Raw genomic sequence first — 144179 nt, forward strand, 5'->3', positions numbered from 1 at the left:
CGAATGAATTATCCGAATGGGACGAAAAGACCAGCAGATTTGATGTACATGTACAAACAAACAAATGACTACAGTTTCAGAAAAATTGCATGATTTAATCAAGATGAAGAGTTTCACAAATTGAGCAAGTCAATAACGAATTGGTCCACGTGTGGCCCTTACGCTAGTAGTTATTCTGCTTGGCATCGATAGAGTTGTTGGAGGACTTATTGAGGGATATCATGCCAAATTCTGTCCAATCGGCGCGTTAAAATGTCAAAATCTAGAGGTGGGTGGAGGGTCCTGTCCATATTGCTCCAGACGTTCTCAATTGGGGAGGGATCCGGCGATCTTGCTGGCCAAGGTAGAGTTTTACAAGTGCGAAAACTAGCAATAAAAACTCACGATGCATGATGACGGGCACAATGGCGCCCAAACAAGAGTTTGTAGGGGGAGGGCTAGAACTGAAGGTGTGGTCTATTTTTAATATTTTGGAAGATGAATGGTAACCTGTAAGTAGCCATAAAACATTTCCAGGTCTGACTCCGTTAAAAACCTGCGCAGTACCAGCATTTAAATCATTCTCTCGAAAGAAACACATCTGCCAACACTATATTTTTTTTCCCCTGAGAGCTAGGTGAGGCTACTGCAGAACCCCTTCTCCCCAGATAAAGGCGGCCTTAGGCGAGTGTTTCTACTGCTTGTCTTTGTCCTTGCCAAACCTGGCCAGCAAGGTCATCGGATTCCCCTCCAACTGAGAATGTTTGGAGTATTATGGGCAGGACCCTCCAACCATCTCAGAATTTTGATAATCTAACGCGCCAGTTGGGCAGAATTTGCAACGCTATACCTCAGGAGGATATCTAAGAACTCTGTCAATATCAAGGACATAGCCAAGAGGAGAGGGGGGGATCCATAGGGCTCAACCTCCCTTTTCACGTAAATGATATTACACGGGTTCTAGCTGCCATGTAACGAAACTGTAATGACTGGAAAAGAACTGGACGCTGCCACAATCATATCCTGGAAAAAAGGATTGAATTTCGCCCCTGTTACCAGAACAACACCGAAACGGAACATTATCTGTTGCTTGGAAGAAGCAATACGAGGGCTTCCAAAGGATGAAGCAGAGGAAGTCGGACGGGAAATCTGCAGAATAATCAACAGATGTCGATTACCTAAAAATAACATAACTGCGGAAGAACTAGTAGCTCTCCGCTCCCTCAGAGACGACCCTGATACAACGATCCTACCATCTGTTGCAACTTCTGCACCACTTGTTAGCAGCAGACACAGTGGCTGTTCCAAAGAACGAGACGGCGTGGAGTTTTACAATTATTTATTGAACTTTCTTTACAATTTCTCCCTCCTCGTCGCTGCCCAGCCCTGCGGATCCCTCCGCATGGCTGCTGCTGTGTAGATTCTCCGACAATGCGCGCAACGCACGCCGCTGGTCGCACTCGGGAGCCTCAGGCCACCAGTGCTCCGCTGAAGCCAGGATGCCCTGTGGTTGAGATGAACTCGTCGCTGTGAGGTCAGCTGCCGACGCCTGCTGCACCGGCGGCTGGGAAGCCATCAGTTGCGATGTCCGCGAGGTCCCATCATGGACGGACCATGTGCCGTGGGGCCGGGTTTGCTGTGAAGTCCGGGTGTCAGTCCCCAGCGGCGCCTGTGACCAAGACCGCGCTGTGGCCGGTCCTGCTGGAAGTACTCGCTGTGGTTAGTCAGCCGTGGTGCCGACCGGACTTGGGCCGACCTCCAGAGCTGAAGCTGACATCTGGCGGCTAACACTTGACTCCTGCGAGCTGGAACAGACTTCCGGAATCGTCACCTACTAAGATTGAACATTCGGACACAGACCACATCTGTCCTCAGATCCGAACTGCTTCCTAATGGCTTCTGTCTGTTGCTGCCTGCGCTCCACTATTTATATCCAGCAGGAGGACATTTTTTACCCTCGGTGGTAGCTTTTTGTTATTACTCCCGCAGTATATTGCAGCGTAACTTAGCGTGCTGGCCTCACTTCCCCTTACTCAGCACTCTCCAGGTTTCGCTCGGCGCTCGGTCTGTGTGGGTCCTTGCCTCAGCCTGTCGGTGGACTGCTGCTGTCAGCAAAGCTGTCTGTGCTTGCAACCCCTTGGTCACCGGCGTGCCTCTGTTTTGCCATTCTCCACTGCGTGAAGCAACGCTTACTACATGTGGATGCAAAACATCAGACAAAGGGAATGCAACAGTGCCATTAAGCCCCGACGAGTAACAGCAGAAAACAAAACTGCTGCTACAAAATGAGGCCTACAAGAGGTTGAAGAAGGCTCCAACCCCGATGATGACTAGAAGGACGATAGCTCTACTGAAGAAATCTGACTTACCTGAGCCAATGAAGAAGCGGCTGCACCCCAGAGCGCCAGTGATATCACACCTTTATGAACTCCCCAAGATCTATAAGCCTCTGAGGCCGATTTTGGACATCATCAACTCTCACGGCTAAGCACTAGCAAAATACCTAACGACGCTGGGACACTGCAGCTACCATGTGAGAAACTCGGCCAAATTCACAGAAGTACTCAGGGACATGCAACCACAAAGAGAAGACCTACTCGTGACCTTCGACGTGACGTCGCTCTTCATGAAAGCACCCCTTCAAGACTCCTTGGCAGTTTTGGCTCAGCATTTTGAACCACAAACAGTCAGCTTTTTCAAACACACACTGACAACCACCTACTTTCTGTGCAATGGGGAATTCTTCAAGCAGATCCACGGTGTGGCCATGGGTTTCCAACTGGGTCTGATGATTGCAAACCTCTATTCGGAACATTACGAGGAGGTGGCCCTTCAAGCCGCTGGCCAGAAACCAAAGCACTTCTTCCGTTATGTCGATGATACTTTTGTAGTGTAGGTGCATGGCAGACAGGCGCTAGATGAGTTTCTGGAGCACCTCAACAGCATCCATCCGAGTATCAAATTTATGATGGAAATGGAGGGAAATGGATGCCTTCCCTTCCATGAGATATTAATTAAGAGGAAGGCAGATGGTTCACTAGGCCATACAGTGTATAGGAAGAAGACACATGCGAACCTATACCTTCATGCAACAAGCTGCCACCATCCAGCACAAAGACAGACAGTGCTGACCACCCTGGTAAAGAGGGCACACACCATTTGCGACAAAGACAGCCTACCATCCGAGCTACAACACCTGAGGGAGGTCTACCACCGAAATGGCTACAGTGAAACGCAGATCAACAGGGTGCTAAAAAGGAAGAAAGAAGCAGCATCAACCCCAGAAGAAGAAGAAGACAAACAACTCGCGTTCCTTCTTTACGTGAGTCCACTCTCGGCCAAAACTGCACAACTTCTGGGCAAACACAATTTCAAAACCGTTCTACACCTACCACCAAAGACGAGGGAGTTCCAAGGTTCTGCCAGACCCGTTGAAGCTTAACACGCCAGGAACATACAGCATCCCATGTGAATGTGGAAAACAGTACATTGGAAAGACACAGCGCTGTATATCTAAATGCTGTGAAGAACACATCAGATGTGTCCGACTAGGACACACAGAAAATTCAGCCATGGCAGAACACAGCATAAAGGAAGAACACACCTTCAACTTCGAAAAAATGAAGGTGCTGTGCTGAGCATCTGGCGTCTGGAAAAGTATTGTCAAAGAATCCCTAGAAATAACGATTCACGGCAGCCTAGTTAACAGGGACGAAGAATGCCAAGTATGGTGTGGAGCCCTGCGATAGCGGCAATCTGTCGGAGCGCGCCCGCCTACATCCTCCGCCACAGACTCAGACAGAATGCCCACACTGACAAGGGAACCTCCCCATCACACACCCCTCGGATTTAGTTATAAGTTGGCAGAGTGGATAGGCCTTGAAAAACTGAACACAGATCAATCGAGAAAACAGGAAGAAGTTGTGTGGAACTATGAAAGAAATAAGCAAAATATACAAACTGAGCAGTCCATGCGCAAGGTAGGCAACATCTAAATCTGAGGGGGGGGTGCGATGGGGAGGTTCCCTTGTCAGAGCCGAACGCGACCGCCGGGGGCAGCCGCTATCCCCTCCACCGTGCGCCTGCAGCCGGACCACCGCAGCCTCCCTAGGACTAGTGGTGAGGAAGGGGGAGAACGCGCGTACAAATACCCCACTCTCCGCAAATCTGGAACTCTCGAACTGTCAACCGCAGCAGCCGCCGCCTCTCCCACACTGTTCACCGTAACGGCGCAATCACCCTGGGGCCGTTCGAACCCACAATCTTCCCTGTATGGTGACAACCGGACTTGCTCGATATTGCTAGTCTCAAGGGCATCGGGCAATACGCGACCGCCGATACGCGATACGTCCTGTCCTTCAACCGTGTACTGGTCTTTTGGCCTCGACAAAGTCAGAGTTTCTCTTCCAGATAGCTGCCTGAGCTACTGCAGGCTGGACACAGAGTGAACAAATCGACAAATCGAAAAACAACTTGCTGTTTCCAGTAGTGGATACATGGTTTTCAAGCACAGTATGAGTAAACGTGTTTATGTGCATATAAACTAATATACTGTATACAAAAGTGTAATGTAATAATCGATACTCATCAAAACACTACAAGTGTAGCCAACTTTATGGGCTATGTGACAGGGCCACTATCAACTGTACAGTGTTTTCATGTATATAGAAATATTATGCAGTGAATTTACATAAAAAAACAGCGACAAAATAAAAGTGCAATTGTGTAATATTATATAACAGCTCCGCGACTGTACCAAGGATGAAAAACTTAGCTTTGGCATGCCAAACTCGTAGGTAAACAAATGTCAACTACATATCACACGATTTTCGCAATATAATAACTGATGGAAGACTATCTGCATCCCACACAGGCTGCAGTGCCAATCATAACAAACAACGAGGCACAGCTCTATATCAGCAGAAGACATCGCTGTACATCGATTTCTGGCCAATCAGTGCGCCCTCTCCCTCCAAATATCCCAGCAGCTACTTCATCAGAGAACAGTAAACATTAGGTACTATGTTAATTTCGTTAAAGACAATTTATTTTTAGGTAACAATTTTCTGTCCACATAAACACTTGAAGATGGGCAACAGATGCTCGAAATGCATTGTACTGTGTGCAATTAAACGTAAAACAAATAAAAGTGACTGGTGGCAGAAAATAAAAATAAATAATTATTTCACAGAGTCCCATTTCGCAAACGTAGTCAAAATGGTCAAAATTAATTGTGAGTTACACATTGCAAATGTTAAAATAAGAGGCATTTGCAATGCCTACATCAACGAACACAACAGTTTATTAAGATCTTGTAAGAATATTGCATCTGCATGCTCATCTAGCACCTAGAAATATTTATTTCTGAAAATTATGTAGAAAATGTATAGTTACAAATAAAATAAATTACACTTTAACAGCTGTCATTTTCTTTCACCTCTTATTTAGAATAACATTCCTGCAATTACTTTAGAATACAGGTGAGATGTATTGCGAAAGTTGAAAAAAAAGTGTTATTACTATACTTGAGTAACTACATAAAACTGATCATTTTATGGTGAACAGCTATGATGAATACAAAATGATGTGAGGTTTGATTTCGTTCTGTGCAGTCAGTACCATCCAACTCTGATAACATGATATGTGTTTTTTTATTCTCTGTGATATAGGTCAAGAACCATGGCAATTTGGTGTTTATTGTAACAGGAACATAATGTTAACTTCCTTCATTCACGTTTGTTGGAAGTTATAGGTTTTACCACTGCAGTTATGAACACATAATGGTTAATTTCTGTGATGAAAGTGTGTGGTGCTTATATTACATGACACATGGAGAGGTTTATGTATTAGTAATCAAGTATTATTGAGTAATTTGTTAAAGGTGATTTGCAGTTTCATAACAGCTCACTTAATCCTAGCAACGGTTAAAATTAATATAATACTGGCAGTATATCCATTTTCTAGTACTGGCGACATAAATGCACTTGAGCACCTGTATAGTGGATTTGGGAAAGGAATTATAATTTTAGGGTGCTGTAGCTTTTAATAAACGAACATGACTATCCTATTATCAACTGTATTACACCATCTTTTAGTGCACTTACACAAAGTATAACTCAAAAAGTCGGTAGAAATTAACTTCGATATTGCTTCTTATTTAACTGATGTGGGGTACTCAATAAAAATAACAGCTTTCAAATAAGTCTTAAGGGTAACATATTTCAAGATGACAGTAATCGCCAGCTATCAAATATTAAACTGTCACTTGCACTTTCTCGAGCAAGTACTACACCTCCAAAGTGAGCTCGAGACACAGCTCAAAAAGCATACAAAATTCGCTTTTATTTTCGAAAGTGGTTCATGAATTTATCTTCGTTTGTGAATGCTGCTTTGTTTATAAAGGTTGTTTGATGTCCATGATTTCTGGGTAAAATATGGATCCATCGTTTATGATTTCTCTTCTTTTTATTGTATTCATGATTCAAATCTAATGCCATCATCTAAATGTCAACACCAATTTCTGCCTGAGTTATCTCAGCTGACGATATATAGTTATTTAAAACAGTGCCACTCTTCGATCACAGGTACGAATGGTGGTTGGTTCGGTTGGGGAGTAAAGGGACCAAACTATCAGCAGTCCCTTTTTCCATATTCAAACAGGTCTCGGGATAAAAACGTTACCAAAATGAATTGGGGAAAGTAAAAGGCGTAAAACTAACTCAGAACCATACTTAAGAAGAAGCTGAAAGAGGGTAACAAAAGGGGAAAACGTACACTAAAAGGAAAACATAGTGGAAGGAATTAAAATAATATAGCAGATAGCCTGGGCTGTCTGATCGCAAAATTAAAAAGGATGAGCTAGCCACTCTGCAGCACACTAAACTCTCCAGCCTGAAAAACAAAGCTCAAGGAACATAGATAGGGAAAAGACCAACACCAAGGCGAACAAACAGCAAGCAAAAAGTGAGGAAGAGTTAAATGGAAGTTTGGGTGGAGGCCAGACACTCACCTTAGATGGAGTGATGAAGACCATCCTCAAGAACAAAACATAAAACAATACCAGCTGTTTTGCCAATGCGGAGTTGGCAAAGGACAATGAAGTCACTGCGATTGGCATGCATAGATGACTGACATACAATCATTGTCTCCTTGAAAACTTGTAGTTTAGTTGGTGTAATGAGGGTGCACCACTCGGCATCCCAGACCCCAAAAACTTTGCCACAAAAGACAAATTGGAGATCAGTCTGTAGTGGTTCAGTCTCCAGAGTTGATTTGCTGGCAGCCTATTTGGCCAGCCTGTCAGCATGTTCAATGCCCAGGATTCCCACACATCCTGGTCCAAATGAAGGTCACTACAGATGACGAAAGACTCATCTGTGCAGGAGCAGATATGCTCAAGAGCGCGATGGATGGCTGCCAAATCTGCAGTGAAAATACCCCAGGAACGCTGTTCAGTATATCCAATGTGACTGTAAGCAAGCCAACAAAATTGTAGACAATTGAGTCATCAGTGCAGACTGCTTTTGAGCCCTGTAACTCGCCGAGAATAGAAAGAAATTGCTGGCTGAGGGCATCAAGTGGCACTCGGCCTTTTGGACCTTGCAGTAAGTCCACACAAAGCTGTGGCCAAGGCATGGTCCATGTACGTAAGTGGACCTGCAGGAAAGGTGGTAGAGGTAAGGTGTTGAGTTCAGTAAGAAGCGACTGGACACAGAGTGCAATTGGAATCCCAGAAGTTGTTGTGGGCAATGGATTGCCGTGTTAAGGAAATGGAGGTGGTAATTTGGATGGTGCGACTAATTATGATTGTGGGCTGTGTAATTCACAAGCAGCAGTTGCCATCTGAGCCACACTAGAGAACGCCAGCGTTCACGAGGAGGCTGTTCACTGGGCTGATGTGGAAAGCTGCCGTTGCAAGTCGAACTCTACAGTGGTGGATAGGTCCAGCAGCTGCAATGCTGAATGTGATGCTGAACCATACACCAGGCTCCCATAGGCCAGAAAGGACTGCGCAATGGCTTAGTACAGCAGTAGCGGTGTAGAGCGGTCAGAACCCCAGTCAGTGTGGCTCAGCAGTTTTCCTTGAGATGACGAAGAAAGAACAGACACCATATCCATATAAAGTATATAGTTCTGTCAATACCCACCGTGACTTTCTTCTGTGCAGATGCACACATATTACCCGAACTCATACGGGACTTGGTAGAATCTCTTCCTTGAGTAATGAGTGTGTTGGGTAGGGACACTGCGAATGTAGTGTGTGGACATATAAGGTGAGAATGTGGGTCTCGCGGGAGGCGTGCGCGAGATAGTCCCTGCAGTCGCATTATCCTCTGTGCCCTCGGTGGCTCAGATGGATAAAGCGTCTGCCATGTAAGCAGGAAATCCCGGGTTCGAGTCGCGGTCGGGGAACACATTTTCATCTGTCCCCGTTGATATATATCAACGCCCGTCAGTAGCTGAAGGTATTAATATATAATTCTAATTTCATCCTGATTTAGGTTTTCTATAATTTCCCTCAGGCGTTTTAGGAAATGGCTTGATGGTTCCTTCGAAAGGACACGGCCCACTTCCTTCCCCATCCCTCCCTAACCCTATGGGACCGATGATGCCGCTGTTTGGCTCCCTCCCCCAAATCAACCAAACAACCACCAAGCAAGCCAGTGGTGTCATTTTAGTTGCATGTTGAATCAAAGCGTAAGTATTAAAATTAGTTTTCAACTAAATCATTGGATTTACGTTGCAAGAAATTAACCAAAACTGAAACTGAAATAAATGATTTGCAGCAAATACTATTGATTATTGACGTCTATTCGTAAATCACAAGTAAAAGATATGACCTTTCGTATTTAGCGTTTTTTCTTCACGTGGCACGTATCTTTCTGGTAGTAAATTATCTTTGGTTGCCTGCTGTTTAGGAAGTGCCAATTCAAAAATGGGAAACTTTCTGAAGTACTGTAGTTTTATTTCATTATTAGTCCTTTTATATTCATTGTACGTGAGAAGAGAGGCGGGTGATGAATTACAAACCAGGTTAAATTCAGTGCTTGAAGGATTGGTGAAGGCTGAAAAGCAGTTTTCCTTAAACCAGCACCCAAAAGTAGCGTTGGGTTACGGTGCATGTCAGGACGTGTTTGTTGATGCTAGACTTTTGTTGACATATGATAGCATTGCAGAAAAACCTGAACATTTCAGTGATATCAGATCAAGAGATGAACTTCTGAGATCCTACGCGTATTTCTTCAGGCATGGTGCAGCTGCGGAGTAAGTGTTTGTTTATGCCGTAAAACTTCTTTTAGGTAACGTTTCGAGGGGCTTACTCAGCAAAGTGAATTCGAACTGGCTTCATTTAATTAATTAATACGTGGTAGACTTGTCCTACATCCTTTACACCGAGTGAAACTGGTGGAAGAAAATCCTTTGCATAAACAAAGAGTAATGAATTATCGTTACATGGATTTGAAATCATAGTATCGTGTCAGTATTTATGTATGGTTGATACTGAACCGAAATGGGTTTCATTTACTTCGCCGAGCGAAAAAAAAAATAATAATTCGTTCTGTGGTTTTAACAACGGTGCCATTTCCGTGGCACAAAACATTCCCTTAAGTAGTGTCATTCCGAGACAGAAAAAGGAACTACCAGCTTTGAATTTGTGCGTAACCACTTATTCGTTTAGTGGTTTTAACAACGGTGTCATTTATGTGGCACAAAATATTCCCTTAAATAGTGTCATTCCAAAAATTTTGAACTTTGTAATAAAACACAGCCTCATTGTTAAAAGACTATTTATTTCAAGTTTGTAACTACTAGTGTGCACTGTGAACAGGCCTAAAACCTCAAATGGCGTCAGCATAATTTACCAACCAACTGTGATTCACATGGTGGATTGATTGTGATTCTGGGACTCGGTAACATTTTTATCCGACATTCACTTGCCATCACTACTAGACCTATATGGATCTAGTAAACAACATGATCTGTGCCACCACCACTCAAGAACTAAATGATCTGCAGTCTAAACAAAGAAGTTGAATGTCCCCTGTGGGCTTGTGGTGTTTTTTTTTTTTTAGAAAAGTCTACCTTTGCACTGTTACATAGGTCTACTAGAAGGAATCTGGTGTACACACTGAAGTATATTGCAGGTATTACAAGAATTACAAATACATGTGCAATATGTTTGATTTCCTCAGTAATGTGTTACAGCTTGTATCATCAAGTCTTGGCTTTGTGTAGTCCATAGTACGGTCAATTCATAAAAAGAAAAAAATAAATAACTTATGGGATGTATTTTCATGTTAATATGTTACTTCATTATCAACTGTACAACTGTCCGTAACAATGGAATCACCCATTACCTAACTCCAGTCATGGGCTAAGCTACAGACCAGTCTGCCACTGCAACTTCCATTGTAAAAAATAATAGATGCAAAATATATTTTGCTGCTATGTTTCACCTGTTTTGACAAAGTTCTGTCATCACGCACAGCGATAGCATTGCAGCAGGTCAAAGCCAATGTTTTGGTATCAATAGGCTCAAAACACTTGTAGCTTTAGTGTTAGACCCACAGATGCAACACATCCATTCATTTTTTATTTTATTTATTTACACGTCAAGTTCTGTAGGACCAAATTGAGGAGCAAATCTCCCAGGTGATGGAACGTGTCAGTAAATGAAATTACAACATGAAAGTAATAACAGATAAAAATATAATGTTATGAACCCAAAAAACTGAAGCCATACTTTATGTAAACACAAATCAGTTTAATTTTTGAAGGACCTCCTTGAAAGAATAGGAGTGACTCATGAGGAAACTCTCCAGTTTCGATTTGAAAGCGCGTGGATTACTGCTAAGATTTTTGAATTTGGGTGGTAGCTTATTAAAAATGGATGCAGCAGTACACTGCACACCTTTCTGCACAAGAGTTAAGGAAGTCCGATCTAAATGCAGGTTTGCTTTGTGCCGTGTATTAACTGAGTGAACGGGGTCGACAAGAGGTTCGTGAACTTACACCACATATTGCCTAAACTGCCTGTTTCTGAACCAAAAATATCCTTTTAGAATGGGAAGAATTACACTAAAATACACCACCACATGACATAAGCGAATGAAAATAAGCAAAGTAGACTAATTTTTGTGTTGAACGATCACTCGCTTCAGATACCGTTTGAATAGTAAAAATTTGCAGCATTAAGTCTTTGAACAAGATACTGATTGCGGGCTTTTCACGACAGTTTACTATCTGAACACCTAGAAATTTGAGCTGTTCACTTGTATGCCCATTCTGTGAAATTGAAACATCAGGTTTTGTTTAATTGTGTGTGAGAAACTGTAAAAACTGAGTGTTACTGTGATTTAGTGTTAGTTTATTTTCTACAAGCCATGAACTTAGGTCATGAACTGCACTATTTGGAACTGAGCCAATGTTGCTCACTGTGCCCTTTACTACCAAGCTAGTGTCACAGCAAACAGAAATGTTTTAGAATTACCTGTAATACAAGAGGGCATATAAGGAACAGGAGTGGCCCCAACACTGATCCCTGGGGCACCTCCCACTTGACCGTACCCCACTCGGACCCCCCACCCCCATCATAGCCGTTCTCAACATTGTGAATAATGACCTTTTGTTGGCTGTTGCTGAAGTACGAGGTGAACCAATTGTGAGCTACTCCCCGGATTCCGTAATAGTCCAACTTCTGGAGCAATATTTTGTGATCAACACACTCAAACACCTTAGTCAAATCAAAAAAATATGCCTATCATTTGAAACCTTTTGTTTAACCCGTCCAGTACCTCACAGAGATAAGAGAATATAGCATTTTCAGTTGTTAAATGACTACTAAAGCCGATCTGTACATTTACATGGTAAATTGTGTGATATAAAATGATCAGTTATCCTTACATACACAGCCTTTTCCATAACATTAGCAAACACTGATGGCATAGAAATAGGTCTAAATTGTCTACATTATCCCTTTCTCCTTTTTTATAAAGCGGCTTTACTACTGAGTACTTCAGTTGTTCTGGAAACTGACCTTCCCAAAGGAAAAATTACAAATATGGCTAAATACAGGGCTAACATGTGCAGCACAGTACTTTAATGTTCTGCTAGGCACTCCATCATAACCAGTGATTTAATTATTGACTCAATCTCCCCCTTGTCTGTATCACAGAGGAGTGTTTCAGACATCAATCTTGGAAAGGCATTTGCCAAGATAGTTATATGGTACCCTGAAGAAACTAAATTTTTGTTTAATTCACCAGGAATGCTCAGAAAATGATTGTTAAATACTGTACGCATATCTGATTTACGAGTAACAGAAATATTTTTACTACCAACTGACTTTATACCATCGACCTTGTGCTGCTGACCAGATACTTCCTTCACAACTGACCATATGGTTTTAATTTTATCATGTGAATTAACTATTCTATTTGCATACCACATACTCTTTGCTTTCCTAATAACATTTTTAAGCAACTAAGAATACAGTTTGTAAAAGGTTACCGTAGCTTGATTGTGACTATTTCTAACATGTTGATATAATTCCTGCTTTGTTCTACATGATATCCTTGTCCTACTAGTCAGCCACCTGGGCTGCCTACTACTGCTAGTATCCTGTTTAGAATGTTCTAATGGAAAGCAACTCTCAAAGAGAATGAGAAATGTGTTAAGGAAAGTATTATAGTTATCATCTATGTTATTGGCACTATAAACATCCTGCCACTCTTGTTCCTTGACAAGGTTTAAGAAACTCTCTATTGCTGTTGGATTAACTTTTCTGCACAGTTTGTAATTACGTGTGACATTTGTTTGCCTACCAAAGCCTTTGAGTGTTAAAATTTGTGCTTCATGGTTTGTGAAAGGCCATTCACCCTTTTAATAACAGAATGCTCATCTAGTAATGAAGAATGAAAAAAATTATTGTCTGTGGCTCTGTTACTGTTCCCCTGCACCCTATTTGGAAAAAAACAGTGTCTGCATCAGATGATATCAATTTAGGAGATCAACCAACATCCTTTTTCTTGCACCATCATATACAAAATTTATATTGAAGTCACCACATGTAACTAATTTCTGGTATTTCCTATGAACTGAATCAAGAACCCTCTCTAGCTTGAGCAAAAATGCTCTGAAGTCAGAGTTAGGTGACCCATAAACAATGACAATTAGAAGTTTAGTGTCACTAAATTCAACTGACCCTGCACAACATTTAAATATCTGTTCAGTGCAGTGCCGTGATAGATCTATGGACCCAAATGGAATACTTTTTTTTAAATTTACACAGTCACTCTTTCCCCCCATGAACCATGGACTTTGCCGTTGGTGGGGAGGCTTGCGTGCCTCAGCGATACAGATGGCAGTACCGTAGGTGCAACCACAATGGAGGGGTATCTGTTGAGAGGCCAGACAAACGTGTGGTCCCTGAAGAGGGGCAGCAGCCTTTTCAGCAGTTGCAGGGGCAACAGTCTGGATGATTGACTGATCTGGCCTTGTAACACTAATCAAAACGGCCTTGCTGTGCTGGTACTGCGAACGGTTGAAAGCAAGGGGAAACTACAGCTGTAATTTTTCCCGAGGGCATGCAGCTTTACTGTATGGTTAAATGATTATGACGTCCTCTTGGTTAAAATATTCCGGAGGTAAAATAGTCCCCCATTCGGATCTTCGGGCGGGGACTACTCAAGAGGACGTCGTTATCAGGAGAAAGAAAACTGGCGTTCTACGGATCGGAGCGTGGAATGTCAGATCCCTTAATCAGGCAGGTAGGTTAGAAAATTTAAAAAGGGAAATGGATAGGTTAAAGTTATATATAGTGGGAATTAGTGAAGTTCGATGGCAGGAGGAACAAGACTTTTGGTCAGGTGAATACAGGGTTATAAATACAAAATCAAATAGGGGTAATGCAAGAGTAGGTTTAATAATGAATAAAAAAAATAGGAATGCGGGTAAGCTACTACAAACAGCATAGTGAACGCATTATTGTGGCTAAAATAGACACGAAGCCCACGCCTACTACAGTAGTACAAGTTTATATGCCAACTAGCTCTGCAAATTATGAAGAAATTGAAGAAATGTATGATGAAATAAAAGAAATTATTCAGATAGTGAAGGGAGATGAAAATTTAATAGTTATAAGTGACAACTGTAATTCAATAGTAGGAAAAGGAAGAGAAGGAAACATAGTAGGTGAATATGGATTGTGGGGAAGAAATGAAAGAAGAAGCTGCCTGGTAGAACTTTGCACAGAGCATAACTTAATCATAGCTAAAACTTGGTTCAAGAATCACAAAAGAAGGTTGTATACATGGAAGAAGCCTGGAGATACTGACAGGTTTCAGATAGATTATATAATGGTAAGACAGAGATTTAGGAACCAGGTTTTAAATTGTAAGACATTTCCAGGGGCAGATGTGGACTCTTGACCACAATCTATTGGTTAGGAACTGTAGATTAAAACTGAAGAAACTGCAAAAAGTCGGGAATTTAAGGAGATGGGACCTGGATAAATTGACAGAACCAGAGCTTGTACAGAGTTTCAGGGAGAGTATAAGGGAAAAATTGACAGGAATGGGGAAAGAAATACAGTAGAAGACGAATGGATAGCTCTGAGGGATGAAGTAGTGAAGGCAGCAGAGGATCAAGTAGGTAAAAAGACGAGGGCTGGTAGAAATCCTTGGGTAACAAGAAATATTGAATTTAATTGATGAAAGGAGAAAATATAAAAATGCAATAAATGAAGCAGGCAAAAAGGAATACAAACGTATCAAAAATGAGATCAACAGGAAGTGCAAACTGCCTAAGCAGGTATGGCTGGAGAACAAATGTAAGTATGTAGAGGCTTATCTCACTAGGGGTAAGATAGATACTGCCTACAGGAAAATTAAAGAGACCTTTGGAGAAAAGAGAACCACTTGTATGAATATCAAGAGCTCAGATGGAAACCCAGTTCTAAGCAAAGAAGGGAAAGCAGAAAGGTGGAAGGATTATATAGAGGATGTATACAAGGGCGATGTACTTGAGGACAATGTTATGGAAATGGAAGAGGATGTAGATGAAGATGAAATGGGAGATAAGATACTGCGTGAAGAGTTTGACAGAGCACTGAAAGACCCGAGTCGAAACAAGGCCCCGGGAGTAGACAAAATTCCATTAGAACTACTGACAGCCTTGGGAGAGCCAGTCATGACAAAACTCTACCATCTTGTGAGCAAGATGTATGAGGCAGGCGAAATACCCTCAGACTTCAAGAAGAATATAATAATTCCAATCCCAAAGAAAGTAGCAGGTGTTGACAGATGTGGAAATTACCGAACTATCAGTTTAATAAGTCACAGCTGCAAAATACTAATGCGAATTCTTTACAGACGAATGGAAAAACTGGTAGAAGCGGACCTCGGGGAAGATCACTTTGGATTCCGTAGAGATATTGGAACACGTGAGGCAGTACTGACCTTACGACTCACCTTAGCAGAAAGATTAAGGAAAGACAAACCTACATTCCTAGCATTTGTAGACTTAGAGAAAGCTTTTGGCAATGTTGACTGGAATACTCTCTTTCAAATTCTAAAGGTGGCAGGCGTAAAATACTGGGAGCGAAAGGCTACTTACAATTTGTACAGAAACCAGATGGCAGTTATAAGAGTCGAGGGGGCATGAAAGGGAAGCAGTGGTTGGTAAGGGAGTGAGACAGGATTGTAACCTCTCCCCAATGTTATTCAATCTGTATATTGAGCAAGCAGTAAAGGAAACAAAAGAAAAATTTGGAGTAGGTATTAAAATCCATGGAGAAGAAATAAAACTTTGAGGTTCGCCGATGACATTGTAGTTCTGTCAGAGACAGCAAAGGACTTGGAAGAGCAGTTGAATGGAATGGACAGTGTCGTGAAAGGAGGATATAAGATGAATATCAACAAAAGCAAAACGAGGATAATGGAATGTAGTCGAATTAAGTCGGGTGATGCCGAGGGAATTAGATTAGGAAATGAGACACTTTAAGTAGTAAATGAGTTTTTCTATTTGGGGAGCAAAATAACTAATGATGGTCGAAGTACAGAGGATATAAAATGTAGACTGGCAATGGCAAGGAAAGCATTTCTGAAGAAGAGGAATTTGTTAATATCGAGTAAAGATTTTAGTGTCAGGAAGTCGTTTCTGAAAGTATTTGTATGGAGTGTAGCCATGTATAAAGGTGAAATGTGGACGATAAATAGTTTGGACAAGAAGAGAATAGAAGCTTTCGAAATGTGGTGCTACAGAATAATGCTGAAGATTGGATGGGTAGATCACATAACTAATGAGGAGGTATTAAAGAGGATTGGGGAGAAGAGGAGTTTGTGGCACAACTTGACTAAAGAAGGGATCGGTTGATAGGATATGTTCTGAGGCATCAAGGGATCACCAATTTAGTACTGGAGGGCAGTGTGGAGGGTAAAAATCGTAGAGGGAGACCAAGAGATGAATACACTAAGCAGATTCAGAAAGATGTAGGTTGCAGTAGGTACTGGGAGACGAAGAAGATTGCACAGGATAGAGTAGCATGGAGAGCTGCATCAAATCAGTCTCAGGACTGAAGACCAGAACAACAACAGCCACTCTTCCACCCTGCAAGGAACTCCTTGAAAAACAGCCAGCTAATCTGTATCCTGGTAAAGGAAGCCTCTGAATTGTCAAACTATTTAAGTGGTGCTCTGACATACCAATAATTTCAGATTCAACATTTATAAGCAATTCACTAACTTTATCTTTAATTCCTCTTATATTTTGATGAAATATGCTAATTCCTTCTCTACTTAGAAACATGACGTCCTCTGAAGGCGAGCACTTACAGGTACTTCCTCTAAGCAGGTCTACTTATCAGCTGACTTCAATCTAAAAAAGGTGCAGCTCTAACACCAACTACTACATGAATTTTTCCACGAGTGATCCCACCTCCACCCACTACAATGTCACCTATAAGCTTTGCCAGCCTCCCCTTCTCATCCCTATTGAGGTGCAGTCCAGTCCTAGTGAAACCTGATCAACTGATAGACCCAACTGGCACTACTGAAATGTGACCCATGCCCTCTGCCATCAGCATGCACCCCAGCTCCATGTTAACATGCGTGACAGCCGCATTAAAATGAGGCCTATCATGACGCTGAAACAGTTGCGTGAAATGCACATTAGTGCCACCAGTTTGAGTAGCTATCTTTGCCAGGTAACCACCTACATCATATTCTCCATCCCTATCACGACTGTTCCGTGCTCCACCCACTATCACTATCTGATCCGCCCCCTGCGGGTTCGGGGGTAAGAGTAGGCCCATGATATTCCTGCCTGTCGTAAGAGGCAACTAAAAAGAGTCTCAAACGTTTTGGCCCTTATGTGATGGTGCCCTCTCGGCTTTGACCTTCATATTTCAAAATTATTCCAAAGAGCGAGTCGAATGGGGAAGGGCGCCTTACTTGGTGCATTGTGTCCGTCATGCGTAGAGACCTTTAGCCAGCTTATTCGTCATCGCATTGGAGTCCCGCTCTCTCTCCATCTCTTGGGCACGGATACTTTCCTGGGTGCTATTTCCACCATTCATTGTGCAGTGTCGCTTTCTGCACTGACGATGACAATGGACTACTTGTTACCTAATATCCAGCACGGTAGCCAGTCCGTTGTGGTGGGGTCTTCATGTAGCTCCCTGACAACACAGTCATCGCTTTACTGATGCCTGTGTTAACTCCCCACGTATGCCAAGGAGTAGATAACTATCTCCCTGGGGCATTGGGACTCCCGGCAATGGCCATTCTGCCAGGTGGCGCTTGCTGTGGCTGGGTGGCACCTGTCGAGAGAGGGCCCTTGGTTGGAGTGGGTTGCATCAGGGCGGATGACCCGCAATGAAGTGGAGTCTGTCATGTGTCGCTGGTCCTCAACCAGCAGTCTCAAAGCGAGGAAAGCATCAGTTCAGTGCCAGGAAATATGATCTGAACTCATTTCCCTCCCTGCCCACATCGTGGGAGGAACGTCAGGCTAAAGAACGGCATGAGCCATATTTGCCCCGATTCTTAGTTTGTACACGTTCTGATGGGGAATCTTTCACCCCCATGAAGCCTCAGTTCTTTGTCGGACATTTAGAAGACAAGTATGGAGAGGTGTACGGTTTGTCTGAGATGCGTTCTGGGTCTGTCCTAATTCAGACAGCATCATCTGCTCAGTCGAGGACACTCCTCACCTGCGACCACCTGGATGATGTTCCTGTCTCCATAACGCCCCATAAGAGTCTCAACGTGGTCCAGGGTCTTATCTTTCACAAAGACCTCCTTCTGCAGTCCAATGACGAGTTGCACGCCAACCTCGAGCGACGAGGTGTTCACTTCGTCTGGCGCATATACAGGGGCCCGAAAGACAATAGGGTTCCCACTGGTGCCTTCATCGTGGCTTTCGAGTGGGACACCTTACCCAAAAAGGTCAAGGTGATGATGCACTGGTGCGATGTCCAACCATACATCCCTACCCCTATGCTGTGTTTCAAGAGCTGGAAGTTTGGACATATGTCTTCCAACTGTAATTCCAGCATTATATGCCGCGATTGTACGTCCTTCTCATCCTGACGCTCCATGCGCTCCCCCTCCCATTTGTGTCATCTGTGGGGGACGCCACTCCCCTTGCTCCCCAGAGTGCCCAGTTTTCCAGAAGGAACAAAAAATAATGGAATACAAGACCTTGGATTGAATGACCTACACAGAGGCTAAGAAAAAGTTTGAGTGGTTAAACCCAGTCCGTATGGACTCTTCATATGCTGTTGTGACCGCATGTTTCCCGTTCCTCAGTGACGCCACTTGTGGGTGGCCCTTTGGGTCACAAGACCACACCCGCCTCCTCAAGCTCACTGTTGCCCCCACACCTCCATCTTTGGGTGCAACACCCTCCCAACCATTGGGGCCGCCGGACCCCACATCTGAGCCGAAGGAGTGCCCCCCCTTCTTCGGCCCCTCTCCCAAGTACGGGGTCCCTTTGGGCTCTACCCTCCAAGGCCCCACACTGTGTGAAAGCGGAAGTTAGCCAGTGGCTCAAGGAGCCACAAGCTGCAGGTCGACGGGCTTCCCACTCTTCGTTCTTACCTGATGCTGCTTCCAGAAAGCCCTCCCAGCAAGCTCTGAAAGAGCGGCGGGAGGACAAACTGAAGACAAAGAAGAAGAAACAACCCATTCTACCAATAGGGGTTCCAGTGGTCCCCCCCCCCCCCCCCCCCCCCCCCCCCCTGCCCCCTCACCATCACCATCCCCGAGTTCCGCCTACGAGGACAAGGTGGAGCTTCTAATGTCCCTGAAGACCTAGCTCTCGCCGATTCCTCAGATAAAATGTTCCTAGCAGTTAGCCCCCCAACAGTGGCGGCAGCTGACTCTAGGGTGTAACCTGCATTCCCCGTCCCTCCATGCCTTCAAAGAACAAAGAAAGCGTTATCGTCCAGTGAAAATGCGGTTTTTTCCACCACTTGGCTGAACTACTACAGATTTTGAGCTCAACACCTGCTCTCTGTATTGCCCTCCAAGAAACCTGGTTCCCAGCAATGCAGATCCCTGCCCTTTGTGGCTGTTAGGGGTTTTTATAAAAATCAGACTGACTGTAACAGGGCATCAGGTGGCGTATGTCTTTATGTATTTACCCCTGTTTACTCTGAATCAGTGTCTCTTCATACAGCTTTAGAGGCTGTTGCTGTGAGGATAAGGACAACCTTGGATATTACCGTCTGTAATGTCTACCTTCCTCTGGATGGTGAAGTACCTCTTAATGAATTGGCTGCTCTGATTTCCCAACTCCCCCCACCATTCCTACTGTTGGGGGACTTCAGCACCCACAACCCCTTGTGGGGTGGCACCGCAATTACTGTAGGGTAGAGTTGTCGAGAATCTTCTCTCTCAGCTCGACCTCTGCCTTTTAAATACAGGAGACCCCACACACTTCAGTGTGGTTCATGGCACTTATTCGGCCATTGACCTCTCATTTTGCAGCCCAGGACTTTCACCATCCGTCCACTGGAGGGTTCATGACGACTTGTGTGGTAGTGACCACTTTCCGATCTTCCTGTCACTGCCCCAGCGTCACACTTCTGGATGTCTGTCGCGATGGGCCCTTAATAGGGCTGTTTGGCTGTCTTTCACATCTGCTGTCACTGTTGACACTCCAGCACATGGCGCTATTAATGTAGTGGTCAAGCAGGTCACTGCATAGATCATATCAACTGCAGAATGCGCGGTTCCTCTTTCTTCCGGGTGCCCTCGGCGTAAAACTGTGCCTTGGTGGTTGCCAGACATCGCTAAAGCCATCAGAGAGTGTAGACGGGCCCTCCAACAACAAAATAAGCGGCATCCATCGTTGGAGAATCCTTTTTTTAAAAAAAACAGCTCCATGCCCGTGCACCTAATACAAAGACAGAAGCAAGAGTGCTGGAAGAGATACGTTTACTCCATTGGTTCTTGTACACCTGCCTCTCAGGTGTGGAGTCAGATTCGCCCCTTTTATGGTTACCCAACACCGTTGGGGGTGCCTGGGATTTCAGTAAATGGAGCAGTGTGCACTGACTCCGGTGAAATTGCCGAGCATTTTGCTAGGCGTTCTGCATCTACAAATTGTCACCTGGCTTTTCGTCCATTGAAAGAGCGGACAGAACAACAGTACTTGTGCCACCCTGAGCCATACAATGCTCCTTTTACTGAGTGGGAATTCCTCAGTGCCCTTACCTGTTATCCTGACACAGCTCCAGGTCCTGATCGAATTCACTGCCAATTTGTCAAACATCTGTCTGTGTCAGGTTCTCTATATCTTGAATCGCATCTGGCGTGAAGGAGTGTTTCCATTCCAGTGGCAAGACAGCATCATCGTCCCAGTGTTGAAACCTGGGAAGAAACCTGCAGCATTGGACAGCTACCGCCCCATTAGCCTCACCAACGTTCTGTGCAAACTACTTGAACGAATGGTGAGCCGGAGGTTGTGTTGGCTCCTGGAGTCTCGGGGCCTTCTGGCTCCATCCCAGAGTGGTTTCCGCCGAGGCCGCTCAACGACAGGTAATTAGGTGTGCCTTGAGTCTGCCATCCGAACGGCAGTTTCCAGGTGCCAACATCTGGTAGCCGTCTTTTTTGATTTACGGAGGGCCTACGACATGACCTGGCAACACCACATCCTTGCCACGCTGCATGAGTGGGGCCTCCGTGGCTCACTCCAGATTTTTATTTGGAACTTTCTCTCCCTACGTATCTTTCGTGTTCAAGTGGGAGGCTCCTTTAGCTCCTCCCATATCCGAGAGAATGGGGTCCTGCAGGGCTCTGTATTGAGCATTCCACTGTTTTTAGTGGCTATAAATGGCTTAGCAGCAGCTGTAGGCCCGTCAGCGTCGCCCTCCTTATACGCTGACGATTTCTACCTTTATTTCAGTTCCTCAAGTATTGGTGTCGCTTAACGCTGACTACAGGGAGCCATTCAGAAAGCGTAGTAATGGGCTCTCGACCTTGGGTTTCACTTCTCTGCCGACAAGACCTGCGTTTTACACTTCTGTCGGCGACAGACAATCCACCCTGACCCTGCCCTTTTTCATGATGGCCATCTACTATGGGTAGCCGAAACGTATCACTTTTCGGGACTGGTTTTGACACCCGACTAACATGGCTCCCCCACGTTTGTCAGCTTAAGGAAAAGTGCTGATGGCATCTTAACGCACTCCGCTGCCTGAGCAACACCATTTTGGGGGGGGGGGGGGGGCAGATCGCTCTGCATTGCTGCGGCTCTACAAAGCCCTAGTTCAGTCACAACTTGACTATGGGAGTGTAGTGTATGGATTGTCAGTGCCCTCAGCTTTGAAGCTGCTTGATCCTGTGCACCACTGCCGGGTTCGTCTAGCGACGGGCGCTATTCGAACGAGTCCTGTGGCCAGTCTCGTAGTGGAGGCTGGCGTCCCTCCATTACACATCAGGCGCCGCCAACTGCTCGCCCACTAAGCAGCACATGTCCATAGCTCTCCTCAGCATCCAAATTACCGTCTTTTGTTCCTGAGCACTGTGGTTCATCTCTCGTAACTGCGGCCTCAGTCAGGGATAACGATCGCTGTACGTCTCCGTTCCCTGCTTTTGGAACTCGAGTCCTTTCCTTTCCAGCCTCTCGTGGGGGTCCATACACATATGCCTCCTTGGTGTATGCCTCGGCCGAAACTACGGCTGGACCTATCATGTTTTCATAAGGACTCTGTTCCTTCTGAGGCACCCCACAGTCGGTTCTTATTGATCCTTGATTAATCCCAGGGTTCCGAAGTCATCCATACTGACGGCTCGCTGGTTGATGGTCGCATAGGCTTTGCCTATTCTCACTCGGCCCATATCGAACAGTGCTCCTTGCCGGATGGCTGCAGTGTTTTCACTGCCGAGCTGGTGGCCATCTGTCGTGCCCTTGAGCATATTCGTTCCTGCCCCTGTGTGTCCTACATGGTATGCAGTGATTCGCTGAGTGGTTTACAGGCCATTGATCAGTGCTACCCACGCCATCCTGTGGTAGATTCTATCCAGGAGTCGGTTTATGCCTTCGAACGATCTGGTCGATCAGTAGTCTTTGTATGGACCCCGGGGCATGTCAGAATCCTGGGAAATGAGCTCGTTGACAGACTGGCCAAAGAGGCCACTCGTAAGCCGCTTCTGGAGATTGGAATACCCAAACCTGACCTCCGATCGGTGTTATGCCCCAAAGTTCTCTTGATTTGCGTTGCTGAAAGGTGCAGCTTAGTTACGCCCAATAAACTCCCCGCCATCAAGCAGAGCACAAATGATTGGAAGTCTTCTCTGTGGGCTTCTTGCAGGGACTCTTTGGTCCTCTGCCAACTTCGCATCGGCCACACTTGGCTGACGCGTGGCTATCTTCTTTGGCGTGAGGCCCCACCATGTTGTTACTGCGGTTCACATTTGACAGTGGTCCACCTTTTCGTGGACTGTCCACATCTCGCCACTCTAAGACGGAATTTTAATCTCCCTGACTCCCTTCCTTCTATTTTAGGAGGCGATGCCTCCACAGCTAACTTGGTTGTACATTTTCTATGTGACGCTGGTTTTTATTCTTCGGTTTAAGTTTTATTTCCTGTCTTTTGTCTCCCTATGCTTTCTATCCTAGTCCTTTTAGGTCAGAGATTTTAATGTGTTGCAGAGTGGCTGGCTCATCCTTTTTTATCCTTGTGATCAGGCAGCCCAGGTCATCTGCTCTACTGTTTTAAGCTCTTCTGCCTGTTTCTTGTAAGTCTTTTTCTTGTCTTCTGTTGTCCCTGGTGTGTTCAGCTTTATGTTTTATTCTTTTTGTCCCTCTCGAACTCCTGTGGTGTCTCTTGTATGTTTTCCATTTTATCCCATGGACTTAGTTGAATGGAACAAGGGACTGATGACCACGTACTTTGGTCCCTTTAAACTTCAAACCAACGAACCAACTACCTGATCCTCCTTCGGAAAATTGCTACATTACTCCCCTAAGGTGTCAGTCACCTGAGCCAACCCTGCACTAGGCTTCACAATGCTGGTGACTTGGTACTCACTCCCCAACACTTCCTGCAACTGCTGGCCCACACATCTACTGTGTGAACTACCAAGCAGCAGAACCTCCTTCTTTCTGTTAGACTTTGCTACTGACCTGGGCCTCCTAACTGCTGAGGACTGCTGCATGTTCCCTACATATACAGCTACAAGAGATTCCTCTCCACTCAACCCTGACAGTATAACTGTCTGAGTACTACTAATCGTAGCTGCTTTCTTGTCAACTGCCAGTTCCCATTCTACACCATCCCTTGACCCTCCTCAACCTAACTAGTTCCTCCTTTGCGCGTTGTAGCTGCACAAATCTTATGTTCATGCTCCTCTATCAACTTATTTCTACTACAGATTCTGCACTCCCAGGAGAGGATGTCACTAGAATGCCCACTGGCTTCCCCACTGCAACCCCCCCCCCCCCCCCCAATGAAAGTACTATCTATGACAGAGCCCACACTTCTACTCGTGGTAAAATTTTACAGTTACCTAAGTTACACCAGTAGAACTATTTATAGAACTAACAATAGCGGTCTCGAAATTTTCTGCCTACTAAGAAAGCAACTACTTGTATTAATACTACTACACCACAGCTAATACCAATACCAACAAAACTTCACAAAATTATTAGCTAAAACCAAACTCAAGCGGCCACTGTGACACTCGGTGAAGTTAAAACACTGAATGAAAATTTTACTGAAATATTTCACTACAAACAATAAGAAACATCCGCTGAAACTCAGGACTGAAGACCACAACAACAGCTGAAAACTAAAGCACGAAGTTTACTAAACAACTTCAATGCGCAGAAAACTATAAAAAACGCAGCGAGCGAACATTTTCGAAAGTTTATTAAATCATTATTTTGCCATAAACAGCACGAAACAGTGCTGAAAACTATTACGTTTAATAACTGTATAACAGTGCACAAGTGATTTTGTCAGTACTTATGTGTATACCCATCAGTGTTAAAATCAATGAGTAGTAATACATTTATACGTAAGTGAAGATCGTTTAGATAATGGACAACAAATTTAGTTTACAAAGTTTAATTTCATTTCAGTAAAAGTTAACCTTTCCCTGGAATCTATAATAGGCTTATGTAAAGAACTCTTCTCTCGTAAGAAATTTAAATGCTTTTTTTTCCGTTGTCTTCACTGACAACTTCTCCAGCGAATTTATGTAGATATCATCATTCAGGTTAAAGTTTAACAATAACCTACTGACGAAAAGACAGTGAATAGTTTTCGTCATTGCAGCTGGTTATGAAAGAATTTATGAGCATTTCTTCTGCAACATTCTGGTCTGCAGTATGTTTAAATGGAAGAGAGTGCCAACTTCCCCAGACAAAAAACCTATTTTAGCTGTACATTTCCCAATAATGTGGGTACACGCTTTGGCTTGGTGAGTGATTGGAAGGTATCTAGTATTGCTCCAACATTCTTTCCGCTCCCGGGATTGGAATGACTCCTTACCCTCTCCCTTAAAACCCACATCCTTTCGTCTTTCCCTCTCCTTCCCTCTTTCCTGATGAGGCAACAGTTTGTTGCGAAAGCTTGAATTTTGTGTGTATGTTTGTGTTTGTTTGTGTGTGTATCGACCTGCCAGCGCAAGACACACAAACAAACACAAACATACACACAAAATTCAAGCTTTCGCAACAAACTGTTGCCTCATCAGGAAAGAGGGAAGGAGAGGGAAAGACGAAAGGATGTGGGTTTTAAGGTAGAGGGTAAGGAGTCATTCCAATCTCGGGAGCGGAAAGACTTACCTTAGGGGGAAAAAAGGAACTGGTATACACTCGCGCACACACACACACACACACATCCATCCACACATATACAGACACAAGTAGACATATTTAAAGACAAAGTTTGGGCAGAGATGTCAGTCGAGGCGGAAGTGCAGAGGCAAAGATGTTGAGTGACAGGTGAGGTATGAGTGGCGGTAACTCGAAATTAGCGGAGATTGAGGCCTGGTGGGTAACGGGAAGAGAGGATATATTGAAGAGCAAGTTCCCATCTCCGGAGTTCGGATAGGTTGGTGTTGGTAGTAAGTATCCAGATAACCCGGACGGTGTAACACTGTGCCAAGATGTGCTGGCCGTGCACCAAGGCATGTTTAGCCACAGGATGATCCTCATTACCAACAAACACTGTCTGCCTGTGTCCATTCATGCGAATGGACAGTTTGTTGCTGGTCATTCCCACATAGAATGCATCACAGTGTAGGCAGGTCGGTTGGTAAATCACGTGGGTGCTTTCACACGTGGCTCTGCCTTTGATCGTGTACACCTTCCGGGTTACAGGACTGGAGTAGGTGGTGGTGTGAGGGTGCATGGGACAGGTTTTACACCGGGGGCGATTACAAGGATAGGAGCCAGAGGGTAGGGAAGGTGGTTTGGGGATTTCATAGGGATGAACTAACAGGTTACGAAGGTTAGGTGGACGGTGGAAAGACACTCTTGGTGGAGTGGGGAGGATTTCATGAAGGATGGATCTCATTTCAGGGCAGGATTTGAGGAAGTCGTATCCCTGCTGGAGAGCCACATTCAGAGTCTGGTCCAGTCCCGGAAAGTATCCTGTCACAAGTGGGGCACTTTTGTGGTTCTTCTGTGGGAGGTTCTCGGTTTGAGGGGATGAGGAAGTGGCTCTGGTTATTTGCTTCTGTACCAGGTCGGGAGGGTAGTTACGGGATGCGAAAGCTGTTGTCAGGTTGTTGGTGTAATGGTTCAGGGATTCTGGACTGGAGCAGATTCGTTTGCCACGAAGACTTAGGCTGTAGGGAAGGGACCGTTTGATGTGGAATGGGTGGCAGCTGTCATAATGGAGGTACTGTTGCTTGTTGGTGGGTTTGATGTGGACGGACGTGTGAAGCTGGCCATTGGACAGATGGAGGTCAACGTCAGGGAAAGTGGCGTGGGATTTGGAGTAGGACCAGGTGAATCTGATGGAACCAAAGGAGTTGAGGTTGGAGAGGAAATTCTGGAGTTCTTCTTCACTGTGAGTCCAGATCATGAAGATGTCATCAATAAATCTGTACCAAACTTTGGGTTGGCAGGCCTGGGTAACCAAGAAGGCTTCCTCTAGGCGACCCATGAATAGGTTGGCATACGAGGGGGCCATCCTGGTACCCATGGCTGTTCCCTTTAATTGTTGGTATGTCTGGCCTTCAAAAGTGAAGAAGTTGTGGGTCAGGATGAAGCTGGCTAAGGTAATGAGGAAAGAGGTTTTAGGTAGGGTGGCAGGTGATCGGCGTGAAAGGAAATGCTCCATCGCAGCGAGGCCCTGGACGTGCGGAATATTTGTGTATAAGTAAGTGGCATCGATGGTTACGAGGATGGTTTCCGGGGGTAACAGATTGGGTAAGGATTCCAGGCGTTCGAGAAAGTGGTTGGTGTTTTTGATGAAGGATGGGACACTGCATGTAATGGGTTGAAGGTGTTGATCTACCTAGGCAGAGATATGTTCTGTGGGGGCTTGGTAACCAGCTACAATGGGGCGGCCGGGATGATTGGGTTTGTGAATTTTAGGAAGTAGGTAAAAGGTAGGGGTGCGGGGTGTCGGTGGTGTCAGGAGGTTGATGGAGTCAGGTGAAAGGTTTTGCAGGGGGCCTAAGGTTCTGAGGATTCCTTGAAGCTCCGCCTGGACATCGGGAATGGGATTACCTTGGCAAACTTTGTATGTGGTGTTGTCTGAAAGCTGACGCAGTCCCTCAGCCACATACTCCCGACGATCAAGTACCACGGTCGTGGAACCCTTGTCCGCCGGAAGAATGACGATGGATCGATCAGCCTTCAGATCACGGATAGCCTGGGCTTCAGCAGTGGTGATGTTGGGAGTAGGATTAAGGTTTTGTTAAGAAGGATTGAGATGCAAGGCTGGAAGTCAGAAATTCCTGGAAGGTTTGGAGAGGGTGATTTTGAGGAAGAGGAGGTGGGTCCCGCTGCGACGGAGGACGGAACTGTTCCAGGCAGGGTTCAATTTGGATAGTGTCCTGGGGAGTTGGATCATTGGGAGTAGGATTAGGATCATTTTTCTTCGTGGCAAAGTGATATTTCCAGCAGAGAGTACGAGAGTAGGACAGTAAATCTTTGACATTAGTAATTTTATTTTAGCTGTCACAGATGTAAGCTAGCTGAACCTATTGTAGAAGGTAGCCATTGTTTGCTGCATTACTGGGTTATGTTCACCCTGTTTGATTTCTTTGTGGTAAGTGTATGTAATTGTTCCAGTTAGGATTCTTATTAAAGACCTGCTCATATAGTGTAATGTACAGTGTGTTAGTTTTGCTGATGCAAAGGTGAGTAGGACCTGTATTGAATCTGCATGGCAGATTAACAACTGTTGCTGGTGCAGTGGACAGCCTGAGAAGTTTGCATCGGGGATGTGTGGTGGTGGAGTGAGAGGAAGGAATATAATTTGCGTTTAAGAAAGAAAGTGGTTTCAAAGGCAGTGATTGGATTTGTGTCTGGTATTTGTAGGACATTATTTCTTGGTTATTGTATATATTTTGATACAAAATGCAGAAGTGATCTGAATTTCAAGAAAAAAATTGAGGGAGAAAAGGAAGGCCAGAAAAGCAGCTAGCAAGGAAGGTTCCAAATTTTCACATCTGAAAGACAGGAAGTCACTGGATGCAGGCGGCTCCTCCACTGCCCTCTGTCTCAGCGTGCCTCATCTCCCTAGTGCTCCCATACTCCAGTGGAATATTAATGGATACAGGACTTACATGGAGGAATTGAGACTCCTCATACAGGACACACCTTTTTGCCCCTGTATCCAAAAGACTCATTTTAAACAGACCAACACACCTGTACTTTGGGGCTATTGCCTCTACAGAAAAGACAACATTATTGGTGGTGAAAGGAAGAAGGGGGTAGCAGTATTCGTCAAGAACACATCCATTCCTTACCTGTACTACAAGTGATCCCTGTTTGGATAGTGGCCGATGTTACTGTCGAGGTGTGCTCTGCGTATCCACCACCTCATAAACCTGTTGACAGTGAGATTCTCACACATTTTCTTGATGAACTACCCCATCCCTTCCTCCTTTTAGGGGGCTCTAATGCACACAGTTTTCTATAAGGATCTAACACCACTTGCCCTGGGGGTTGGTTACTTGAGAATCTGGCATGAACTACAGACATCATTTTGGTGAACATGGGTCAATCTAAGCATTTTAGCACTGCTGTGGTTTCATGGACCTCTCGTTCTGCTTGGCTGCCCTTGCAGACACTGCTCAAGGGAAAGGACAAGGATCATCATGGTCACGATCACTGTCCTATGTGGATCCATCTGCCAGACAGAGCAGAGTCTGAAAGGAAGCCTCTGAGATGGTTGTTCAGAAAGGCTAAATGCCTGATTTACAAGCTGTTACCTGTTTTTGAGTTGGGAAACATGACAGAACAGCTAATAAAATCCTCCTGCTTAGACCCATCTGTAGAAGAGTAACAAAAATCCAGGTGACGATGTAAAATCTCATTAAATTTAATTTTGAAAATACAGTCTAGAGTACAATCCGTCCGGTAAGCAATCAATTTGAAAAATAATGTGGGAATCTTTAGTAGCAAAGGAGATCCCCTACTCCACCCCTGGCTTTGGATCTTAATGGCACTCAGCTGCAGTAACTCAAGGCTCTCTCACACAGATTCCAAATGGCCTTCTTGCCCGTGGATGGTGATGGAACAGATTTTCCAGTGGCAGCTGTGAACCAGAGATGGATGCTAACGATTTAGGAATGGACAAAGCGCAGTACACTTGGTGTACCGTCAGGAGGAGACGTCGAAGAGACAGTGGAGCCTTGCACGCAGGCTAGTAACTGGACTCACACAATATGCCCATGTTGATTGCCTAATACCCCCATGGTGAATTGCTTCCAGCATTTTCCTTGTCCTATACTACCCAGCAGCTTTTATCATCTTCCCTGGAGGTTTCATTTGCTTTCTCTGCAAGAAGTTCTCTTGTTTTCTCAATCATTATAATATTATGGCCAGCAAAAATAATTTTTCCCCCTCATAAGTTTATGTTTATCAGGAATTGAATGATACTAACATGCTACCCAGAAGAACTACTACTAAAAATGTGTGAAACTCTCATGCTTGTGAAGTGTATCTAATACCACTTTTGCTGTATTCTGCTATGGCCGATTCTGTTCTTCTACGACTTCAGAAACCAAACTGTGATTCATTTAGAAGGTTTTATTTGTTGAAGTAATTCATTTATCTGTCTTTTGGGATTGTTTCTACAGTATTATTTCTGAGAACTCTGTTTTCTGCATTAGTTTTCTTTAACAGAGGCACAACTCTTTGTTACTTTTAAATACTCAGGAATGTTACCTCATGTGATGGACTCATTTATTATGTACATTAAGGTAGCTTGTATGATCTGTGTACATTATTTCAGCACACTTCGTGGAAGTGTGCTGACATTTAATTTTTTAGATTTGGAACCTACTGACTTCATGACCTGTAGTTGGTAATAACATTATTCCATTTAATTCAAGATCATTTATGGGTGCTCTATTTGAAATCAGTAGAAACACTTTGCTTCACAAGAATAATGCTATTGCACATATGAAATACCCTTATTTCTGTACCTCGTTCACACTGTCTAATAATTAATTAATATTTCTTTCTTGTTAACATTGGCATGGCATGATTGTGTGTGTGTGTGTGTGTGTGTGTGTGTGTGTGTGTGTGTGTGTGTGTGCGTGCGTGCGTGCGTGCGTGCTTGTTCAAATACTGCTGTATATAGAAATCTCTCACATAAAATGTGTTGTTGGTTGAAAACTGAAAGGGCTATTTTTTCTCTTTCATCTAACAGGCGATTTGTTTCAAATGCGTCACTGTTTGAGGAGTTAGTGCAGGCAGCCTCAGCTCTGGAGAGCACACGCTATGCCCTGGGAGGCAATGCGCCTGTCATGGCCTCTAGATTCTACTATGAAGGTTGTGAAGTTGTCTTGGCAGCACGCATGTCTGTATCTCTCATGCGTAGTCTGCCTGAAGATGTAAAAGGTAAGATTACAGGTAGCCCGTTTGGATCTGCGCGCGCACACGCACACACACACACACACACACACACACACACACACACACACACAGTCTCTGTCCTAGCTTAGCATTATGGTTTCATTTTCTCTTGTGTATTGAAACCCATTTCATGAAAGTTTGCAGGAGGTCATCCACCAACTTACCTTTAAGAGCACATAGATGTCATGTTGTGAACAAATGTGAGAATTAAGGGAAGCACAGTAGTTGCTGATTTCGAGCAACCAGTGCTATGTTAATAAGATGAGTTTCTGTCGATCACAGTAATACTAAACATTATTTTCTAATGTGACAACAGCCCTAAGCTCCTAACAGTCAAGAGTGTAAAAAGTATAAATAGGCAAGAAAAATAACACTCTAGGTTAGGCATATAGTCATGAACACCCAGGGAATTAATTAACATAATTCTTGGACAGTCCATAGCAATCTTCAGCCAGCATGTATGTAGAACTTTATGTCTTAAGCTTGTTCACAAAATACAACTATCCCTTTACATCCTTACAATCAAAAATCTGTAACGTAATCCAGTCAAGGAAGACCAAAAAAGGTTGCATAGAGGAGAAAAACTGATTAGCCACAAATTTTTGTACAGTGGTAGGATGGAGTGTCCCGAACAACATATTAAAAATTCCTACCATTGGGACATGAACATGGGGTTAATTTAAAAGTTACTTTTTTATATCTTTCTGGAATAGTACGAAAATTGTGGTTTTTGTAGAAAGTGTTTCCCAGTACAAAATTAAGCTACATTAAATGTCCTACAAAAAAAGATCCTGTTCATTTTTTCTCTTGGACTAATACAGTAGTTGCCGTGTTGCAGGGGATGGAAATATCAGAGATTATTATTATTTTACTGGTATAAAATTAATGTTTATTGTTAAATGGAGTGGGTTTAGAACAACTATTAAATGTGTGTTCCATGCCTAAGTGCATTAAAGCCATATTAAGGTATAAATTTTGTTTTGGGAGTGTGGAGGGTGGTGGTGGATGATGAATAGAAATGTGAGGGAAAGTGGGTCACCAGGATGTGGTCGTGCCATACTCTCCATTATAGATATGCAGACTAAGGAGGGAGCACATGATTCCATACTCTCTACTCCACTATATCACAAGAAGCAACTACTGGGTGTATTCATGTTGGATCAACAGTCGGAACGTACTGTCATCTGGACACAATAGGTTGGCGGTCCACCTGGCTGCCATCTTCAGCTGAGTAGGCCGTTGCACTATCTTGCCGGAACTGAAATCAAACATGCTGCTGCAGCTCGTTTGTACGTCGACCGTGGGTCCACTGTGCGTGCGCCAGCATAACTGCCCTCTAGTGACAGACACAACAGTACACAGGTGGTGAAAGCTCATGGAAACAATAGACATCAACACTGTTGACAGTTTTTGATGACCGAAGCAAGGATAATTGTTTCTTAATGTCAAACAGAACAGGGTTCACACTCTTACTCAAAGGATACACTTTATCTCCGTTTATAATATTGTCAGATAGCTGGATTTCAATGGCTTCTTTCACTACAAAGTCCCAAATCAGCAACACAAGGGCAACCACTTGTATCTCATTGTACAACATTTTATGTCCGTCGGTAAGACAATGTTCCGCCACTGCAGATTTTTCTGGCTGAAATAAATGCGTGTGGTGATGATGCTCCATGCAACGATCCTGAACGGTATGAACCGTTTGTCCAATATAGGCTTTCCCACAGTAGCAGGGAATCTTGCAGACCCTGGACTTTCTCAAACCCAAATCACCCTTTACTGAGGCCGGCAGAGTTCTGGCCTTAGCTGTTGGACAGAATACACTTTAAACATCAAATTCTTTAAAATTCTTCCTATTTTTGAAAATATGCTCCCTGCAAAAGGTAAGAATGCCACCAATTTTCTTGTATCTTCTTTGTGTTGCTGCGAAGGTCTAACCTGTAGAGCATGATGGATCTAATTGTCAATATAACCATTCTGCTTGAACACAGCTTTTAGATGATCCAGTTCTTGTGTCAAACTATCTGCATCTGAGACGGCGTAAGCTCTTTTTACCAATGTACGTAGGACCCTGTTGCATTGGTACGATGGATGACTGCTTGTTGCATGACGATATCGGTTTGTGTGCATGGGCTTACGATAATCACTTTGTCTTCATGTCCCATCATCCCTCCTGTAGACAAAGACATTTAAAAATGGGAGTTTTCAGTCCTTTTCAATATCCACCTTGAACTTAATATTGGGATGCAGACAGTTGAAATGATTTAGGAAGTAATCCAGAGTATCCCTCCCATGTAGGCATACCATAAACATATCATCGATGTATCTCCAGAAACAAGTTGGTTTTAAGAACGCTGTCTTCGGTGCCATGTCCTCAAAATCTTCCATAAACAAACTGGTGATAATGGGGGATAACGGACTCCTCATAGCCACTCCGTCAGTTTGTTCAAAGTATTTGTCATTAACTTGGGGACTGAGAATGGACGCCAAATACTTGGCTAAGTTGTAAGTAGGACCAAATTGCTAACAGTGTGCTGAAGAGGAACTCCTTACTTGTTTACCTTAGGCAAAGCATACTGATGCAGTTTAACTATGATGTGGCACAGTATGCTGCACGTGAAATGGCCTGAAAGAACAAGAGATGTGTCCATTACTGAACATATTGTGAGAAGAGATGGAGAAAATAACTGTACAAGGGAAGATAGGAGGAAGAACAGCAAGTAGGTGAATAGTTCAAATAAAGCTGATCTCCAGTAGGTCTCTTCAGCAGGCTTTAAGAGGAGCTAGTAACCATCTGGGATGGAGATGTTTGGTTCATGGGGTCACAAATCTCAGCAGTGAGCATGACAACTTGTGATGATGATATGAGTAATCATTTGCAGTTTTTAAGTGATCTACTGCATAAAATAGTTAAACAGCTGAAGCTGAAGCTGTCTATCACATTGAAGAGCCTGTCTCAAGTGTAACATGATGTCAGTATGTATTTGGCAGTGATGATTTCATTGTTCCCACTAGCTGGAATACTTTCCACAGCACAAGGGATATCAAATGCTTTACACCATCCTGAGGTCTCCCAACATTTGAAGAGGCCACGAAGCTTGAATTGTCTCCTTCTGTGCAACAAAAGTGGGTCACCTAGATGTTATGGAAAGTCTGATATTTCAACATAAGTCAAGCAATGTATTACAGCAGATTACTGTTCTAGACTTAAACTTGGTCAGTCCCATTCCATCAGATAAATTCACACCTACCATGAAAGATATTCTGTGGATGAGTGGTGAGTGGCTCACCTCGGTGCAGCCCACCCTACAAGTGACAGCAGTTCTTGAAGGGAAGAGGTTTATGCAGTCTACAAGTAACGTGATTAATTTTGCGAGAAGTGCAGTGACTTTCTGGTCATTCATTAATTCACCACGTAGTACAACACAGTTATATGGTTTTACAATATGCTGTCAACGATAGACAGTATTGAGGTACAATCCCTTTCCCACCACTACTTCAAAGATCTCTGACAACATTACACTTACAAGTTATACACTTTGTAGCCCTTGTTTATATCAACATATTTTATATAAAAGTTCACTTAACACCTGCAAATAAGTACTAATTTAATGAACTGAAGATAACTCGGTTGTATAAATATGAGAAGAGTGAGGTTGCTTTGTCTAGTCACATAAAAGAACTGGACTGGAAATGCTGAGGAGGTAGTCTGTCTGCAAAATGAAAAGCGAGCAACACTTGTGGTGGGGGAAGTTGCCAATCCTGAAACAATGCTGTACCTGCTGTACAAGATGACAAGGCTGAATTTTACTTCTAGTTATGTAAAACAGTGTGCAGAGATTTACATAGGTTCTGTCCATCTGAGTGTCTTACAGTAGTATTATTAGTACCTCATATCTGTATTCCATGTCGTGTTAGCACTATGTCCACAGACTGGGTCGCCAGTAGCAAGGTGTGCTACGGAGGGTCAGTATAACTTTGTGAAACACCCTGTGCTTGCTTCTTGTGACACAGTGGGGTAGACAGAGTGGGGAATCATGTGCTCGCTGTTCAGTTTGCAGACCTATGATGGAAGGAAGTGCACAAAAATTAATTTTGTACCATTAAATCATTATTTTTAATAATCTGCGATTTTTCGATTGCTTGCAGTGCAAGAACTGTTACTGCTAGAGAAAAAATTAAAAGAACTTTTTTTGTAGGAAAATAAAGTAGATTAACTTTGTACCAGGAACTAGTTTTTGCTAGAAGCTGTGATTTTTGAGTTAATCAAGGGGGGAAAAAATGCCCCTCCCCTTCCACCTCCATCCCCATGACACTCACTCTTACTACTGTACAAAAATTTGTGACTACATAATTTTTTCCCAAATTTTCTTTCATTGACTTGACTAATTAAATAACAGCAGTAAAACAGGGTAGACTGATTCCCACTGCATAGAGGGGCTTTGAACTGCAGCTGGGTATATTTAAAGTAACTTTAGAAGAAGATTAGTCAAAATCCAATAGTTTAGTCTACTTTTAAATCTCCTTTAAATATGCCTATGTGCTGCTATGCTCTGCTTTGGAACCGAACCTAACATGGATTTTGTGCTTTTCTGAAGACGACTAATTCAAATTTGTAATATCTGTATGAACATAAGTAAATGCAAAAGTACTAATACATATTGATAATAAGCATCAATACGAAGCTGATGCAAAAAAAGTGGAGGAAAGACTGTGCACAAAATGTAAGCAGTTTGTTTTTTACATCGGGGAGGTGTCATCCATTTAAGGGCATGTTCTTGGCTACTTGGTACCATCTACGTATTTGCTGTCTGATCTGACATTATCACACATTCCCAAAATCAGACTATAATGTGCACAGGGGCAACACATTAACATAAGCCACTTGTTCTGTTCTGCAGTTGCCCGCCTAAAATCAGTGTTGTTGTTGCTTCCATTTGGTATGTTAGCTTACTTGTTCAAGTAGGAGGTGGAGGTAATGCTTGCTCGTCCATGGATTTTGATAAGCCACGTCTCTTGGGCTGTGCCAAATGGTGAGTGCATCAGGGATCTCTGCCTTCATTGGTTGCATACAGGTCTGGTGAATTCAGAGCCCTGTACCGGGAATGGGCTGGCACTGTCAGTTCATTGTGCCTGTAGTTTTTAATGTGTGCTTTAGCAAACCCCCCCCCCTCCCTCTCCCTTGTTGTCTGGTAGTGGAACGTCTCTTGTCTCAGGGAGTGGGGATCTCAACTTAACCATGTGGATCGCAAGTATGAGACAAATGTATGTTTTTTTTAAAAAAAAAAGCCTATACTGCCAAGTGTGCCACGTGCCAGTGGGATGGTTGACTGATGAATAAAATATTCATTAATTGGCAGTCTCTGAGGAACCTCCTATACACAGTTGTGTAATGCTTGATGAGGAAAGTGCAGTTGTGTAATGCTTGCTAAAGCAAGTGGGACCCTATCTTGGTGTACCTACTTTTACCTTTGCTGTCTGTGGGATACCAAAGAACCTTAAGGTCAATCAGTTTGGCTGAATGTCTTGGGACATCTCGTGTTTGGCGTAAGATAGTAAAATTTCTCATTTTATACATCAACAAACAAATACATTTATTGTAAGTTCACTCCATTTGTTGATGATTTGATCCATTTGTCGATAATTTGATAATAGCAAGTATTATGTGTACAGTATATCATGGCAGTCAGCTGCATCCGTGAACAAATGAGAATTTGGACTGTCTGAGGAGAGGAGAGGAGCGGTGCAGGGGAATAAGCCTAGCCTCCTGTAGTGTTGGCAGAAGAGCCAACACTGTTTTTCTAGAGGAGGCCGAAATGCACGCGTTTAATTACACGCTGACTGGCGTGAGGTCTGGAACAGGACAATATCTTGAGAATTGCAAATAAAGTAAGTAGTTGATATAATACTTAACTTTAATCCACCATTGTAGAACATCGCTCTTGATGATACATGCTTCACATAATAAATATCAATTGAATACGGCGCCTTGCTAGGTCGTAGAAAATGTAGCTGAAGGCTATGCTAACTATCGTCTCGGCAAATGAGAGCGTATTTGTCAGTGAACCATTGCTATGAACGTCGGCTGTACAACTGGGGCGAGTGCCAGTACGTCTCTCTAGACCTGCCGTGTGGTGGCGCTCGGTCTACTATCACTGACAGTGGCGACACGCGGGTCCGACGTATACTAACGGACCGCGGCCGATTTAAAGGCTACCACCTTGCAAGTGTGGTGTCTGGCGGTGACACCACACCTCCCTCTTGAAGGACTGCCACCCTATGTCCGCATTATGTGCTTCCGCAAAAGCAAATCTGACATAGCGGTCATAGGGATTGCTGATTCCTTTTCTTGTGGTGAGAGAGTCATTCGAATCCCTTTATGTGTCAATGTTAGTCTCTTCACTCATTTCAGAATTAGAAAAAAAAAAGCAATCCACAACGCAAAGCAGATTGGAGTATACAAAGCATTTGGTAGTGAATTTAGCGCAATTATTTTCTGCAGTTGACGTTGGTAGTTCAGGTCCAATCTCTACCAGTATCTCACGCAACAATAGTTCAGAACACTCCCCAACTGAAACTGCCACGATGTAGTGGCCACGTAATACCTCATATGTTGTTGTTGTTGTTGTTGTTGTTGTTACCTTCTGTCTGAAGACTGGTTTGTTGCAGTTCTCGATGCTAGTCAACTCTCTGCAAGTTGCTTCATCTGTGAGTAGGTACTGCATCCATTACATCCATTTGAACCTGCTTGCTGGACTTATCCTTTGGTTTACCTCTAAAATTGTACTAAATGGACCATTCCTCATTGCTTCAGAGTGTCCCATACACTGATCCCTCCTTTTTGTCAACTTGTGCTATAAATCCCCCGCCCCCCAGTTTCATTCAGTACCTTGTCGCTATTTACTTGATCTAATCAACGCATCTTCATCACTCTTCTACAGAACCATGTTTCAAAAGCTTCAATTCTATTGTAGTGTGAACTGCTTATCGTCCACATTTCATTTCCATACAAGGCTACACGTCCGATAAATACCTTCAGAAAAGATTTCCTAACACTTGAATCTACATCAAATGTTAAGTGATTCTTCTTTTTTTGAAAAAAGCTTTTCATGCTGTGCCAATCTACATTTTGTATCCCCTGAATTTTTGCTCATCAGACATTTTGCTGCCCAAATAGGAAAACTCTTCTGCTACTTCTAATGCTTAATTTCCTAATCTAATTCTATCAATATCACTTGAATGAATTTCACTACGTTTCACCAATACCCTAGTTTCACTTTTGTTGGTATTCATCTTATAACCTCTTTTCAAGACACTCATCATTCCATTTAACTGCTCTTCCAAGCTCTTTACTGTCTCTGACAAAATTACAGTGGCATCGACAAACGTCAAAGATTCTACTTCTTCATCCTGAACTTTAATCCCTTCCCAAATTTCTCCTTGGTTTGCTTTGTTGCTTTATCAGTGTGCAGATCAAATAACGCTCAAGAGTAGGCTGCAACTCTGTCCCACTTCCTTCTACACCACTGTTTCCTTTTCATGTCCTTCAACTCTCATAACTGCTGTCTGGTTTTTGTGCGAGTTGTAAATAACTGTTTGTTCCCTGTATTGTATACCTTCTACTATCAGGTTTTTCAGAAATGTGTTCCAGTCAGCGTTCTCAAAAGTTTCCTAGATCAACAGATGTTCTAATTATTTATTCAAACCATGGCCAGTTTTGGAATTTTAAAATCCCACTTTCAAGTGTACGAAATTATTGGTAACACACAACATGCTGTCAGGCCAGTCAGTGCAAGAGCTCCAGTCAGTGCATATTGGTGGAAACTGTCCACTGCCAGACAGCCGCACGTTAGGAATGCCAATCACAACTGAGTGGAGGCCCACACCGCACGGCTGGAATCGTGGTGCAGTTTAGGCACCAAAAGTGTACCATACTGTTGGTGCCTGTGCTACACCACACTTCCAGGCCTCTGGCGTGTGTAACATCAAATAACATAGTTCGAGTGATAGCTGTGTGCATCTTTTTTATTTCTATCCTCTGTGGTAGAAAAAGACTACTTAAAACTCTCCTAACAAAAATGCAGACAGTGGTTATTAAAATTGTCCTTAAGCTCTTTATATTTGATAAATTTTTTGATTGAAATAGCTTGTCACCTGTACTGTAGCATGTTTGTTAAACAATTCAATTCAATTATTCCTCTGCTTCTTTGTAAAGGAAAGTGTGGATGCCATAGTTCATTACTAAAACCTTGTCTAGTATAATGACCTAAATTTTATTTCTCAAGAACCCAGTTTTCCACCACCCACAGCTTGCAGACACACACACACACACACACACACACACACACACACGGGGGAAAAAAACATTTTTAGTAGAACTAATATTTTTTTCGAATTTTTTTTTTACATTTTAGTAAAATTGACAAATGTTACACCATTTCAAATTAAAGCTGAAGTGATACTAGACTCAACTTCAGCTTCAAAACAGCATGAAATTTTGCATTTTTTATATATTCCATGGCTACTTAAAATAGACAATAAAGTTAAATATTTGACACTGGGATGTCAAAACCTTTAGTTGATTTTTATGTAGACTGACACACGATTACCTTACATCACCTGTCTTATTTCAAGGGTGACAATCCTTCTGGAAAATCTGGAAGTCTCAAGGAATTACATTTTACATGGAAAAATCGGGGAAGTCTCAGGGCATGTCAAGAATTTCAAAAATCTAGTAATTCTGTATTTGTAACTTTGCCTTGAAGTTGAATTTGTTGAGAGTTTTATAAATCACAAATTTTAAAGTACTTAATATCTGAAAGTGTGTTAATTATATGAATATTATTCCATATAAATTACTTATGTTCAAAAACTGCAGTTAAACTACTGCCTATGGCTAGTATAGCTCAGTGATACAAAGGAAAAGTCATTATTATCATGTGCTGCCCCCACATCCCCACCTTTAATTTAGTAGGAGCTTCTTGACACCACCTTCCTTCCCACAGTAGCCATCCTGTATTTCTTTACTTTATGCTGATATTTATCATCAACCGGATCCCATAATCACTCATGCTCATGGTACTGTCAGATAAATTGTAGTGCTAACAAGTTTGTGCACTACTTCATTGTGAAACATTTGCACTGAAACATGCTGCATGCATTTGCTCTAAACTTTCTTTAATTTACTGCCTCCAGATCAAAACCTAACAAAGCAAATGGATGATGCTGAAGACATTCAGTAGTACATACATACTAACCGAACACTGTCAAAAACATTTCATTGCATACCTTTGCCTTTTGTGTACCCACCAATTACCTAACCAGCCAATAACAGATCATGATATGTACCCAGATGCGCATTCAGCAGTAAAAGGCATATGAGAAGGCATCCCCATTTTATATTTGAATGGCGTAAGAGGCATAGGTGAAAGATCACCAGTATGTAAAGAGGTTTGGAAATGGCACTCTCCTTAATGAACCACCAACATCCCAGCAAGCAGAACACCATCTTAAATGTGACAACTTGGTTGAATATGGTTTCATGGTTGAGAAATACAGTATGCTTCACTACAGCAAAAGTGACATGTCCTGCCGTGACATTCTGTTGATGCAAATAAACTTAAAAAGGAATGTGCTGAAGAACATCTTAAGGAACTGAGAAATGTAATAAAACTGCTGGATGGCAAGCTGAGAGAAATAAACACCTTTATTATAACTTTTGATTCACTTCGTTGTTGTTGTTGTTGTTGTTGTTCCCACCCAGTGTATATTGAGGTAGGAGTGACTGTGCCATGGTTGATACACTGGTTCCCATTGGGTGCAGTTAGCACTTGGATGGTTCACCATCCAGACCATCATGTGCTGTTGATGTACCAGGACACACTCGTTAGTTGACCTAGCAGTAGTGACTCCAGATCATGCAAACTGACAATGCCTGGTAGTGTGTGTGCCAACTGCCACACCTCTCTCTCTCTCTCTCTCTCTCTCTCTCTCTCTCTATCTCTATCTCTCTGTCTCACACTTAGTGTATTGAAGTGAGTTTTCTCCACCATAAAGTGCAACCATATGTTATAAATCTCATCCTTGGCTATAAATGTCAGTGTTATGGACAGACTGAAACACACAATAAGTGTTAATGTGTATAATGCTTCTTTCAGTAACAACATTTTGTGATTATCTAATTGTTGCAGTTTATGGAGGGGAAATATCGAGAGATGATGTCCATTTGATTCTGGAGTACAAAGCAGGAGAGGTGTGGGGAAAGTACTCTTCACCTAGAGCAAACAGGTAAATGCAATGTTGGTGACTAGTTATGTATATATTGTAATCAGTGGGTTTCATCAGAAATTAATGGAATTAGTTATTCATGTTTTATAAACTAACCCTACATACATTAATATGATATTTACATTTCCAAGTGTCATAGCTGTCCAATCCCACAATATTTTGTGCGGATGTGAGTAATAGGGAGCATGGTACTTTAAAATCTCCAACACTCCTGTGTGTTTCTTACAGTGTAACATATACTGTGAATTTTTTTAATGTAATCATTTTCTGCAGGAAAGATTCAGTGGAGGTGTTTCTGCTTTGGTATAGTCATATTCTTGCAGATGGTTTCCCAGTTTTATGCTTTTTGTATGTTCATATCTGCACACTATTTTTGAAGTTCCAAAGCAACATTAAATTAGAATTTACATTGATGGCTGACAATTTAATTTCTGTAACTATGCAGTGACTGCAGATCATGTGTCATTACTGTATCCTTTAACCTTAAATAAAAATGATGAAATTTCCAACATAGAATAACCTCTCAACGATTTTAAACTCCATCTAATTGTGGAAAGCATTTGTGTGTGTGTGTGTGTGTGTGTGTGTGTGTGTGTGTGTTTGTTTCAGACACAGTGTTTTCTTGGTTAGAAATATAAAATGCATTAAACTCAACCCAAGTCAGAAGTCTGGAGGGTGGGAGTGGGGGAGGGGACGGGGTCTCCATTTAGGAAATGTGTTGGGAACATGGACTAGTACAGAGAACAAGAGGATTATGTGACCACAGAAAGTGTTAAGGGTAGAGAACAATTCAGAGAACTTGTGTCGGATAAGGCAGTATGCACTGGTGTGGTGTGGATGTTTGGGGATGGCGTGATGGGACAGGTAGCTAGCTGTTTTGAGCCATGTCCATGTTAACAAGCGAAGCACGGTATGTAGCAGCTACACAACACATCACTTTGTGGCCCACACCATGTCCATCTGTATCCACGAGTGGCACTTGTAAGTGACACATAATGGAGACAGTAAAGTGGCACACTGTTATTTTAATTCATTTAAAGTGTGGAAATTCAAGATAATTTAGTGTTTAATGTAAAGTCTTGTCAGTGCCATGCCATCACCAGATGTCCACACCATGTCATGTCACTCCTGTGTGTGCTGCACCAAAGGGAGGGAAGAGGCAGATTACAGGCAGCAGGTTGTCAATCAGCTATTGCCAGTCAGCATCCCAGCTCTCCGTTGCACAGCAGGCCCTGCACAAGGTAATCAAGCTTGTTCGCCCCTACAATTTGGCTTTGAGTATTAACATCATCAAAATGCATTCGTTACAAATAGAATGAAAAGGGATATTCAAATACGTCATCCTTCAGTATTCAGATCAGCCTAAACCCTAGAATCTAACAATATTAATGAAAAGGATAGCGGCTACTCGTCGTCTAGCAGAGATGCTGAGTCACAGATACATCCAACAAAAAGCTTCAGCAGCCAGAGACTGTGATCTTGTTTGTGTGTGTGTGTGTGTGTGTTTTCTATCTCTGATGAAGGCCTTGTTGGCCGAAAGCTTATTTTCTGATAGTCTTATTGTTGCATCTCTGCTATGTGGTAAGCAGTAGCTATCCTTTTCGTAATATTTTTGCGTTCCATCCTGGATTTTCCATTATCAAACACTTGAATTGTAAATGTGACTGTTTATCATTGAAATGACAGCTGAACACATCAAATTGCTTCTTAAATGCAGATGGATAGGGGACTTCTGTGTTCCTTATTCCCTTAAGCAAAATTTTTGAAGATCTGATTATTTCTTAAGGGATGGTGGGATGAAGGGAAAACAGACTTCAGAAATATTGTGAAGCAAGTCATTGACATGCTTGGGGATGGGAGGAGGGACTGTTGTTATAAATTTTGACTTTACTAATTTGTCAGGTTGCCTTAAAGCAGTCTCTCTCTGTAAGTGTGGTTGTGTGTAGCAGACCCCTGCAGTGTTTCCAGTGCAGTTATACAATTATGCAATGCTTGCCTGTGATGGACAGGTAACAACTGGTGGCAGTTACGGCAAGGCAATTCATGAAGCACGAGTCACTTTCTCTCCTCCCAACTTCGGTGTCAGTTTTTCCATTCACCACACAGCTTGCAGCTGAAATGGTCAGATATTTCAGTAGAAAAATGAGTTATAGGAGAGTAAAGTCATTGAGAATGTCTTCCATCGGGGCATAGTAACTCTACAAAGCTGCCCCAATTTCACTATCGAGCCTCTTGAAAAATATTGTGTTGACTCCAATTTCACTCATTCATTTACACCCTAAGGAATTTTACACATAGCTTTTCATTTAGTGAGTGACCATTAATGTCTGTTTCTGGTGAAAACAGGTAATTTTTTCATGTTGGAAGTTGCATAATGTAATTCCTTGTGACATTATTTCTCGAACTGTGTGCTGTGAACCAGTTGTAGGCCTGTTTGATATCATCTGAACTGTGATTGGTGGGGCTGATCTGAACTGTGATTGGTGGGGCTGAGTTTGTACTCTAGATTAGTATGCTCGCATCATCAACAACTGTTGTAGTTAGTGAACCATCCTTTAAATTGTAAGGATATTTGCAGTATGTATGTTAGCAAGAGAAATGGGTTCAGTGCCCATCTCTGTGGGACCCCATATATTATGTGGCAAGCAAAGGCTGTGGCAATTATTGCTGTATTCTGCCACCACTTGGCTCGATCATACTTTGTGACCCCACTATTTGAGTATGGAAATGGGCAGATTGGACTTCTGTAATTGCTGCATCTCCATGTGGAGTAGGTATGTTGCATCAAGACAATTTTTGTACTCTATAAGAGTGATATATTTGGTTTCCCACCTCAGATTGAGGAAGGATTGAATGTGCCCCAGTCCTGTCCTGGAGTTCCACTATTGTGAAATGCTGGGAAGGTATGAGTCAATACTCATCACATAGGAAAAAAGACTATATGCATGCATCACATTATTCAGTGAGATGTGATCTACCTAGATATAATTGTTTATATTCCGTTGATTGCAAGTGGTAAAAAGAGTTTACTGGAAAGAAGGTATGCTGACAAAAAGACAGGGAGAGAATGAATGAGGTAGAATATAAACAGGCAAGTGGAGGAGTGAAGGAAAATATGAGCATACATATTGCTTAGTGGTGAAATACTCTGTTATTTCCAGTTAGCCTATTCCTGCTTTGTTGTCCTTGGAGTATAGCCCAGCCAAGTGTAGTACATGCCATCACAGAATAGGAATATAAAGGTATAAAACCATGAATGTATTTTGTGATTAATGAAAATGAGAAAGAAAATAATTTATTAACTAAAAGTATGTTATGAGCATTGAGTTCTAATTGTTAGACATAACGGAGTGTACTAGCTGTGTGGCTTTCTCTAGCAACACTCAGCTTGAAAATGAGATTGCATTGCTCCAGGTGCACACATTGCTTGATTGAGGGATGATCTTTTTCTGTTATAGATGTTTTTAATAGTCAGTTATGGTTTTTCCTATTTAATTTATAAAAAATAGTGTAATATTTTGAGTGGATCAATGAGAAAGTTGGTGTTCTTGATGAATACGAACTAGTTTGATATTTAATTTGGCAACACAGATTCTCTTAAGGATAATGTAGTGTTAGCAGTGTAGGTAAACAGTATTATGTGGCGTGCTTGTATCGGAAATTCCACGAATATATTTTGTTATTAAGTTCTTATTCATCCAAAAATTCCAATTTCCTTTGATTTGTTATTAACATACAGTAACAAGTGAAATTTGTTGTCTCTATTTGTAGGTTTATTGTCCACAATGATGTGACAAATCCAACATTGAGCTCAATGGAAGGCTTTGATGAAGTTCTGGACAGCTTTGAGCCAGATCTGCTTGTAATTAGTGGTTTACAAATGATGGACAATTATCCTTTTGAATTTGGTGAGTACTTGACAGTTTTCTTAACATTTTGATACATACAGTGCAAATTGTTTCTAGAGTTTATTACTTTTCAGAGTTTATTAATATCAGTTGCAACACAATATCACTATACCTGGAGGTGTTAAGACAGCATCAGAGGATATAAAAACACTTTTTTAGTGTTAAACTGGGACTTAGGTGTAACATGTTAATATTTAACCACTTGGAGCTCTGCATTGTCTGTAAAATTACTGCTCTACTTACACTTTGCATATTTCTCATTCATGACAGGACCAGTGCTATTGTCCAATAGGACTGTGACAGTGATAGACCTTTGACAGGGTATGGCCATCTTCCTTCCCCACCATTCCGTTCCACTAGTGACAGAAGCTTTTAGGACGAGTGTGTTGTCCAGTGTACTGGTAGAGGCTGGGGTCCCTCCATTGCAGATGAGATGTGCACAACTGCTCACCAGTTATGTTGCTTATATTCATAGTTCTCCTGAGCATCCGAATTACAAAACAATTGCGGTTTGCGTGCAGTCCCTTCTCTCTGAACTGGAGTCCTTCCCTTTACCACCTCTACTTGTGGTCCGATCACGTACGCCTTGGCCTTAGCTTCGTCTGGACCTTTCACATGGCCCTAAGGACTCAGTTAACCCTGCGGCTCTCCGGCGTCACTTCCTCTCGATTCTTGACATGTCCCGGGGCTCTGAAGTGGTTTACACCAATGGCTTGATGACTGATGGTCATGTAGGCTTTGCGTATGTTCATGGAGGACATATTGAACATCACTCCTTGCTAGATGGCTGTAGTGTTTTCACTGCAGAGCTGGTTGCCATATCTTGTACTGTTGAGCACATCCGCTTGTGCCCTGGCGCATCATTTCTGCTGTGTACTGACTCATTGAACAGCCTACAAGCTATAGACCAGTGCTACCCTCGCCATCCTCTGGTAGCATCCACCCAGGAGTCCATCTATGCCCTGGAATGGTCCCGTCGTTCCGTGGTGTTGTGTGGATCCCTGAACACGTTGGAATCCCAGGCAACGAACTTGCCGACAGGCTGGCCAAACAGGCGACACGGAAATCACTTCTGGAGATGGGCATCTCCGAAGCTGATCTGTGTTCTGTCTTACGCCCAAGTGTTTTCAGGCTTTGGGAGACAGAATGGCATAACAGTATGCACAACAAGCTGCGTATCATTAAGGAGGCGACGAATGTGTGGAAGTCTTCCATGCGGCCCTCTCGCGGGAAATCAGTTGTCCTCTGCCGGCTCCGCATTGGCCACACATGGCTAATGCATGGTCACCTACTCTGTCACGAGGACCCACCTATGTGTCGCTGTGACTCTCAAATGACAGTCGTCCACCTCTTGCTGGACTGCCCACTTTTAGCCGCTCTTTGGTGGATTTTCAACTTTCCCATCTCCCTACCTTCGATGTTGGGCGACGATGCCTCAGCAGCAGCTTTAGTTTTTAGTTTCATCCGTGAGAGTGGGTTTTATACTTCTACGTAGGTTTTAGCGCATGTCCTTTGTCCCTCTGTGTCTTCACCCTAGTGCTTCTAGGGTGGAAGTTTTAATGTGTTGCAGAGTGGCTGCCTTCTCCTTTTTATTCTCGTGGTCAGCCAGGCGCTGTAATCTGCTTTCTTGTTTTACTCTCTCCTGTTTCTAGCGTCTGTTGTTTTCTTGTCCTTTTAGGGTTCATTGCCTTTCCTTCATTTTTGCGGTTTTTTCTTTCTTTCCGTTTTGTGTTATATGTCTCGTCTGTTTTATTCTCACACTTGTGGCATTGTTTTGTTAGGAACAAGGGACCGATGACCTTATGGTTTGGTCCCTTCCCCCTTCTTTTAAACCAACCAACCAACCTTCCCTATCTTTCCATAATCCAATGGGACTGATGACCTTGCTGTTTGGTCCCCTCCCCCGAATCAGCCAACCAGCCTTGAATCCTGGGTTTCCAATCACCATACTGAGCATTGCAGTAATCGTGTGGATTGTCTATACTGCAGTTGCTGTCACAGTCACAGTAGCTTGAGCTTTGCTATTGTATTGCCTGGTCAAAACTGTCTGTAGTGTACACTACGTGCCGTTAAAATTGCGACATCACGAAGACGGCATCCGAAGAAAGTCAAATTGGCATCAAGTGTTCTAGGTAGATTCTCCATGCTCAGATTTGCAAATTGCTAGGATTTCAGCACAGCTGCACAAAGCAGGTAGGAGTAATGCCATCTAAATTCGTTATCTAAGAAAAGATTACACACTGTGTCTGTCATTTGGAAATACCACACAATATAAGCTGTTTGTGATAAGATTGTGCTACACCCAGTCCTTGTGAAAGAAAAACTTAACAATTAATAGTTCACTAAAGCAGATTACCTAGCAATTTGGCCATACAGATACAGAACATGGCTAAATGTGACACTACCTGTGATTGCACCAGTGGTAGGAGTGTTACCATTTGCGTCAATGATTTTGTGTCACTGCAGTGGCCTGGCACAAGTGTTTGGTTTGATAATGTGGCTGACCTGTTAGATGGCTTTAAATGCTCTATTTATCTGAGTTTAAGATGAGGTTTCCTCCAAAATTTATCATTCAAAAAATACAACATTGTCTTACATTGACACATTAAACTGTTATTGCTGAGGTCAATCTTTTTACATTGTGTAATAGATTACTTTAGGACTCATATTTATGTGAGATCACATGAACATTTATTTTGAAGAGTTTGTCAAGGTTCAGTCGTTTCACAAAATTGCTGACGCCAACATTCATACTCCTGTCACTGGTGCAATCACAAGCAATGTCTGATTTGTTTGTGATTTTTTTTGAATGGACTATTATTTAATATATTTAATTCTTTCTTTCACAAGGATTTGGTTTCTTTTTATTTAACTCCGTGTGAGACGAGCAAGTGCTGCGGCCAACTGTTGTTCATCTGCTGCGTAACATAGATTACCACGTGCTGCCCCTGCCACGCAGGCCGAAGATTGTGGCATATTTAAAATATGCAACACTTGATAGGCGGTAGAACAGAAGACAGAACGAGTAAGCTAATGAGAATACATTGGTGATGCCACAGGATGGTCGTTGACCAGAAAAGTGACGTAGACTTATGAGGTATCATGTGAGGTCACATGGTGGAGTGCGTGGTGCAACTCAAGCGTTGGTGGTAATCTTATATGGTGGCATACAATGGCCAGAAGGGCGGTGGCCAGACACCAACGTGGAAGGGGTCGACGCTGCGTATAAAGGCGGTAGCGGCGGTGCCTGGAGAGAGAGTTCAGTTCAGAAAGTGGTCCAGGAAATGTCTCCATGCAGGTCAGGCCCGAGGCTGGTCTTCTGTCGTTTCACTGTGGCTCTGTTCGCATCTCTGAATTAGCTGTGTACCTCTGTCGCTGGGTGTAGGACAATCAGGAATAGTGTACATTCAAGAGTCACTTGTTCAGTTTTGCTCGAATGAGCAATGAAAGATTGTAGTTATCCAAGTCTTGCCTATTTGTTTATATATTTCCGACTGAGTTCCATAACTCCTTCAAATATCCTGTTTGCCTTCTCCATGTAGCTAACTGGACGAACCGTCCTCCCCTTCCTTATGTCATTAGGCATCTTGGACTGCTCTTGGGGATCAACATTACAAATTTGGTGTCAGATGTGGGGTGTTTGTTGTGGATAAGTATGCAACTGCCATGCCACAAGTTATAGGAATAGATCACTTTCTTGGAAATTTCGATCCTGCTCAGCCTAGTGTCACGCAAAATGATGGAACAGCTTTGAGAATCCGCTTTTGTATTACTTAGATAACCCGTATGCAAGCCAGTGACAGAGCCAGGGGAGCAAATGAGCTCTCCAGAAGAAGAGGAAGCCAAGGTACAGATGGTGCCTGATGAGGAAAGAAGAAGAGGCCGGGACAAAGTTGTGCAGCCTCAGTAGCAGCACACGAATGGTGCCCGGGGTCGAAGCGGACATCCCAGCTGGTGGCCAGGGGTGGCTGACAGTAGCATGAGGTCACGGATGGTACACAGGGGCACCATCAGTTGCAGAAGGCGGCACCAGGTCGCGGACAACAGCGTGAGAGCGACCAGCACAGCGGCAGCCACGGTAGGCAGTGCGGGGTAGCAGGCGACACAGAGGCAGTGCAGTGACAACAGTGACGACGGACAACGGGGTGGGCAACACACAGCATGGGGCAGGCCACAGCGGCGGCAGTGCAGAGACACACCCAAGGTTGCAGACGGCGGTGCAAAACAGTGGAAGGCACACATCAACAGCAACTGCAGCAGTGACGACAGCTGGTAGCACAAGATCAACACTTCGTAGAGGAAAGGTGGCAGTAAAAAATTCCGTGGTGAATGAAACAAAAATTAGCAGGCATGTCACGTGACAGCGATAATTTTTCAAGCACAGGCACTGACGGACATGAGCAACCCACTAGGCATTTTGTTAATTTGTTGGATGTGCTAAAATTAACACCTCAATCTTTCGACGTCATTAAGAAGACTCTAAATGAGTTCCTCAATAACTGTGATTTAGCATTGTTCTTATTGACTCAGAGCTGCATCATACTTTTTGAAGTTTGTTGAAACTAAGCTAGTGGGTTCAGCATGCAGCAAGTTGTTAGTTAGAGACATAAGAGCCACTTGGTGAGATGTGCGAGCCGTATTTGTAGAAAACTATGGCAACAAAAGGACACTTGATTACCATGCTTGCCAGTCGATTTGAAGTCAGCAAGAACTTGAGGAAAGTATAGCATAGTGGGGCTTAAGATTGGATACAATGCAACACCACTTCAGGGAAGCTATTAGAGGTACCATGAAAGAATCAGAATTAGAAGATAGCCTTGCTTTTGTCTGGAAATTAAACCAGACTGTGTTTATCCAGGGCATTTATGACAATAGGGTAAAGACCATAGTGTGAGCATGCAGTGAACAGTTAATGATAGCAGAGGCTATAGAGATCACTCTGGCAGAGGAGAGTGCAATAGCCTCTTCCCGAGAAAAGATGAGTGCCCGAGACAGTGGTGCCACGCCACAAAATGAAAAGAAGGCCTCGAAGTGCTTCAAGCGCGGGAAGACAGGCCATGTGATGCAAGATCATTGTAGCGATAAAGTAATACGAAAAGCAGGACTGGTTGCACCAGGGAATTGCAAGGAAACTGACCGAGTGAGAGTAATGAAACGTTAGTGAAATGTTTACAATGCAATTTGCCAAGTTGCAGGGGCCCACGTGTGCAGAATGAATCTGTAACCTGCTTAAAATGTCAAAGAGAAGGTCATAACGTGAGAGACTGTCCAGAGAGTGCTTGCCATGCACAGAATGCATATAGGAAAGGTAAGAGCCTGGAAAACTAAGAAAGGGCGTAAGGAAGCAGTCACCTTACATCCTGCCTGGGAAGATATTAATAGTTGACTGCAAAAGCAAAAATGAGTTTGTAAAAGTGGACTGTGACACAGGTATTAATGATTACCTGAGGTTTGTCATTGATAGCGGGACACAGATAAGCCTAGTTTGGAAAAGTAGTCTGAAAAATGGTGGAAAATGTAATGCAGCTGAACATATTAGGATTCGGGGAATCACTAATGTGGTTGCAAGGGCAGAAGGCACTGTAAACCTCAGATTACAAATGGGAAGTGGAATGCAATTGAGGCATTGTTCCACGTAATTGGGGAAGATCTTCCTTTTGATTAGTTGGTGGGCCGAGACTTTCTCAAGGGGAATGGATCGGAAATTAAGGCATAGCAAGAGTGTGAGCTCTGCACAGTTCAATTAGGTATTAGAAGACTAGGAATTGCCAATACAATCATGGAAGTGCAGGAAAGACAAGGATCTTTCTGAAAAAGTGTAGACGCTGAGCAAAAGATGCATCACAAGATGAAGATGGAGTCACTGGGTGAGCTCCGCACAGAAACTTCAAAAGAGAGGGGAGGCTCTTTCGACAAAGGCTTAAGCATGAAGTGAGAAACACGTGAAGAGGTGAGAGTGAGTTTTTACAGAAAGTCATTAGCAGTTGAAACACAACAGTGATAGGCAGCAGGGATTGCCAGAGAGAAGCGAAAAGGGTGGAAACCAAATGTTAACCGAATTTCAACGATAACAATTGGACCCCGAGAGGAATGGGTGTGTTGGATAAAAACAGAAGCGAATGGAATGAGGAAGGCTGTCATTCCAAAACAGGAGATCACAAAAGGCGTGTATCTACTAGAGGCTTTGATAAAAGCAGAATCGGGAAAATATCTAATAAATGTGGTGAACACTACAGAGAAGTGTGTATCAATAGAATGCCCACACGTAGTAGTCAAAGTAGCTCTAAAGCAGGAATTGTTGAGAGAATCCCTCAGAGTGGATCATATCATTAAAAGTAAGCCACAGCTGAAGGCGAGAATAAGGGTTCTAAAGAAAAATATTCGAGTAAGCCATTTGAATGCCGAAGAGAGGGCAGCAGTTATAGAGCTATGCACCATATACAGTGATATTTTCCATTTTGTAGGAGACAAATTGTCGTATACTGATGGTATCAGGCATGAAAGTAAACTGCTGCCAGAAGTGGAAGGTTGGGTGATATGCTCATGACCCTATAGAATGCCGTAAGTACAAAAGGAGATACTCCAATGTGAAATTGAGAAAATGTTAGATGATGACATTATAGTACTAAGCAAGTGTGGGTGGAGCTTTCCGTTAATAATTTTGCCTAAAAAAAAAGATGCTAGTGGAAAGCAAAAGTGGCGAATAGTCGCAGACTACAGGTGACTGAATGAGATCTCCCTAAATTCAGTTTATCCATTACCAAGAATAGACGAAATTCTTGATGGTCTTGGAAACATGAAGTATGTCTCAACCCTGGATGTCGCAAAGGGCTATTATCAGGTTTTATTAGACGAACAGGATCGAGAGAAGATGGCTTTCAGGATGCCGTATGAGCATTATGAGTACAAAAGAATGCCCATGGGACTCAAAACAGCTCCAAGTACGTTCTAGATATTGATGAACTCCATTATGACAGGGTTGCAAGGTGATAAGCTGTTCATCTACCTGGACGGAATGTTCATATTCGGCTCCTCCTCAGAAGAACACAGTGTGCAACTGGCAGATGTATTTGAACCACTGACGCTCCACAATTTAAAGTTACAGTTGGATAAGGGCGAATTTTTACGAAAAGAAGGGTGCTACTTGGGCTGTTATATCGGCTGAACGCTTGAGGCCGGACCCACAGAAGATCAAGGTAATAAAGTGGTATCCACAGCCCAGAACAACAAAGCAATTAAAGACATTTCTAGGCCTTGTGGGATACTACCAATATTTTGTAAGCAACTTCAGCAAAATCGCGAAGCTGCTATACAAATTACTGAAGAAAGAAGTTCCTTACATGTGGGGTGTTGAGCAAGAGAATGCTTATCAGTATTGGAAGGAGAAGCTGATAACTCCACGTATACTGCAGTGTCCAGACTTTGAAAAGGACTTCATAATTATGACTGACAGTAGCCAGTCAAGCATCAGAGCTCTGTTGAATCAGGGAAAAATTGGAAGTGCCTTACCTCGAGGATGCTAAACAAAGTGGAAAGAGGGTACAGTACGATTGAAAGAAAGATGTTGACCATTTGTTGGGCCGTGAAATATTGGAAACTGTCTGTAATTGGCAGAAAGTTTTTTTACTGACCATAAAACTCTGACATTGCCAGGTCGTATATCAGATCCTTCATCCAGATCGATGAAGTTTAGTTTGAAGTTGGAGGAGTATGATTATCAAATCTTGTACAAGAGTGGCAAACGGAACCGAACCAGTGACGCGGTATCACAAATAAGAGAAGTCAGAGTGGTGGGTGTGCGACTGGAAGGCAACAGCAGCCTAGGGCAGGACGCAGACGACGTGGAAGCCATAGTGCAGGTCAGGGACCCACAGGTTGGGAAAGACAACAGGGCTGTTGACGCAAGTGAACGGGCAGGAGGCACGGCCAACAAGAACCAGGACATGAACAGCTGAGCCGAGGATTGTGAAAGATTATATTCAGAAGTGTGAAAACTTTATCGGTGGTATAGAAAAGTATTTCGGGAAACGAGAGACAGCTGAGCCGATAATGGCAGAAGAAATAAGTGAAGGCAAAAAGGCACAATACTAAAACAGTTTCTCCCATTGGAGGACAGCAGGACGTAGGAAGGACCTATGAGCGAATAAAGAAGTACCATGTGTGGAACTGTATGAGAAAAGATATAGAGGAATACAGACAAAAGTGCAAAATTTGTCAAAAGAACAAGCTCACTCGGAAAAACGTAAAGATGCCTTTAAAAATCACAAAAACACCTGAAAACATTTTCGAAAGGTGTGATATTGATATAGTAAGTCCATTAAATCAGATGGACAGTGGAAACAAGTATATTCTTATGAAACTTCCTGGCAGATTAAAACTGTCTGCCGGACCGAGACTCGAACTCGGGACCTTTGCCTTTTGCGGGCAAGTGCTCTACCAACTGAAGTTTATGATAGCTGAAGTGATTGACAGGCAAGATGCTGATACAGTAGCGTGCGTACTAGTTGAGAGGTACAGGATACTGTCAGTATTGTTAAGTGATATGGGAAGTAATTTCGTGAGTGGAATCATGAAAAGACTGTGTAAACTGCTGTGTATTGAAAAGATTCAGACTATCAGCTACCACCGCCAAACAAACGGAGCGTTAGAAAGGTTGCACCGAACATTAACAGAGACATTACGGCATTATGTGAATGAAGTGCTGACAAATTGGGACAGTTGGGTTCCATTTGCAGTTTTTGTATGTAATAAGAAACCTCACAGTACGGCAGACTGTATGCCACATGAGTTGTTATTTGGAAGAAAATGTAATATTCCAGGGATACTGCAGAAAGATCCAGCTGGAATGAGGTATAATTTTGATGGTTATGAGATGGGGCTAAAGGAGTGCGTACAAGAAATGCACTGGTGTGTGTGAGAGCACAGTGTGCAATGTAAAATAAAGAACAAGCAATACTATGACAGAATGCAGAATCCTAAGGAATTTCATTGTGGGATAAGGTTCTGTTGTTTCATGAGAGTACACGAAGAGGCAGATCGCATGAGTTAGATATGCATTGGCGAGGTCTGTGCACAGTAGTACTAACAAAGGGGTCTAATGTGGTAATTTGCCTGAAGTGAAACAAAGTATCTTATGGTTCATGCCAATAGATTGAAGGAGTTTTTGTAATTCTAGATGTTGGCGTTGTACTGCATTGCCGGCGTTACCCTCCTGCTCACAGGGATTGAGCACACCAGACAAGAACGTCATATGCAAGTAACCAAGTTCCAGATGTCTCCCAGACTGTGTTACTGTAACCTGGGGCAAATGAAAATTTACAGTGTCTACGGAATTTTGTGAATTATTACTACTTGATGGAAATGAAAAAAATTTGCACACATCAAGGCTCTCGCGAGGCAGGCAATTATGCATTGTAAGGATAGATTAGCGTTACTGAACATGAGTGCAGCAGTGTGTAAAAGTTTAGAATTTGCATGAAATTGGATCATAGGAAAAATTGAAAAAGTGCAGCAACTAATTGGACAATTAGCACGCCATGAAACTGGTCTAAAGAAAAAGCGATCTTGTGTGCAAGTTCAGTAAAAAAATTTTCGGAACCGTAGACGAATATGATGGTACATACTTCAAGGCGAAGATAGACATCTTAGAAGGAGAAAAGAAGCAGCTGCTCAGACTTTCGAGGGAACAAGTGACTATAGTTAAAGCAACTTTGACTAGATTTAACCAAACTGTAAACTCAGTAGCAAAAAATGCACGGAATGAAACCATCAAGCTGGGACATAGTAGAATTTGAGAACAGTACTGACAAATGGTTGCAGAAAGCAGTCATTTTGATCACTGTTAATGAACAGTTAATACAACTCATGGGGATATTCAATGAGCTAGAGTAGGAATACCGTATGTTAATATCAGCAATTGTTAACGCTCAGAAAGGCATTCTGGAAGCACATCTGATCAATCCGGTACAGATCGTGAAATATGTAGAACTGATAAGACAACATCAAGGATAAGCAGTTCCCTGTTGCACTTAAGGGCGATAGCGGTTATCAGTTTATCAGAATTATTGATATGAATGTTTTCATAGCTCGAAACATCTTACGTTATGTGCTGAACATCTCACTAGTAAAGGACAATGTGTACAACCTCTACCGATTACTACCATTACCATCAGAAGTAGGTGGAACGAGGCGTTTATTTAAGTATATTACCTCTGAGAAAGAGCTAGTGCTAATTGATGCGTGAAATGGAAATAGGTGAAGTTAAATAGCGAGCAGTTGCAGTGTGAAACAGTAGGTCAGGGCCTCAGAATAAGCAAACAGGTTCTCATTCTCTTGTATATGTATGACCATGAGAGATGTGAGACGAAGATGCTGCAACCAGTGCGAGAAGTTCTGAAGGATTCCATGTGAAAGTTAATAGTATTAAAATGAAAGACTATGGACACCAATAAGTAATAATGAATGGTTGTTTGTTGCCCTGTGAATGAGGGCATTACTTTCATCTGTCACAAAGGAAGATACACAGATACTGTGCTCCGAGGTAGAGGGAAATGGAAATTTTTAGGTAAAAGTCATGGATATACAGCTCAAATCGGGATACAATCTAAACATAATAATACAAACAAATGAAATTGTAATCATGTTACAAAGTGTGCAACAATGTATAAAATGTAATTAATGATGAATTTGATTGTAGAAGTGATTGTAAAATAAAAGTGTATACTCATCCAACCAGAAAAGTAAATTGTAAAATGAAAATGTATACTTATACTATGAGAGAAGAAAAGTGTAATCATGATAAATGTATGTATACTACTGTAACGTTGATGTAATCTGTGAAATGTAAATGTGTTCTTTTTCAAGAGAAGATTGATTTATATGTATCATTGCAGAAAACTGCGAGCATTTACGTATGTTGGAGCAGTAAAACAAATGTGTATGCTTCCCCTTATAAGGAATGAATAAAACAAGTAAGAATATAGTACAAAACTTTTGTAGTCACTGAGGACAGCGCTTACAAACTTTTCCCTACGGGGGGGGAGGTGTCACATATTTAAAATATGCAATGCCTAACAGGCAGTAGAACAGAAGCCAGAACGAGTAAGTTTGGTTGATAATACAAAGGGGACGCCATAGGATTGGCGTTGACTGTAAAAAGTCTCAGGAGGTATCACGTGAGGTCACATGGCGAAGTGCAACTCAAGCGTTGACAGTAATCTTATATGGTAACATATGAGGCCCAGAAGGGCAGTGGCCAGACACCAACGTAGAAGGGGTTGATGCTGCCTATAAAAGCGTTAACGAAGGTGCCTGGAGAGAAAGTTCAGTTCAAAAAGTGTCCAGGTGGAACCGTCGTGCAGGTCAGACCCAGGGCTGGACTTTTGTAGTTTTGTTCTGGCTGTGTTTGCATCTCTGAATTAGCCATGTACCTCTGTCCATGAGTGTAAGAAAATCAGGGATAGTGTGCATTCATAGAGGTCATCCATTCAGTTTTGCTCTAACAAGCAATTAAAGATTGTAGTTATCGAAGTCTTGCCTATTTGTTTGTATATTTCTGACAGAGTTCCATAACTCCTTCAAAATACCCTGTTAGCCTTCTCCACATAGCTAACTGAACGGACCATCCTCCCCTTTCTTGTGTCATTAAGCATCTAGATTGCTCGTTGGATGCGACAAGATCGTAGTCGGACGAACTCTGTGATGCTGCATTAAGGAGGTTAGAATCTATTCTAACTTCCTTGCACTACATAGACACCATTCTTTCATCAGTGAATTATTGTTAACTGTTTTTCTGGATTGATTGGAGAACGATGTCACTAAGTAATAATACTGAGTAATTTGCCCCACTGAGAAAATAAATGTCAATTTTACCAAAATATATTACACACTAGCAAAAGGAAAAAACTTCACTATTTTTGTAGTAGCAATGAAAAAAAAACAGATTGCAGCTAAATCCTTTCCTGAGCTAGTTGTTATTTCATTTGTGGTAGGAATTGAATTGCGTTTGAAATTGAACAAATGCTCAACAAGACGTATACATTCCTGCAGGAGATGGTAAAAGTCTAGATGGGGCCAGTGTTTTGTGCAGCAATGTTCTCAGCACTCATTGTGGGATACGATGGGGAAAAAGGGGGTGTGTCACCTGCTAAAGAAAATAGCGGGCCGATAGTGTTTGGAAGGAAGAGGTGAAGGACAATATTTTCAGATTTCATGTCAGTATGGCTGTGAAACCCAATACATATTTGTTCTCAGATCGCACCATTAACCACAGCCTAAGACATAACATCATCTTTGGAAGAAACAACATAATATTTGTGACAGCTGAGATTTCATTATTTTTATATCTGCTCGTTTCACTTGCAGCATGCGGCTTTTCGCAGATTATGCTGTAGTATACAGAGCAGTTGCAGCATTAGAAAATTGCAGCGAAATGCAGGAAGATCTGCAGCAGATAGGCACTTTGTGCAGGGAGCGGCAACTGACCCTTAACATAGACAAATGTAATGTATTGCGAATACATAGAAAGAAGGATCCTTTATTGTATGATTATATGATAGCGGATCAAACACTGGTAACAGTTACTTCTGTAAAATATCTGGGAGTATGCATACGGAATGATTTGGAGTGGAATGATCATATAAGATTAATTGTTGGTAAGGCGGGTGCCAGGTTGGGATTCATTGAGATAGTCCTTAGAAAATGTAGTCCATCAACAAAGGAGGTGGCTTACAAAACACTCGTTCGACCTATACTTGAATATTACTCATCAGTGCGGGATCCATACCAGGTCAGATTGACAGAGGATATAGAGAAGATCCAAAGAAGTGCGGCGCGTTTCATCAGAGGGTTGGTAAGCGTGATAGCGTTACGGAGATGTTTAGCAAACTCAAGTGGCAGACTCTGCAAGAGAGGCACTCTGCATCGCGGTGTAGCTTGCTGTCCAGGTTTCGAGAGGGTGCGTTTCTGGATGATGTATCGAATATATTGCTTCCCCCTAATTATACCTCCCGAGGAGATCAACATAATATTTGTGACAGATTAGAGAGATTCAAGCTCGCACAGAGGCTTTCCGGCAGTTGTTCTTCCCGTGACTGGAACAGGAAAGAGAGGTAATGACAGTGGCACATAAAGTGCCCTCCGCCACACACCGTTGGGTGGCTTGCGGAGTATAAATGTAGATGTAGATGTAGAGTTTCAGCCATGCTATGAGGTCTCAACCTAAACGTCACTTCGACCCTAACCATCACCTCGGAAATCTCGACATATTTAGAAGAAACAGCCAAATATTTGTAACAACCAGGATTGTAAATTTCATTGGTGCTCATACCTAGAAATACATAGACCTTTTTTTATTGCCTTTCATTTGTTAGGTTAAACTGTTATCCCAGATAATGGCACATCTACTGATGTTTATGATGATATTATTATTATTATTATTATTAAAATTGGTTCCATTACATGCTGCGTGACTGGTACAGCAATTGGTTATGAATTTCTTGAAATAAGACAATCTTGGTTGCAAATTGTTTGATCTTTTTTATTGGCAATGAAGTGTTTCATCCTTGTAGGACATCTTCAGATTGACGTAGGAGTGTAAAATAACATTGTGAGCCATAGGTACATTAAAAGCAGGTGGGATGGTGGTAGTAGGAGTCAAAAGTCGTAGGCTGTGTAGCCACCTCTAAACTAACAATAATTGTGAACTTGTGAAAGTAGTAGTCTGATAAGCCCACATCTGTCCTTCAATGCCAGCATATGGCATGAAGATAAAGATTATAAGAGAATACCGTCCACCATTGTCCTATCATCAATAGGCAAATAAAATCATAAGGGACCTAAAACTGGGATTAAAATGCCAAAGTATAACTACAATATGAACTGGAAAGAGCAACTATGGCAAACCAAGAAAAATATTTAAAAGAGCTTACATAACATGGAGCCAACCATGTTCCAACATACACAGCATTGAGCATTGCTTAGGCCGGTATCACACTATCAAAGACGATATGTCAAATATTTTAGCCAAAGAAATTTGGTGGTGTAATAGGGAACTTTGTCAAATCTCGCCTGTCGTCAAATAAATATGATCAAATCTAGGGCCTCGCTGTAGACTTGATCATAAAAGTCGTTTGTCTTCTGTTCAGTGCGATATGAAATGCAACCACTTGGAGCGCTGATGTTGCTACAGCTATTTGATGTGTGTGTTGTGTGTTTGTAAACATGGCTTCAAAGTTGGAGTGTTCCTTCGACTCTTTTTATTATTATTATTATTATTATTATTATTATTAAACTTGCTTCGACTAGGGTGAGGAGCGCGCAAGGGGCACAGTGCGTGCTATTAGTTGTGTATTGATGGGCATCTGGAATATGCTGCAGGCGACCTCAAGTCCACAATCACAGCTACATCTGGAAACATCCAGGCATCTTTTCAGCAAGCCGGAATAGAGGATGTGGTCACACTCTAAAATAAAAAATTCTAACTTAGCTTTCCATTCTACTTTGTTTATTTTTGAACTCTGGATGCCACAGGTTAAAAATCGCTTCATCTGTTTTGTCCTTTTTTTTTTAATTTTTGTTGTTGTTGGAACACTAATTCCATTAATTAAATTATTTAAAAATAAAAATAGTTCTTATTGTCCATGTAGTGTACTAAACATTTATTTACCTTCACATATTCCCCATTCATTGCTTTATAAATCGCTTCGCACATTTCTGGAATTATTTGGTTAATGTGCAATGTGATATTCGAGTGCTGTATTGTAAACTAGAGTAGCTCTCTCATGTATCAAGAAATCCCACTGTCACAGTTTGTCTGCCTTCTGCACATACAGCATATTTCAAGAGAGTATTCTGTTTTGTAATATGAGAAGCCACTTTACTGAGCAAATACTGAAGTGCACTCTCATCCATCCGTAAGTAATTTATGTGTATGACTTTACCTCCTCCACTAGCAGCTCTTGTAATAAATTTTGCAGAATGCTTTTACTATCTTGACGCAATATCTATGGCTTCATCCAAGTATGTTTCCTTTTTTCCTGCCGCTTTTCTTCCAAATACACACACAGTGCAATTGTGGTACTAGCAATTGCAGCGCATAATAACGAGTTGTTGTCAGCCGTCTTGAAATTTCATGAAATATATAACGACATGTAATACCCCTTTTTAGCGCCACGTCAAATAGCTTTGTCAAAGAAATTTGATGAATATTTGATCGTATTTCTTTGTCAAACTAATATGATAGTGTAATACTATCCTTACAGCAGATGAAATGTGAATATAATGCGGTGGAGGACACAAAATACGTCAGGCCTCGTAGCTTGCCACAGAGACCTAGAGCCATAAAGACAGGGTTATACAACTGTAGTAACAGACATTAAGGGTTGATTGCATTGGTTAACCAACGTACTTAAGAAAAGCGATTGCACAGCTAAATTACATATGCGGTAAACAATAAATTATGTAAACAGTAAAATTATAAAGGTTAAATTAGTACAGGTATAGTGATAAAATAAGTGCAAAGACACGATAAAAAAAACTGTTGATGGGGCTGTATTGTGGTTATCATAATATCAAAATGAAGCAGGTTTCTGCTAACCAATTGATAATTCAGTAATCTATCTTTCTCTCCACTGGAATGCTTAAGAATTTCAATTCCCTCTAAAAGATTTAGCTATTTTCCTTTGTGGGGATTATGGAGTATGGGTAAATCCCTCAGTGTTGGTGGCCACCAAATTTTAGGTGCTCAGCAAAAGGTGAATGCTCTTTAATCTTAATGCAATATGCTGGCATTAAAGAATAGATGTTGGCTAACCACATTACTTCTTATGTAAGTTCACAGTTAATGTTAGCTGTAGAGATGGCTACACAGGCTGGAACTTTGCCTCGTACTACCCCCCTTCCCCCATTTACCTATGCCTCACAGTATTGTTTTACACCACCACCTTAATTTGAAGATACCTCACAAAGTTGAAATGCATCATTGCCAATAATAGATGAAACAATTTGCAACCAAGAATGACATACTTCAAGATTATTGCTGTTATTATTATTATTATTATTATTATTATTAAAAATTGTAATACCACTGAAGATTGACATAACAGTAACCAAAGAAGGAAGTGAAAATGAAAATTATTGCAAATCATTTCTTTTTGTTTAGTTTATTTCTCCTTTAATTGTCAGAGCGTATGGAATCAGTAAGCTGCCAAAGTTTAAATAGGTATAATGTTAACTTTCTTAGGCAGATACTTTATACCATTAAACAGTTTGTAATTTTGATTAGTCGGAATATGTTAAAAATAAAATTCTCTAATAGAGCCTCTTTGAAAAAGGGCATTGTTATATATACAGAGTTGTCGTATATTCAGAGTCATTATGTATTCAGGGTCGTCCTATGCTTGAGTGAGTACAGTATTAAGTTTCTGGTGTAGGCGATTGACTGTAATGTGTAATACAGTGTTTTCTGTTGTGAAGGAAGAGAGATGTGGGAGGGGGTCAATTTAAATGATGTGTAGGTTTGTCTTCTCAGCTAGCATTAAGGCAGTCTGTCATGCCGAGACAAGTGGATGGATGTCAGCTGCCATGTGTAGTGATGGGAACAACAAATGAAAATGACTGAGTCACTTTATTATATTTTTATGTATCGGTTGAACTGTTATTAATTAATTATTTCTTTCAAGTAAAACTAGTCTGTGAGGACAGCTGAATGAAAGTCTGTTGTAGTTTTTCATATTGAGTGAATTGTATGTTTTTTCTATTCAAGTGAGACCAAGCTGTAGTTTTACTGTCAGTTGAAATATGTACTATTCTTTCATATGGTCCACCCTGTTAGTGTTTTAGTTGATGAAGCTATCCATTCATTCTCCTGAGTGGAACCAGTCTGTAGTACTATCACTGGTTAAACTAAAGCAGCAGTACTATACGACTGGGGTACACCATACTGCCAGAGGATACCTCTATGCCTGGGGATACATCATAACATCTAAGGGTATATGCCAAAATTAAAACAAACAATGTATGTGTTTATTTAATTACAAGTTGAGAAACTCATATATGCCTGGGTTATTTATTTATATCTGTGCTTGAGACTTTGTACATGTGGAATTCATTTTTGGCTTGCAAAGCAACTTCGTATACAATGTTTGAAGTAGTATGATTGACAACATGAATGAAGAGCTTGGTTTTATTTTTGGCTTGCAAATCTTCTTTGTATACAGTGTTTGAAGAAGTATGATTGACGATGTAAATGAAGAGCTTGTTTGCTTCACTAATGCAGGAAAGAGCAACTTAGAGCTGGCCACATGAAAATCAAAGCAACTGACAATGAGGTCCAGGCCCGCGACACACAGCATCTGGTCTTGTGCTTTGCTTATCATCATGGCGTAAAATAATTGTTAGGAATAAGCGGGATTCGGGTAAAAACTCGCTTACCTGCGCTATTTCCCATCAAAATGATGTTACACTGGAGAAAAGTAACGTTAAGCCTCTGCGAGTAAAGAGTTCTAAAAAGTGAGATAATGCATCATACTGTGAGTCAGACTTACACACCTCACTTTTGGCAGGAGTTTCCAGAGAGTGAGTTAAAACCTGATGTTCTCTAACTGCAGGAAGTCTTGCTTCACAGTCTTCATTGGGTTCCTGAGACTACTTACTCCTTATTCTTTTAGCTGTTCTGGTGTGTTCAGAAAGACTCAGCCACTTTTATTTGTGAGTAAAACAAAAGAAAAATGTAGTGAGTATGCACTCAAACCACAAAGCAAATTTAATAAATTTGATTTTCATAGCAAAGAACATATCAAAAGAAGTGAAACAGTTGTTAAGCTTTTAATACTCGAAGTGAGTCAGTAAGTATGTATATCATAGTCAAGTAAACTCACTATTAGTTTGTATTTGTAAAGGTAAGAGTGGGGCACTTTATTCTGTCATTGATGTAAACTTCTAAAAATACATCTGTCACTGAGTTTACAAAAACTGAAAATACCATTTATTGATTCTTTAGTGCACATTTATTGATTCTTTAGTGCACAATGAAACTAACAGCCTCATCTGTTGGTTCTTTTGTGTGCTGCACCATGATGATTAAACATCCAAACTAATAAGCTGGCCAGGCAGTTGTAGATAAAATTTTTAATAAGGATATCTTTTTTCTGATTTTGATGCAATAGAGCCTATATATTGCTGCAAGCTATGCTAAAGTTACCTTTGAAAACCTCCATGAAAATTCATATAGTTGCCTTGGAGGTTAGTGAGTTCAGGCAGATTGACATGATGATTCTGATAAAACTTTAAATCACAATCTCTTTTTTTCCCACATGATCAGATTTTCTGCTGTTATCTGTTCAAATGTATGTATGCTAAGTATTGCTTTTTGTTATTGTTATGTTTTGTTCATTTGTATTCGGTGGGGAGGGGTGTTGTTTAACATATTTATTGAAATAATACTGCTACCAAGTTATACCTAACTAAGCAAATAATATGTTCCGTGCTGGACCCTATTAAATTTTTGATGGAATGGGATTCACCAACAAATAAAGTCTGTTTTCACCATTCACCTTATTTTTTGGATAGCAGTGGAAACTAGCCGGTCTTCATTAAATGTTCATCTTGCTGTTAAAATTTCAGTAATTATAAAAAAAGTCAATACCATTCACATTTTGTCAGTAATAGGTAGCCTCAGAATTACTCAGAACTTACTATGCACATAGGTCCATGTGACCAGGATTTTATTTTTGTTCCTACAGTATATTTGGAATGTTCCACTGCAATTATTCTGTGCAGCAAGTGTGATTCATTAATAGCTCTGTATGGGCAGTGTGTAACTCACTGCTGGTAGGTATTTGTTCCTTTGATGGCAGTTAGTGGGGGCAAACTGCTGAATGAAGAGTTGTTCCACTGCACAAGCAATGCCACCGTCCTATCTCGGAAGCTGTGATACTTTTACAGTTCAGAGTATGTTACGCTTTCTTGACTGCAATCCTGTTCTGCCATTTTATGCAGGAGATATGAAGTAGTGTGTAGTTGTCAACAGTTTATTGAACACAGAAATACATGTGGAATAGTTTCCTGTAAGAGATGAAACTAACAGTATTGCACAGTACATATTTGTGATGAAACATCAAGTTGTAAAACAGCTGTTAGTAACTTATTATGAAATGTGCTGTCATAGCTTATTTTTGATAATTTCTTGTATCATTGGGCAAGCAGACACTTTCAACTGTAATAATGAGTCCTTGTTCAGCTTACATAAAATTTCTTTATTCTGCTTTTTTGTTTTGCTGGTTTCAGCACATTTTGTGGGCTACTAAGTAATTAATAAGCTCCTGTAACCTGCTGCCTGGTTGATCTTCTAATTTAGTTCATTCACAGCCTTTAGCAGTGTCAATATTAATGGTTTCACTTACTGAAACCTTTTAAAGTATGTGGAGATGTGATACCTGTAACTTTTCTCTGTATTGATCTGTGATTTTAACGGCACAAAATGTTTGTTTGTTGCATTTCTATCTCAGATTCTCAGACTTTTTCATGCACCCCTGTTTCCAACTTTTGTAGGGGAACGAATGCAGTTGCTGGCCAGAGTGCGGGAGCAGATGCGCAGCCGTCCCGCTTCCACAAAAGTGCACTTTGAGATGGCGTCTTTCAGTGAGCCTAAGATGCTGCACGATCTCTCCATGTACATTATTCCATTTGCAGATTCTCTTGGTATGAATGAACAGGTTAGAATTAGCAGTATCTCCCTCTCTTCTCTGTTTGTATGAGCATTTTGGGTGGGTCTGTAACATCACTATGCAAGTCACTAGAACAGTACGGATGTACAGGTTGAAATGCTATTGGATGTCATGTGGGCACTGTTGTTCAGAGAAGCAAGCAGAATTTTGTATTGTTGTTTGTACGAGCATTAATTCTATGTAAAGGGCTATGTCTGTGTTCACTGGAAAAAAAACTGAAGACCATACATTAGGAAATCTCGCTCCCTATTCTGCAAATAGAGGAGAAACTTGGAAAGTTAATTTAAAGTCATGGTGAAGAAATAAAACTCATAAGTGCGTCAGGGACTGCAAGAAGCACAATCTTGCAGTAGCATTTCTGAAAATGGTAAATTCGTTAATATTGAATATAAGTGTCAGAATTTTTTTTCTGAATTTATTTGTCCAGAATGTTGCCTTGTACAAAAGTGAAATGTGGACAATGAACAGTTCACACAAGGAGAGAATAAGAGCTTAAAAATGTTATCCTAGGGAAGAATGTTGAAAATTATTTGTGATAACTAAAAAGGAGTTACAGAATCAAATTGCATGCCAATGGTGTGTTGTCTCAGTTGTGCAACTGGATTCATGACTAGGTGTCAGAAACATCACAGTTCATAGTTGTTAACAGGAAGTCAATAAGTAAAACAAAGGTGATATCTAGGGTTCTCCAATGAACTGTTTGTGGGGTCCTCTGCTGTTTAATTTACATAAATGATTTAGGAGACATTCTGAGCGGCCCCCTCAGATTATTTGCAGATGATGCCATCACCTGTCATTTAATAAAGTCTTTGAAAGATGAAACCAAATTGCAAAAGTGATTTAGACAAGAAATCTGTGTGGTGCAAAAAGTGGCTAAAGACCATGCACAATAAAAAGTGTGAGGTCCTGCACCTGAATAGTGAAAAAAGTCCATTAAATTTCACTTACATGAATATCAAACAAATTTAAAAATTGTCGATTCAAGTAAATACCGAGGGATTATAATTACGAACAACTTAAACCGAATCTTCACATAGAAAATGTTGTAGCAGAAGGCAAACCAAAAACTGTGTTTTATTGGCAGAAAACTTAAAAGATGCAACAAAGCTACTAGAGAGATTATCTACACTACACTTGTTTGTCATCTTATGGAGTACTTGTGTGCATTAAGGAATCCTTACCAGGTAGGATTAATTGGGGATATAAAAAAAGTTCCAAGAAGAGCAACTTTTTTTGTAGTATTGAGAAAGAGTGGCAGTGGTATGCATGTTAAGGTGGCAGCGATTAAAACAAAGGCATTTTTTGTTGCAGCAAGATCTTTTCACAAAATTTCGATCACTAACATTTTCTCCCAAATGAAAAAATATTTTGTTGACTCAGACCTACATAGGGGAAGTGATCATCCAAATAAAATAAGTGAAACCAGTGCTCACTCGTAAGTGTTTATTTTTCCCTAGATGCTATAAAGAAGTGGTACAGTCAAGAAACAGTCTGAAAGTGGTTCTGTGGACCCTCTGCCAAACACTTTAGTGTGAATTGCAGAGTAATAATCTAGATGTAGGTGAATGAAACACTGATTATTGGAGAAAAGAAATTTACAGCACAAGTTGTCTTAAAGAATTGCTTGATATGACACGTCCTGAGGCATCAGTGACTCGCTGTTTTGGTAATGGAAGGAAATGTGTGGGGAGGAGGGGGAGGGGGGGGGGGGTAAAAGTTGTTGGGAGAGAAAAAAGGAACACAGTAAGGAGGTTCCAGTGCATGTTCCAGTGGATGTAGGGTGCAGCCTTTAAGCAAAGGTGACAATAGTTGCGTGGTATAGACTGGTGTGGATAACTGCGTGAAACCAGTTTTTGGACTGAAGACCGCAACATTTAAGGTATAATTTGTTTCTGCTTCTTAAATATACTCCTCTTTGCAACATGTTACATACATGGGAAGGAAATTAATTCCTTTGATACAGTATAAATAAAAATTTTAAGAGGTGTAAGAATAGAAGGTTTATTTGCAAAGGGCCAAAGTAAACGATACAGATAACAAATGTAAACAGAGTGGGGTGAAGCATTGCTGAGGAATTAAAATTACTATGCAGCCATCCAGATTCAGGTTCTCCACCCAAAATCTATTGATGTAGATGCTACTTCATTGCTTCAAAAAGGTCGTGACCGATTTTCTTCCTCCATCCTTTACTCAGTGTCATCTTGTGCCTCATCTCTAAAGACCACATCGCTGACAGGACATGAAATTGGAATCCTCCCTTAACTCTCCAACACCCCATCTCTTTTGTCTCGTCAATTTTCCTTCATAACTGCTATAATTATCAAAGTACTTTCAATACTATGTAGCAGACTTCTTTTATTTTTAAAGTTGCTCTTAGAATATTGCCATTACCAAATAATGGAAAATCCAGGCTGGAATAATGACAACATTATAAACAGGATAGTTGCTACTCACCATATAGCGGAGATGCTGAGTTGTAGATAGGCACAGCAAAAAGACTGTCAGCAAATAACCTTTTGTCCTAACAGACTTCCATCAGAAATATACACATGCACGCAAATGCAACCCACACACATGACCACAGTTCTGGGTGCTGAGGCCAAACTGCAAGCGGCAGCGTACGATGGGAGAAGCAACTGGGTGGTGGGAGTGAGGAGTAGTTTGGGGCGGGGAGTAAGGGGGGATCGCAAGGGGGAGGGGGGGGGGATGATAAAGGGCTGCGTGTAGGAGCATACAGAAACGAGTTGGGAAGAGAGAAGGGCAGCTAGGTGCAGTTGGTAGGTTAGATGAAGGACAAGGAAGGGGGGTGTCAGAAAAGAAGAGACATAAAAAGACGTTTGGTGCATTGGTGGAATAGAGGGCTGTGTAGTGCTGGAATGGGAACAGGGAAGTGGCTAGGTGAGTAAGGGGAATGACCAACAGAGGTTGAGGCCAGGAAACTAAATATATTGCGGGGAGAGTTCTCACATGTGCAGTTAAGAAAAGCTGGAGGAAGGATCCAGATGGCACACTGCAGTTATGGATTTCAGGCAAATGAAAACTGAATAAATACTTCATTATTCTCTGTAAATGTTGATAAAGAAGAGCCATTACTTGAGGTGTGGAAAAGGATGCCAGCTGCCAGGGTGCTAGATCGTGACTGTAATGGGTGAGGGTTGTGCAGAAGTACCATCTGCATTTATGACAAGGTGTGTATTCTAATGAATTAGGACAGTTTCAGTTTTCAAGCTTCCCATGTCATAGATTTTGAATGGCACATCAGTTTCGAATGTGTTAGACGAAACATTTCAGATGTTTTTGATGTTCTCAATTGCTCAAAACAATTAATTTTTGTTTTCAGTCACAAAAAACAGCTGCCATGATTTTGTTCACAGACTGAAGTTTTTCAGCCTCATTTGTAATTATTGTTTTTCAGCCTCGATTGTAATTACACCACGGAATTAACACCTACATTCTACTCAGAACTAACACTAACATTTTAAAAAAAAAAAAAAGTTTCATCACCTGTCATGATCCATCTCTCTGATACTGGATGAAAAATTTGCTCACAGGTTTCACTTTGCTTTTGGGGAACATAAAATTAAATTTTGTGAAGAATTACTGTCCTCTGTTGCCTGGGATGCCTTTAAACATTCCATATGGAGTTAATTGCTATGTGGCAATTTGAAAGTAGTCGTCAAAGCGATATATTTTTTTGTGCTAGGTCTGCACTTTTCTCTCCAGTGTGCACATTTATACAGCTTTCCCAAAATATCAATGCTACTTCATTTCCCTTCATTCATTTCTGAAGACCTACAAATGCCACACAGTTCATAGTAAGTTTCAGACTTGTGTTGTTGTGTTGAGGGATCAAATTCCTGGCTGTACCTTGCATGCAGTGGGACTGTTTGTTTTAGGTGTTATTTTAGCTTGTTTTGCAAAGTGAAACCAACAAACGTGTGAGGGACTTCAACAGCTCCTTTTCAGTGAGTAGTTCAGCTCTCTCCCTCTCCCTCTCCCTCTCCCTCTCCCTCTCCCTCTCCCTCTCCCTCTCCCTCTCCCTCTCCCTCTCCCTCTCCCTCTCCCTCTCCCTCTCCCTCTCCCTCTCCCTCTCCCTCTCCCTCTCCCTCTCCCTCTCCCTCTCCCTCTCTCAAATTTCATGTCTGCCTTCGTATCGTGAAATGGGTTATCATTTTTTGTGACAGACTAATGTTGAGGAATTTTGCATGTTTTGTTTTTGACTGTCATCAGTTGTTTGTGTCATTATTGTGTAATACATGAGAGTAATACATGTGTTACTGTTGAAAATATTCAATGTTCGAAAATACAATATAAAATGGACAGATAAAAAATCTATTCACTAAGTGACAGCAGGAGAAAACACACATATAAGGTATGGAAATGCACAAGCTTTTGGAGCCAAGGGCTTCTTCTGCCAGAGGGATTGAAGGAGAAGGAAGAGGGATGAAGGGAAATGACTGTCGAGTTTTAGGAAGTGGGAGGAGTAACAGAAATGCCACTCAGAGTGCTGGGCCATGGGAGACTTATTGGATGGGGTGATAAGGAAAAGCTGATTGTTGGTAGCTGACTTATGAAGGATTTTGAAGAAATATTTACCAACTATGCAGTTGTAAAACTGACAACGTTTTGGAGATATGTCAATGACAAATTCACAGTTTAGACCCAATGCAACAACAAATTGAGTTTGTTGAACAACATAACTCCATTCACAAAAATGTCAAATTCGCAATGGAACATGAAACTAATGTTTTCCATCCTGCACTTCATTGTGGTGGCTTGCTGTGCTAAAAACGATTCTTAAGTTGCTATACAAAACACTTATTAACTGCATAAATTCACAATATCTGTTGTCTCAAAATCAAGAAATGATAGATGGCCATTATCACTTGAAATTACAAACACAAAGTTTACTGGTGTGATAAAAGGTCTACAGCATGCGTCATTCCATCCATGGTGCGAGGAGTAGTGTCAGCATGACGACGGTGTGAAGCAGAGAAAATTCTCGTGGTTTGTCTCGTCAAGTTCCTGTGGATGGTCTTTGAGGGTAGCTAGCTCCTGGCCCAGAACTGTGAGAGCAACTGAACTGCACTGTGCTGGAACTGCAGCTGGTCTGCTGGAGGCTGTGCCTGGTCTTCTGTACCCAGCAGGTGGAAGTACATTTACATCCATGTGATGTGGTAATGATGTTTGTTCGTCTACAGTAGTGCCGCCAATTGCCTGGTGCAGTTGTCTGCTTGGAAGCATAGCTGGTGCCCTGATGGAGCCTGGAACAAATAGCGTACAAACATACTGTTTGTATCCTGCACGGAGTCAGGGCGTGTGATGACTGTCTTGTATGAATACACAATTGCCAGAGAAGACACAGTTGCAGGCAATGGGTAGGCATGTCTGCACTGCAGACTTATGCGGCCTAATGATGATATATGACAGAATGGTTGTCCACTATATGTGGATGTATTAGCTCGACGTAAGGAAGATGGGTTTTTGGGATGGTGCATTTACCGTAGTCCACCTGTACTGATTTATAGTTTTAGGCACCTGGCTGCCACCAGCTGGTGAGATTGTATGTTTACTGAAAACTTCATTATATAGGGCTCATGTAGAGTCTGACACTAGCATTCTACAGAGTGAACTGGTACACTTGGAATGATATTCCATAAGAATGGATACAAAAACATCAAATTAAGAGACGTTTGCAACTGAAAACATGAGACCAACCAAAATAAGTGCAATAAGAAAGAGATATAAAGTCTATGGCCTTTTTAGAATACATGAGAAATATTTCTCAAAAATTGCAAGAACAATAAAGAAGCATGAAATGGATGTGATCTTTCTCCCACCAGCCAGTACGGCAGCTCTTCTGGGATATCTGAAAGATGATCTGCTTTTACGAAAGTCAAGTATACATCAAATTCCTTCAGAGTATGGTAAAACACACAGAGGACAAACGATTCATAAGCAGCGGAATGCAGTTGAGTAATCAGACAATCCTGAGAGAATCAGATTGCGAAATGAGACACTAAAAGTGGGGATGGATTTTGGTATTTTGGGAGCAGAATAACTAAAAATGAATAATCTTGTAATAATGAGAAAACCTCACTGAGAAAGGGAAATTTGCTAACATTGAACATAAATTTAAGTGATCTATTGATCTGACGGAATTACATTTTCCTGTAGACACGAGTCTCAATTCTATCTTCGGTAAGGATAAAATCTGAATTAATGAATTAAAATTTGTGACCAGGCCGAGGCACACATTTTAGTTCATTACTTCAGATAATATCCTTATTGAAGATACAGTTGTGACTCGTATATCTGCAGGAAAATGTGGTTCTGTCAGATCAGTAGATCATCTACACCTGAGGTACAGGCAGGATTTCCCCATTACGTACAAAGCTGGGGTGCTGTTCCAGTATCAGAGAGCCTTGGCAGTACTGACGATTTAAGAAAGAGAAAATGGGCTGAAGGCATGAATTGAGGTTTGTGTTAGAGAGGTCAATAGACTAGGATAGTCCATGAAGCTGTGTGAGCCACAGTGCCAGGACGGTGTAGTGGTTAGTAAACAGGTGACCCATGTTCAAGTTCCATCCTTGGCACAAATTTTAGTTCATTATTTCAACTTCTATCCCTCTCTAAGTAAATTTAAGTGTTAGGAAGTCCTTTCTAAATGTATATATCTGAGTGTAACTTTGTATGGAAGTTAAATGTGGACAATAGGCAGTTCACACAGGAAAATAATGGATATTTTTCAAATGTGGTGCCTAGAAGAATGCTAAAGATTAGATGGGTAGATCGACTGATTAATAAAGAGGTATATAAATGAGATTGGCGAGAAAAGAAATCTTGGCACAACTTCAATAAAAGAAGGGATTGGTTAATGGAATGCACATGATGCATCAAGGAATCATCACTTTGATAATGGGGGCAAGTGTGCGGAGTAAAATTGCAGAGGGAGACAAAGGCTTGACTATGGAAACCAGGTTCAAACGGTATTGATTTCAGTAGTTATATGGGGATGTAGAAGCTTACACTGGATATACATGTGTGGGAAGTTCCGTCAGACTATTCTTTGGACTGAAGACCACAAAATCAATTAAGGAAAAATGTTGTTGCTTAATATTAGAAATGAGGTGTGGAAAATTCATTGTATGATTGGTGAGTACTTAAGATTTTTTGTAGAGTAACACACAGCTAGCATGGTTGCAAGTAGTGAGAGTTGAAGTTTTAGAACAGCTGATATGGTGGTGGGATTTGGAACTATGCCACTATGTGAGTCATAGTGTGACATATGATGTGTGGCTATAAAATACGGGACTGATGCTGTTGTGGACTAAGTATGTATGTGCCAAAGGTGAACGGCCAGTAGCTGTGAAGCATGAAGCCTTCTCAGTCGAATGCGGCATCACTGGTGTCTATAGACAAATCATTGTGACCGTGTTCTTCATTTGTGTAAGCGCTATTACTTTTTTTTGCTGGAAAAATTATAAATATAATAATAGAGCAACGAACTGTCATGAAATTTCACATAAAATTTGGAAAAACTGCTACTGAAACCTTTCTTTACTAAAAGAAGTGTATGGTGAGGACTATTTTGTCATGTACACGAGTTTTTGAGTGGATTGAGCTTTTCCAAGATGGCAGAATAGACGTTGAAGAGAAATCACACCTAGGACCCCCTTCAACATTAAAAACAGATAGAAATATGGAAAAGTGTGTAATCCTGATTTGATCTGACCTTCAGTTGAGTATTCAATCGATAGCTGAAACTGTGAGAATTGACAAAGAAAGCATAAAGCAAATTTTATCTAACCAGTTTAATATGAATGTGCGAAACTGGTGCCGAAAGCTCTCATGGTTGAATATAAAGAATGTTGTAGTAATGTTTGTACTGGCTCCTCGAAAACCACTGAAAATAATCCTGATTTCTTGGAAAGGGTGATAACGTGTGAAGAATGTGGGTTTTTCACTTATGATCCAGAAACAAAGTGCAAGAGCATGTATTGGAAGGGTCCAACTTTATTAACAGCAAAAAGTTGCTCGAATAAACAAATCAAGATTTAGATTGCTTTTCGATACTAAAGGAACTGTGTGTATTCACTGGGTTTCTGAAGGTCAAACTACACTGAAGCACCAAAGAAAATGGCATAGGCATGCGTATTCAAATACAGAGATACGTAAACAGGCAGAATACGCCATTGCAGTTGGCAATGCCTATATTAGACAACAAGTGTCTGGTGCAGTTGTTAGATCGGTTACTGCTGCTACAGTGGCAGGTTATCAAGATTTAAGTGAGTTGGACATGGTGTTACCGTCGGCACAGAAGCGATGGCACACAGCATATCCGAGGTAGCGATGAAGTGGGTATTTTCCCATACGACCATTTCAAGAGTATACTGTGAATATTAGAAATCCATAAAACATCAAATCTCAGACATCGCTGCGGTCGGAAAAAGATCCTGCAAGAATGGGATCAACGATGACTGAAGAGAATTGTTCTACGTGACAAGTGAAACTCTTCCACAAGTATCTGCATATTTCAATTCTGGGTCATCATCAAGTGTCAGCGTACGGACAATTCAACAAAACATCAACTATATGGACTTTCAGAGCCAAAGGCCCACTCGTATACTGTTGATGACTGCATGACACAAAGCTTTATGCCTTGCCTGGTCTATCAACACTGACATTGGACTGTTAATGACTGGAAACAGTTGCCTGGTCAGACGAGTCTTGGTTCAAATTGTATCAAGTGGATGGATGTGTATGGGTATGGAGACAGCCTCATGAATCCATGGACCCTGCATATCAGCAGGGGACTGTTCAAGCTGGTGGGAGCTCTGTGCAGTTGGAGTGATATGGGGCCGCTGATATGTCTTGATAGGACTTCTACAGGTGACACATACGTAAGCATCCTGTCTGATCACCTGCATCCATTCATGTCCATTGTGTGGCTCGAGGAACACTCTTCTGAGTTTAAACACTTCTGCTGGCCACCAAACTCCACAGACATGAACATTGTTGAGCATATCTGGGATGCCTTGCCATGTGCTGTTCAAAAGAGATATCCGCCCTCTTGTACTCTTATGGACTTATGGACAGCCCTGCGGGATTCATGGTTTCAGTTCCTTCCAGCACTACTTCAGACATTAGTCGAGTCCATGCCATCTCATGTTGCTGCACCCCTGCACGTTTGCCCCTACATGATAATAGGCAGGTGGACCAGTTTGTTTGGCTCTTCGGTGTATTAATTGACATTACTACACTGAGGTTCTTTCTCAAGAGAAAATAAGGGAAAAGACCCAGATTGTGGAAGAACAAGTCACATGTTATGCATCATGACAACAAACCGGCTCATACCGCATTCTGTTTTAGAGGTTTCTATCGAAGTTCAATGTCCCAGTGTTAGAATACCCACCGTATTCACCAGACTTAGCACCTTGTAATTTTAATCTATTCCTCAAGGTCAAATCTGCATGAAAATGAACAAGATTTCAGTACATTGAAGTAGTGAAAGGAAAAGTGTCACACGCCATTGAGGAGCTCACAGAGGAAGACTTGTGATACTGTTTCTATCAACACACGTAGAACATTGTAGGGGTAGAGGAGATGATTATATGTATGTTTTTGGAATAAAATGTTTTGCAGTAATACTACTATTATTTTATAGCCATGCCTCACATGATGCTAAAGAATGATGTTAGTAACAGGTCTTGTGAATTGTAACAATTAGTTTATATACAGTTTCAAAAATTAAACTTCCTGGGAGAGAAAGCCCCATGCCAGACATGGATTTGAACCAGAATCTTTGGGTTTTGTGGACAGATGCTCTACGGACCAAGCTATGCAGGTACTGGTGTAAGGAAAGTCGTCAGACTCAAGTCGTGAGTTGTGACAGATAGCTCATTCCGTTGAGCATTTGTCTGTTAAAGGCAAAGGTTCCAGGTTTGAGTCCCAATTGAGCGTACACTCTTAATCTGCCAGGAAGTTTAATATCGCCACACATTCTGCTGCAGGATCAAAATTCATATGGAATTCGAAAGCCACTTTTAATTCAGACTTCATTTTGTGAGCATTTAATAATACTTCTACTTACTTGCCTGTTTCTGTGCTTAGCATGAACATGTTCAATATAAATGCATGTACTTTTAGATAACTTGCACTGTTTCAACCTGTGAGAACAAGCTTTAAAACCTATAAGTTGTGAAAAGCTTAATATTCCCCACCAGGAACTGACGAACCTGCAGCACATCCTCCAGTTCGGTAACATCAGTCTGGTGTCAGACTCTAACCCTCGAGTTGCGACAGTCCTCGACCAGATGCGTCACGTGTTCAGGTACGTACTGCCCATCACTGCTCACACTGCTGTCGTCTTTAAATCAGTTCGCATGTCAGTAATGAGTTACTTGATGTGGAAGACATGTAAGTGACTATTCTGTCATCTAAAATAGGAAACAAACAGTGGAACTTGTAACATTGCCTCCACTCTGTTGCTAACTGTGACATTAGTAGTAATATCCTCCTCCATTACTTCAAATGTTATTCTTATAATTATCACTGTTCATTTCCTCCAACCAGTGCCAAAAATTTCACTAGTACTTTCTTTGACCAATTAACATTTTTTAAGTAAAGGAGAAGTAATTCTAGTGGGGTGTGATTTTAAGGCTGCTGAAACACAAACATTTATGTGTTTGAATTACTGCACAGGCACAAATTGCTGTAGTTTTTGTTTGTCCATAAATTTCACTCGTTTGGTCTGCTGTTGATATGCCAGGTATTGGGCCAGGTTTGCATCATATGTTCCACTCCTCATATATAAATCTATTAAATGGTCTGTTGATACATATATCTAATGGTTGAAGTAAACTAGATAGCCCTCCTGGAATTAGAGTTGCCAGAATCATCAGTTCATTCAGTATATTTTTAACATCATCTGTTCTGTGAGAACTTAACTGTTCCTGTAGTAACAGGGCATTGTCAGTAGGCCTCCATGTTGCCTAGATCAAATTTTATCTGTCCACAACCTCATTTCTCACCCATCCATCCATCCATCCATCCTTTATTATGTACATGGACAAAAACTCCTTTCAGCAATTCTTCCTTAGGAAGCGTCTTTCTTTTATAAATCAAAGGTGCTGGAAATTTTATCCTATCAGCACAGCAGGATAAAATGACTGTGCAATAAGTCATTTCATGTCCTGAAGTTTTAACAATGATGCTTTTGTGACCTTCCACAGTTCTGTTAGAAGGCACATCAAAGGTTAGGGGACTCTTGTCCATTTTTCCAATTTGCTAAAGTTCAACTTCCGTCTTTAAGCTGTGTTAACGACAACTTGATGAAATTCAGCAATTTGTTCTTCATACCTGTAATACCCCCAAGAACCATGGACCTTGCTGTTGGTGGGGAAGCTTGCGTGCCTCACCGATACAGATAGCCGTACCGTAGGTGCAACCACAACGGAGGGGTATCTGTTGAGAGGCCAGACAAACATGTGGTTCCTGAAGAGGGGCAGCAGCCTTTTCAGTAGTTGCAGGGGCAACAGTCTGGATGATTGACTGACCTGGCCTTGCAACACTAACCAAAACGGCCTTGCTGTGCTGGTACTGCGAACAGCTGAAAGCAAGGGGAAACTACAGCCGTAATTTTTCCTGAGGGCATGCAGCTTTACTGTATGGTTAAATGATGATGGCGTCCTCTTGAGTAAAATATTCCGGAGGTAAAATAGTCCCCCATTCGGATCTCTGGTCGGGGACTACTCAGGAGGATGTCCTTATCAGAAGAAAGAAAACTGGCGTTCTACGGATCGGAGCGTGGAATGTCAGATCCCTTAATCGGGCAGGTAGGTTAGAAAATTTAAAAAGTGAAATGGATAGGGTAAAGTTGGATATAGTGGGAATTAGTGAAGTTCGGTGGCAGGAGGAACAAGACTTCTGGTCAGGGGAATACAATGTTATAAATACAAAATCAGATAGTGTTAATGCAGGAGTCGGTTTAATAATGAATAAAAAAAATAGCAGTGCGGGTAAGCTACTACAAACAGCATAGTGAATGCATTATTGTGGCCAAGATAGACACGAAGCCCACGCCTACTATAGTAGTACAAGTTTATATGCCAACAAGCTCTGCAGATGATGAAGTAATTGATGAAATGTGTGATGAAATAAAAGAAATTATTGAGATAGTGAAGGGAGATGAAAATTTAATAGTCATGGGTGACTGGAATTCGGTAGTAGGAAAAGGGAGAGAAGGATACGTAGTAGGTGAATATGGATTGGGGCTAAGAAATGAAAGAGGAAGCCGCCTGATAGAATTTTGCACAGATCACAACTTAATCATAGCTAACACTTGGTTCAAGAATCATAAAAGAAGGTTGTATACATGGAAGAAGCCTGGAGATACTGACAGGTTTCAGATAGATTACACAATGGAAAGACAGAGATTTAGGAACCAGGTTTTAAATTGTAAGACATTTCCAGGTGCAGATGTGGACTCTGATCGCAATCTATTGGTTATGAACTGTAGATTAAAACTGAAGAAACTGCAAAAAGGTGGGAATTTAAGGAGATGGGACCTGGATAAACTGAAAGAACCAGAGATTGTACAGAGTTTCAGGGAGAGCATAAGGGAACCATTGACAGGAATGGGGGAAAGAAATACAGTAGAAGAAGAATGGATAGCTTTGAGAGATGAAGTAGTGAAGGCAGCAGAGGACGTAGTAGGTAAAAAGACGAGGACTAGTAGAAATCCTTGGGTAACAGAAGAACAGAAGAATTCTCCTTGATGAAAGGAGAAAATATAAAAATGCAGTAAATGAAACAATCAAATAGGAATACAAACGTCTCAAAAACAAGATCGACAGGAATTGCAAAATGGCTAAGCAGGGATGGCTAGAGGACAAATGTAAGGATGTAGAGGGTTATCTCACTAAAGGGAAGGTAGATACTGCCTACAGGAAAATTAAAGTGACCTTTGGAGAACAGAGAACCACTTGTATGAATATCAAGAGCTCAGATGGAAACCCAGTTCTAAGCAAAGAAGGGAAAACAGAAAGGTGGAGGGAGTATGTAGAAGGCCTATACAAGGGCAATGTACTTGAAGACAATATTATGGAAAAGGAAGAGGATGTAGATGAAGATGAAATGGGAGATACGATACTGCGTGAAGAGTTTGACAGAGCACTGAAAGACCTGAGTCGAAACAAGGCCCCAGGAGTAGACAACATTCCATTAGAACTACTTGACAGCCTTGGGAGAGCCATTCCTGACAAAACTCTACCATCTGGTGAGCAAGATGTATGAGACAGGCGAAATACCCTCAGACTTCAAGAAGAATATAATAATCCCGATCCTAAAGAAAGCAGGTGCTGACAGATGTGAAAATTACCGAACAATCAGTTTAATAAGTCACGGATGCAAAATACTAACGCGTATTCTCTAAGACGAATGGAAAAACTGGTGGAAGCTGACCTCGGGGAAGATCAGTTTGGGTTCTGTAGAAATGTTGGATTCCGTAGAAATGTTGGAACTCGTGAGGCAATACTGACCTTACGACTTATCTTAGAAGAAAGATTAAGGAAGGGCAAACCTACGTTTCTAGCATTTGTAGACTTAGAGAAAGCTTTTTACAATGTTGACTGGAATACTCTCTTTCAAATTCTGAAGGTGGCAGGGGTAAAATACAGGGAGCGAAAGGCTATTTACAATTTGTACACAAACCAGATGGCAGCTATAAAAGTCGAGGGGCATGAAAGGGAAGTAGTGGTTGGGAAGGGAGTGAGACAGGGTTGTAGCCTCTCCCTGATGTTATTCAATCTGTATATTGAGCAAGCAGTAAAGGAAACAAAAGAAAAATTTGGAGTAGGTATTAAAATCCATGGAGAAGAATAAAAACTTTGAGGTTCGCCGATGACGTTGTAATTCTGTCAGAGACAGCAAAGGTCTTGGAAGAGCAGTTGAACGGAATGGACAGTGTCTTGAAAGAAGGATATAAGATGATCATCAACAAAAGCAAAACGAGGATAATGGAATGTAGTCGAATTAGTCGGGTGATGCTGAGGGAATTAGATTAGGAAACGAGACGCTTAAAGTGGTAAAGGAGTTTTGTTATTTGGGGAGCAAAATAACTGATGATGGTCGAAGTAGAGAGGATATAAAATGTAGACTGGCAATGGCAAGGAAAGCGTTTCTGAAGAAGAGAAATTTGTTAACATCGAGTATTGATTTAAGTGCCAGGAAGTTGTTTCTGGAATTATGTGTGTGGAGCGTAGCCACGTATGGAAGTGAAACGTGGACGATAACTAGTTTGGACAAGAAGAGAATAGAAGCTTTCGAAATGTGGTGTTACAGAAAAATGCTGAAGATTAGATGGGTAGATCATATAACTAATGAGGAGGTATTGAAAAGGATTGGGGAGAAGAGAAGTTTGTGGCACAACTTAACTAGAAGGCATTGGTTGGTAGGACAAGTTCTGAGGCATCAAGGGATCACCAATTTAGTATTGGAGGGCAGCGTGGAGGGTAAAAATCGTAGAGGGAGACCAAGAGATGAATACACTAAACAGATTCAGATGGATGTAGGCTGCAGTAGGTACTGGGAGATGAAGAAACTTGCACAGGATAGAGTAGCATGGAGAGCTGCATCAAACCAGTCTCACGACTGAAGACCACAACAACAACAACAACAACAACAACAACAACCTGTAATATTTTTGTCTTGGTCTGCATACAAGGCTGATACCTCTTCATAAATCTGGAACACCACACTGTTGATCCAGTAAATTCGACGATCCCTTTATTAGTGGATATTACTTTTGCTTGGTCAATGATCATTTCAGTAGAAACTGAAATTCCTTCTTCTCTGGTCTGAAAAATCCATGTACTGTGTTGTGCTTGAAGTTTTGGCCATGTAACAGTTCCACTTTTCAGTTTATGTTTAATGCGAGGTGCTTTCTCTAAAACATCCTCCTGATTTCGTCAAGTTCTTCTCATTTTTTCAGTTGAATGTGGTCTGCAGTGCCTCTCTGCAGCCCTGTTTTCATGCTCTTTAGCATAGGCATTCATTTGCAGCTTAAATTCAATTGTAGAGCAGTGCCATTTTTCAGTATCTTTTTTTTTTTTTTTTTTTTTTCCAATTAAAACCTCAGTATAGCTATGGCACAGGTGGATCTCAACATTAGACACAACAATGTATGAAGTCTGAACGAACAATATAAAAATTATTCACAATGGCGCATGTGCATCCACTGAACTCTATACAGCTGGACTCTTCAACATTCACAAGAAAGCTAACAATGAAGTGCTTCAAGCTAAGGCATAGAAATTTTGAAGAAATAGAGCTTATACCTACCTACCTACCTACCTACCTTTACCTAAGACTAGGTTTTAAGATGCAACCAGTTTTCTGGCCTAGTTTTGAAGGAGAAAAAGTGTGTCTTTCATGCTGCCAAGTACAATAATATCAAACCTTTATGAAATTTTTTTTTTACTGACACCCTCACACAAAATGATGAAACAAAAAAAGTTTGTCGCTTACATTTTGCCTGTTCATGCAGGAAAACTTCATCATAAGGAATTCTACTGGCAACACAGTGTGCAAACAGGATCCACTTATACCACTGAATGTACCTGCAAAATTACATCAGTGTATGACACAACGACACATCGTTCAAGAGTTGTGACATCATAATGATTGAGAGATTAGTGAAAAACTTACTTTTGCTTAAAATGGAGTGCATATTCCCCAGACTACATTCATAAAGTGTTTTATAATGAGAGCACTTAGTGACATCAAACGAACTTTAAGCAAAATTTCAAATCTTTTCTAAGCTTTTCTCATTTACATGCTTAATGTCAGATATTTAACATATTAATCGTGTGTTGGAAGCTGTTTTTTACATGGAAATTAGATTCTTTAAAGAATTGGGGGTTTACTGGTTGCTTCCTAGACAGGAGGATTCATGCATCTCTTCAATTCGTTGTCATTCCCAATTTTGATGTTGAGCACCGTTGTTATCCTAACCACTTCTCTTCATCACATTTATGTTTTCTTTGTTCATCCTTCACCTGTATTCTCTGACAGGTATAATTTCCGCTCCTCTTTTAAAATTTTCTCTCTATTCATTCATTACGTCTCAAGCGTAAATAGCAAATGTAATGTAATGTATGTACTGTTCCAGTGTGTCCAATCACATTGAGTTTATATTATTGGAGAAAGTGCTTGGACTACAGGAAAATTATCTAAACTCAGATGGCTGAAATAGACTTATTTATATATTTATTTATCGAAGTCCGGTTTCTTGTGACAACAAAGGACTGAGTATATATAGAATAGCATTTATGTGAATTTTTGTGATAATCTATTTCCTTTCTTTCACTTTTCCTTTCTTTCACTTTTCCTTCTATTCTGATCATTGAACTAAGTTTATGGTGTCTACCACTATTTATTTTTCCTTATCTTTAGTCCTACTTCCTTCTGTTGCTATTGCACTATTTAGGACTCTCAATGTATGTTACTCTATATGTAGCTTTCCTACAGCACCTTCTTCCTCACCCTGTCAGGTGTTCCTTCATTTTGACAAAAAGAGCCATAAGTTTTCATTATTTCAAACTATTTTGAATAATTTTGCAGTAATATTTATACCTACTGTTGTTAGTACTGTTAAGACAACTCGTAGTACTTCTGCAGTACAACTATTAAAAATGTAAAAAAGTCACTATTAGTACTAAAAGCACCTTGATTTTTCTGCAGCAACTGCTGCTATTATGTTACTATACTAACACTAATCCTAATAATTCTACTATAGTTACTTATTTTGTCAATGGTAGGGTTACTGCCCTCGGATAATAATTGAATAGCAGATTGTTGTGTGTAGCTTCCCTGTTTCTCTTTACAGTAGTCTGAGATGGACACAGTTGCATGTATGCCCCGCCCCCTCCCCTCGCACACACACACACACACACACACACACACACACAAAATTTACCTCTTGCAGAATGTATCTAGTTTTTATGTATGTTCCATATCATATCAGCCACACTGTCAAGTTTGGTAATGTTTTGCTACCTTTAGATAGCATGGAGACAGATCAGAGAGCATTGTTGATCTTTCAATGATTGTTGTTTCTCATTCTAGTTAGCGACATTTGGATCATCTCCTTTCACTCTTTCCAGTTGCTGGGCCAACAAATTGTATAGCTATGAACTTCATCTGAACAGGTCTTAGAAGACCCAACAATACTAACTGACCGCTGTGTCATCCTCCGCAGGTAGGCGTCACTGGATGTAGATAAGGAGGGTTATGTGGTCAGCACACTACTGTTGTTCGTTTTTGTGACCGGAGCCACTATTTCTCAGTCGAGTGGCTCCTCAGTTGGCCCCACAAGGGCTGAGTGCACCCTGCTTGCCAGTAGCGCTCAGCAGCTCATATGGTTACCTGTGGGGTCCTGCCCACCTGTCTTATAGGGTGCCTAAAGATTGCATTCTTGGATAGCTATTCAACAATTCAAGCAAATCACATTAATAGTTTTTATTACGATAAAGAAGATTGGCAATACTAAACTTTGAGTTTCCAATGGTGTTGCAAGCGATGGGTGACATGCAAACAGTCAATGTCTTTCACTATAGACAGTGTCTATACAAGCAACGGATCACTAATAACTGCTATCGAAGCGCTCTCTACTAGGTCAGGTTTAGTACTGTGCACCTGAGGCTGGCAGGAGTGCCACTTATATTCTCTTCTTGTGTAGGCTGCTCCTGTCGGGGCGTGGTCCTAGTCAGCAGGCAATTGGCTGACGTTGTCTCACAGCCTTCTCTGCTCTTGTGTTTTTCATCTTCATGCTGGCGCTTGTCCATATGCCAGAACATCGTGTATCAAAGTGCTAGCCAAGCCTGACAGCGCTTAATTCCAGTGATCTGACAGGCACTGATGTTACCACTGCAACAAGGCTGTTGGCCATATCAGTGCTATTAATCTGTAATACTTTGTGTACAGCAGGTATTGGCATTTGAAGGTTAGTGTACTAGCTTTGCTGTGTTGTAGCTTTACAGCGTATGAGTGAGGCCATTGTGTTTGGTAGTGAAGTGCACCTGCTAACGGCAGATGGGAGATGGCAGAAGGTAGTCAACCATGTGAATGTTGTTAATCTGCTGTGAGAAAAGGTACATCTAATTTACATACTGGGTAATGATAATATAAATGGAGGGAAGGGTCAGTCGATGGGTTGTTTATATGCATTTACATGGTATGATAACACAAAAATGCTTGTGGTAATTAATCTTCAAACATAAAAGTAGCTTTCAGCTTATCTCAGGGAATGTTAAAGGAACATTATTTTTCTCAGTATATATATAAATGACTAGTGGAGAACTTCGAAAGTAGCAGGTGTCTTTTTCACAGATGATGCTGTTACATGTAGAGAAATTGTATTGCTAGAAAATTAAACCAAAATGTAGGAAGACCTGCAGAGGACAGATGCTTGGTGCAGGGATTGTCACTTGACCCCTAATGTAAACAGATGTAAAATATTGTGCACAAATAGGCAGAAAAAACCGCTATTGTGTCATTACACAATTGCCGAACAATCCCTGGAAGCAGTCACATTCATAAAACTCTAGGAGTATGCATACAGAGCAATTTAAAATGAAATGACCACATAAAACTAATTGCAGGTAAGGCAGGTGCCAGATTGAGATTCATCAGGAATCCTCAATGTGAATACTGCTTGTCAATCTGGGAGGAATGCAGCTCTGGAAGGCACTTCTTGTTAACCGAACCACTACAAAATGGTGACACTGGATGCGGGTGTAAAATCTTGCTGCCTACGCATACTTAGGAAAAGGGCAGCAAATGACAGCTCAAGCCATGTGGTGTTGCACGGGATGAGCTCTTGATAGCATGGCTGGGTGGGGTTGCCTCATTGAAGTGGAAGAAGAGTCTGCTTGAGTGACGGTTTGGCATGTGTCATGTCCAGAAAGTGTGGCAGTCTAAGCTCTACCTCCAATGGAAGTGACCAGAGAGTGTGCTGGTGTGCTGTAGTTATACACTGGCTGGCAGTTGGTTTGCTGATCACTATTTGATCAGCACAGCCTGTCATCTGCTGCTACAGGTGGAGGCGAATGGAAGGAGTTGCCATGGCTTGCGGCATCTTTAACAATTCCCTCCATACATAACTGTTGTTTGCATTTCGCCCCCATCCTCAGATCTGTATTTTGTTAACATCGGTTTTGATTGTGGTCAGCCTCCCCCCCCCCCCCCCCCCCTCCCCCACCATATTATTGCTTGAATATAATCTTCCTTACCCTATTCTTTCAAGCATCCTGACCTTCTGCCATCCTCCTCCATATCCTAACCAGTGTATTCTTTTGAAATTCTATAAATTTTTACTACACATTTTCCTTGTATAAATTGCTTTAATTCTATACTACACCAGCACACAGTACATTAAAATAGGGCAGTATATGTTTTAAAAAACACACTTTTATTCCTGACCCCAAATAGTCATAAGAGAGTTTTGTTTATGACAAGATATGTTGGGTCTTTCACCAATCTTTAGTTTATATTTTCACCAATACAAAAATTTTGTTGACTGAATTTCGAGCACTGTAAGTGGCTTCATTCTGTTGCTTGTAGCTCCCTTTTTTGCTTTTGTGTGATGGCTAACTCACATACTTTTAGTTTCACTGATACAGTTCAGTGATTGAGAAATACTATTATCATGAGTAAATTAATGTAGTCATCAATGGAAAATGGGCTGGACTGGTTCTCCACGGCGTTTGTGAGCAAGCCTTCTGGGCACAATTAAGTGACAGCCTGAACTCTGGTGTGACAGTGAGATGCTGGGAAGCCAGTGACGTACATTAGGCACTACTCGACTACAGTGACGTTACTGTTGATACCACTTCCTGTACATCTTCCAGCGTACTTACATTTTTTTATGCTTCTGTATGTAGCTAGAGCATATTGTTAATTATCATAATGTGTTTCAGGTTAGTACTGAGCAAGAGTAAGGGCTTCCGCGGCAACCGTCCGCTTACTCGCTTGCACGTCCATACGTTAGCTTATCAGGCAGTGATGACTGTGAAGGGCTCGCCATGGCGCAACACGATGGCAGCAGCCGCCAAGGCATCACTGACGGCTCACCGTCACGTCTGTGCCTCCGAAGAGGTGAGTGGAGAACAGTACAGAGATGACAAACAGAAAGATCGAGTTGTTACCAGAAGTTCAGAATTGAGTTTTTTTGTTTATTGTGTTTATACCGGGTGATCAAAAAGTCAGTATAAATTTGAAAACTGAATAAATCACGGAATAATGTAGATAGAGAGGTACAAATTGACACACATGCTTGGAATGACATGGGGTTTTATTAGAACCAAAAAAATACAAAAGTTCAAAAAATGTCCGACAGATGGCACTTCATCTGATCAGAATAGCAATAATTAGCATAATAAAGTAAGACAAAGCAAAGATGATGTTCTTTACAGGAAATGCACAATATGTCCACCATCATTCCTCAACAATAGCTGTAGTCAAGGAATAATGTTGTGAACAGCACTGTAAAGCAAGTCCGGAGTTATGGTGAGGCATTGGCGTTGGATGTTGTTTTTCAGCATCCCTAGAGACGTCGGTCGATCACGATACACTTGCAACTTCAGGTAATCCCAAAGCCAGTAATTGCCCGGACTGAGGTCTGGGGACCTGGCAGGCCAAGCATGATGAAAGTGGTGGCTAAGCACACGATCATCACCAGATGACGTGTGTAAGAGATCTTCCACGCATCTAGCAATACTCTTTTGTTCTAATAAAACCCCATGTCATTCCAAGCATGTGTGTCAATTTTTACGTCCCTAACTACATTATTCCGTGGTTTATTAAGTTTTCAATTTTATATTGACTTTTTTATCACCTTGTGTATTAAGAACAATATAAGGGGAAAAGTGTACTATTGTGGCCTCTATTGAATGATGGCTGCTAGCTCTGCTTGTGATCTTGGTCACACACTAATAATCAAAAGAGGCAAGTTTATGACGCATTAGGTGAATTTCTATGTATTGTCAGTGTAACTGTATAAAATGTGGCAGCTTGCTTAAAAATACCATGAAAAGTATTGCCCATGTGAAAGAGAGCAACAATAATGTGGGCAGCTAAAGCTCAGTAATTTTAACAGCATGCTGAAAATGAGGGAGAGGATCTTACATTAATCATACACTGTAGGCATTCCCAGCCATGTTTATTCATTTAAAATTTGCGAACTTAGAGGCCATGGTTGATTTATAAGATGATTCCCACACATTTCTTCTCTCACTGCAGGAGACAATTATGGAAGTTAAAAGGAAGCTATGACAAGGTGGAAGCCTCCCCCCCCCCCCCCCCCTGCTCCCTCCCTCCCTCCCCCAGATTTATAAAGATGTATAGCAGGCAGCACCATCCATGACTTAATGTCAAGTGTTTGATTATCTCTGGCAGGTGTCATCATTCTCAATTAAAATGTATTTTGTGAAATTTAACTCCCTGTATATTTCTGTTAAAATTATTATGGTATTTGTAAATCTCGATGACCTGTGTATACATACGCATAAGATAAAGCATTTAATTTGTTAAAATTTGCTGAATTTTGTTTTATGGTTTCCATCTAAGAAAGTGTGTTCTTTTAAGGTAGCTTTGTCTGTCTGTCACAGATGACAGTTCCATTTGTGTTCAGCTAAATGGGTGTTAACACTTCATTTCGTGGTAGTGTTGTGTATTTGCCCACAACTACATAGAATTTTACCTACTGCAGGTGTTCCTAATGTATGCAGTACATCTTTTGCCATTCTGAAGCCAACATTTTATCGATGCCTCCATAGCCTTGGTAATAAAAGAGAGGAAAATTTCGCCGGTTGGTGGCCATTGTTCCTCATTAGTACTGGCTTTCTTTCTTATTGGGTGGAGTGCTTAATCCACTTCCTTAATGGAGCAACAATTTTTTAAAGCCAGCAGTAAGTGAAGCAGCCCATCTGTATTTCCTTTTATTGGATTACAGATTCCAAAGGAAAAGCATTGCCAAGTGTGTGTTTGAAACAATCTTTAGACCCACCAAGCAAAAAAAGGAATTCTTAAAAACAGCAAAAGATATTCGACATCCACTAGCAACACCTGGAGTATATAAAATTCTGTGGGAAACATACCAAAGTGGTAATGCCCGCTTAGCCAAACACAAAAGTAAGTGCCGACTGGGTCATACAAATCGGCCATAGTGGAACATGCTTTCTGAGAGGGAAAACTATGAGGACTAGTATTTTAGCAGAGACAACACTTTACTATGTGTGTATGTATAGAGGGACCTTAGGTGCCAACTTCGTACCAACAGAATAATGACCAATTACCTTTAATTGAGCACAGTGGCACCAGTCAGTGATAACCACATATGTGGCATCGTGACAAATGGTGGTGCCCTTAGTACATTTGGATAAATTCAAGGGGTCCCTTGAGCCTTCTATGCAGTTACCCCTTTTACATCTGAAGATGTGTCATACAGTCTGAGACAAAATGTTTGGGAATACTTTTATATACTGACCACGGCTTCTCAGCACAGAAGCCTTAACTTGAATAAACTGTATGGCTGTTCGTTTTTACATACCCCTAGTGCAATTCCTGAAAACCACCAAATTGTATGATGCTTTTTGGAAAAATACTATTTAAAAAAAAAAAAAAAAAAAAGGGTGTAGAAAATCTTATTTTGATTAAAGAGTTGAAACTGCTTTTATTACTAAGGAACACGCTGTGTGTTGGATCATTACTACTTTCTGTCTTGAACAGTCTCCCTACACTGAGAAATAAAAATTTATAAAAAATGAACTCTGCACTTATGAATGACCAGTTTATGTGCCACAGAGGTGTCATTATACTGTATCAGCATATATCACGTACAATGTCGGGCACAAGAGAATGAATGTGCTCATGCAGATTTGTTTACATTGTAATTATTTTCAATTAGCGATAGTCACAGTGCAAGATTCATTCGATTTCAAACACGTCTGTCTTTATTGCCTCCCATTACTCAGACATTCCTACGTGTCATTTCCTGCGAGGTTGCACAGGTGCTCCACTGATTTTACTTTCTAGCTTAGCTGAAGAACTCATTCATAGTAAACTGAAACTTAAAGAAAATCTGTTACAGTGTGAGGACATTGCTCAAGATGGCAAGGTTGTTAGTAAAGCAAATGGTCTCATTTCTTTTATTCAGGTAGAGCTATCTATCTGAGAATATTTTCTGCTGGGTGGACACCACAGCTTCGATAATTTAAAGAAAAACATTGTTGCACCTTGCTGTAGTTTAAAACACTTTTCAAGTGCATAAAAAAATATAACGCACCATAATTAAGAGAGAAAGAGACACGAAAGCAGCACAATTGTACTGAATGTAATGTTATGCAGGTATAGTAATGACCTATTACAGAAGCAAATACAGCATCCTCCTACGGTCATACGAAAATTATGTCTCGTGTGTATTTGTGCATAGCACAGTTGTTGACGTTCATCCTATATAAAATATAAGTTGCTGAAATAATAGTGGTTACGAGAACAGTAGCATTTGATAGTTCACTATGGAAATAGCCAAAGTTTCCAGATTCACTTTTTATTTGATTGACGACTAGTTTCGAGTTACCTGATTCCATTTTTAAATCATCCTGTGAGACGGAGAGTTAAAATTACAATTCATCCAATGAACTGGCACAAATGCATATAACAAAATAAAGAACATATCATATCAGGATATACATACTAGACAGACAAAACTATTTTCCGAAATAGCATATAAACAATGTCAAGATTATACAATAGCATATAAACAGTGTCAAGATTATACATAACCAAGGCAAGTTCAAGGGAAGTGCTTGTGGTGAAACTGGTCAAAAAGTAACATTTTCCGATTATTATCTCTTAATAATATTTGATATCTCCTGAATAATTTGAGGCATCATTTGTCGATTAATTCAAGTTGGAAGCATTGTTTTCATTATGTCAATGTCAATAGTGCAAGTGTAAAAAGATCCAGTCATTCTGCACTGACTTCTTTAAGTACGTCTCTCTCCAGAACTATTCAATCCAGAAGCCTGTGGTTTTCAGCTATTTGCTACTTGAATTCATGTTAATGTTCGTGTTAAGAGGTTGGATGCAGTGTGTAAACAGAAATAGCGGTATTGCATATGCATTTTGTGGAGACTCTAAATGGTAAAGAACGACTTAACAGACAAAAACATTGGTGAACCCCAGCAGTATTATGGAATGGCAATAAGAAACAATACACGTGGTTCATAAGGGATTAAAAGAGCAGTGTAGACTACATTCTTCCACAAATTATCCACTGATTATACACCTATACATGGTGTATACGGGACAACCAACGAGAAATACACAGGAATATATTGCACAAACTATGCTTGGGTTAAAGAATGGGGTAGGGGGTGGAGGACAGAAGGGTGTGTAAAAATGACTTATATAAAAGAGGGAAAATGGTTGGGATTCAAGACTTATGAAGAGTGCTGTGGCCTTCTCCACCAGTCATCACGGCGCCTAGAGTATCAGCAACCAAACTTACAGCCTGCAGCCGCAGGTTGCCCACTTCGCAGGCACACCGAAGCACTACACAACCGACAGGCAATATTGATGAACGGCCACAACAACAACATCACCACAGCAAAGACACTAGCGGCCACCAGGGGCCACTACCGGCCCACATAAACATAAGGAAGAGGTCAAATCAAGTGACGGAAAATAGTTCCGAGGTACTCATCCGCCGAAGCGCTATAAAGGCCGGCTCTCGGCCGCACATCGGCAGTTCATAGACCGCCAGCAGACGTGGATAGCTGCCGCCCTGGCAGCCCGGCTTGGATCTTCTCGCTGATCTCTGGATTAGGCTTGGTATATCGGAGAAGTCTCTGGTGGAGACCAGTTGGAAATTATTTCAGTTGTTTTCTACATTATTCTTGTATGTAGTTGTGATTCAATGGCGGATCACTGTTTTGTGTTGGTGTTATGCTTGGAGAATTTGTTTTGGTTAATTGAACAGTCCAATAAATTGTTTTCGGACTTTGATCTTTAGTTTCTTCTGCTTATGCAGACATATCAAAGAGTAGGTCACTACAAACCTGACGGAAAAGGCGACTGGGATGGCAGAAGGGAGGGGGAGTAATGAATTAATTGTAGGCAAAGGAGTTCACTATGAACATTGTCGTCTCCTTTTACAAGTTCTTCCATTCCTCACCTCTCCCTTTTAGGTGCCTGATATTCATACTTTACTGTTTGGTCATACAACTATGTCAATTTGATATATGCTTTTATGGGCCCCAACATTTGCTACAGTGTAAGAGACAACATAGCATTTTAATTTCTGTCTTCACTAATGAAGTGTTATTTAAAAGAGATTTTTATATTGTTTCTGGTTAAGTATTGATTTACAAGTTCGAAAGGTGATGGTGGTTTTTCAATCTCATACTATTCGATTTTTTCCCTGTTACTTTATGGTTTACAGTGAATCATGATATGTGTCACTATAGCATATGACTTTTTTTTGTGTATACTGTGAGTGGTGCTGTAGCTATTTACTTTTTATTGATTTTAAATGCCCTGTTTTCGGACAAAAATTAAAGAGCTTAAGTGTGGTACTTGACTTGCACTTTTATTGTATTAATTGCTTTATTCTTGATGTTTGCTAGTTGTAATAAAGACATTCTCTTAAACCTTGATGGTGCACTCTCTGCCTGAGGATTCCTTGTGGCAGTGGAGGAAGTAGACTGTCAGTTAAATGCTTATTCTGTCACTATTCATGGTTAAACTTGCTGTGGTTATATGTGTATGTGTAATTTTGACATTTAAAATTTTTTTCATAATGTGGGGCCGCAGTCATAATATATTTTTTTTTAAAGTCAGTACTGCCATTAGACTGTTGTTTATTTGCAGTGTTACATTTACACTGTGTAAGTGTAAAAGTAACACTGCAAATAAGCAGCAGTCCAATTGCAGTACTGACTTTAAAGTAATCTTAACATGCTTTGTATGCCTTTTGGAAAATACTGTTTTGTCTGTCTGATTCGTATATGTTGCTACAATACAATGTGTCTTGTTACATGCACTAAATAATTTTTGTAACATCTTATTGGATAAATTATAATTTTAATTTTCCATCTTGCAGGATGATTTGAAAAGTGGTTCAGGTTACGTGAAACTAGTCATCAATAACATAAAAAGTGAATCTTGATACTTTGACTGTTTCTAAATCAAACGGGCTAACACCCGTTGCTGTCATGCAATTGATCTAGCATGCTGCAAACCCATAAACAATAGCTTTACCTAACTATTGAAACATCACATCCAACACCTAACAAGAAGGTAAACCTTGTGATGCGTAGGTACATATAACACCTACACACACCTGTTTATGGAACTGATACACAAGTATGACTTTTTGCGGAAAAATTGTGACTGTCAGTCAGAGAGTGAAAATACAGAGGTTCTTACAGTACTACCATTGCACCATTTCAAAGTACATTTTGTGTCACCGAGCGAGGTGGCGTAGTGGCTAGCACACTGGACTCGCATTCGGGAGGATGACGGTTCAACCCCGCGTCCGGCCATCCTGATTTAGGTTTTCCATGATTTCCCTAAATCGCTCCAGGCAAATGCCGGGATGGTTCCTTTGAAAGGGCACGGCTGACTTCCTTCTCTGTCCTTCCCTAATCCAATGAGACCGATGACCTCGCTGTCTAGTCTCCTCCCCCAAACAACCCAACCCAACATCTTGTGACTTATTCTAGTAGTATCGCGCATAAGCACTGGTACAGAAACCATTTCGTACAAATGTCAGAACATGAATGTTGATACCTTGTGTATTCATTACAATTATAGTAAGTTGTATATATAACATCGTATCTCAAAACTGATAGCTTGCTTGGTACATAATATTGAGGTATAGATGAACTTATAAAGATGCCTGAGTGTAAAACAAAGTGTTAGTGAATACATCAAAAGAAACCTGATAATGACAATTCATTACATCATTGTAGCAGAACGAACATAAGAAATTGGGTGCAGGTAAAACATTATTTATTAATTCATTGTAAATAACACAGGGTGTCCCACTCATATCTCCCTGATTTCAAAGACCCAGGAAAAAGAAAAAAACCACAATAGATATGACAATGAAAAATGCATCACATTTTAGAACATCTCAAAGAACTTATTTATTTATCATCAATACACCTCCATATGTGAACCATTTGTAGCACGAAGAATATCCAGTCTATATTCAATTTCTTGCCAAGTTATTTGTAACATTTCCTCTTTTATCTGTGTAATCGCATTAGTGATATGACGTCACAACGTAGGAATATCATCCTCTTTGCGTATGTGCGGTCCTTCACAAATCCCCACATGAAGAAATCAAGCGACATAATGTCAGGTGAATGTGGTGGCCAGGCAATGGGTCCTCCATGTCTGATCCGATTGGGAAATTTCCTATCCAGGAACTTGCAAACAGCCATTGACCAATGCGACGGAGCTCCATCTTGTTGAAAAATGATGTTGGTTTGCAAGTCTTGTATCTGAGTGTACACAAACTACTCCAACATGTGCAGATACACTGACCGATTCACTTTTTGTTCAGCAAAGTAGATCAGTCCTGTCGTGCATTAGCCTGCACCAGATGTTTAGGTTAGTGGCAACGTATGGATTTTGCGAACCACAAATCCGAACATTATGCTTATTAACCCTTCGTGATAGATTAAAGGTTGCCTCATCTGAGAATAAACACCTTTCCAGGAAGCTGGCATCCGTATCTATACGCTGCAGCCTATTCACAGCAAATTGTTGTCGGCGTGGTTTGTCGTTTGGTGTCAGATGTGGCAGAATTTGCACTTTTTAAGCACACATATGAAGACACTGGTGAACTACACAATGCAATGTTGATCGAGGTACATCAAGTTGCCTAGATGCTTGACGGGTTGACTTAAGTGGGCTTCTGAGAAATGTTTGTCAGATGTCATCCACTGTCTCTTCTGAAACTCCGTAATGTGCACTGCCAGAATGTTTCAGAATACTTCCTGTTGCCAGAAAGTTCCTGTACCATTCCTTAATTGTTTTCACATCAGGTGGATCACATTCATACACACGGCGATAATTTCTTTACACAGTAATCAGTGATTTTGTTTCTGCAAACCACACCACTGCTTGCGCGCGCTGCTGTGGAGTTGCCATTTTCACTTCATGCGAACATGCTGCACTCTGGCAACGATACTTAGCACTTCTGATGTGGGAATATAAATTCTTTGAGATGCTCTACAATGTGGTGCATTTTTCGTTATTGTATCTACTGTAGTTTTTCTCTTCTGGGTCCTTGAAATCAGGGAGGTTTGATTGGGACACCCTGTAGTGTGGCAGTGCTGAAAACAAACATTCTACTGCTGTCATCCATAATGCACAGACATTTTCATGTTATACCCCCCTGTCTCCCATGTAACTTATGATAAGACATTAAGTGAACTTTGAAATAGTGTATTGATAGTACTGTAAGATCCTTTCAATTTTTGCTCTGTGATTGACGTTACACTTTTCCTGTGCACAGTGATGTGTGTGTCAGTTCCATAAACAAGTGTGTATGTATGGGTGTTATTTGTAGCTATGCATCACAAGGTTTGTCTTCTTGTTGTTACTGGTTCTGTGGGAAATTGTAAAGTGTGGTAATGCTATTGTGCTCACAACGACAATCTTTTCATGCAGTTATATTTTAGATGATGATTATTGATAACTACACTGTGTACAAATACACACGTCATGCAATTTTTGTATGACGAGACAAGAATGGTTATCTACATCTGTAGATACACCATCAGGTAATTATAGTGTTTGTGTAACACACTATCCAGTGTAGTTGCATGGCTTTTATGTAGTAACTTCGTTTTCATTATGGTGTGTTATGTATCTGAAAATGGGTGATGCCTGGAGGTGGTAGTGATGAATGAAATATTTTAAAATACTTATATCTGAGGATATTTTAAAATACTTATGTCTCAATTTACCAAACATGGAAGTTGGACAGACACATAGAAAAGAAGTAATGTTCTGTAGATTCCAAACAAAGTCCTTCTTTAGACCTAATAAGCACACACACACACAGCCAATGTTGTATCCTGATTCTGGCAGTCGGTGGCCTTGACTGTAGGGGATGGCGAGGAAATGGAAGTTGGGTAGAATACAGAAATGGAGGAAACAGCATAGGGTAGAGAGGCCAGTTTCAATGTAGTGTCTAAGGTTGTGTTGAAATTAACTGAGGATATGAGAGTTTGGTGTGGGAGGAAGACGGTGGAGGGGGGGGGGGGGGGGGGGGATGATGGTGGTTTAGTGTCAGTAACTGTCACTAGCAGTGTTATGTGAATAATAGGTATATGGCTGTGTATGAGGAGGAGCTCCTCTCTTTGCAGTTCATAAAGAGTGGAGAGTGTTGTGAGTATCCAAATTCTGTAGGAGTCAACCATGTTACGGTGTGTACGATGCACTGCGATCGGGTGGTCAAGCATGTGTTTAGCCACAATTTGCAAATTACTAGGTTAGTGTATTGCTATACCCCACATACGACACTGTACAGCGCTTGCAGCAAAGTTTGTGTGTGCTGTGATTGTGTGTTAGCCATGAAAGACTTTGAATGTTAAGCAACTTTTTATCATTTCTTCATGTCTATTTGCTACTCAGTGCCTCACCCGTCAGGCAAGTATCCCTATTTACATATTTAAACTGTTTACTTGGCATTTGGTTGGTGGCAATAACATAATTCATTTGCGATTTACATGATAGCCTGACTCAAAAACTGACTTCCACCACTCCAGCTACAGCAAATATTATTATAGTCAGTTGATAAAGAAACATGGTCAAATACAACAAAATATGCTTCATCCAACCAGAAGAACATTTCAAACTCCCAAATAATAATCATTATAATATACAAAAATAGAACCGAGACCCATCATACATCACCAACTACCCAGAAACTCCTTAATTTTTTATATATCTCTGCCTTGTATTACTATTTCCCTTGGAAGAGACATAAAAATAGTAAGTAGGGTTATTACATACAATAAACTGCTGGTCATGAACTTTAAAATCATTAACTGTTAAACTTCATATTATCAGTGATTTTCAGGAAATTCATTTAGTCATAATAAAATGAGAAATTTTCTCTGTTAGCTAAAGAAGTAAGAAATGTTAGCAACATGTTTGGAACATCCACAGTTCATTTATACAGACTGGAGAAAAATTGTGTCACGAAATTTTAACCCTGGATAGCTGATGCCAGTAGGAACCAAATTGCTAATGTTGTGTTGGTCGACAAAGCACAATTTTTAAACTACAGAAACGTGGCGCCACACGCTCCAGTTGGCTGCGGTATTGCCCTGTTGTTGGATGCTCTGGACAACGCATGACCGCAAGTACTTTGCCTGCCGGAGATTGCAATGTATCCGCATGCTCGGTGGTAGTGCACTAGCCTTCCGCTCTAGGGGTAAATTCGCCAGGGTCCCGGCACATCCATTGTAGTTTCATGTTAAGACATACTGGGAACATACAGAAAGTCTTTTACAAATTGTGTCGGCCCTGAAAAGGGCGTATTTTTGTAGCTATGACTTCGTTTACTTAGAGCAGGTGCTGGAACTGGCGACCCTCTGATGCTACACAAGCTTGGTAATGTCGAACGGTGTTTAGCTGAACTCTTTCAAAGATTCCTGGCATTGCCTTGATGTAATTGGTGGCATGTCGAATGCGATCCATTGATTCATCTTTGTATCTAAGTGGTTTGTGTCTTTGTGGGTGAACTAGAACATTGAAGAATCCCCACAGGAAAAAGTCTAGTGGTGTGAGGTCTGATGTTCACAGTGGCCATGTCCTACGAGCAACTCTGCTAATTACCCAGCTGCTGAACGGTTCATTTAAATATCTGTGCACAGCATGACTGTATGTGCGGGCGCCCCATCATGCTGCAACCACACACGTAGCCGTATGTCCAGGGGAACACCTTCCACCAGGCCGGGTAGAGTTTCTTACAAAAAGTGAAGGTAATTTGTCCCAACAAGTTGAGGAGGTAGATGGACTGGCCCAGTCAGATGGTCACCCACAATGCCTGTCCAAAAGTTGAGCAGCCATCGTTCTTGGCATCTGTGTACGTACATGACATGAGGATTTCCCTATGCCCAGTACTGAATGTTTCGAGTGTTGTAAAGGCCATCCCAATGGAAAGTGCACTCATGGGTAAACAACACAAAATAGCGGGGAAGTCGGGAACTCATGCAATGTGTTGCAGAAACCACCAGCAGAATCCTAGCCTGTGTTCATAGTCTGTCCCAGGATTTAGGTCTTCGCCAGGGTGGAAGGTAAATGGATGCTAGTACTTGTTGTAGGTGCTTTTTTGAAGTGCTCAATAACAGTCATTTCAAATGCAGCGTCCCATCGTGTTCGGGGTCTTCCAGCATCACCATGATATCCCGCTAACGAGCCTGTTTCACCAAGTTGCCGGGGAATTGCTGCAAACGTTTCCTGGTGTGATTGGCGTCTTGCTGGGTACCGTTCGTCATACAACCATCGAGCTTCATGCCCATTACCATTGGCTAGTCCATAAACAAAAATCATATCTTGTTTTTTAAACGAATACTGTGCCATCATGCTTACTGCGTGACTAAATTGCAGATGACGTGTGTGTGCTTCAAAGCGAAGCTTACGTGTGGATGCCTCTGATGTGAGTTTCAGACAAACAGCAAGACCTATTCGAGACATGTTCATATCACATTGGGGCAGTGACGGGGTGAGGGACAGAATGAGATTTTCACTCTGCAGCGGAGTGTGTGCTGATATGAAACTTCCTGGCAGATTAAAACTGTGTGCCCGACCGAGACTCGAACTCGGGACCTTTGCCTTTCGCGGGCAAGGGCTCTACCATCTGAGCTACCGAAGCACGACTCACGCCCGGTTCGCAGGAGAGCTTCTGTAAAGTTTGGAAGGTAGGAGACGAGATACTGGCAGAAGTAAAGCTGTGAGTACCGGGCGTGAGTCGTGCTTCGGTAGCTCAGATGGTAGAGCACTTGACCGCGAAAGGCAAAGGTCCCGAGTTCGAGTTTCGGTCGGGCACACAGTTTTAATCTGCGGGGTGAGGGACGTTTGTATGTGTGAAGCGACAACAATAGCGCTGCCTGTCAACCGACAGACATCAACAGGGCAATCTCACAGCCAATCGGAGTGCGTGGTGCAAAGTTTCCGTAGGTTAAAAATGGTGTATTGTTGACCTACACAACATTAGTAATTTTGGTTCTTACTGGCCTCAACTACCCAGGGTTAAAATTTTGTGACACAATTTTTCTCCACCTTGTATAAAAATAAATGGTAACAATCTACATAACAACCTTTTTTCAGTTTTCTGTTGGTGGTGACCTGTTTCTGTTTTAACCATCATCTGACCATAATTAATCAACATAGAAGGCAGTACTCACAGCTGCTGTATGCTCCCAAACTGTAGCTGTCACCATCAGGCATTACTCGTGAATTTGTCAAAATTGTAACAACTGAAATCAGTTGGCGCTAATAGAAATTTGGGGGGGGGGGATGTTATTTAGCCTGTTACTCTTATTTTTAAAGAAATGAGACTTAAGTTCAATCAACTGGTAGTGATGAAGATGGGTGATGTACATTTTATTCATATTCCCCATAAAAAGTAAATGAATTGGTAATAACTGGAATGGGAGGGACACACATGTTGACACCTTTTTTGAAAAATGAAAATCTATTCTCATTTGATTTATTAGTATTGTTAGGTATGGAGATCACTTGCTTAAACCAATTATTTATACTCGTGTTTAACTGGAAACTAAATGTCAGAATTTAAGACTTTGCTCAGAGGTCGACCTGTGGGAACTTTACATCATAGCATATGACCTTCATCAGGGACATTGTTTTCCATTTGAAAAGGTGTTATGCAGGCGTGCCACCCCAGTATTTGTGTACTCGAGAGGTGTGGTGTTTGGAAGACGTTGACCAAATCATTTGTACAGCATCCCGTGTTTGAATATATTATAAGGGCTGTGAGTGACTGAACAGAAGTGCACTGTCGTCTGAACTTGGACATGTTGACCTGACATTTTTTGTGCACATTTGTCTGATTGCAGGTGGACATTGGTAAAGCTATGCTGATAATGGATGAGAGCTTTTCGACGTCTGTGGCCCCGGGCAGTCGGCGCGTCCCTTTGGACGTGGAGAAACCTGTGTCGTGTTGGGAGGAGGTGTTGGGGGAGGATGATGTCAGCCGGGATGATCTGCCGGTGCCTCCTGTGCCTGTCGAGATTTGCGTTGCGCCCGTCCTGGTCTGTACCCGTGCCCACCAGACTGCTGGAGGCGGTGACAACATCTCATCTGCTGGTCTTGTCCTCCAGATTTGACATGCCTGGGGAAGTTGTTGTACGCATTCAAAGGTTAAAGTTCCCTTTTTTGTTACCATGTAATACACGCTGTAAAAGCTGCCGAGATGAAATGATTGGTTGTAAATAAATGTCACTTTCTGTGGTTCAGAACTAAGACTAATGTCCTTAGCAAAATTTTGTCTGTTTTGTTCTTCACAAATTTGAATTTCTCCTTGCTTTATTGTATTCCTGTGCACTCACGCTTTAGGTCAACAAATGGATTTCAAATGTTGTACATTAATAAATTAAGAGACTTAACTGCTGACCAGTACTTACCTACAGGGAGAGGAATGTTTAGGACTACCAATACATGGCCATGAAAGTAAAATTTATTACACTATTTTTAGTTTTTGGAACTATTACTCCCCTTCTCAGGAAGGGGTGAGGGATATGGTCGGCAAGACCGAGAAACGAAGGGAAGGTCGCTCAGGGTGAGAGGGGCCCACTTGCATTGAGGAGGAGGGTGATATACGTCCACCAACCTCTCTTTTTCTCCTTCATGAGGAAGGAACTTGTAGTTACAGAAACTGAGACTGAATCATCAGTTTTGCTTTCATATGCATGCATCAGCAGGATTAAACATTTCCCCTAATTGAGGTATTTACTACTCAGCAATTCTGGCTCATAATTTATCAGTGTTCTCAGCTGAATTTTCCTTTTGTATGAAATATTGTACACCAAAAGTTAAGAGAGACAGTAGTAACACTGATTTATTTGGAGATGTTTGCTCTGTTTGTTAAGGGGAGAGATGCGCTGTGTAGTACATTTCTAACTTTCCAGTTCTGATGTGTTTTGGGGCAACTATGAGAGATATTTCTGAACTTACAAAAAAGACTGATTACTATTATTTTTATGGAGTACATTAACACATACTTGTCATTTAATATCTTTGGTGTGTGTGTGTGTGTGTGTGTGTGTGTGTGTGTGTGTGTGTGTGTGGGCGCGCGCGGGGGAGAGAGGGAGAGGGGGGGGACTGCCAGTGACATGTAACCCATTTCCCACAGAATTTCATTCCAATGTTAAGACATAAAGTTGGTTTCTTTTGTGGTTAATTGCTGGTAATGGTGTGTTGTGTTACATGTCCCATCAACACATTAGTGATTTTTCTACTGTTTCTCCCTTTGACTGTACTTAGTACCATAGTCGTGAGTCAAGTTATTTTTTTCATTACATGTAACTTGAAGTTAATAGGGTGATGACTGTGTGAACACATTCTGGTTTCCAAGCCATTGAAATAATTGTGATGACTCTGAAAAATTACAGGATGGCTAGATGTCAGGGAATTTGTTCCAGACTTTTTGCACTGTATTTACACTCAGTTCTGTCTCTCTGTTGAAGACTTTTATGAAGCTTTGAGTTATTGTAACTACAGCTAATCATTTCATCTCGTGTGTGCTTGATTTAAAAAACAAATGGTTTAAGACTAGTACATGGCATTTTTAAATTTTTGAATTGTTTTCTGCTATCTTTACTTCTAACTAATCCTCCACTACTTACCATTCCAGTGTAAGAGAATAAGTTTCACATTCCTCGTTATATTTAGTGCAACAAGCAATGAGAGATTTTAATTTAATGTTAATATGTTATTTATTTAGTCCCTTTCACATAATATTTTTATTCAGCATTTATATAGCAAATGCAAATAATACTACTTCAATATCTTGAAATGTCAATTCAGCTCCCTCTTCGAAATATGTATTTCTTTCCAGTATCTTATCTGAAAGTCCCTGTGGATTACTCAGGTTAATGGGAAATGGTTGGCTTCTGGTCTTTCAGATCAACGAATGCTTTCTTATTTTTAAAATACTACATATTTGGTGTGATAATGATGCTACTGTTTCATCAGTAAGACAGAGTACTGTACATAAACGTGTATTGTTGGATATTTGCTGCAAAAACAGTCAATAGTCAGTTTGTGTCTATGCATTTACTGTAGCTCCACAGTGTGTATGGTAGGAAAAGATGTATGTCTTATTTTGTCTTTAAAAAAATTAAAGTAAATGCCTCCAAAATATATCTAGGGTTGACATAAGGTACTCTTTGAGAATGTTGATTGAAAAAAGTTAAATAAGATTTGGAACCATTTTTGCTGCCTACTGGATTTTTAATAGGAAATCAGGTAATTTGTTAACAAAAAGATGCACCTACTAAAAAAAATACATATTTTGCTATGCTGCAGAATGTAGAAATCACTGACAGAGTACTGGTTGAATCGTTTTTCCTGTGTCCCACACTAAACTCTGATCAGATATCAGTAAGTTCACTTTGATACTTGTGATAGAATCAGTTAAACACCATCCTCTTCATAAACACTAAACCACAAAACACAGCAATGGTGAAACCATTAAAGGCAGAGAAATCATGTTTAATGGAAAGGTAATTGTGATGCATATTTTGTGTGACCAGGTTGCACTACAGGCTTATGAAAAAAATGTGGAAGTGGAATAATTCAGTAATGTTGCATGTCTGTGGTATAGGAAAGACTTGCCACACGACTGACTAGATGCAGTACCATTATTGTTCAATATAGTTGTTTCGTAGTAGCATACTAATTTCAGTCTATTTTCTGTGGTGATTTGGCACCTGAAATATCTTACCCATCGAAAACATTTAAGGTCTCAGTCATCAGCAGCATCATCATACCTCTGCTCAAGAAAAAAGGGAGATGGGTAGCAAAAAAGTGCAGTCTTTTTGTTCTCACAAATGGAGAGCTGTATTCACTAAATATGTAGCACCCAATAAATGTTGGTTTGCCATTTTTCTTGAATAATTCTCCTTGCATGCTTTCATTTTGGCAGTGTGCTTCCTCTTCTTTGTGTTAGTCTGTTTTGCCAACTGAAAGTTTATGTTTAAATTTGGTAATTAGTTTGATGGTTCTTTTCATTGTCTACTAAAACCTTAGAATTTTGTATTTTTTCCTGTTCTTCTGAATCCTTCTTGCCAGTTTTCTTTTTGAGGTTTTCCACTAGTGTATACATTGTTCCAAGTGTTTCAGATGTTGTAAGATTTTGTAATATATCTTCTGTCATGTTTCTTTCTTTTAAATCAGACATAGTGTCTTTTTTGCTAGTTGACTTTTGCCTTGTTTCAGTTATTAATGTTAAGTCTATTACCAACCATTTTATAGATAAGACCTTAGAATTTCAAGCACTTTCACACTGATTCTGTCTGTATGGGTGTTAAGGTTAGACAGTCTTCTTTTTATCCAGATTATTCTGATGACACACGCTCCCACATCCTCTGATTTTCCTGCTCTCTTCATAAAATCTTAGATGTTAGGTGATATGCCATCCTCACAACTATCTTGTTATTTCCAGAATTGTTATTCACACATAATCATTACTGTACTTTTTCTAACTAGAACACAGAAATAATTTTTTTGTGACAGTTTGTGTGTCCATCACGTGTGAACTCAGAGCCATAAAGTTCTCATAGATATGGGATTTTTCAGAATTATTCACTGATCACAGAGATTGCTGAGTAGTAGCACATTTATCTGTGTTGCCAAAGGAATGCTTGTTGTAGGAACATTGTTTATCATTCTTTAGGTTAGATCCTAAAATTTCATTCCCTTTGTGTTGTGTCCATCCTCCATTAATTTAGGCAATTTTGATAGGTATTGTCTCCTCTTCTGCTAGCTTTGTCATTTCAGTCTCTTTCCCATAGTAATTATGTATGAAGTTGATGATAAACAGTGACATCTGTCTGTGATGATATTTTATGTCATGGATTTTCTTGCTTGCATTGCAAGGTAAGAAGATGCACTGCTATCAGTTGCCATATGGCTGTGTCTGGTCCAGTGACCTTATAATATCTTGCTCTAATAGAGACCAAATTGGGTCTGTTTTTTCATTCATGCTTCAAAATGAAGTACATAGTCTCAAAGTTAAATGAATAGCTTCACATCCACATTAAATGATATATGACATTATACCATACACACCTAGTGAGAAAGGATGGCAACTGTACACAAGAGGCCAGGGTGTATGTTTTTGCATTTGGTGAACAAAGGCCCTTTATGTACTAAAGGTATTTCCCATTGACAGAAATCTAAATAGATAAACCACCCTTTTGCATGAGAGAAGTTTTAACAATCTGCATACTGAAGAAATACCACAGACAAATTTTAAGCAATGTAAAATATGCGGTACTGGTATCAAAGTGAAAAATATTCAGTTGAGATTGTAGTTTAGTCTTACGACTGTGTCATCATTGTTATTTTTGGGCAGATGCCACTAGTAGTTGCAGTTTTTAAAGCTACATCCGGTTGTCGCAACACATCTGACAAATCTCCACTGAGCAGTGAACATGATGATGTACGTACATTCCTACCAGATGTTAAAATGTCACCTTGTCGTTTCCTTGTGCCATTGTGTTACTTACCAACTATACTAATTGAGCTCTGTGTGCAGTCTTGAATTCTGGGCTTGATAATAATTTTGTAGTAAGTCTTGTGTGCTGCGCCGAACTCTGCAGTTCGTACAGACTACTATCATTTTTGCCTTTTGAGTCCTCCCATCCTACTCTTCAGCTTCACTTGGTTAGTCCACACTGCTGTCGCTGGTAATGATTTGTCACAATTTTTTAATTACTAATGATACCTAGCATCTCTGTGAGACTTAGGACTTACTTTGTGGAATTCCTCTTTTTTTTTTTTTTTGCAGCTTTACGGTACTGCAAATTCCAGAATGTGAAATCGAGCATTATAATATTACTGGGATATTCTTAAGGCATCAGATTAGTGATGTGTACTGTGTGCTTTGTGGAAGATTGTAACTGCTCTTGTATCAACTTATAAACTACATTTTTCTCATTGGCATTCACCTAGCACTTATTTTATCAATTGTTGTGGGGTGACTGACCTACATGTTGTGTCCTTTATATTTGTATACAATTTACTCACCATTTTGAACAGCACTAATTCTGCAGTTTACTTTGTTACATGGCAGAGAAGTATGCTGTGCATCTATATTCGAAAATAAAGGGCCTAATAACATAACTACATTCCAAACAAAACATTCAAATGTATGTTTTGTTTTAGCATAATTTTTAAGATTAACAGCCTAAATAAAGACTGAGATATCCATACTGGCTTTTTGCCATTTTAATTTGATAGCTTTCTGAAGGCCTTAGCTCAGTAGTGAAGAAATGAGATGGTAGCATGAATGTTTTCTTACAGAAAGTCTTCACAAATGTGTAGACACGCTTATGATCTGGTTTATTTTATTCTCCTCCATGTTTTTATCAATGGGTATTATTTCATAAAACAAGCCACAGGTATAGACCACAAGTGGATGCTTGAGTAAAGGGATGGGCCATGTCTGTGTTAGGACAAAAAAATTGTATGTGCTTTATTTTATTATTAAAATACCTGAATAGCTTACATGAGTACATTGTTTTATTATGTTTGATAGAATACAATTAACATTAGAAAAATTATTGTTATGATGAAATTGCACTTCCAGTGGCTGCTTTGTCCGAGGAAAGTCCTCGCTCTTGTTGTAGAGCAGCTGGGTTTTTGAGAAAAACAGGACCTTGTCCACATCATTCATTTTCATTGTAAGAATTTTTAAAGGAAGTACATTATGTGGACAGCATAACCAAAAATTTACAAAAACCAAGGCATATCCCTTCCTTACCAGCACTATGAGTGCTGATTTACTCTTCTTCGTCTTCAGCAATGTGTGTCTTACTTTCTTCATTACCTCCATTCTCTGACATGTAGTTCAGACAGAAGGCACGGTACATGAGGAAGAAGTTTCCTGGGGTGTTTCAGTTTTGTTAAGGCTCTGTCTCACTGCCTCTGCCTTCCACACGTGCACTCAAGAGTATGGAAAGATGTGTTAAAATCATTATTAAAACACTGTCTGTTGGCCCATTCCTTAATAGGTTGCAGTGTTCTTTTTATTAAGGATCCTAGATACAGATGATTTCAATACTAATCTGAATATACAGATATTACCCTTGTCTCTTGTATCCCACTACACTCAAATCGAGCGAGGTGGTGCAGTGGTTAGCACACTGGACTTGCATTCGGAAGGACAACGGTTCAATCCTGCGTCCAGCCATCCTGATTAGGTTTTCTGTGATTTTCCTAAATTGCTTCAGGGAAATGGATGATCCCTCTGAAAGGACGTTGATGACTTACTTCCCCATCCTTTCCTAATCTGAAATTGTCATGTTTTAATTGGAATATACCAACATCTAACAAACTGTTGTGTTTTAATCACTTTTCTTTGTCTCCTGAATTACTATAAATGTTGAACTCCAAATACAATCTGTCACATTCAACACTATTTACTTGGCCCATTATATCACTGAACGAAGAAGTATCACTTCTTGGAAGTGCACATATATTTCAACAGATGGTGAGGAAATATACATCCTAGGATGTAATCTATTTTTTCCCTGACACATGCTTATCCCCGCAATGAGAAGTGGTGCCTAGTTGAAAAACTGCAAAATTGGATGTGGTGCACTATTTTACTCAAGCGATGAAGTGTCTTAAGTTTTTATAGTATCATGAGGGTGTCAGAAGTAATAGTTCCTTGTATATGGTTAGCTGGCTCCATGTAAATTTTATTTGACTGATGTTTTAGTATCCTGTGAATTTATTCTGAGCTTTTGCTGTCAGTCATTGATGTTACCAATTGTTAGTCTGATGGTCACTTTATGATGAATTTCTTTGTTAGGAAATATAAATGAAGTATAAAACTGTTCATGCTGAACTTCTATTCTGTGTGTATTGCAAAGGAACAGTGCTGTACTCATCGTAAGCTGCCTTAAAGCAAGTGTGGACCATGTTTTCTTGTAAGTGTTTCACTTTTACGTTTTGTACTTACTTTTACAGTTTTTGCCTTACCATTGTTTGGAGAAATGTTTTGACACTTTTTGGTGCAGAGAGACTTCACTGTGAATGGTTAACAATTTAAAGAGAACATTGATTGAAACACTGATAGTTTTCTTTAGATTTTTACATGGTTGTATGCAAACTTCATATGTGCCAGATATTTTACAGATATATATGTTGTTAAATGTTATATAAACACTGTTAATTCTGTACAAAATTAAACGAAATAAATGAGCATTAACTTTGTGTAATTTTCTTGACATCCCTTTTCATTGTTTACAGCCTTCAGGATTTTAAATACAGCCTACACCAAGAATTAAGTCACCGTTGAAAGTGAATTGCTGTTTTGAAAGTGCAGATTAATAATCTTGTAGTGATAAGATGTTTAAAATATCAGTTTGGTGGCTGTGTCACAAACGTTTAAGTGTGCAGACATAGTGAACACACACACACACACACACACACACACACACACACACACACACACACACACATTCCTTCCCCATATTATTCTCTTTTCCTCTCTCGTATATCTCTCCTCTCACATACATTGCTCCCACAGTCTAAATCTCTTAAATCTGCTTACTCAGTGATATTGTTCTTGTTCTCCCCTTTACAGATAAATGTAAAATGTGGTTCTTTGTGTTGTATACATTGCTATTAAATGTCAGATTCTGCACTTAATACAAGATCTATTATAAGACTCATCAGCCAGCATATCATAATAAATGTACTGATGAAAAACGAAGAATGCCTCATTAGATATGAGAGAAGGACTGATGGCCCTAAACTTGCCATAAATGTGTAAACATAATTTGAAGGTAGAATGAACTGTTATAGCTTGTAAAAATATTTTATCAATTTTTCTGTTTATGACATAAGTTACTCAAAATGTTTCTCATGTGAAGTGAAGTGCTAACATGAGAAATTTGCTTTATAGATTGTTGGGCATAGTGGTGAATTATTTTGTTTCAACTACACAACATTTCCACAAGGCAGAAGCTTGTTATCCTGTGATGATGGCTAGATGTTGTGCCTCACAAATTTATGCACTGGTTAACTAGAAAATTGCAGGCATGAAGAGGTGGGGCTATATTGACGTCACAGGGGATATTGACATCCAGAACCTTCTGTCTGAGACTCATCACGGATGAATACAGTAAACAATCTTGTATCAATCTGTATTTTATTGCAGATCTACCAGGATCCAGCTATACTACAGCCATCATCAGTGTTGAAAGGAATAAGAAAACATTACAGTCAGACACTTGAATTGATTTTGTCAAGAAGAATTTAGCAGTTACACAGACTGAAGGTTACAGGGCAAGGCAAACACACTGTTTTGAAGTGAATCATACACACTCAGAAAGCATGTACATACACTGGTTAGTAAAACAACATTATACTGTCCATAGCTCAATTCACACTGATGCTGCTGTTTACAAGCCTACACAGCACCACGGTTTATATAAATAGATAGTAAAAGGTGCCCCCCTGTACTAGTTACTTTTTGGTCACAAACTGCAATTTATATCAGTTCCACATAAAAGTAAAAAATTAAACTAAAAGTCCTGATATAAACTACTGGAAGAAAATTAGCACACCCTTTTAAGGTTTCCATTTCACTCAAGATTTATTGTTGTATATGGAGTATATGAAAAGATTAAATATACAGATAAATAGGAGAAGCTGAAACACAATATCAGTACATGGTGCAGCCTCCACAAGTAGCAATGCAGCCGCTGGCTCTAGCCGCCAGTCGATCACAAATGGCAAATACTGTTATGGGATACATTATACCAGTTCTGCTCGACCTGTTCAAGCAGTTCTGTAAGAGTTCTCGGTTGACGAATTGCTTAAGTCACTTCTCGTCCCATCATACCCCACATGTGTTCGATTGGAGACAAGTCCGGAGATCGAGCTTGCGAGGGAAGCTGCTGTGTCTTGCAGAGGACATTGAATTTCATAGGCAATGTGTGGGTGAGCATTATCCTGTTGGTAGAACCCATCACCTTCCTGTTGCAAGGACGACAGAAGAATGGGTCTAACAACATTGTGCATGTACCAAGCACTGGTTAGCGTCCCCTCCAGAAACAGCGAAAGGTAAATGAAAGTTGTAGCTTATTGCACCCAGGTGGTAAGGCCTGGGGTGTGGCCAGTGTGTCTTGGACAAATATACTCTGAGACAGCACTCACCAGGTCTAAGTCATAACACGTAAATAACCATCATTTGCATTCAGGCGGAATCTGATTTCATTTCTGAAGACCACTGCATGCTATTGATCTTTCAAGTAATCCTCTGATGGCACCGGTCAAGTGGTGCGCATCAAAGCTGTTGCATGAGGTAAGATGGGTGATAGGTGTGCGTACCCATAAACCCAGTGCTAATAACTGGTTCACAACAGTTTATGTTGACACATCTGGACTCAGAAGCCCTCTTTATCTATGCTGTCCTTGCAATATGACAATCCTGGTGTGTGTTTGTGCTGTGTGGAATGTTCCCGTGACTGCTGATACCAGCATCATTGCACAACTGGTGCAGCACATCTAACCTTCGTGGCAATTCTCCATAAGGACCATCCCACCCCTTGGAAGCCCACAATTTGACCCCTTTCAAACTTATTCAGCTGGCTGCAGGAAGCACGAGTGCATCTCGATGACATGGTTCCCTCACACTTCTCCACCACACTGACACGCTGAGCCTTCTGGTTGTGAGTATTCCCTATTAAAGGACAGACACAGCTAAGACTGTGGTAGCTATAGCACTATGTTACATGTTGGTGGACAACATTGAAACCATTATCAGTACTTTTACTATTACATTAGGAATCTTTTACTATTCCATTAGGAATCTTTGCATTCAGCAACTATGATATGATTATAATCAGTTATGGACACAGCAAATAGATGCCTCAGTAGCTGGGACATTGTAACCCAGTGATTTTATTATAAACGTTGTTAACATGCGTTTTCTGATATATTTAAAAAGATATTTTTCAAACTAATACTTGAGATATATTTGCATTATTTCTCATTAAACTCTTAACCGTGCTCTATGAACTGAGTTTGGACTGCCTGGCAGTGCTGCAGTTTACTCTACAGATAGTCCTTATCCTACAGTTCACAACATGCAGAAAGCTCTACAAAACAGATGTAGATTTTTATATCAGCTGCAAGGGTCATACTACCTAGTGTCATTTAACAGACATTGGTGGTATTTATGTTTTGTGGAGAAGACAGCAATGATGAGGATTTTAATGACAGTGATACCGAAATGTAAAGTGGCGAAGAAGGCATTAAAGAAGTGCTGTCAGCTGCTGTTTTACAAGAACATGCTCTCTTAATTGGGTTGTTGTTGTTGTTGTTGTTGTTGTGGTCTTCAGTCCAGAGACTGGTTTGATGCAGCTCTCCATGCTACTCTATCCTGTACAAGGTTCTTCATCTCCCAGTACCTACTGCAACCTACATCCTTCTGAATCTGCTTAGTGTATTCATCTCTTGGTCTCCCTCTACGATTTTTACCCTCCACGCTGCCCTCCAATGCTAAATTTGTGATCCCTTGATGCCTCAGAACATGTCCCTTTTTCTTGTCAAGTTGTGCCACAAACTCCTCTTCTCCCCAATTCTATTCAATACCTCCTCATTAGTTATGTGATCTACCCATCTAATATTCAGCATTCATCTGTAGCACCACATTTCGAAAGCTTCTATTCTATTATTGTCCAAACTATTTTTTTTATCGTCCATGTTTCACTTCCCTACATGGCTACTCTCCATACAAATACTTACAGAAACGACTTCCTGACACTGAAATCTATACTCGATGTTAACAAAGTTCTCTTCTTCAGAAACGCTTTCCTTGCCATTGCCAGTCTACATTTTCTATCCTGTCTACTTCAAACGTCATCAGTTATTTTGCTCCCCAAATAGCAAAACTCCTTTACTACTTTAATCGTCTCATTTCCTAATCTAATTCCCTCAGCATCATCCCACTTAATTCGACTACATTCTATTATCCTCGTTTTGCTTTTGTTCATGTTCATCTTATACCCTCCTTTCAAGACACTGTCCATTCCGTTCAACTGCTCTTCCAAGTCCTTTGCTGTTTCTGACAGAATTACAATGTCATCAGCGAACCTCATAGTTTTTATTTATTCTCCATGGATTTTAATACCTACTCTGAACTTTTCTTTTGTTTCCTTTACTGCTTGCTCAATATACAGATTGAATAACATCGGGGAGAGGCTACAACTCTGTCTCACTCCCTTCCCAACCACTGCTTCCCTTTCATGTCCCTCGACTCTTATAACTGCCTTCTGGTTTCTGTATAAACTGTAAATAGCCTTTCGCTCCTTGTAGTTTACCCCTGCCACCTTTAGGATTTGAAAGAGAGTATTCCAGTCAACATTGTAAAAAGCTTTCTCTAAGTCTACAAATGCTAGAAACGTAGGTTTGCCTTTCCTTAATCTTTCTTCTAAGATAAGTCGTAAGGTCAGTATTGCCTCACGTGTTCCAACATTTCTACGGAATCTAAACTGATCTTCTCCGAGGTCGGCTTCTACCAGTTTATCCATTCGTCTGTAAAGAATTCGCGTTAGTATTTTGCTGCTGTGACTTATTAAACTGATAGTTCGGTAATTTTCACATCTGTCAACACCTGCTTTCTTTGGGATTGGAATTATTATATTCTTCTTGAAGTCTGAGGGTATTTCGCCTGTCTCATACATCTTGCTCACTAGATGATAGAGTTTTGTCAGGACTGGCTCTCCCAAGGCCATCAGTAGTTCAAATGGAATGTTGTCTACTCCTGGGGCCTTGTTTCGACTTAGGTCTTTCAGTGGTCTGTCAAACTCTTCACGCAGTATCGTATCTCCCATTTCATCTTCATCTACATCTCTTCCATTTCCATCCATAATATTGTCCTCAAGTACATCGCCCTTGTATAGACCCTCTATATACTCCTTCCACCTTTCTGCTTTCCCTTCTTTGCTTAGAACTGGGTTTCCATCTGAGCTCTTGATATTCATACAAGTGGCTCTCTTTTCTCCAAAGGTGTCTTTAATTTTCCTGTAGGCAGTATCTATCTTACCCCTAGTGAGATAAGCCTCTACATCCTTACATTTGTCCTCTAGCCATCACTGCTTAGCCATTTTGCACTTCCTGTCGATCTCATTTTTGAGACGTTTGTATTCCTTTTTGCCTGCTTCTTTTAATGCATTTTTATATTTTCTCCTTTCATCAATTAAATTCAATATTTCTTCTGTTACCCAAGGATTTCTACTAGTCCTCGTCTTTTTACCTACTTGATCCTCTGCTGCCTTCACTACTTCATCCCTCAGAGCTATCCATTCTTCTTCTACTGTATGTCTTTCCCTCATTCCTGTCAATTGCTCCCTTATGCTCTCCCTGAAACTCTGTACGACCTCTGGTTCTTTCAGCTTATCCAGGTCCCATCTTCTTATCCAGGTCCCATCTCCTTAAATTCCCACCTTTTTGCAGTTTCTGCAGTTTTAATCTACAGTTCATAACAATAGATTGTGGTCAGAGTCCACATCTGCTCCTCTCAATGTATTACAATTTAAAACCCGGTTCCTAAATCTCTGTCTTACGATTATATAATCTATCTGATACTTTCTAGCATCTGATACTTTCTAGCATCTCCAGGATTCTTCCATGTATACAACCTTCTTTTATGATTCTTGAACCAAGTGTTAGCTATGATTATGTTGTGCTCTGTGCAAAATTCTACCAGATGGCTTCCTCTTTCATTTCTTATCCCCAGTCCATATTCACCTACTATGTTTCCTTCTCTCCCTTTTCCTACTGTCGAATTCCAGTCACCCATGACTATTAAATTTTCGTCTCCCTTCACTACCTGAATAATTTCTTTTATCTCATCATACATTTTATCAATTTCATCATCATCTGCAGAGCTAGTTGGCATATAAACTTGTACTACTGTAGTAGGCATGGGCTTCGTGCCTCTCTTGGCCACAATAATGCATTCACTATGCTGTTTGTAGTAGCTTACCCGTACTCCTATTTTTTTTATTCATTATTAAACCTACTCCTGCATTACCGCTATTTGATTTTGTATTTATAACCCTGTATTCACCTGACCAAAAATCTTGTTCCTCCTGCCAATGAACTTCACTAATTCCCACTATATCTAACATTAACCTATTCATTTCCCTTTTTAAATTTTCTAACCTACCTGCCTGATTAAGGGATCTGCCATTCCACACTCCGATCCGTAGAACACCAGTTTTTTTTCTCCTGATAACGACGTCCTCTTGAGTAGTCCCCGCCCGGATATCCTAATGGGTGATTATTTTACCTCCGGAATATTTTACCCAAGAGGACGTCGTCATCATTTAACCATACAGTAAAACTGCATGCCCCCGGGAAATATTACGGCTGTAGTTTCCCCTTGCTTTCAGCCGTTCACAGCAAGGCCGTTTTGGTTAGTGTTACAAGGCCAGATCAGTCAATCATCCAGACTGTTGCCCCTGCAACTACTGAAAAGGCTGCTGCCCCTCTTCAGGAACCACACATTTGTCTGGCCTCTCAACAGATACCTACGGTACATCCATGTGTATCGCTGAGGCACACAAGCCTCCCCACCAACTGCAAGGTCCATGGTTCATGGGGGGGGGGGAGGGGGGGGAGGAGAGAATCTGCTTAATGTTCTTTCCTTTATACAAGCTGCAGTATGTTGTTCTATTAGTAGTTGCTTCAGCTGTAACTGTATTTATTCTGCAGCTTTGTCTTTTGGGTGAATTTATCCTAACTGAGCACATTGGAAATCACTGGGTTAGGATGGATACTGCTTTGATCATATGGGATGCTTCTGACAATTATCCTTGCAAGTCGCCTCTTTCCAGAAGCAATCATATGCACACTGTGCTGTGTGTGAACATTGCTTTCCCCTGAGACATATTTCAGGCTCTGCATTAACATCTCCTATGGAACATGTTTTTCATGGCTTATCATATTGCTCAAGGAGAGAGACGGTCTTCACTGTAGGTGACATATCAGGTGAGAATTTGTATGACAGAGGTTTACGTTGAACTAAAACCAATAGGGAACTGCAAAAATTGGCTAACATAGTTGAGCCATCATGAAACCAGTGCATGCATTCACATACAACAAAAATTCATATGCAATTTGAGCATGGCGTTATGGACACAGTAAATATTTTCTCTCCATTGTGCATCAGAATGTAAATGAAAATATGGTGGCACCAGTGTATTTTACGATTGTGTGGAAGCAAGGAACTGTACAACTCTTATTCAGCAAAACAGTTTTGTACCAACAAACTAGCTTGTAACTCCAATATATATTTAAACAGAATGATGCTTATCGCTACATTACCAAAGTAATATATTTGTAAAATATAAGCTTAAAGATAAGACAAATACAAATGCTTGTTCACCTATGAATATTTTTAGATGCATTCTGTATTGTCGAACAACATAATTAGGTAAGTGTCACAAAGTATAAGAAAAGAATGCGAGATGAATACACTGAACAGACAGATAAATAACAATGTTGTAATTACAACTTACAAGGTAAATGCAAAACATAATTATATGAATGATAAAGGTAATAGATAATTAAATAGTTAGGTTAATGGCAATAAGTACAAGATAATAATGAAATAAATACAAATAGCAGCTTATGATTATATAATGCAGTCTGTTGTTTAGTGATGGTTAATTTCATAAGAAATGTAGGTCACATGTCTCACACAAGTGGAACACTTGAATGAAGTAACATTATTTACTGTAAATCTATTTTGCAATGCTAGTTATAAATTTATGTATTGACATTGTGTAGGCTTTTTAAGATAATTTGTTGAAGTAGATAAAACCAAGATATTTGTTATGGGTCTCTGCTGGCCTAAAACAAGGCATATTAATTGTATGCCCACTTTTTGTTTTAAGGTTGTGGACTTGCCTCCTTGGGTCATATACATTTTGGTTTTCTTTAATGAAGGTGCAGTTATAGATACATAGGTTAAGTACTTTTGTTATATTAAGTTGGTGGAAATAATCTTTATGCAATTCGCATGGACTAAGATCAGCGATGCACTAAATAGCTTTCTTTTGCCATTTAAACAATCTTGAACCTACAGAATTATTGCCTAGTAGTATTCTATAGTTCATGTGCGAATGGAAGAATGTGAAACATGCTTCTAATATGATCTCTTTACTGATGCTGCTCCTCAATTTGAACAGCAGAGAGATGATACATACTGTTCTGCCAGATGTGTGGGTATCCAAGCAAGGTTTTTGGTCTATGTACACTCCTGGACTGGATGCTATGTCCACAGTTTTACTGTCACGTTACTGTAGTAAAAACCAAGTGGAACTTTTTTTTTTTCTCTCCCAACATACTGTGTTGCACATTTTCAAGATTTGTGTCACATAATATTGTGTCATCTGCATATAGCACAACCATAACTAAATCATTTATATATATATATATATATATATATATATATATATATATATATATATACACTCCTGGAAATGGAAAAAAGAACACATTGACACCGGTGTGTCAGATCCACCATACTTGCTCCGGACACTGCGAGAGGGCTGTACAAGCAATGATCACACGCACGGCACAGCGGACACACCAGGAACCGCGGTGTTGGCCGTCGAATGGCGATAGCTGCGCAGCATTTGTGCACCGCCGCCGTCAGTGTCAGCCAGTTTGCCGTGGCATACGGAGCTCCATCGCAGTCTTTAACACTGGTAGCATGCCGCGACAGCGTGGACGTGAACCGTATGTGCAGTTGACGGACTTTGAGCGAGGTCGTATAGTGGGCATGCGGGAGGCCGGGTGGACGTACCGCCGAATTGCTCAACACGTGGGGCGTGAGGTCTCCACAGTACATCGATGTTGTCGCCAGTGGTCGGCGGAAGGTGCACGTGCCCGTCGACCTGGGACCGGACCGCAGCGACGCACGGATGCACGCCAAGACCGTAGGATCCTACGCAGTGCCGTAGGGGACCGCACCGCCACTTCCCAGCAAATTAGGGACACTGTTGCTCCTGGGGTATCGGCGAGGACCATTCGCAACCGTCTCCATGAAGCTGGGCTACGGTCCCGCACACCGTTAGGCCGTCTTCCGCTCACGCCCCAACATCGTGCAGCCCGCCTCCAGTGGTGTCGCGACAGGCGCGAATGGAGGGACGAATGGAGACGTGTTGTCTTCAGCGATGAGAGTCGCTTCTGCCTTGGTGCCAATGATGGTCGTATGCGTGTTTGGCGCCGTGCAGGTGAGCGCCACAATCAGGACTGCATACGACCGAGGCACACAGGGCCAACACCCGGCATCATGGTGTGGGGAGCGATCTCCTACACTGGCCGTACACCACTGGTGATCGTCGAGGGGACACTGAATAGTGCACGGTACATCCAAACCGTCATCGAACCCATCGTTCTACCATTCCTAGACCGGCAAGGGAACGTGCTGTTCCAACAGGACAATGCACGTCCGCATGTATCCCGTGCCACCCAACGTGCTCTAGAAGGTGTAAGTCAACTACCCTGGCCAGCAAGATCTCCGGATCTGTCCCCCATTGAGCATGTTTGGGACTGGATGAAGCGTCGTCTCACGCGGTCTGCACGTCCAGCGCGAACGCTGGTCCAACTGAGGCGCCAGGTGGAAATGGCATGGCAAGCCGTTCCACAGGACTACATCCAGCATCTCTACGATCGTCTCCATGGGAGAATAGCAGCCTGCATTGCTGCGAAAGGTGGATATACACTGTACTAGTGCCGACAGTGTGCATGCTCTGTTGCCTGTGTCTATGTGCCTGTGGTACTGTCAGTGTGATCATGTGATGTATCTGACCCCAGGAATGAGTCAATAAAGTTTCCCCTTCCTGGGACAATGAATTCACGGTGTTCTTATTTCAATTTCCAGGAGTGTATATAAACAAAGATGAGGTGACTTACCGAACAAAAGCGCTGGCAGGTCGATAGACACACAAACAAACACAAACACACACACAAAATTCAAGCTTTCGCAACAAACTGTTGCCTCATCAGGAAAGAGGGAAGGAGAGGGGAAGACGAAAGGAAGTGGGTTTTAAGGGAGAGGGTAAGGAGTCATTCCAATCCCGGGAGCGGAAAGACTTACCTTAGGGGGAAAAAAGGACAGGTATACACTCGCACACACGCACATATCCATCCACACATACAGACACAAGCAGACATATTTAAAGACCAGAGCATATATATATATAATGAACTGGACAGGCCCGAGAACAGATTCCTATGGCACACTCTTTGTAACTGAAAGACTGACTTTTAATTATTATTCTTCAATAACTTTTTCCTGTCATTCAGGTTAGCCTGCATTCCGCATAGAGCATTCTCTCCTACTCCACAGAGCAAGAGTTTTATGACAATAATATTGTCGGAAACCATTTCAAATGTTTTCCATAAGTCCAACAGTGTTGCACAGATTATCTCTTTGTATTCAAAGCAATTGTATTGCTTTGCTGCCATGCGTTGGCAGTAGAACCCACATTGTGAGGAGCAAAGCATATCATTCGATCCAAAATACTGGCTCACCTTTTTATGCATGCAGTATTCTATTGTTGTTTGTACTGAATTATAGGTGTAAGTGATAGGTCGATAGTTATTTGGACACACTACATCTCCTTTCTTATTAACTGATTTGCCACAGATATTTTCAAACATCCTTGATGATTGCCTTCCTTTAAGATTTTATGAATTATTTTAGTCAACAGGATTACAGTTTGTTTCCTGTTACATCTAATAACTTAACATAAAAGGCCATAGCAGTTCTCTTCTCTACAGGGTGGTCCCGAATTCATGGTACAAACTTTAATGGTAGGTGCAAGACATTGTAACAAGGATATATTGTATAGGAATGTATAGTCCCAGGTGACGCGGTGAGGCGTAAACAGGGGAAATAACGGCCGAAAGGAAAACGAAAGATTTTATTGAAATCGTTGTTGACAAGTGTCATGTTTACAGTAAGTGTTCAAAATTGCGTCCACCATGAGCGATACATGCTTGACAGCGTCGGTGCAGCGATTGGCGTACACGTTCAAAGATGCCTGGTATTTCACGCACACCTGCAGCAGCTACAGATATGCGAGCAACGAGATCCTCATCTGAGTCAACTGGAGTCTCATAAACAAGACTCTTAAGATGTCCCCATAAAAAGTAATCGAGGCAAGAGAAATCAGGAGATCGGGGTGGCCAAGGGACTGGTCCACCACGCCCAATCCATCTAGCACCAAACGTGGCATTCAGGTAATTCCGTACAGCAGTGCTGAAGTGTGCTGGCGCTCCATCGTGCTGAAACCACATGCGGTTACGAATGGCGAGCGGAACATCTTGCAGCAGTTCTGGTAACACTTCTTGCAGAAAAATAAGATAGCTTTCGCCACAGAGTCGCGTGGGTAGTAAGTATGGCCCAATCAAAAAGTCGTTCACAATACCAGCCCACACATTAATACCGAAACGTTGTTGATACGCATGTGGACGCGTTGCATGTGGATTATCTGTTGCCCACACATGGGAATTGTGCGCATTAAAGACACCCTCGCGTGAAAATGTCGCTTCATCTGTAAATAGCACATGACCTACGAAATCCGGCTGCAACGCACATTGCTGCAACAACCACTGGCAGAAGTTCACGCGAAGAGGATAATCTGCCGGATTCAATGCTTGTACTTTTTGAAACTGGAAGGGGTGTAAGCGATTTTCATTTAACACTCTGCATACAGTCCGATGACTCACATGTACGTCACGCGCAACAGTTCTTGTGCTTGACTCGGGTCTATCAGCCACTATGTTCAAGATGCGTTCTTCCAGTCTTGGAGTGCGTACAGCTCTTAATCGACCAGCGTCATGTCTGTTGACGTCGAACGTACCTGTTTCACAAAGTTGACGATGTAACCGTTGAAAAATTCTATGATCCGGCATTCGTCGATTAGGATACTCCGCGCGATACATTCGTAACGCAGCTCTGGCGTTACCATTTGCACGGCCGTACATGTAATGCATGTCTGCTTTTTCTGCATACGTAAAGTCACCCATCGTCTACGGCAGCACAATTGTGAATGGCGCTTGTCCCTACTGCGATACATCATGTTCATCTACTGCCCTCTACCGGCAGTGACACCAACCGATCACTCCATTTCTCTTTCCCCTGTTTACGCCTCACCGCGTCACCTGCGACTATACATTCCTATACAATAAATCCTTGTTACAATGTCCTGTACCTACCATTAAAGTTTGTACCATGAATTCGGGACCACCCTGTAGAACTGCTTAACTTAGCTACTGATTTATTGAACATGTTCTCTGTTATACAAGCTAGTGAAAGCTGTCTGCAAGTTCACTGTTTATTATGAATGGTAGTGCATCTACCTTACATCCTTCATATACTGTGATCTGAGTGAGGACTGACAATAAGTCCCCTTTGGCTATTAAATATTTTTCCATCAGTGGGATTCGAGCCGTCTTCTCATATATTTCACATTGAAACTGTGTGCAGTAATGTTTGTTTCCCTTCCCTTTTCGCACATATAATATTGTAATCGTTGACTTGCCGTACATTACAGTACAATCTTCGTATAGAATGTAATTTCATAGGACCAAATAAAATAAATAAATAAATCTTTAAAAAAAATCGTAGACGAAGCTGGTGCCTGCAACGAATAAATTAGTGGAAATGATCATTTACGGCTACTCAGTAACAGAAGAGATAAGTTAGACTATAGCTAGATATAGGCCGCCCTGCATACAAACAAATTTCTCTTTAATTCGATTCACATAGGATTCAAAATAAATATCTGTAAGTCTAAAGTTAACGGAAACAATGAATTATGTCTTGTCTGTACACTGAAGGTAAGCGCTTGTCTTCGTGGGCACTGCTGGTGTAGTGGTATCATGCAAGATTCCCATTCTTGCGACCCGGGTTCGATTCCCGGGCAGTGCATGTTATTTTTAAAATTTATTTTCTATTTAGTTATTCGTACTACAGTTACTATATGAACTTCTTGTTTCATTTAATGTCTTAAAGAAGTAATGGCTATTGATTGATGTGGTGTTAATATACTGCTTCCTGTTACGTTCTCACATGTTACTAGGAATTCGATTTGTGTGTGCAGTACGCATCTCTACGCAAGCAAGTTGTGAATACAGTAAAACTAGCTCAAAACGGAATCGCATGGGGCTAAAATAATTTTCTAATTTGTACAAGTTTCCGGATTACACAAAACTCAGTAGGCTACATAAAATTTGTCAGGTATAATGCACAAACGTATAAATGTGTAATTATGCTCGTATTTACGTACCTTCACCCCTGCGTAGTGGACGTTCACATACTGTATATTGTACAACAAAACACTAGACTATTACACTAACTGATAAATAAAACGGTGTTTCTGTATTATTACTCTAAATTCGTTTATTGTTATATGTGGATACATATTATTGCTGTGTTTATTTGTTTTAGATTTCACTTTGTTGCTGAATATCAAGGAGAGACTGTTCAAATCTCTGTTGTGTACACAAATTTTTGCACTATACAATGGTTCCAAGAGCTTGGGCGAATTTGTGTGAGCTGCAAATTGCATAACATCGAGTATGCAAGCAATAGCTTCTTCAGGCGTATTAATTTTTCTAGGGACATCATTTTGCTCTTCTTCTTCCTTTGGTTCTTCCTGATTATCTTCTGTGTTGCTGCAGATTTCTACTAAATCTGTTACTGAAGTAAAAGTGCAGTGAGTTGGCAGGAAGTCATCACTTCTAAAGTATTCATCTGCCCTATATGAAGTATTTCGCATTTTAATTAATTCGAAATTGGTTGTACCGAATTGTCTTACGTCCAGTTGCTACACGTTCTTAGCCTCCCCACGCAGTTCATTCCACAGGATGTTGCGCCTAGCTTTGGAACTATCCAAGCATCCTACGTATTTCCAAGCTCTTTAGCGATCAGAGCCGCACTATGCAACGTGTGTCCAGATAAAGTTAAGTTTTCTGCCAGCGCACTTACAAACAATTCCAACTTCATCTCGTTAATTTCTAGATTTCCGTTTTCTTCCTTATCATTTGCTCGTTCCCTTTCGTCCATTCGTTCCGTATCTTATCCTTGTTTCTTAAAGTATCATAATTTTGTGTTTCGTCGCATTTGAAACGCAACGTATTTCGCGAACAGAAAATTTGTTTCCTAATCGCCTCGCTTACCTTAATCTTTTTGTTAAGTGTTTGCTGACATACATCTTTTGTTCGATATTACGTTACCGACAACACCTAAAATGCTACTAGTGAACTGAAACTGGCAGAAAATAATGCTTGACCTTGCTGGATAAAACCATTGTTTAACGGAACAACACCCAACTCTTTCACTGTGCAGATTGCAGCCGATTGTTCGTAGTGGCGCAATAACGTTCTTGTGTGGGCCCGCGCGCGCCTCAATGATAACGGAAAACGAGAAACACTGACAAAGAAGGCGCTCAGGAACGAATCATTTCCTTTATGTGCCAACACTGCGCGTGTCTTGTTCGTTGTTGCACAGAGCCGCGCAGTTGGGTGTCCACACCCGCAGCGCCTTAACTTCTCTTTGTTGGTTTTTCGTCGCTTAACAGTGTTGTCAGGGCTTTACAGTCTTCGCGTTAGCAAGTAGATTCCTTGTGGAGACGTGAATGACTAATGTATACTGTAATACAGTAGTACTGTATAAGCTTTTTTCCGCATTATACAACGGATTATTAATTAAGTCTTAAAATTTGCATTCCGTTTGCACCATAGACACGTTCCGTTTTATGTAAAATGTTTGCATATAAATGTGCACTGAATGTGTCAGGACTAAAATGTTGGACGGTTTGGCCAGATTTCCGAATTATATACGTTCGCCTTGATCAAGTTTTACTGCAATAATTTTCCTTAATGAATACGTACCACCGAAATCTTTTAGCAGATGTTACTAAGAGAATTGTAGCTTTATTATTGTATATTTATATCTGTATATTGATTATTAGGCTATATTGTGCTATATTTTAAGATTTCTTCCCCTTTAGTTCCTCTTTGCGAGCTGTTACATAGCTTAATCTTACAGTCACAGTATGTAGGGGACAGTTTTCTATCGAGTTGAATATTCGTTGATTTCTGAATTTTTTAAAAAGTGTATGAAGTACTTTTTACTTCACAGGTGGCAAGGGTCCTATCGACCATCTTTACGAGCCTCTTTTTTTTCTGTTGAGTGATTTGCTTGTCCGTTTGGCGTTGATGTTCATAGTAGCTGTGTTCTCCTTCTCCAGCTGATCATACGTCTTGCTCTTGTTGCTTCTACTGTCCTGCAATCTTCTGTTCTATAGGGACGTTTGCTAATTTATCATTCTTGCTATATGGCTGGCCCAGTTTCACCCTCTTTTCTACAGCACTTAGACGAGGTTAATGGTGTATGTACAGCTCTCGTAACTCTTCGTTTTTTCTTATCCTCCATTCGCTGTTATTTTCATCACTTACAAGTCCAAAATTTTTCATTAGAATTTTTGTTTCGAAACAGTTTTCCTTCGTCTTTCTTTTTAAAATTTTAATGCTTCACATCCATGTAATGTTGTCGGCACAAGCGAATTTTGAAATTAGTACCGTATTAACTGTTCTTTCGCTTAAGCTATTGATAAAACTTAAAAATTGTTCTGTTCAGTATCTGAAACGGGCAACTGTCTTAGAAGTGAATAGTGAATCCATCGAGAGCCAAATGTTCGTCATTTCGGATTTTCATACTTATGACCATATATTCTGTCTTTACAGTCTTGTTTTCTCAGCGACTTTGTAGCAGGGTATTATTAATTTTATTTTGGAACTGCTTATCAGTGCTACGTAATCTGCGTAGGCAAATTTCTACAGTTATGTTCATTCCCTGCAGTTGGTCCCCTTATAGATTAGTTTTAGTAAGATTAGATTAGATTAGTACTTGTTCCATAAATCATGAATATATACAAGATATTACATTACACAAAATATTACATGACACTTAATGTTTTTAATTTTTTTTTGCTGTGGTTTGGGGAAACTACCCACTTACTATATCCAAAAATTCATCTAATGAGTAGAAGGAGTTGCCATTAAGAAATTCTTTTAATTTCTATATATAATATATATATATATATATATATATATATATATATATATATATATATATATATATATTGTGAGGCTACAGTGAAGATCTCTAGCTCTTTAAATAAGTGTCTGCAGGATGATCTTGGATGAGCTCCAGCAATTATTCTGATTACATGCTTTTGTGCATTGAACACTCTTTTACTCAATGATGAGTTACCCCAGAATATGATGCCATACAAAAGCAGAGAGTGAAAACAGGCGTGGTAAGCTAATTTACTGAGATGTATATCGCCAAAATTTGCAATGAACCTAATAGCACAAGTAGCTGAACTCAAACGTTTTAGCAGATCCTCAGTGTGTTTTTTCCAGTTCAACCCCTAATCAATGCATACACCTAGAAATTTTGAATATTATACCTTAGCTACCGATTTCTGATCGAAGTCTATATTTATTCATGCTGTCATTCCATTTACTGTGTGGAACTGTATATACTGTGTTTTGTCAAAGTTTAATGAGAGCCCATTTGCAGAGAACCACTTAATTATTTTCTGAAAAAAAATCGTTTACAATTTCACCAGTTATTTCTTGTCTGTTGGGTGTGATAGCTATACTTGTATCACGGCAAAAAGTATCAGCTTTGCATCTTCATGAATATAGAATGGCAAGTCATTAATATATATTAAGAACAGCAGAGGGCCCAAGACCGAACCTTGCGGCACCCCTTCTTGATTGTTCCCCAGTTTGAGAAATCACCAGTTTTTTTGCATATTATATGAACTGCTTATTTCAACTTTCTGCACTCTTCCAGTTACGTATGATTTAAACCATTTGAGCACTGTCCCATTCATACCACAGTACTTGGGCTTATCTAGAAGTATTCCATGATTTACATAATCAAAAGCCTTCGATAGATTACAAAAAATCCCAATGGGTGACTTCCAGTTACTCAGAGCATTTAATGTTCCATTAGTGAAAGTATATATAGCATTTTCCGTTGCAAAGCCCTTCTCGAAACCAAACTGACATTTTGTTAAAACTTTATTTTTACGAAGGTGTGGAGTTACTCTACAATACATTACTTTTTCAAGAATTTTGGATAAGGCAGTCTGAAGAGAGATTGGGCGGTAGTTGTTGACATCAGACGTATCCCCTTTTTTATGCAGTGGTTTAACAATGGCATACTTCAGTCTATCTGGGAAAATACCCTGCTTCAGAGAGCTATTACATATGTGGCTAAGAATCCCACTTATTTCTAGGGAACAAGCTTTTATTATCCTGCTGGAAATGCCATCAATTCCATGTGAGCTTTCATTCTTGAGAGAGTTTATTATCTTCCTAATTTCAGAAGGAGAGGTGAGTGGAATTTCAATTGTATCAAATGGTGTGGGTAAGGCCTCATCCATTAACTGCCTTGCTTCTTCTAATGAATATTTAGATCCTATTTTCTCTACAACATTTAAAAAATGATTATTCAAAATGTTTTCTACTTCCGGCTTGTTGTTTATCAAGTTTCCATTCGCTTTGATGGTGATGCCGTCATCCTGTACTCTTGGTTGCCCTGTCTCCCTTGTAATAATATTCCAAATTGTTTTGATTTTGTAAATTATCTATCTACTCTAAGACGAGGTGAAATGGCGTTCTGAATCCAGAACGCACTTTGATATTTTCAGTTTCTCCCACAAGAGTCTTTATACGAAATAAAGTTTTGTCTATGCACATTTTAACTAACATGATTAACTTTGTGGGTATTTCAAATTCTCTTATTCTACACGGTTCAGTTACATTAGCGTGAGCACCGGCTACATTCGAAGTCAACTATAATAAACCATCACGACGGCAGGTCAGCACTTCCAGTGGAGGGCATATAAACGCATTTTAAGTGCAAAATGTTTCACAAAAAACGTAACAGAGGTACCAATGCAAACAAGAATGGCTACCCATGAAACAGAACACATTAACATCCCGCAGCGTAGAGACGGCAATGTCACTATTCAGAGCCAATATCTCACCATTACTGACGTACGGCGTAGAAATAATCGGACCACATCTCACAGTGAAAAAACTAATGACATTAGATAGAGTAAAAGCGACCTATATAAGAAAGCAATCTGAGTGTCCAAAACAACACGGTCCAGACTCGTATACCTGCTGGGGAAGGAATCCTTCCTCATTGAAGACAAACCTGATGCTACCCAACACCAATGCTACGAAAAGCCCAATAAAAACATTGAAGGAAGACAGGGACGGCATACCTCCAGAATTTTACAGAACAGGCGCCATGGTTGACCGATGTGGACAAAGGAAAACTTCGAGAAGAGACACGTGATCATCAGAATGGGAGTCCACCTTATTCGCTGCACGTCGTATCATGAACCAAAAACGCTGCGTGCGAGTGCTCTGTACCAAGCTGGCACAGTGACTACGCAAACTACAATATGTAGTCGTCCGCTGTAAGCGAGCGGTTCTAGGCACTTCAGTCCGGAACCGCGCTGCTGCTACGGTCGCAGGTTCGAATGCTGTCTCGGGCATGGATGTGTGTGATGCCCTTATGTTAGTCAGGTTTAAGTAGTTCCAAGTCTAGGGGACTGATGACCTCAGATGTTAAGTCCTATAGTGTTTAGAGCCATTTGAACCACAGTATGTAAAATACCTAATTTAGTGTATTAGTGTAATTGTCCTTTGAATCTGTATGGCTATTTAGCTGCAATAATCGTGTTATTAATGTAAACTGTGACGGAGGCGACGCAAAACGAATATGATCATTTGCTTTCGGGCAAAGAGTGGAAGCAGTTCAGGGTGTATACGACCCGGGACATCCGGGAGATCAGGGAAAAAACCGGGAATTTTTTCGTCCGGGAGAAAACCGCGAAAAACCCGGGAATTTTTTAGAATTCCGGGAACTTTTCCTTGTTTTAGTTACCATTTAAATTTTTGTGATTTTGACTGGTAAGAACCAGTACTCTAACGAAGGATATTACTGTACCGCACGACTGCTACGGTCGCAGGTTCGAATCCTGCCTCGGGCATGGATGTGTGTGATGTCCTTAGGTTTGTTAGGTTTAAGTAGTTCTAAGTTCTAGGGGACTGATGACCACAGTAGTTAACTCCCATAGTGCTCAGAGCCATTTGAACCATTAATTTTGATATTACTGTATCCCGCTTCTGCAGAATAATGCTGCAGCAAAAAAACATGAACGAGAGAGAGAAAAAAAGAAAATAAAACTGAAGTCGCAAAGGAAATGCGCCATATACAATAACAAAACACAGTGCTCATACAAGCGTCTGCCAACCAAAGTGTGTCAAAGGCTTTAGGAAGAATATACAGTGCTTCCTAACAAAAAATTGCCTCCGATGAGCGTGGCATGACTGCTGTTCACATCTGATTCATTTGAGCAGTTGCGGGCGGGCTCTTGGGCATGCGCAATTGAATCGCCTATGAGTAGTACCTTCTCCCGCTTCTGGCTACAGATGCGTGGCTGGGCGCCACTATCTAAATTGCTCCGGTTCGGAAATGTCGTAGATCCAGGCTGATGCACAGAGCAGTCTGAGTTGTAGTGGGGAGGTGGGTAGTCTCCACGTTACCTGTGCTTACGTTTAGTGATTTTGCTGTTTCCTCTTCGTTTATTGCTCTCACATTAAATGAAAACAAAACAGATTTCTGTGGCTGGGAGCTACCAAATGAATTAAAATACGTTCGCATAGTTACGGAAGGCTAAAATATGTTGTTAGTTTCAGGTTTTATTTCCACCTTTCTGACAGTCAAGCATTAATCACAGAACAAGTTATTTTTGTCGGTTTGCTAAAGAGATTTGGCTTTTATTAATATTTTGCGCTGAGGCAGTCAATTTATTTGAAACGAAGTGTTTAATTTCACACTGTTGGCTAGTTTCAACTGTTCGCTGCATCTCAAGTGCACGTTTTCCACCTTCTAGCTTGTATGGCATTGTGCCATAATAAAGAACCAAACATGAGACAATACAGTACTGGTACTCAGGAAAATTTACATACGAATCTGGACATACGATTGTGCACTTTAAGCCGCATTATGCATTTCAGTATGGTTCACGAAATTCCGATGCTCCTGAAGTATCCTTTGATGTCTTGTTTCTTTTATGACAGGATGCAAGATCTTTTAATGTTTTACACGGACAAACATGCGAGCTTCCTGCATCATCGTAGCTGCGCAGGCGCAGTGATGCCTGTTATCTGGCGCTCTCTGGCAACTGCTGAAGCGAACCAATTACTAACAGGTCACGGGAAAATATTGCGAATGGTGGTTTGAGAAGAGTTACTTTCAAAGTAAATTTCCTTTTACGCAAGATGAACTATGTGCGAGAATGTACAATGAATTTCTTAAATCACAGAGCGTTTGACTCTCATTTAAAAATCAACTCTTTGAGGTCGACCATCTAGAAGAATTTCGAGCCCAGAAAATCAGACATTTACGTTGTTATTAAAAACTTTACTGGCACATTTGTGTGCTGTATCTTAAAGTGTAACACACGCAAAATGATCAGAATTGTATGTGGAAGCTTAGCTTCTCTTGCAGCTTCTTAATCTTAAGACCAATATTATTTGTGAAAAAGCTTTGTTTTTCTTCTAGCAAAACTATGTATATTAATTTAAACCATTAACTTTTCTTTTTGCGTGTTCGCGCTACTTAAGAGTGATCTTGCTATTGGTTGACTACACTGCGTGTCCTGTGCTGTCATCAGCTGCCGAGATCGCGTGACATGAGCTATGACTGGCTTACAAAAGCGTGTCGCAATCTCGATTTCGTTGCTTCGGAAAGTAACATGCAGTGTTTGGTGGAATTCAAATTTCTACCTCCGTAAAACGAAGAAATGCAGCGTACATGTTGCTGCACGTCAAAGATCTTTCCAAAACGTGTTTTTTCTTTTTTTCCCTCTGGGTATCGTTTTCTAAAGCGCCGGCAAATTCTACGTCTGTGTAGAAAACCATAAACATTCTAAGGATTGGTAAGTTTTACAGTGCCGAAGAAAAGTATACTGTCATTTAACACGGAAAAAGTGTATTTTCATCCGGGAGAAAGTTTATTTTCAACCGGGAAATCCGGGAAAAATCTGGGAATTTTTTCCGTTGTCCACGTATACACACCCTGCATTTCCGAAACGGCTACGTTTGTGGTTTGTGCGACAACGGACAGCCGGTTTTTTCGGTCGAATGAAAAAAATATAGCCTGCACCCACGTCACTCTCCATGTATCTGCCAGTTATGTCAGTTTTATGAATGTTTCCACTCAGTCTCTGGGTTTGAACGATTCGTTCCATACTTTTTTCACCCTTTTCCGTGGGGGCCGACGGTCACTGTTGGGGGCGGGCGCCGCCGCCGTAGCCGCCTCCTGCTGCTGGCCGGCCCAGGGAGGCAGCCGACGTGAGGAGGTGGCGCGTTGGCTGCCGTGAATATAGGGCTAACGGGACCTGCGCTAGCTGCAGCAGACCACTGCGCCACCTCCTCGCGCCGGCTGTCAGCCTAGCCCTGGCAGCAGCAGTACGCTGACGTGAGCTTGCAGTAAGAAAGAGTGAGTTTATTTGAAAAAACGAGAACGCTTTTAAAAAATAAAAGAAAAAGTCGAGCTCAGATAAACAAAACAACTAATATAAAATTTGAAATGAAATATAAAATGAAATAGTACTTCTACATTTCTATATAGTGGGACGCTTGGGCTGTATGTACTTCTGATAAGAGGAGTGTGATAAAATACAACAGTTGTCGAGAATGAAAATGTATCACAAGTATGGTGGCAAACGGCCTTTGACAGTTCTTGATGAACAAAATAATGTATGGTACAAAGGAAGCGATGTTGCGGAAATACTGCATTTTAAACGACCTACACAAGCAGTTAGAAAGAATGTTAACAAAGAAGATCAACAGTCATTAAAAACCCTCAGTATTTCTAAGAATGTGAACTTAAAAGGAATTCATAAATCGACAAAATTCGTCAATAAAAGGGGACTGACATCTTTATTGTTGAAACATAGAACAGTATCTTCAGAAAAAGTTGTAGATCAGATTAGAAATGAATTCCAGTTAAATATAGATTTACCGAAAAGAACTAAAGAACAAAGATGTATTGGCGAAATAATTGAACGTTTTCCAAACGAAAATATTGAACTGCAGTTTTATGTAAAACCATACAGGATCGACTTGTATTTTAAAAAATATAGAATTGCTGTTGAATGTGATGAAAATGGTCACAAATATCGGAATAAAGAAGAAGAAATTCAAAGACAAAAATTCATAGAAACCAAGTTAAAATGTGTGTTTATTCGCTTTAATCCAGACGACCAAAACTTCGACATTAAAGATGTTATATGTAATATAGAAACAGCTATACAACAAAAAATTCTTGACTGAAAGGGGAAAGGAGGAAAGCAACAGTCGTACACAGTTTACCCTCCACCTCAAATTATATACTAAGGTGCGCGTCATATATCTTGGCGGCCGAGTTTAGGTTCGTTCTGCGCATTTGACGTCACAAATCACAGTCAGCCAATGAACAGAGAACGACGTTGCCAGATCTCGACTGCAGTGCAGAGCACGGACGAGTGTCTTCAATTTTAGAAACGTTCAGTCATAAATGAAGTAATTGAACAAAAGCAATGTCTTGATAGCAGACTTTCTTTTATAGAAAGTTTGGAAAAAGCATTCTTTACACCAATTGCTTCATATTCTATTAATTAATGAAACCAAACAAACAATAAGCCTCCTAATTCAGGCGATAGCAAGGCAAGGTGTTTGTATCAGTCTCACGAACCGCTTTTTCGCAATAAAGAACAGCGGTAATTGTTTATTTCCTATTGTACTTCGACGCAACGTGAGTAATTCATAGTCATCCCAACAGTGTTTGTCGGTATTTTGCAGACGTTTAGAGTGCTCCAGGAGATGCAAGAAATGAGTAGCTGCGTTGGCGTAATGGTGAAGGTATTAGGCTGCTAATCGGAAGATTCTGAGTTCAAGGCTTGTTGCATACTAAATATTTTATTTATTTAAAAACAATAGCGAAGTGTCTTACTTAATGAATTTTATTCGTTTGAATGTAATGTTTTGAAATTTCCTGTGCTTCATTATAATCATAATAAGTTTTCAGTTTTTGTAATTTTCTCCTCCAATATTTCTTTTCACAGCAATTAAAAACAACGAAAAGGCACACATACAATATTCATGTTATCCGTTTTGTTTGTATATCGCCTCTTCCGCAGTCGCTGTTTTACTATTCATATTGAGATATATTCTTTTGCGGCAGTATTAAAAGTATTATTTAGAGCAGAATTTCGGCTCGTACGTTGCCGAGCTATTTGATTGTCTGACGGAATTCTTTGCTTCGCTGCTTTGGCAACATCATAATCAATGGTTTCGTCGACTGATCTATGTTTTGGCAAGTATTTGCTGTCCGTTGTGACAAAAACAAAATGTTTGCGCACTGTGCCTCACTGGCAATATATTTTAGTTTTATGTTTTATTACGTCCAAAATTCAGTTTTGTGTACTTCGCCAACTTCGTTTTAATCAGAACGTTTTAGAAAAAAGCGAAATGACTGTGGTATAAAGAAAGTTTTGTTACAGTTGCTAAAGATAGAATATTTCCCAATTTATAAACACTGTTTATGTTATAAAGGGTGTTCATTTTATGGGGACATTGAAATCTCTTGAAAACGACACACAGAGCCAAAAGAAATCCTAATGAAAATTAGTTCCTCCCGGAAGGGGACATCCAATTATAACAAATTTGACTACAAATTCGTCGAATTTGGTATCATTGGATGTCCCCCTCTGAGACCAAAAAAATTTAGTTATAAATTTGTTTGATCCGATGTGTAGATTTGCGGATATTTCAATGTCTCCAATTAAAATGAACACTCTGTATAGTTGGAACCATGAACGACTGCGGTCGATTTAAGGCTCGTTCTACGCACCTGACGTCACGCATCCGCTGACAGCCAATGAGTGTTCAGTAGTTTTCTGAACGGTCTGCTGGGAATGTCTTGGCGAGTGCGAGTGTTAAATGTGATTGTAGTTATTCTTTGGTGAATTTTTATCGCATTTGATGCAAGTTGTCATGGCTGATAATGGTGGTAAGCGACAAACTCTCCATAAACAGGCGAGGGACACAATTTACCGGATTCACGCTTTTTTCAAGCGCGAAGCAGAAAACGGTGGACCTATCACGGATGTCGCCAGATCTCAGGAACGCACTGCAGAAGCGACAGGCGTTAGCTTGAGAACCGTTCAGCGGATTACCAATGAAGGAAAGTTATCTACGGAGACCTGTGGAAGCCCACTTTTCAGATCGCCAGGGAAATATCGCACTCGTGAGAGGACTGTAACTAATTTAGATAATTTCGACAAAGATGTTCTAAGGCGAGAAGTGCTCAACATGTACAACACAGGCGAATTTCCTACTGTAAAAAAAATCACTGTGAAAATGCGTGAAACCATAAATTTTATAGGTAGCATGACTTCAATGAATAGAATACTTAAAAACATTGGATTCAAATATGTACATACAAATGACGGAAGAAAGTTTTTAATGGAACGTAGTGATATCGCTGCTTCAAGGGCACAGTTTTTAAGACGTATTATTGAAGTAAGAAAATCCGGGAATAAGAACATTTTTTCCTTGGACGAAACATGGGTGAACCAAAATCACACAAGGAAAGCGTGTTGGAAAATGAGTGATGGTTCGGGTGGGTTTAAAGTACCAGTTGGTAAAGGTGGACGAATAATTGTGCTTCACGCTGGTTCTGCTTCTGGATTCATTCCAGAAAGCAAATTAGTGTTCCGGGCAAAAAAGAGAAATTCAGGGGATTATCATTCCGAAATGAACTCTGAGACATTTAAATTGTGGTTTAGGAATCAGTTTCTCCCTTACTTGCCTGCAAACTCGGTGATTGTAATGGACAATGCGAGTTATCACTCTGTTGTTGTTGACAAGACACCCACAACAAGTACAAAAAAAGCCGATATCATGTTATGGCTTGCAAGTAAAAATATTCCACATACTGCCAACCAAACTCGTGCTGAAATGTTGAATCTTGTAGTGCTTCATAAGCCTCGCACAAAAGTTTGTGAAATCGATTGTATTGCACAGGAACATGGACACACAGTTTTGCGTTTGCCACCGTACCATTGCCAATACAATCCGATAGAGTTAATTTGGGCACAAGTGAAAGGGTATGTCGCAGAACGAAACGTGACATTTAAAATTGCCGATACAGAAAGGCTTCTGCACGAAGCACTTGACAGAATTACTCCTTCAGCATGGGCTGAATGTGTTCGGCATGCACAAAGGCTACAGGAGGAGGACATGGACAGGGAAATTGTAATTGACAATCTGCTTGAACCCATCGTCATAACTCTAAGACCTGATGATTCGGACTGCGACACTGACTACAGCGATGCAGAAGACTATCACAGCGATTGACAACAATGAAGGGTAAGGCACATACACAATAATACTCATGTTCTCTTTCTTGTTTTTGTTCCACAGTTGCAATTTTACCAATGGTATTGAAATATATTCCTCTTCTGCAACTGTAATAAGCGTCTTATTTAGACCAGACGCGTTTTTCTCTTTTGAAGCATCTTCATTGGACAGCATTTTGTCTCCTCCATTGCCAAGTCACCTTTCGTAGTTTTGTGCTGAGGTAACACAATATTCAACGTTTGTGTCGGCCGATCAGTGTTATAGCAAATAAATGCTTTTTGTGTGTGCCACACACAAAAATTATATTTGACATAGCTCAGAGCACTTATACACAGTATATTCAAGTCCTAATGTTTTTGTAAGTCCACAGTTTTGTTTAACGTATTTTGTGTACTTCCTTTTGATTGATTGAAGTGCTTTAAAATAAAGTCAAACGCGCCCGGTGTAAATAAAACTTTTATTACAGTCGCGAAAGACGGAATATTTCTCAATATTACGTACGACACCAATCTGGTACTTAAATTAAATGAGATGTTGTTATACAGTAAATTTTATATGAAATTTAGGTATCTTGTCCACATTTCATTCTCAACATTGTGGTAACTACAATCGAACATACGGAAAGTATACGCTATGAACTTTACCTCTGCAAACTCTTCAAAATTTCGTGCAATGGTTTACTACATTTAATGCTGCAATATAACTGCGTTGAAAATCGAAACAAAATTAAGTCATTTATGGGGGGAAGGTATCAGTCAAGAAGATGTGTCAAAATCAAATTTTTGGGCCAAATAGTTTTTGTGAAATCGAATGATAAGTGTGTCAAAGCAGTCGGAACACAATGTGTCTGCACAGGCAAGCAGTGCAGTGGTTACAAAATCGCGCACGGTGTGGAATGCGGGGAGCACGTCTCTGTAGCAGCGAAAGGTTTACTGCGGCCGTGGTGGCTTTACTTCATAAACTGCGCGCTCCCCCCTAAACGTAAGTTTGAGAACTACACTGCTACGGCGCTGCTTCTCTTGGCGCGTACAACTGGCAACGCTGCAATCTCCCGCGTCTGGGCGGGCATGCGCGAGCCGCCAAGATAAATGAATTGAACTATAGCTTATGGAGTATAGATACATAATCGCTAGGTTTACGTGAGTTACAGAGTCATTATTTTTAAACGCCAGCGTCCGTCAAACCTTTTCAGGGAAACGGAATGGAAACAGATGCAAAAATTTGGCCATGTTCCTTTCTTCTTCACGCACCCATAAGAAAGCTTTTATTCTTGCTCTGCTTTGTTTGTACATTACTCCCAACAAACTCTTGTTTATTAGTTAGTGTTTTGCATCTGGAACAATTTAATTTAATTAATGCACAGAATCTGTTCATCATTTTGGGGTTGAAGCTCTTTTTTGCTTTAACAATACATATGTTTTTGGATAGGGTCCATCTTTGGCAATAAACACTTTTGATTTTTAACCCAAACTTGTTTCACTGCAGTTGCAGCATCTTCAGTGGTCTTTTATTTTATGGCTTTTTACCACATGGTGTGGTTTTCCTGACGTATTGTGTATTTTTTCAGTGACAGTGACAGTGACAGTGACAACTCAATATATAGTGTTTCACAGCGACGAAGGGGAAACAGAAAACGTGTAAGTGGTTGCAGATGACAAACTGTGAAACAAAACTGTCGCTGTAGAAACGTGATACATTAGAAAAACCACACCATGTGGTAAAAAGCCATAAAATGAAAGCCCATTGAAGATGCTGCAACTGCAGTGAAAAATGTCTGGGTTAAAAAACAAAATTGTGTTTTGCCAAAGGCAGACCCTATCCAAAAACACATGTTCAGTTTATCAGTTTTAAATGGTGAAAAGAAGAATTAGTCTTTCAGTATATAATTAAGAGATTATGTATGAAGCTTATTACAACTTTGGCGTACTCAGTGCCTTCTCGTACACCCGGGCGAGGGGAGGGGGAAAGGGGGGGGGGGAAGGAATGGCGGGTTGGTCCACCCTCTGGAGATGTGTAGCCCAGTTTGTATTGTGTACCACTGCTTCAACTTGACCAGATGAAAGTACTGCAGATTGGTTTCACTCAGCAGAATAACTGGAAAACTCAGTCAGCTAAACCACTAAACAGTGGTTATAGTTGAACGAATGAATGGATGCTTGCTTCAACCGCCAGAAAAACTAAAACAATAATTTTACTTCAAAAGAAATAATGAATAACTCAGTCAGTACACAAAACACCACCAGGTTGCGGCTACTGTTTTCTTTTGGTTGTTCCCAGAGATTAGTTTCATGCAGAAGAAATGAATGAATGACTGAATAATGATCAAATTGATATGTGAAACTAAAACCGACTGATTTGACTGTTTCCATTCGGTTGCTCCCATAGACTGATTTCACTCAAAACAATGAACAAATAATTCAACCGATACGTGAAGCTGCAATCGAATGGCTGGCCGGAGTGGCCGTGCGGTTCTAGGCGCTACAGTCTGGAACCGAACGACCGCTACGGTCGCAGGTTCGAATCCTGCCTCGGGCATGGATGTGTGTGATGTCCTTGGGTTAGTTAGGTTTAATTAGTTCTAAATTCTAGGCGACTGATGACCTCAGAAGTTAAGTCGCATAGTGCTCAGAGCCATTTTTCCAGTCGAATGAGTGGATTCCCATCACTAGATTAAAGTATACCATGCATGGCAAAATTGTGCTATCCAAAACTGGCACTGAGACAACCGTGGTGCATCATGGACCATCGACGCCAGGGGAGAACGACAACTGTGGTGATGCGTATGGGTAATAGACGTGCAACTGTTCAGCAGCTGAGTGCCCAGGTGAACCGAAGGAGTGTCTGCTCAATGATCATTCAGCAAACGTTGCTGCTTATGGGCCTCCATAGAAGGCTGCAACAAAGTCTGGAATATGCATGCCAGTACCACAGCTGTATGTCCACTCAGTGGTGACTGGTAGTCTTTTCAGATGAATCACGTTTTATGCTCCATGGGATAGAAGGCCGTTGGTGTGTATGGCGTGAAACGCCCTGCAATAATCGCCAGAAGCATCCAGCCCAGAGAAGGAAGCATTATGGTCTGCTGAACATTTTCGTGGCATTTCTTGGGTTATCTCGTCATTGCAACACAAGCTTGTTTCTATCCTTGCAGTCCATGACCACCCCTATATGCAGTTTATTTTTCCTCAGCACGAGTGTTTTGTAGGCAGACTTTCTTTTATGGAAATATTGTTGTTTCTACCACTAAATCCAAACCTACCATTTTTGCTTTACCTGCAACTGCATGGGGTCAGATCCATGCTGAAGAGATCCCCCACCCGAGGAACAATTACTCAAGTTGCCCCCCTCCCCACCCCTCCCCCTGTAAAGCTATCGTCCTCCAATTTCATGTATATTTAGAAAATTTTATAATTTTGTAAGTATGTTTAATAAATATGGACCATTATTGAAACTATATTGAATGAACCATAAAAAAGGTATTGGTGAAGTCTGTGATGCGATTTTATTTTGGTAAGTGGGCAGAAGGAAATTTTAGCTGATAAAGAATGTGCTCAAGCTTTTCAAGATGTGTAAATTGTCTGTCTGAGATTTTAGACTGAAGATGGTAGCGCGTTGCAGAGTGGCTGGCTCATTCCTTTTATCTCAGCGATCAGCCAGTCACGGGTATCAGCTGTATTATTTTAATTCTTTCCATTGCTTCTTCTCTTTTTTCGTAGTTTTTAGATCTGGCACCATGATTCTCGTTGTTCTGAGTGTGTGTGTGTGTGTGTGTGTGTGTGTGTGTGTGTGTGTGTGTGTGTGTAGGGAAATTTTTATATTCTAATTCGCAGTTGACTAATAATTTTTCGATATTTCTTTACACTCATCCCGTAAAATTTTAGTACTAAAGACATTACTATTGTGAGCTCGCACCATCATCATCATCATCATCATCTTTGTCATCTTGCAAACTCTCTGATTTTGTAAGGCAATTAAAAAATAGATCCTTGCAGTTTGTGGCTGCAGAAAGTTTGTGCAACAAATTAATACACTTCTACATCGGTTCCTTTTATAACCTGTAAAGTATCTAGACGATATTCGACCTGAACCCAGGTGTGCATAAGCACCCTTGGGATGATGGAAACTACAGCATACACAATTCTTCTGTGGAGGTCGCCAAGGTCATGTACAAGCAAAGCACTAGTAACGTCTTTCACATAAACCTGCAGGAAGAAATACAGAAGGATTATGTGGTGTCACCGCCAGACACCACACTTGCTAGGTGGTAGCTTAAATCGGCCGCGGTCCATTTAGTACATGTCGGACCCGCGTGTCGCCACTGTGTGATCGCAGACCGAGCGCCACCATAAGGCAGGTCTCGAGATACGGGATAGCACTCGCCCCAGTTGTACGGACGACATTGCTAGCGACTATACGGACGAAGCCTTTGCTCTCATTTGCCGAGAGACAGTTAGAATAGCCTTCAGCTAAGTCCATGGCTACGACCTAGCAAGGCGCCATTAGCCTTACATAGTTTGATAGTTATCGTATGAAATGTCTCATCAAGAACATTGTAAACCAACAAAGAATAAAAGTTAAGTATTCGTGGAGCTGCATACTTTTCTTATTAGAATTCACTACTTATCCTGTTCCAGAATTCACGCCAGTCGGCGTGTGTGTACGCGTGCCTTTCTTTCGGCTACCCATCACTGTGGACTGGCTGCCTTGTCAGTCCACTACATTGGCGACGAGGGAAAAGTGTTCTTTCTAATTGCTTACATTTACTTGTGTCATGGCATCGCCGGATGTACTGTCCGAATTTTATCGCTTGCAGAATCAGCAGACGCAGGTGTTATTGGATGCCCTTGGACAGCTCGTCCAGGGTCAACGTGCCATTCAAACCGATGCGGCAGCCGCCGCTTCACCGCTCCCGCAGCCACAACAAGCAGTTGCACTGCCTTTTAGGCACTACGATCCAGCGCAAGAGACCTGGACTGAGTGGTCGCGCCAGTTTGGATTTCATCTCGCCGCCTACAGAATTCAAGTTAACGAGCGGCAGCCTCATTTATTCGCGTGTGTAGGGCTGCAAACGTACCGTGTGATAGTGAAATTGTTTCCCCGCCGCGACGTAGCAACTCTGTCCTACGAAGAAATTTTGTCGGCATTGGACGCCTATTTCAAAGAAACAGTCAATGTCGTTGCAAAAAGGTATACTTTCTTTCGTACAAAACGTACGGCCGGTCAAACTAATAGGGAGTGGGTTGCAACACTGCACGGCCTTACAAGGGATTGTGCTTTTGAGTGTGAATGTGGACTCCCTTATTCAGATACTATGGTACGTGATGCAATAGCACAGAACGTTTTTGATGTTCGCATACGGGAACAGATTTTGAAACTAGTTAATCCCTCCCTTCAACAAGTGATAGACATATTGGATAGACAAGACACACTTGACTGTGCTCAGGACTCATTTGCAACTTCGCCAGCCGTGTGTCACATTAACCGGCCCGCCGGGCGCGCTACGCGGCCCCGTCAACTGCCCTCGCGCACACCAACGCATCTGCCGCCAAGCTCTAAACCAGGTGTGCCGCGCCAGCACACAAATGCAGTGAAATCATGCCCGCGGTGTGCTACTAGACATTCGCGTGACAATTGCCCGTCACGCCAAGCTATTTGCTTTTTCTGTAATAAGAAATGACATGTTCAAAGTGTTTGCCAGAAAAAGCTCAGATCAGACAATCACAACCATTCCAGGCCCTTTGCTTCGCGCCGGAATCGAACCAAGGACACTCAGGCTCGTGGACCTTCGCCCATGGACATTCATGTAGTTAATTCCACTTCGTCCAGTGCCACTGTCTCTAACAGTGACTGTGTTCGTCCCACAAAACGTGTGCGTCGACGTCGCCAGAAATCACGTCAATTAGCAAGTGCTGCTGTGCCTGTATCAGTTCAAATTGCACGAGACAGTCGCTCTTGTCGTCAGCAGGACAATAAACTTTTTGTAGATTTGGACTTTAATGGCAAGGTCATACCATTCCAGCTCGATACCGGAGCTGCAGTTTCATTGCTCAATCACGACACGTACAAACAACTGGGCAAACCTCCGTTGCGTGACGCAAATGTTCAGTTAAAAAGTTATTCAGGACAGCTTATCCCTGTGTTAGGACAGTGCACCCTTCTTGCAACATACAAGGGACAAACAAAATTTGTGTCATTTTACGTTCTTCGTTCTTCTGCAGTGAACTTGTTTGGTTTAGATTTATTTCAGTTGTTTAACATGTCTATAGTCAATCAGGTCCTATCAGCGAATCAGACTGTGTCTTCAGACAGTGTTTCTCGTCTGTGTGAAGATTTTGCAGACATTCTTGCACCGGGCTTAGGTTGCGCTAAAAACTATGAAGCACATTTGGAATTGAAAGTAAACGCGCAACCGAAATTTTTCCGAGCGCGCAATGTTCCCCACGCATTGCGTGATGAGGTCGCAAGAACATTAAACGATTTCGAATCACAAGGTGTGAGTGAATGTGCGCAATGCCTTTTTCCTTTCAGCTCCGCTTCATCGCTTACGCCGTACAGGTGTTCCGTTTCTCTGGACGACGGAATGCAAACGCGCTGTTCGCCAGTTGAAATCGGCGTTGCTTTCAAATACTTGCCTTACGCCATTCGATCCCCAGAAACCCTTTTTGTTACTGGTAGATGCATTGGATTTCGGGGTCACTTTACCATCATCACAGACCACAAACCTTTGACATCGCTTTTTCATCCGAACAAGCCTGTACCTCCGCGTACAGCGCAGAAATTCATTCGCTGGTCTATTTTCCTCTCGCAGTACCGCTACGATATCTTGTATCGGTCCACTGCTAAGCACGGCAACGCTGATGCGTTGTCCCGTTTGCCTGTTGCTGAGGATAAAGCATTCGATTCTTCCGAACTTGCTTGCATGTTCATTGATTCGGAAACCGATGAAGTGGTCGAATCGTTTCCGATTGATTTTCGTCGTGTAGCTACAGCCACAGCTGCTGACCCTGTCCTTGCTACCATTTTGCGTTTTGTTGTTACACAATGGCCTTTGTCAAAGTCTCGGATCGAGGATCCGTTGGTTCGCCGATTTTTTGCTCACAAGGAGAGACTTTTTGTTCGACGTGGTGTTTTGCTGTTGCGTTCTGATAATGATCAGTCCAGAGTCGTGGTCCCACGTTCGTTACAGTCCTCTGTCTTACGGCTTCTTCACCAAGGACATTGGGGTATAGTACGAACGAAACAACTTGCTCGTCAGCACTGTACTTGGTTCGGAATCGATGCTGCGATTACGAATATGTGTTCTTCTTGCATGGCGTGTGCCGAACAACAATCCACACCGCCGCGGAAAGTCTTTGCATGGCCACAAGCCACTTCCCCTTGGCAACGCTTGGACATAGATTTTGCTGGTCCATTCTGGAATGCTCGATGGTTGGTTCTGGTAGATGCCTTCAGTAATTTTCCTTTTGTTGTCCGGATGTCTTCCACGACGTCCTCTGCCACCATCCAAGCGTTGTCTGCTATCTTTTGCATTGAAGGTCTTCCGCAGACTATTGTTTCCGACAATGGCCCACAGTTCATGTCCGCGGAATTTCAGTCATTCTGCAAGGCCAATGGTATTCAACATCTGACATCCGCACCGTTTTCGCCTCAGTCAAACGGTGCCGCTGAACGATTGGTCCGAACTTTCAAGTCACGGATGTTGAAGTTGAAAGAATCGCATTCTCGGGAGGACGCGTTGTTGCTCTTTTTGTCATCGTATCGCTCTTGCTCCAGGCGACGTTGTATTTTATCGCAACTATCGAGGTTCACGGCGTTGGCTCGCAGGGCGCATTCTTCGCTGCCTCGCTTGGTTTTGGGGGCCTCTGGTGAGGTGCGTCGGCATCTCAATCAGCTGCGCCTCTGTCGTCGCACGGGTTCTGCTGCTCCCCGTCTGCTTTCAGCGACGGTGCCGTCCGGTCAGCGCCCTGGGGACCCATCTACTGGCTCGCCTCAGCCCCAGGTGTTACCGACGATGCCTTCCATTTTGCCCCATGGCGACGCGCCGCCGCAGCCGCCGCCGCCGCCGCCGCCTGTTCTCCCGCCGGCGCCGCCCGCATTCGACGCTTCGCTGCAGCCGCCAAGCGCCTCACTGGGTCACGCGCCGCCGATCGCTTCCCGTGACCAGCCGTCCTCCGCCATGGAACTCTTGCCCGCTCCGGACCACATGGCGTCTTCACGCGTCGGATTCCCCGACGCAATGGAGGTCGACCCTTCGGCACCTCCTGTCTCTTTACGGGCGCATACACCGCATGTTGGCGTGCACCCTGGACTAGGTTTTCAGGCGTTTCCTAGCTCCCCTCGGACCGAATGGCCGGGTGCGGGTGGCACGGCCTCGCCTGTTGTTAGGCTCCCCACTTCATCGCATACGTCAACATGGGGTCCTCCCCACGGCGGGCGGAAGCCTTATAACACGACCGTTCGCCGATTTGCGGGGGAGGAATGTGGTGTCACCGCCAGACACAACACTTGCTAGGTGGTAGCTTAAATCGGCCGCGGTCCATTTAGTACATGTCGGACCCGCGTGTCGCCACTGTGTGATCGCAGACCGAGCGCCACCATAAGGCAGGTCTCGAGATACGGGATAGCACTCGCCCCAGTTGTACGACGACATTGCTAGCGACTATACGGACGAAGCCTTTGCTCTCATTTGCCGAGAGACAGTTAGAATAGCCTTCAGCTAAGTCCATGGCTACGACCTAGCAAGGCGCCATTTGCCTTACATAGTTTGATAGTTATCGTATGAAATGTCTCATCAAGAACGTTGTAAACCAACAAACAATAACAGTTAAGTGTTCGTGGAGCTGCATACTTTTCTTATTACAATTCGATACTTATCCTGTTCCAGAATTCACGCCAGTCGGCGTGTGTGTACGCGTGCCTTTCTTTCGGCTACCCGTCACTGTGGACTGGCTGCCTTGTCAGTCCACAACAGATTATGTCCAGGGACTGTGGTTAGTCCATCACATCCTATCTACTGCTATGAAAATGTTAAGTCCAGGAAGTCACAAACATGTTAACTCCGGTATGGTGGTGCACCATCCTGTTGGAAGATAACATTTGCCTGAATGGGAAGAAGCTGAGGGACAGCAAATTGCTCAAGTATGACCAGAAAAACAGTTCTTGTTACTGTGACTGATAAAAATAATGTTCTAACTATGCTGTCTTTTATCAGCACACACCAGAGGTTCATCTTTTCACCAGTTGTAAGGCAATAAGGGTGTCAAGATAGTCTGCATTGTTGCTAAATCTCCCAATATCACAGGCCAAGGTTACAGTGTTGCCAGATTTCACTCAGGGACGTGAGTCCTAAGACATTTGTCTTCCTTTAAGTTCACAGATCACTGTCCTTGGTTAAAGCCTGAGACAGCTGTCATCCTTCAAGGCAACAGGTCAGTGTCCTCCTTGGTCAAAGTCCTCTTGGCCACTTGGCTTAGTCCCATTGTTGTTGTTGTTGTTGTTGTTGTGGTCTTCAGTCCTGAGACTGGTTTGATGCAGCTCTCCATGCTACTCTATCCTGTGCAAGCTTTTTCATCTCCCAGTACCTACTGCAACCTACATCCTTCTGAATCTGCTTAGTGTATTCATCTCTTGGTCTCCCTCTACGATTTTTACCCTCCACGCTGCCCTCCAATACTAAATTGGTGATCGCTTGATGCCTCAGAACATGTCCTACCAACCGATCCCTTCTTCTGGTCAAGTTGTGCCACAAACTTCTCTTCTCCCCAATCCTATTCAATACTTCCTCATTAGTTATGTGATCTACCCATCTAATCTTCAGCATTCTTCTGTAGCACCACATTTCGAAAGCTTCTATTCTCTTCTTGTCCAAACTATTTATCGTCCATGTTTCACTTCCATACATGGCTACACTCCATGCAAATACTTTCAGAAATGACTTCCTGACAGTTAAATCAATACTGGATGTTAACAAATTTCTCTTCTTCAGAAACGCTTTCCTTGCCATTGCCAGCCTACGTTTTATATTCTCTCTACTTCGACCATCATCAGTTATTTTGCTCCCCAAATAGCAAAACTCCTTTACTACTTTAAGTGCCTCATTTCCTAATCTAATTCCCTCAGCATCAGCCGACTTAATTAGACTACATTCCATTATCCTTGTTTTGCTTTTGTTGGTGTTCATCTTATATCCTCCTTTCAAGACACTGCCCATTCCATTCAACTGCTCTTCCAAGTCCTTTGCTGTCTCTGACAGAATTAAAATGTCATCGGCGAACCTCAAAGTTTTTATTTCTTCTCCATGAATTTTAATACCTACTCCGAATTTTTCTTTTGTTTCCTTTACTGCTTGCTCAATATACAGATTGAACAACATCGGGGAGAGGCTACAACCCTGTCTTACTCCCTTCCCAACCACTGCTTCCCTTTCATGTCCCTCGACTCTTATAACTGCCATCTGGTTTCTGTACAAATTGTAAATAGCCTTTCGCTCCCTGTACTTTATCCCTGCCACCTTTAGAATTTGAATGAGAGTATTCCAGTCAACATTGTCAAAAGCTTTCTCTAAGTCTACAAATGCTAGAAACGTAGGTTTGCCTTTCCTTAATCTTTCTTCTAAGATAAGCCGTAAGGTTAGTATTGCCTCACGTGTTCCAGTGTCTCTACGGAATCCAAACTGATCTTCCCCGAGGTTGGCTTCTACTAGTTTTTCCATTCGTCTGTAAAGAATTCGTGTTAGTATTTTGCAGCTGTGACTTATTAAACTGATAGTTCGGTAATTTTCACATCTGTCAACACCTGCTTTCTTTGGGATTGGAATCATTATATTCGTCTTGAAGTCTGAGGGTATTTCGCCTGTTTCATACATCTTCCTCACCAGATGGTAGAGTTTTGTCAGGACTGGCTCTCCCACGGCCGTCAGTAGTTCCAATGGAATATTGTCTACTCCGGGGACCTTGTTTCGACTCAGGTCTTTCAGTGCTCTGTCAAACTCTTCACGCAGTATTCTATCTCCCATTTCATTTTCATCCTCTTCCATTCCCATAATATTGTCCTCAAGTACATCGCCCTTGTATAGACCCTCTATATACTCCTTCCACCTTTCTGCTTTCCCTTCTTTGGTTAGAACTGGGTTTCCATCTGAGCTCTTGATGTTCATACAAGTGGTTCTCTTATCTCCAAAGGTCTCTTTAATTTTCCTGTAGGCAGAATCTATCTTACCCCTAGTGAGATAAGCCTCTACATACTTACATTTGTCCTCCAGCCATCCCTGCTTAGCCATTTTGCACTTCCTGTCGATCTCATTTTTGAGACGTTTGTATTCCTTTTTGCCTGCTTCACTTACTGCATTTTATATTTTCTCCTTTCATCAATTAAATTCAATATTTCTTCTGTTACCCAAGGATTTCTACTAGCCCTCGTCTTCTTACCTACTTGATCCTGTGCTGCCTTCACTACTTCATCCCTCAAAGCTACCCATTCTTCTTCTACTGTATGTCTTTCCCTCATTCCTGTCAATTGCTCCCTTATGCTCTCCCTGAATCTCTGTACAACCTCTGGTTCTTTTAGATTATCCAGGTCCCATCTCCTTAAATTCCCACCTTTTTGCAGTTTCTTCAGTTTTAATCTACAGGTCATAACCAATAGATTGTGGTCAGAGTCCACATCTGCCCCTGGAAAAGTCTTACAATTTAAAACCTGGTTCCTAAATCTCTGTCTTACCATTATATAATCTATCTGATACCTTTTAGTATCTCCAGGGTTCTTCCATGTATACAACCTTCTTTCATGATTCTTAAACCAAGTGTTAGTTATGATTATGTTGTGCTCTGTGCAAAATTCTACCAGGCGGCGTCCTCTTTCGTTTCTTAGCCCCAATCCATATTCACCTATTATGTTTCCTTCTCTCCCTTTTCCTACACTCGAATTCCAGTCACTCATGACTATTAAATTTTCGTCTCCCTTCACAATCTGAATAATTTCTTTTAGTTCATCATACATTTCTTCAATTTCTTCGTCATCTGCAGAGCTAGTTGGCATATAAACTTGTACTACTGTAGTAGGTGTGGGATTCGTATCTATCTTGGCCACAATAATGCTTTCACTATGCTGTTTGTAGTAGCTTATTCGCACTCCTATTTTTTTACATTATGTTATATAAAAATATGTGAGTTATACTTAGGGTGACCAGACGTCCGGATTAATCCGGACATGTCCTCCTTTTTAGCTCTTTGTCCGGGGTCCGGGCGGATTTTTAGTGTCCGGCTATTTCGCAAAGTTGAGCGTAATAACAATTCGTCCCGTTCTATTGCTCTTTTCTTAAATACTTTAACTATTGGCACAGCCTTCGTGATAAGCACGCACGAAGGCGGTGTTAGTAGGGGGCACCAGGATCGCCGATGTTATCGTTGATCAACCTATAAGCGAATGTAAATATCGATTATTTAAAATTTTCGTTTCGTATCTTCGCTTTGTATTAGCTTGGCTTCCTGTAGTGCACGTTGGATTTGTGAGTGTAATTTTTAACCGAGTGAGCTACGTAAAATATTTGGCTATGTCTGAACGAAAGTGTACATTTTCTGATGTCCTTTCCTGCAAATATCCGGCTTTCAAGAAAGGGAGAAATGAATTTGAAGCGGAACGTAAGATATGTGGAGCTGGAACGTACATCTCAGTGGCCAATAAAGGTAAGAAACGAACCGACAGATTAACTGTCATGGTTTTATTTCATTGTCATTCAATTTTTTTGTATTCGGAAGGTTAAAGTGCAGTTTACATGTCGTCAGCTGCTGTTTGAATTGTAGATGTTGGTAGCGGTGCGTCGAATGAAGGGAGGTGAATGGTCTTACGTTTTTCACTTTGTAAACAATTCCGTGTTGTTGACATAACAAAACAATTGACGCCACACAGTCACCACAATCAATGTTTTTAATTTTTTTTGTATTGTTCAGTTAACTACCACCGGACCATCAGTAACAATTGACAACTACTTTTAATTCCCGGCAGAAACACGCAATCTTATCGGCTGCCTGAACGCTATAAAACGAAATGCATGTTGCTTTGTCGCTGAAATGTTAAATTTCTTGCACAGGTGGCCTAGATCTTGAACATCACATTGCCACTCAGAAGCATAAAAAGACCCTTCAGGCTTCCAGTTCAATGTCTAGGATAGAGACATTATTTCAGCAACAAAAATCTACTTCTGTTATAAGCCACAGAGTTCTTGTGTAGAAGGAGCATTAGCATTCCATAATGTTAGACATCGTTTTAGCTACAGATCAATGGATTGTACGCCAAAGAATGTATGTATGTTACGTCTATAAATAATAAACTCATTTATTAAAATTGAACGTATGTTTGATGGGGAATACCGCAGATGAGGATACCGCCTGTCAGCTTTGGACAAGTCACATGAATGTAGCCAATCAGGAGCGGCGTTTAGGCAGCCGTCTTCGTTAAATCTTAAAAACTACGCGTAAATATAAAAACAATTGATGCCACACTGTCACCACAATGTTTTTTAATTTAAAATAAAAAAAAATTGTTCTGGGAATCACCATCTAACCACCACTAACAATTAACTATTAGTTTTATCGGTAATTCCCGGCAGTCACGATACTTGTCCAAAGCTGTAGGGTGGTATCCTCATCTGCAGTTGACCCGATTGATGTGTCTTCGTTTTTCTTCCTTTGTCCTCCTTTATGAAGATGTTTGTCTTCCTTTTTAAACAATTGCATCTGGTCACCATAATTATACTTTTTATTACTTGTCACTCACCATAATTTATTGGTTAATTAAAGGTCTGTCATAATATATAATACAGTTTTAATAATGTATTACAAAA

General features: G+C 41.2%; 1 protein-coding gene and 1 non-coding gene across 2 annotated transcripts; both read left to right on the forward strand.

Moving 5' to 3' along the window:
- Positions 1-8893: 8893 nt before the first annotated feature.
- LOC124551001 (ADP-dependent glucokinase) lies at positions 8894-98829 on the forward strand. Its single transcript, XM_047125837.1, has 8 exons — positions 8894-9243; positions 30329-30519; positions 40728-40824; positions 44596-44732; positions 64281-64444; positions 74683-74789; positions 84436-84613; positions 97624-98829. The coding sequence occupies exons 1-8, from the start codon at positions 8915-8917 to the stop codon at positions 97891-97893; spliced, it is 1473 nt and encodes a 490-aa protein (XP_046981793.1). The 5' UTR covers positions 8894-8914; the 3' UTR covers positions 97894-98829.
- Positions 98830-117690: 18861 nt separating this feature from the next.
- Trnag-ccc lies at positions 117691-117761 on the forward strand. Its single transcript has one exon. It is a non-coding gene; the product is annotated as a tRNA-Gly (tRNA).
- The last annotated feature ends 26418 nt before the right edge of the window (positions 117762-144179 follow it).

Source organism: Schistocerca americana, chromosome 9 (genome assembly GCF_021461395.2).
Source record: "Schistocerca americana isolate TAMUIC-IGC-003095 chromosome 9, iqSchAmer2.1, whole genome shotgun sequence".
Lineage (NCBI taxonomy): Eukaryota > Metazoa > Arthropoda > Insecta > Orthoptera > Acrididae > Schistocerca > Schistocerca americana.

Bases quoted from the DNA above. Each gene is read 5' to 3' on its own strand.
- LOC124551001 (XM_047125837.1), top strand. From the start codon at position 8,915: ATGGGAAACTTTCTGAAGTACTGTAGTTTTATTTCATTATTAGTCCTT. The intron at 64,445-74,682 runs GTTAGAATTAGC...ATTCCCCACCAG, and splicing joins CTCTTGGTATGAATGAACAG to GAACTGACGAACCTGCAGCA. The intron at 84,614-97,623 runs GTGAGTGGAGAA...GTCTGATTGCAG, and splicing joins ACGTCTGTGCCTCCGAAGAG to GTGGACATTGGTAAAGCTAT.